This window comes from Amblyomma americanum, chromosome 10 (genome assembly GCF_052857255.1).
Source record: "Amblyomma americanum isolate KBUSLIRL-KWMA chromosome 10, ASM5285725v1, whole genome shotgun sequence".
NCBI classification, from domain to species: Eukaryota; Metazoa; Arthropoda; class Arachnida; order Ixodida; family Ixodidae; genus Amblyomma; species Amblyomma americanum.
This window is the reverse complement of record NC_135506.1, coordinates 44,360,079-44,478,391: the sequence shown is the minus strand read 5'-3', so window position 1 is coordinate 44,478,391 and position 118,313 is coordinate 44,360,079. Positions and strand designations below refer to the sequence as shown.

The 118,313-nt window shown below is 45.9% G+C and overlaps 5 protein-coding genes across 5 annotated transcripts; 4 read left to right on the top strand and 1 right to left on the bottom strand.

Annotated features, from left to right (window-relative positions):
* Nucleotides 1–378: 378 nt before the first annotated feature.
* Nucleotides 379–8,996, bottom strand: LOC144108816 (uncharacterized). Its single transcript, XM_077641997.1, has 5 exons — nucleotides 8,831–8,996; nucleotides 6,175–6,258; nucleotides 4,361–4,554; nucleotides 1,944–1,986; nucleotides 379–1,242 (listed from the first exon to the last, which is right to left on the bottom strand). The coding sequence occupies exons 1-5, from the start codon at nucleotides 8,848–8,850 to the stop codon at nucleotides 1,089–1,091; spliced, it is 495 nt and encodes a 164-aa protein (XP_077498123.1). The 5' UTR covers nucleotides 8,851–8,996; the 3' UTR covers nucleotides 379–1,088.
* Nucleotides 8,997–23,539: 14,543 nt separating this feature from the next.
* Nucleotides 23,540–35,068, top strand: LOC144108230 (uncharacterized). Its single transcript, XM_077641508.1, has 5 exons — nucleotides 23,540–23,685; nucleotides 28,083–28,166; nucleotides 29,781–29,974; nucleotides 34,184–34,226; nucleotides 34,948–35,068. The coding sequence occupies exons 1-5, from the start codon at nucleotides 23,666–23,668 to the stop codon at nucleotides 35,066–35,068; spliced, it is 462 nt and encodes a 153-aa protein (XP_077497634.1). The 5' UTR covers nucleotides 23,540–23,665.
* A 3,813-nt stretch (nucleotides 35,069–38,881) lies between these two features.
* LOC144106179 (uncharacterized) lies at nucleotides 38,882–79,016 on the top strand. Its single transcript, XM_077638917.1, has 8 exons — nucleotides 38,882–39,045; nucleotides 42,659–42,727; nucleotides 49,158–49,351; nucleotides 49,848–49,878; nucleotides 68,906–69,099; nucleotides 71,791–71,833; nucleotides 74,793–74,880; nucleotides 76,383–79,016. The coding sequence occupies exons 1-8, from the start codon at nucleotides 39,008–39,010 to the stop codon at nucleotides 76,470–76,472; spliced, it is 747 nt and encodes a 248-aa protein (XP_077495043.1). The 5' UTR covers nucleotides 38,882–39,007; the 3' UTR covers nucleotides 76,473–79,016.
* A 23,836-nt stretch (nucleotides 79,017–102,852) lies between these two features.
* On the top strand, nucleotides 102,853–104,934 carry LOC144107204 (zinc finger Y-chromosomal protein 1-like). The gene is made up of 2 exons (XM_077640211.1): nucleotides 102,853–103,407; nucleotides 103,912–104,934. Exons 1-2 carry the CDS (start codon nucleotides 102,916–102,918, stop codon nucleotides 104,377–104,379), a joined length of 960 nt encoding a protein of 319 aa, XP_077496337.1. The 5' UTR covers nucleotides 102,853–102,915; the 3' UTR covers nucleotides 104,380–104,934.
* Nucleotides 104,935–107,401: 2,467 nt separating this feature from the next.
* On the top strand, nucleotides 107,402–112,996 carry LOC144106714 (uncharacterized). The gene is made up of 3 exons (XM_077639555.1): nucleotides 107,402–109,056; nucleotides 111,090–111,362; nucleotides 112,394–112,996. The coding sequence occupies exons 1-3, from the start codon at nucleotides 107,618–107,620 to the stop codon at nucleotides 112,815–112,817; spliced, it is 2,136 nt and encodes a 711-aa protein (XP_077495681.1). The 5' UTR covers nucleotides 107,402–107,617; the 3' UTR covers nucleotides 112,818–112,996.
* Nucleotides 112,997–118,313: the final 5,317 nt, after the last annotated feature.

Sequence of the window (118,313 nt, the reverse complement as noted above, 5' to 3'; positions counted from 1 at the left end):
TTATAACCGAATCATGCCGCCAAAGTTGTTCGCTGTTCCCTAGACGAATTGGCATGGTCCTAACGCATATTCTGACGGTTGCATCACTCTCGTTCGTAATAAGCGTGTGTTCATTGTACCTGCGGCTGTCATAAGTGGGCTGGAATTTGTAGCTAAGTGACTTCAGTTATACAAGAAACTATTTAAACCTCTCCAGATACTAAATATGCATTTATTCGTATATAAGAGGATATCTTTACAATTTTTTACGAAGCAAAGACTCCGTCAAATATTAGAAGCGAAATGCCACATTAGAAACAGAATCTGTGAAACTCACTCAGTTAGGAAGGGCTTACCACAGGCTTCTCCTCTCAACCCTGCAATAGGGAAACTACGAAGTTTTCCTAAATTCTAAATTTTATTTTGCTCAGACTTACCAGGTTTCTGTGCGCGCATTCTATAACTGAGGATGAACTATATTTTCTGGCGTTGTGAATACAGATAAGCCAACTAGATTTGACAGGTTGCTACTCCACAAACAAGACAGCGGATTAAAGCAGCTGGCGTCATGTTTCCGCTATTTTTTCTAAGTAGAATATGGTACATGTACCTACCAAATGAGGTAGACTTTTCTTTGAGAATTTTGCTTTTTTGCTCTTAACGTGCTCTCCTCTAAGCGACGACTGGGTGTAACTGCAAAATAAAAATGTCCAATAAAAGGCTTCTGAAGTCGCAGTCCGCTTTATTAGGATATAGCCTCATAGCTACGGCATTTTCACAGAGTCCTCCGCACTGTCATAGTTTACAGAGCCGTCAAGAAATCATGAAACTGAGTGCGATATCTCGACTGAAATAATTCGCGCAGTAATGAGTATAAAAACTGCGATAATACCTGCCTCTATCATTTATAAACATACGATTGTAAAACTATATATAGGTGGCGAGTATTGCAAAATAGATTTGCGCAGTTAATATTAAAGGTGCCTGTAACTAATCTGGCATATCCGCCTGAGTTGTCCTCGAAGTAAACCCTACAGTTGCCAATAACAAAGGCAACAGTGTTCTTTCCTGTAATTTTCGAGCAATGAAAAAGTTCACAATTTCCGCCATTACCCTGAAATGCAAGATATAATGGCCTCCTTGAACCATAATGAGCTCTTAGAAATTGACCAGGCAATACAACAGCCAATAGCGCCCATGCACGTATATTGAGCCACTGGCCCAATGGCGCTTTTAAGAACTGCCATGCCATTTTCCTGGGGCCTGCAATAAAAAGGACATCACGATCAATTTATAACCGTCATTTCACTAAATACCACCATCCTCATAACTGTGATTTCAGAGCAACAGCTTTGCGCTATCTCTCTATCGTTTCCATCTAACCCTTTCCTGAGCCAACATCTGTCACTTTGCGCATGTTAAATTCACAAGCTCTTAATATTTCTTTATTATCTGCTATTCCCGACTATGCTTCCTCTCCCTTGTTATCCATTGCCTAACCCTAATTTTAAACCGGTTGATTCAGCTAGGCTGTTGTCAATTCAAGTTGACTTTCTCTACTTCATCTTTTTTTTCCTTTATCTTATCTGTACACCATAGTTTTTTACATCGTTGTGCTGTTTCCAGTCTCATCAAGCACTTGTTCTCTTGAAGTGTGGTCTTGAACTGCCTCGGAAATCAGTTAGACGTGTAAGCTCTGTTACACCACGGCAGTTTGATTAGCTGCGCAAGGTGAGCCAGCTGAGTTAAATTTGACAGCAAATTAGCACCGCACAAAATTAATTGCATAGTACTAGGCGTTTGCAACTTTTACAAGTTGTTAGCGCGGCCCGTAACCCTCATAGACATTGTCAGCGACTAAGACTCAAGCGTAGTTTATGGAGAGCAGTGCGACTCTTTCGTCTAATATCAGTTTTCACCAAAATATTACGGATATGCGCATTTAAAAAAACTGAAATGCTTACGCGTTATCTTCAGGTTTTGCCTCAGCCTCATCACCAGCTGGTCCTGTGAAAAACAAGGCATATCAAAAAGGTACTTGTTCTTCACCTTAATGTGTATACGACTACGAAAAAGACAATGATGAGCAAGAATATGAACAACTTATGAAGTGCCGTTTAGATTATGAGAACACTCCTTTGTAAACTTCGAAATCGCAGGTTCGATTCCTGATGGCATTGTGATTCCACGATAGATTCTTTTTTTGCATTTCGGAGATCCTTACATGACGTCCTTGCTGTTTCCCGCCCCTCTTTTTCCCTCCTATTTCCTTTTCTCTAAATCAAGGTAGCCAACGCGAACACTTATCTGGTTAACCTCCATGCCATTTGTTCTGTTCTTCATCAGCTTACTAGAAACATTTGACTGCAGGTGGCTTCCAAAACGCTTTATTTTGTTCACAAACAACCACACATTAAGAAACACAAATATCGATCGCTGGCCCAATTTGCTTGTTGAGGTTTACTGGACGGTAATATTCATGAGGGGCATGAGCTAGGAAAGAAAATGTAGTTGCAGGAACAATTTCGACCACATAGGGCGGTGCTACAGCTACCACCATCCAGAGTGCTAGCTGTAGAGCCTCCGCTACAGCTGCCGCCTGTCGCGCCTCAATTAATTTGTGCTGTGACGTCATATGAGCTGCCACCCGCGCTCCCACCTGCTGCTCATGACGGTGACGTCGCACAGCTGGGTGCCGCGGACCCTTTCACAGAATCTTCGAGCTGAGAGACCCCTCCCATATCGTAAATTATAATACCTTCCTGTAAAAGGCTATTGCCGCCTCTCCTCTCAAAAAAGCATCCATGCCGGAACACTTTTTGTCGGAGCAAAAGGCTGTTCCAGTTCAGGAGTCCATGCATGCATACCCAAAGCTTCCGGCAAGCGCCAAGAAGGGTGATAATCGACAACGCAATGAGCATTACTATACTGTTAAAGGAAATAAACTTACGGCTTACGAGCCTCGCACAAATACGGGCCATTCCTTAGCGCTCACATAGTCTATAAAATGCAGTTAATCATCCACCTCTTGCTTGCGTATGCTCCGGCCCGTAGATAGGCGCTGTACCGCTTGCTTGCATCGCATATGTTTGAATGTCGCCTAAGCAGAATTACTGCTTCTTGAAAATAAAACTGCCGAGTGCCCATACCTACAGCGGTCACACTCTGCATGATGACCTTGTGGACTTTATTCGTACGTCGTTGCTATTTTAATTCATTATGGAGGGCATCACAACTACACACATACCATGCTGACTCCATCCCCTCCTCCTCTGTGCGAGCAAGGAAAGCATTTCTACTCCTCGCGGCGAATTCTGCGGCGACTATTTTCAGGATATGTTGAGACGAAAACGATTTTACTCCTCTTTATTTCTGTCTATCTTATGTGATAGTTTTCGTAAAACCAAGGCGCACTTCTGCAGACAGCTAAAGTAGGTGAAGTGCTGACGGGGCAAGGAGAGAAGAGAGTAAAGCTGTGTAATAAATGCAGCACTGTCGTTCTTTATAGGCATGTACTTACTCTATACACAGAGTGAATCGTGCACTGAGCCTGTCTGTGTCGGCCAGCATTGCGCAAGCTTGGTCTGATGACCACCCAATCTGCCGCCGTCTTCGGAAAGCGCTTCGCAAGACCAGCATAGTTGACTGACAAATGCCGTGCAGACAGTGATATTGCGACTATCCAGTGCATGGACTCTTCACAGACATGCGCCATTAATTCAAACCACCTGTGCTCTGTCAGTTAGTTCCCCGTTTTAAAGAAATGTTGTTTTATTTCAAATCCCTCGAAGTTTACACGTTCCTTGAAATTTTCCAGATGGACCGCCAATTTCTCACTTAATATTTCACATTTGGGAGCCCCCCACTACGGCACCTCTTTCTTCCTTTCTTCTTTCACTCTTTCCTTTGTCCCTTCCCTTACGGCGCGGTTCAGGTGTCCAACGATATATGAGACAGATACTGCGCCATTTCCTTCCCCCGAAAACCAATTATTATTATTATTATATTTCACATTTGATGGGGCAATGCGTAATTGGCATATTCAGAATTAAGACATTTCTATTCCTGGTTATGGCTGAAACAATAAGTTTAAATGAAGTTCTCTCACAAATTCAGCCACCCGTGAGGTTTTGATTACGGGGTATAGGGGGCTTTGCCATCTCTCAAAAACAGGGGCAGACTATTCTCCTCGGTCTAAGCACCACAACTACCCTTGCATCATGCCAACTCGTCATCATTATCATCAACATCACACTACGAATTACATGCTCCCTATGGAGGGAATTTTTCAGAAAGTTCAATGGTGTTGTCATATTTCATGCTTCCTGCACCATTTCTTTGTACAAGCATTCCAATTTGCAGACCCGCTTCCTTCACATACCGAATTCCTTCAATAAAGTGTCTGCTGTCTCAGACGGCATTCCCCTTGAGACAAGGTCCTCAGTCTCCAGAAGTTCGAAGTGCTGCGCTGCTTTCACGCCCAGAATTTCGAGCACTGCCATCGTGTCGCACAGCTTGTCGTTGCTGTAGACGCCATTCGCTTTCAGGGCCTCTTTTATATCTTCTTTCAGTTCTCTGGGCAGAAAAAAGTATATGATCAGGTGACATCAGTCACCAGACGCCAGTGAAGTTAATATTTCCCAAACCTTTTGCATGGGCTACTGCTGTGATCCATTTATTTATTGCAGTGGATAGATGCATTTTATTGGTATCCTGTTTTCATCGGCGAGCTGGATGGAGCCACTTTGCCTTGGAAATTAAAGTGTAGAAACATATGAGGCTATGTTCAGGTGGCATAGCTCACGACGAAAGAAGTCCTTATTCCTTATCTTATTGTTTTCTCTCAATTCATTTGAGCAAACACTGGTGGTCATTCCTCCGGTTAATTTTGCGGTGCCCTCAGCGACTCGTTTCACACTCGCACCTTAATGATCGCACTCTCACAGAGGCCGGGAGAGGGTGGTTTTGGCGATAGATTTTGAATTCATTCCACACAGAAGTCCAAACGTGGGCTAATTAAACTCTTACGAGCAAGCGAGGGACATTAGCACTGCCACGTGATTCGTGCCGCCAGAATGGGTAGGTAAGAATCCTGCTTGGGCAGGGAGTTCTTTCCGTACCTTTCACTTCAAAGTATCGTTTACCAGTGCGGAAGCCGCGGTTATATAGGAGATAGGCTTGACGCCACCTAAAAATTCGTTCATAGCCGGATCTCGGCTGCAAACGGAGACAACAGTCGCTGAGTATTTCCGGCGGTCTTGTGCGTGGCGACGAAGCTCCGGTAAGTCACAGATGCCTGCCTCAAACTCTCGCATTTAATTATTATTTAACTGTCGCCACGTAGAATAATTGCGGCCAGAATAATCGCAAGGGTACCCCTACCAGCAGCTTACAACCTCAACCTCTCCTTTCCGGGCTTTTGATATGTGTAGGCCATGGAACGTGCGAAGCCGATTTATGGGCTCTTTCTTGCACGTGGAACCCGCAGACCAACGAGCGTAGGCGATAGGAGCGACAATATACGCAAAAGGTCATAAGAAAGCTATTGCGGAAAAGAAAGGTGCAGTAAATGTTTCGTTCGTCGAAGGTTATCCAAATCGCACTCTCAGGGAAGAGATGAACCAGGGGCTGAAAACAGAAGAAAATTTTGGAAGCGAACTGAAGTCGCATGCGATAAATCTACGAAGGCATTTTAATTCACCCTGAATGCTTCCTTTGAGGTCTTTACTGATTATTTTTAACTAACGCTTAGGCCTCACACACGCAAAAAAAAATTTCTGTCGGGTGAAGCTGGGCGAATCTGTTTGCGTTGGTGTAGGGGGGGGGGGGGGGGGGGCGAATCTGGAGGGTAGAGTGGGGTTGCTGGGTGGTGGATGGCGCAAATGGAGGGTGAAGGTGGGCAGGAGTTGGATGGGTGGGGAGGTAGATCGACTGTGGCGGTGAGGAGATGGCTGTTGGGTGGTTCTTTTCGAAAGCGTAGTCCTCACTCTATGCTCGTGAGAAGGAAGATGTAGGCTCGTCCAGCTTTTGTAGCAAAAAAAAGCTGAATGGAACTAACATCGGGCCATTACATAAAAGTCTCTTCAGTTGGTTTTGTATAGTTGAGGCCCAAATTTTACATTATTTTATTCAAAACGCTACTAGCTTTAATCCCGGCAAGCGAATGTAAGCGTTGTTGAGGCATGTAGCACTCACATTTCTTGCGAAGTAGCCCGTTCTTGAGAAGGCAGGGTGTCCTCTTCGTCTTCACAACGGGGCCGCCATGTTTCGAGTGACGGCCTGTCAAAATCAGTAATCAAATACAAGGGTCTTGTGGCACATGTAAAAACAAGCAAAATGTGGTCACCAACGTGAAAATGCGTAAAAGAGCGCATTTATTCACGCCTGCGAGAAACTCATTTCGAAAAGCGTTGGTAAACAATTCTGTATATATTATCTATTCTTCCTAGCATTTGAGATTATGCCAACCTCAAAAATATTGAGAAGAGGAAGCTCCACCTTTCGCGATGCAGAACTAGTAAGAGGTGATGAAAAGAGGCCGTTATGCACAAGTGGTTCACAGTGATAAGGATGATGGGGGAAGAATGCGCACTGAAGACTACAACCGATGATGTAGACTTTTGCGGTATAGGACAAGACGCGCGTCAGTTTTCTTCGCTGCTCTAGGAAGTATACTCAATGTAACGCAATATCAGGCGTTTCAAAGTATAAATATAGCCGGATTGTAATAAGCGATTCTACATTGTACGCCTCCTGGATAATCTCTATACATGGACGTTTACGCATTTCACGTGAACCACACGGCAGTTGGCCCAGTCGTGATCGAACCGCTTCTGCGCAGCTGCCTGCTCCATGGCCGCTGAGTTACTGCAGGGGGAACAGCACAGCTAGAAGGTGTTAAGTTATAGCCTCAGTACCTACATTCTGGCAATAGCGCAAATTACTTTTTCGGGAAATAAAAGGGATGTTGTGTGCGAAAGCTCCACGTCTACACCAGGGCACATGAACACCTCAGATAAAAGGAAAACGATCTCTCCTGCTAAAACATCTTACTGCACACAATAGCCACAGATATGCGTAGTGTACACTACCAAAATAGAACAGTGAAAAGCAAAGTAAGCGCGGGACTAAGGAGGTCAATAAAAATGAACGGAAAAAAAACAGTTTAATACAGAAGTAAACAACAAACAACTGGCGTCGATTCCTTAAAAAAATTTTTTTAGACAGTCAATAGACTGTCCATAGCCCTCTCACTATTAAGTGTATAGGGTGTCTATAGACAAACCCTCGAGAACCGTCTACAGACAATACAAATCCTATAGACAGTCTATGGGAAATCTGTAGATTTATGGCCTTACATTTTAGTGAACTTTTGTCTATAGAGTCTTTAGGCTATGAAGAGACAAAATGAAATATCTATAGGCCGGAAATGGAGTCTATAAGAAGTCTATAGACTGTGTAGACCATTTTTGTAATTGATATTCGCACTCGGTATCTATGTGGTCTAAGTGGAGGAGGGAAATGGGCAATGTCAGTGCCGGTTAAAGAACCTCGGTGGTTGAAATTTATACAGAGCCCTCCAATTTTACTCCTATTTCTCTCTTCTTTACTCCGTTAAGAATGTGGTTAAGAAGGCCCCGAGTTTTTCTACCAGCGCTATGCAACACTCGCCATACACACTCGCAAACACTCGCCACGGTGGCTTGTTCCGCTTCTAAGGTCAGGGACGCGGTATTTGACCAGAGTAGCGGCGCCCGCGTTTAGAATTCAGCCTCTGTCTTTGTCAGGACCTGTGTGGTTATTGTTGGCATGAGCTAACAACAATTCAGATTCATATCACGTAAGTCACCCGCGCCGCCGACGAAGGCTAGCACACTTTTACCAGCGGCACGGAACCGTCGTGTTACGTTGCGCAAAAATACGTGCGTGTTGGGTTAGGAGCTTCAATATCTTTTACATCTCAAGATGCCTTTTTGATAGACGAGGACTCTAGGAGCTGCTGCATCGAGCAGTCCACATCATTCATCAAGCCGCCATGGTACGCTCTCCCGAAATGTCTCGCACTTCATGACACATCACTTGTGAATCTCGAACATAACACACTAACTGTCCGAAGGCGTATATTAATAGCAGCGGTGTATTCCGAAGCGCCAGAGAAGGGAACGGCTTTCCCCCAGCCACCGCTGCTACCACGTGCACATCTTCGGTTTAGCAGCTTTTAAATGAGCACTTTGTTAAAGGACTACTTGTCACGCGATGTTTTCCTTCGTATAAAAACCCACCCCCTTTTGTAATGCCCCCTACTGAGAACTTTAAGGTAAAAAACATTAGAGATCACTGCGCCTGTCTGCATTGGAGGACTGCGAAAGCATTGACGCCTCCTCGACACTCGTGGTCTCTCCTTGCCCCTCTTTGAATCCATGGACGTTTGCTTCTAATTAATTATTAATTAACCTATCAATCTTTTTCTTCGAATGATTACCACTCATTAACACATTTAAATCCATTTCAAACTTTATTTTCACTTTGCTTGTTTTTCCACCATTTTCCCGTGCACGGTTGTTTTCCCGTCCACTAGCCATACCGACATCCGCGATATTTCGACGTTTTTTCGAATTTGTGGCTCTAATAATTACTAATGATCCTATTGACATCAAATATTGTGCCCATCATTCTCACATTGCCTTCAATCGATCAACACCATTCGTTTGATGCTACCTCTTTTGAGAACGCCACAATCCCTGCGGACACGCTTTCGTGACACGCTATGGGGACCAGACCCCGCCCACATAGCCTAGAAATGCTTTCGCATTATTAAACTGAACTGAACTGAACAGAAAAAGGCGCTTACCCCTCGAATGACCAGGACATTCTGAGCGAGAATGCTTCCAGCCACCAAGATTACTGGTTGTGGCAAGCCCGCTCAGCCGTTCCGCTCGTCTTGTGTCGCCTGTTGATTCCAGCCGGACTCCTACTGTCGCTATCAGCTAGGCTTGCGTAAGTCGCCTTCTGCGCAACGGGAGCAGTTCCGCCGACAGCCCCGTTATCGCTGGGCAAAGTTCCTCGGCGATGTGGCGCCCCCTCGTGTCTCCTTGGTGAAACAATATTGCAAACGCCGGGCGTGAAGTGGCGTTTAGCCTTTTCAATGCTGCACTGTCAAGCAGTGTTTTAAAGACGAAAACTCCTACTGACATCGTGAGGAGCAAAACCGCAAAACAAGACGGGGCGGATGGGTCTTGTTCCTCAGGATGTCCTACCAACTGGCCTACAACCAAGTCTTTCTAAATTAAATATCCTACTGGCAATTCACATACGCTTTCCAAAATAACCCTAGGAAGAAATGTAGACACATTTACAACGACTAATCATTTTTTTCTCATTTTCCTGCTCTGAAACATTGGTGTTTTAAATATGCACAATATGCTTATGCCGCCTGCAGTACTCTTTATTGCCTGTGCAGTGCAAGTTCTTATTCTTGATATACGAAAACAACTTCAAAGCTGCCTGCAGTGTCTTCTCCAATTATAAAGAGCGAATAATAGCGGAGACCACTGTGTTTGACTAATGTCATGTTTGAGCGTGGGAGCTGTATCGCAGTCAACGTTGCAAAAGCCGAGGCAGGTAGGAAAGAATTTCTAGAAGAACGGCTTTTTCAGCATAGCTATGATACGTATCTTACACGACGACCCAGGCGTGGATCCTTTCTATGATCACGTGACCACCATCGTCACGTGCCTCGTGCTGCCTTCGTCGCCTACAGGTGGGGTGCGCACCCCGCATGCACTCCGCCTCAGCTTCGTCCTCAGCTTCGTCCTCATCTTTGTCCTCATCGGGTGAGATGCGGGGTCGCGAGATGCCCAATCGCTTCGAAAGTTTATCCTTCGACGTTAGAGCCCACAGATATGCTGTAATGAACAAAAATGGTAATATATTTTCAATTTTTTCGTAAAAATTCAAATGATCCACAAATTGAAACAACCTATTTGGTATCTCTGATTATGTTATGATGGAATTATCTTCTCCTCTACCGTCAGGAGCCTTCGGAGGCTAAATGTTTGCTTTCAAGTTGTTTTTCATTTTTGTCCTTCCATGGGCGCTTCCTCAGGCGATCATATTCCCTTTTGTCGATGCCCCGTCGAGTCACCTGATTCCATCCTTGCACATCGCAGAGCTTTTGTAAACACAGCACGCGAGAAGAGTGATGCCCGCTTCGCTCAAAGCCGATGTGCAATGCCTGAGCATGTGAGTGCACGGAAAGGGAGCAGTATGAACAGCGCCGAGGTTGTGTTCTGCAGTCAACCATGATCGGCACTGTGGCGCTTAATTTCAAAAAAATTTTCTCGACTGGAATTGAACATACCTCGATAAAATGTTCTGAGCAAAATTACAATAATATGAGATAATATAGAAATACTATTTTGCATTTTTGCAGTGAACGTCTCAGTATCATGTTTTCCTCTGAATACGCAGTACAATGCACTTTTTTGCAACTTTTTAATTTTTTTATGAAATCTATACAGTTTAATTTAAGGGTACACATTTCTTTCTATGTATTACGTGGTATGGCGAGGCAGTGAGAAGTTTTATTTTTCCCATGAAGTCGCGTCAACTGTTAAAAAAGTTCCAAAATAAAGCGTTATCTTGAAAAACGCACTAGTAAGAACTTGCAGACCTTGCGCAGGCAATGTCTTGACACATGATAGAAAATACAACTCATATACATTATCAGAAAAAACAAATTGGAGGGCAAAAAGGCAGTAAAGTCTTATTATGATTTTTTTATGGAGACCTAGTTTTCCTCAAGTCTGGAAAATTCAAAGGGCTGTCATAAAACGTGGAAACTTTTTTCTCGCTAGATGTTGAGAGAAATTACTTTTGAATCTTCAATAAAAAGCCACAAATTTTTTTAACAATACAGAAGAGGTTCAAACGCAAACATTGGTGGGTTTTACCGCTAACCCTACACAGATGTGAAAAGAGTTAGCTTCTCTAGATGATGTTGGTAAAGAAACATGCGGTATGGATACGTCACCAATGGAAACGAGGGATTTCATTGGACGGATCGAAGTTCTTGTCGTGCGGAAACTATGGTATTCGCCTAACACGTCGCCCCAAATGCAGTTTATATGAACCTAGTTACAAACCTCCGACGTTAAACCACGGAGACGAGAACGTAATTCCACGGGGCTGATCCTCCACTCGTGGAGTTTGCCTGCTTGACTTAATTCAAAGTAACAAGTGCTAAGATATTTCCTCAGGGCGGTCTTGAAAAGGCTATGCATTCATAAGCAAGCAAGAATCTTAAATTTCGATATGTTTTAACACAATGTTTCAACAGGATGTTTTAACAGGATGTCTTAAGAGAATTACGACCAGAAGAACTGTTCTATGATTGTGAAAAACTGCAAGATGAAGGCAACGGTCAACCTTATGAAATTGCCAAGCCGGGCTAGTGAAAAAATATATTTGGATAAACATTACGTCTTGTCAAAGGAATAAGAAAAAGCCAGCAGAGCCGATCAGAAAGTTTAGAAGTTCCAGCAAAAGGGGAGAAACATAAACTAGACGTTCAGTGACAGCTTCCTGTACTCCATGCTTCAGCGCAGTCAAGAAGTGATCGCCGGTAAAGGCTTGCGTGTGGAGTACTAACACGTTAGGTTATTGTGAAAGGCCATTCATTAAATTGTTACCTCATTTGCAATGTTAAAAACATAAAATTGCTGATACCTCCACGCAATGCACTTAACAGATCTTCAATAAATTCGCTCTGGGAACAAACTGTCAGTAAAAGGATGATAAAAATTTGGTTGCTGTTGTGTAAAAAGTCTGCAAATGTCGATTCACTGGGTCGCAAATTTTAGTGGGTTAAAACAAAAGTTAAATTCAAAATAGAAATATCATACCTCCTTGTTGGCTACTGTATGACCATTGTCGATCCACTCGTTCGCAAATTCAGGTGCAGTAAAAAGTTATTCAAAAACTGAAATATCACATCTTTTTATTCACTACTGTATGACGGGTCCAATATGGGGTGTTTCACCTAATATATTCTTCAGCTCTTAAAAATTGCCTTATTGAGTTAGAAGCGCGTTTTTTTTTCGTATAGCATTGTCAGCGATGTAGCGCATACGAATACAGCTAAGAGATTATAACTAGAATACGCTGGTTAACTAATACTGAATAGATATCTCTTTAACGATTACTGCTAGGATCGTTATTTATAGTGATGTGTGTGAGTCTAGCATAAGTGATATTCATTTTAGTTATAATTTCGACAACGAAGTTACCCTCGGCGCTGTGGCCCCGACATATTTGGGGTAGTTCGACGAGTTATGTGCACTGGAAAGGTTGCTTTGCCTTTAGGCTTTTGAAAGCGCATGCATTTTTGGCACGATGGAGGCAAAATTTGTTGGGCAGGAGCGTGGAGGATAACTGCGCTTTCGAAATACAAAAACTGATGTGTATATTCTTTACGGTGGCCTACATGCCTCGAAATTAATAGACTAGCAGCAATAGATAAAAAGTTGTCTACTAGTTACCCGTTCTACTAGTGAGCACGTCTTATCTGTATCTTAATCCGCTGCAACCGATGATAATGCTGTGTCAAAACAAGAGGTCTTCTAACCCTAAAGGCCTATTTTTAAAAATAGCATAACGTCGCAGCTGAAACACTCAGCCTGCATACGATGAGCTTTGAATGCTTCCAACGAAAGCGCTTCCGGATAACAATGGCAAATCTGTCCCCACACAGTGATAGACAAATTGGGAGAGAGTTTACACTAGCCGCGGTAATGCGCGGAAAACACTAACATAGGCTCTAACATCGCCTCTGTTTCATTTCATCACTGACAAACGCCGATATTCTTAACAAGCAACATATGTGTGCAGCTTACTGCCAGACTTTAATTCTTTAATATTCTATTCACAAAATCACCAACTATATCTCATGACCATTTGCATGCTTTGTAAATTTCAATGCTATTTTTTCCTCGTAAGGGGCTCCACGATCATTCAGCTTTTATAAGGCTTTAAATAGGTCCATTTACCAATAATAATTTAAAATATTTAAATAAGCCGACAACTAGTATTATTCTTCTGATGTTTTCCACAATATCATACATTATGAGAAAACAAAAAAAATTCAGAGAAGGATGTGTTTTTAACGAAATCAAAAATGTAGTGTCATACCTTTCAATATTGACAGATTGGTAACTGAAAGGTCAACTTACCCAATGATACTTTTAGTGGTTTTATTATCTGGGTGCTTTGAAGACAAGGAGTCAGTAAAGCTATAATAGCCTCCAAGGTAAATTGTTTAGTCTGCGAACTTCTGCTGATAAAAGCACGATCTCGGAGGTAGGAACAGCGATGTTTGCAGGCAGCTGATGTCTGTGGAATCCTCTTTTTACTTTTTTTTGCTTTGTGCGGCTTTATTTCGCTACTTTCTGCCAAGCTAGTCAACCAAAGCAATTTACAAAAGATGTGTGCACCCCAGAGAACATTTGCGAGCATCGTGGAGTCCCGCATGTTCACTCACTACGTTTCGCGCATAGACTACGGTATTTCTCGATCTATGGGTCTGAACTGCATACAAGCAGAACCCAGCTAGCCATGACCTCTACATGGATAACTTGATAAATAAGTCATATCTAAAGAGCCCCTCAGCCCACCATATCTTCAAGCAGATGTCATTTTTAAATGCGAATATATCTTTTCCGACTAAAAATGGAGCCGGAAAGCCGATACAGTGAATAGTTGAACGTAGAGCCACGAACAAGCTAACCAGGAATGATGGCCGGATCATCGCCGTTAAGGCGCATATCAACCACGGTAAAAACGCCTCCTCCACGAGCGAGTCTCGAGTGGAATACGCCTGCAGAGATGACGCATGCTAACGCATACTGATGCAAGGCCACATAAAGAAAAATGGCGCAAAAGAAAGCCTTCACAGCATTATCGTAAAGGATCATCCTCAAAACCGGCTTTTCCATTGCTCCGGCACCTCCGTCGCCCGGGCATCATTCGGTCGTGCCGCCTAGCAGTTCCCGATCCCTCTGTTGTGTATTCTGTCTTTTTGGGGGGAAGGGAGAGTGCGTCTTCCACGAACGGCATCGTTTACTACTGCCTGTGTTTCTCGTCGCCCGTGGGCCCTCCTTTGAGTTTTGTGTGTGCGTGTTTCCTTCGCACATGTGCGCGACGGGGTGCCATTGGGGACCGGAGCAGTGTGGGGACACTCCCAGTTTTTAAATCACCGGTGTCTGGCCCGGGATCGGGTTTCGACGACGGAGCCCGGGAGGCGAGTTGGGCCGCGAAGCGGCCGGGTGCAGCTGAAAACGGCCGGGCCCTCGGACTCTCGGCAAGACAGTGGCTTCTTAGACGGCAAAGAAGAGAGACGTTTGTGCCGGGTGTTCCGTCTGACCACTCTTTGTGTATCCGTAAAGTCAATACAGTGTTCCTTGTCTGTTTGTTAAAGAATGCGTCTCCGAGTCGTCACTGTTTCCTGAACATTCACCGTCGCACGATTCGACTCTCCCACACGAAGTTTCTCAAAGACAACACCCTCCAACTCCTCCCTGCGCATCGACAGTGCAGTTCTTTCCTCTTCCTCTCACCGCACTACGCCAGCCTGCTGCAACACCTCCTGTGTCATAGTGCATCTAGCTATCTATCTGACTCACCCACTAAGCGCCCCGTACCTTACTGAGGGGGGAGAAGAGAAGGTGCTATGTCTCCTCCCTCCCTCCTTGCCCATCTTAGTTTCAATGCGCAAGCATTAAGGTGCTCATGTCGCAGAAAATCCGGCGACACCGTCGGCGTCATCGGCGTCGTTGACAATGAGCGAAAAATCCCCAGAGAAGCAACTTAAGGGGTAGATGGGCCACCTAGGTCACGTGACATTGCGCCATCATGACAACTTGCCCAACGTATTGTGAGCAAACTGCCCACCGTGGAAGGTGGCAGTTCAATTAATGACTGGCGGCTCGGGAAGAGCAAACTGGGTCGCACAAGGCCCACCGCTGGCAGCACCTGTCATCACAGGGCAGTGCAGCATCGCTTAACCGCAGCACCTCTGCGCCAGGAGTGACATGAAGACTTCCAAGGATCTACGAATTTAGGGAATGACCACTTGAGTATATATGAGCATAAACCCATTAGGCTATGGCGTCGTACTCTTAAGGCGGAACATAAGTGTCCCTCCGATTTTCTCACTCCTCTACGTTCCTGCCGCCGTCACTCCATCCATTGTCAGGCCAAAGAATACTAAGGGAAAGTCTGTTGTGGCACCAGAAAATGTTTCGCTACTGGTGCACCCAAAAAAGGAACAAGATGCCTTGCGCCTTATTCCCTCGTGACCCCCCCCCCCCCTCCTGGAGTGCTTTGCTTAACTTGAACTCGCCAGATTGTCAGCGAACCTTATATAAGCGACTGCTCTTTGTATGGGGGTCTAGTATTCGCCTGGAATAAAAACATTCAGCGAGAGCTGTGTCTGTTCTCTGGCCCACTCCACTACTCTCCCGGTTAGGACTCTCCCATCTTTCGGATGACATCACTGACTGCCTAGGATATATTACTCTACGAGATTGTTTAATACCGGTACCCTCTTGCCTTAGAGCTGGTCAGTATTAGAACACTTTTTTCTTTGCAGTAACTATTGCCGTTTACGTGTGCGCGGTCTATGAGGCGATCGGTGGCCCAGGAACACAAAACTCTGACATAGCCTTGAGGACGTCGGGAGCATCCGAACATATTCCAAATGTCCAGCACAACTTCAAACATTCGACACTAATGAACGAGCACTGGTATCGACCAACACACATGAACGTCGCGTTATGTGTATAAGAGTGGGAGCAGACATTTGCAATGAAAAAGCTTCGGTCAAATAACGTTTATTCACTTCGGCAACAGGGGCTTCTCAAACCCCTTTCGGTCTTGTATCCGGACAGCTGGAGTAAGTGCTAAGCTGGCCTTGCTGACGACGCACTCCAATCACATGGGTAGTTTCACTAACCTGTTGGTCATGTCCATACAAGCTCAGTCAGTTTCGACAGCGCCTGATGTCTGTGCTTTTGGTGGCCTCCGTCCGCATGCCTCCCGTATGTGCACTGGTGGACGTGCTGACGACGCACACACATGACGTGGTCAATTCCATCGTGCTGCTGGTCGATTCCGAAGTGGTGATTCCACTGCCTTTGCGGTACGCCACCTTAAAATTGCTCCGCACCTCCAGACAGCGATAGTCACCCTTTGCGCTGCAGATGCTGCCGGCACAATTGCACTCCACCACGGGCAACTCCACAGGGATACGGTTGGGGTCGATGTCGACGGTGACATCGACGGTGATTGTGTATGGGCAGGTGGCACGGTCACCGATTTCGGAAGACTGCGGCACAGGTTAGCAGCTGCCTGCTGCACTTACTCCAAGCTTGTCAAGTGGATCCAATCCGCACAATAACAAACACGCGACAAGCAAAGGCGTAGAACGCATCTTGAACGATGGCTTTACCGAGGGCTGGGCATGCTAGAGCAGACTGAGCATTGGAAGAAAGTAACTGCACAGTTCTTTCAAGGACACTAAAACCAACGCGTTGCTGTGCTTGCAGCTTGAAAACACGAAGCACTTTGCCGCAAGAAGAGACAGCCAAGTCTTACGTTATTCAGGTCATCGCAACCAGTTGCCTGGCCATATACAGCCAAACTTCCCCAGATGTGTCTTCTCTATTCCTACGTCACGCACAGCCATATACAATGTCACGCGCACGTCACACACACTGTGCATCCTCTGTTCCTTCTATCTTGTCTTTGCAGTGCACATATTCAAAAACGAACACTCCACAATGTCTAGGTGGCACGCTTCCATGCGAATGATAGTTGCGGATGTAGGCGCGCCGTCGATCTTTCGCCGGCGCGTTCCTTTAGCTTTCCGCTCTATAGCAAGGCGACGAGAGACTGTGGCGACTTTGCGAGCCCTGAACTTGCTACAATGGGTGACGTTAACGGATAACACGCCGGAAAAACACCTGCCTGTGTCTCACCGGTATGGAAAAGAGCATGAGCAGGCGTTGCCAGGTGCACGATGCCGTACTTACAACCCCCCAAGCGCGCAACCTTTTATCCGCGCTTCACCGCTGTTGATTCTGACGAACCTAAAACCCAAGCTATTAATATGTGCACGAGAACCACGAATCGTTTTTATGTATGGAATCCTCTGGTTGTCGCAGTGCCACTAGTGTAAAATATTAATCGTTTCTGCTTAATTATGGAACACGGCGCCCTTCATATTTTGTTTGTTTTTTAATTTTATTCATGCCCTATTGTGTATCGGAATTTCATTGCGTTTTTTGATTATTTAGCAATTACTGTGATTATACGTCCTGTGTTTAGAATTGAGTCATTTCTTATTGTTGAGCCGCCGCGGTGGCTGAGTGGTTATGGCGCTCAGCTGCTGGCCCAAAAGACGCGGGTTCGATCCCGGCCGCGGCGGTGGAATTTTGATGGAGGCGAAATTCTAGAGGGCCATGTACTGTGCGATGTCAGTGCACGTTAAAGAACCCGAGGTGGTCGAAATTTTCGGAGCCCTTATCTACGGCGTCTCTCATAGCCTGAGTTGCTTTGGGACGTTAAACCCCCCTAAACCAAACCATTTCTTATTGTTGTTAAAGCTTCCGACGCGCCAACTGAGTTCTTTCAGTTGTTCTACGTGTGCTGCGGGTTGCAGTTGTGTTTTGTGGAGTATTATGCTGTCATTTCTAGCGATTTCTTTGAATATGTGAAAAAGCGGAGCTAGCACCGCTGTCAGGCATCAAGCTGCTGAATACTGTGCATCTAAATTAAGATTTTAATAATTGAGCGTCAGATATGCGGTGCGACAGACACAAATTATTTTAGCGTGAGAGTTAAAAAACTCTTCGGACTGAAGCCCAGCCCCTGTTTATGGGCAGTGGTGTAATTCGAAGGCAACATAACCGCTCGGCAATAAGATTCACGGACTCCATTCCGAGAGAAGGGAACACAGCAGGAGGTGGCAGAGTGTCAGGTGGGCGGATGAGACAAGAAACTCTGAACAGACGAGGTGGCCGGAGTTCACACCGGGCTGGGTTAATTGGAGAGATATGAGAGGCATTTTTCCTGCAGTCGGCGTAGTAAGGCTGATGGGGACGATGACGATGATGTTGATAATGGTGGCAATGATTGCGATATATGTAGTTTTTTTGCGTGCCAAGGCATGCCACTCATGCAACACGCATGAGCGAAGAGACCGGGTATCATTTATCCCACCTGGCGTACGACAGAATAATTGAAATCACATTATAGGGGTGATTTTTCATTTCACGTCCATTGAAATTCTGCCTCCACAGCGGTGGTGACACCCGTTAGAAAGCCCGAGAACAACAACTGTCATTGGGCAACATTGGTGTAGTCATTTCCCTGCAGCTATATATGGCCAGGCAACTGGTTGCGATGACCTGAATAACGTAAGTCTTGGCTGTCTCTTCTTGCGGCTCAGTGCTTCGTGTTTTCAAGCTGCAAGCACAGCAACGTGTTGGTTTTAGTGTCCTTGAAAGAACTGTGGAGACACTTTCTTCCCATTCGCGGTCTGCTCTAGCATACCCAGCCCTCAGTAAAGCCATCGTTCAAGATGCGTTCTACGCCTTTGCTCGTCGCGTGTTTGTTATTGTGCGGATTGATCCACTTGACAAGCTTGGAGTAAGTGCAGCAGGCAGCTGCTAGCTTGTGCCGCAGTCTTCCGAAACCGGTGACCGTGTCACCTGCCCATATACAATAACCGTCGGCATCAACCCCATTGGATAACTGTGGAGTTTCCCGTGGTGAAGTGCAACTGTGCCGGCAGCATCTGCAGCGCAAAGGGTGACTATCGCTGTCTGGAGGTGCGGAGCAGGTTTAAGGTGGCGTACCGCAAAGGCAGTGGAAGCACCGCTTCGGAATTGACCAGAAGCACGATGGAATTGACCATGTCATGTGTGTGCGTCGTCAGCAGTTCCACCAGTGCACATACGGGAGGCATGCGCACAGTAGGCCACCAAAAGCACAGACATCAGGCGTTGTCGGAACTGACTGAGCCTGTTTGGATATGACCAACAGGTTAGCGGAACTGCCCATGTGATGGGTGTGCGTCGTCAGCAAGTCCAGCATAGCAATGACTCCAGCTGTCCGGATACAAGACCGAACGGGGTTTGAGAAGCCCCTTTTGCCGAAGTGAATAAACGTTATTTGACCGAAGCTATTTGATTGTATATGTTTGCTCCCACTCTTGTATACACTGCGCGACGTTGATTTGTGTTGATCGATACCAGTGCTCGTCGATTACTTATCGGGTGTTTGAAGTTGTGCTGGAATTTTGGAAGATTCTTGGAGGCTCCCGTTGTCCTCGATCGAGACTTAGATTTCCTCGTGTTCCTGGGATGCTGATCGTCTCACTGACCGCTCACCCGTAAACGAGAATGGTTACTGCAATGAAAAAGTTTTAAGACTGCCCGGCGCTAAGGCAACAGGGTACCAATATTAAACAATCTCGTAGAGTAACATATCCTCAGCAGTCTTGGATGTCATCCGAAAGATTGGAGAGTCCTAACCGAGAGTGTGGTGGAGGGGACCAGGGAACAGACACAGCTCTCGTCGGGAAGTTTTTATTTCAGGCGAGTAGTAGAGCTCCATAAATAGAGCAGCTGTTTATAAAAGGTTCACTGACAATGTGGCGAGTTCGATTTAAGCAAAGCACTCCAGGAAGTGCGGGGGGGGGGGGGTGACTAGGGAGTAAGGCGCAAGGCCGGTAATTCCTTTATTGGATGCACCTGTAGCGTAGCGAAACATTTTACGTTGTCACAACATACTTTCCCTTAGTATTCTTTGGCCTGACTACGGATGGAGTGACAGCAGCAGGAACGTAAGAGGAGTGATAAAATTGGAGGGACACTTAAGTTCCGCCTTAAGGGTATGACGCCATTGCTTAATAGGTTTATGCTCATATATACTCAAGCGGTCATTCCCTAAATTCGTAGATCCTTGGAGGAAGTCTTCATACCACTTCTGGCGCAGTGGTGTAGTGGTTAAGCGATATGCCACTGCCGTACGATGGCAGCTGCTTACAGCGGTGGTCCTTGTGTGACCCAGGTTGCTGTTCCCGAGCCGCAAATCATTAACTGCAGCTGCCACGGTGGGCAATTTGCTCCCTAACCGTTGGCTAATTTGACAAGACGCCGCCATGTCACGTGTCCAGGGTGGCCTATCTACCTCTTAAGTTGCATCTCTGGGGATTTTTCGCTCATTGTCAACGATGCCGACGACGCCGACGGGGTTGCCGGATTTCCTGCGACATGAGCACCTTAATGCTTGCGCATTAAAACTAACATGGGCAAGGCAGGAAGGAGGAGACACAGCACCTTCTGTTCTCCCTCCTCATACTATACGGGGCGCTTAGTGGGTGAGTCAGATAGATAGTGAGGTACACAATGAAACAGCAGGTGCTGCAGTAGCCTGGCGTAGAGCGGCGAGAGGAAGAGGAAAGAACTTCACTGTTGATGCGCAGGGAGAAGTTGAAGGGATCGGGAACTGCTAGACGGCACGACCGAAGGATGCCCGGGCGACGGAGGTGCCGAAGCAATGGAAAAGCCGGTTTTGAGGGTGATGCTTTACGATAATGCTGTGAAGGCTTTCTTTTGCGCCATTTTTCTTTATGTGGCCTTGGATCAGTATGCGTTAGCATGCGTCATCTCTGCAGGCGTATTCCACTCGAGACTCGCTCGTGGAGGAGGCGTTTTTACCGTGGTTGATATGTGCCTTAGCGGCGATGATCCGGCCATCATTCCTGGTTAGCTTGTCCATGACTTTACGTTCAGCTATTCACTGTATCGGCTTTCCGGCTCCATTATTATTCGGAAAAAATATATGCGCATTTATAAATGACATCTGATTGAGGATATCGTGGACTGATTGGTTCTTTAGCTAAGACTTAGATATGAAGTTGTCCATGTAGAGGGCATGTCTGGGTTCAGCTTGCATACAGTTGAGACTCATTGATCGAGAGATACCGTAGTTTACGCGCGAGACGTCGTGAGTAAACATGCGGGACTCCACGAAACTCGAAAATGTTCTCTGAGGTGCACTCATGTTTTTCTAAATTGGTTTGCTTGAGTATCTTGGCTGAAAGTGGCGAACTAAAGCCGCACGAAACAAAAAAAAAGGAAAAAGAGGATTTAACAGACATCAGCTACGTGCAAGTATCGCTGTTGCTACCTCCAAGCTCACGCTTTCATCAACACAAGCTCGCACACTAAACCATCTACGTTGGAGGCCATTATGAACTTTGCTGCCTGCTTTTCATCAAAGCATCCAGATTATAAAACAACTAACAGTATCATTTGGTAAGTTGACCTTTCAGTTGACAATGTGTCAGTATTGAAGCTACATTTTTGTTTTCTTCAAAAACACATCTTTCTTTGAAGTTTTTGTTTTCGTACAGTGTATGATATTGTAGAAACCATCGCGTCTAATACTTGTAATCGGCTTATTTAGATACTTTTGAATTATTATTGGTAAATGAACCTATTTCGAGCCTTATAAAAGCCGAATGTTTGTGGAGCCCCTTACAAGGAAAAAATAGCATTGAAATTTACAAAGCACACAAAAGGTCATCAGATTTAGTTGGTGATTTTGTGAAAAAAAAAAAAAATAAAGTCTGCCGATAAGATGTGCCCAAAACTTGCTTGTTAGGAATGTCGGCGTCCGGCAGTAGTAAAATTAAACACAGGCGATGTTAGAGCCTTTGTTAGGGTTTCGCGCCTTACTATGGCTAGCGTAAACAATTTTCCAATCTGTCTATCTCTGTGTGGGGACATATTTGCGGGTGTTATCCGGGAGCGCGTTCGTTGGCAGCATTCTAAGCTGATGCTATGTATACTGAGCGCTTTAGCTCCGACGTTATGCTATTTTCAAAGACAAACCTTTAAGGTTCAAATACCGCTTTTTTTGGCATTGCATTGTCACCGGTGCAGCGAGTCACGATACAGCTAAGACGTGCTCACTAGTAGAACAATTAACTAAGAATTAGTAGTTAACATTATATCATAACGCTTCATTTCAGAAGTTTTTAAATGGTCACGCGACTTCATCAGAAAAATAAAGCTTTTCACTGGCTCGCCATAGCATGTAATACATAGAAAAAATGATTACACTTAAATAAACTGAATAAGTTTCATAAAAAATGAGAATGTTGCAAAAATGTGCATTGTACTGTGTATTGAGAGGAAAATATTTTACTGAGATGCTCACTGCAAGAATGCAAAATACTATTTATATATTAGCTCATTTTATTGTAATTTTGATCAGCAATTTTTATCGAGGTCGTTTTTGTTCTAGTCGAGAAAGAATCGTTGAAATTGAGCACCACAATGCCGGTCATAGTTGACTGCAGAACACAACCTCGGCGCTTTATACTGCTCCCTTTCCGTGAGCGAAGCCTGCACCACTCCTCTCGCGTGCTGTGTTTACAAAAGCTCTGCGATGTGCAAGGATGGAAACAGGTGACTTGACGGGGCATCGAGAAAAAGGAATATTATCACCTGGGGAAGCGCCCATTGAAGGACAAAAATGAAAAACGACTTGAAAGCAGACATTTAGCCTCCAACAGCTGCTGGCGCTAAAGGAGGGGACCATTGCATCATAACATATTCAGAAATAGCAAATAGGTCGTTTCAATATGTGATAATTTGAAACCTTACGAAAAAGTTTAAAATATACTACCTTTTTGTTCACTACTGCATATCTTCGGGCTCTCACTTCAAAGGATAAATTTTCGAAGCGTTTGGGCATCTAGCGACCCCGCATCTCACCCGATGAGGACGAAGTTGAGGCGGGGTGCATACTGGGTGCGCACCCCACTGAAGGCGACGAAGGCAGCGCGAGGCACGTGACGATGGTGGTCACGTGATCACAGAAAGGATTCACGCGTGGGTCGTCGTGTAAGATGCGTATCATAGCTATGCTGAAAAAGCCGTTTTTTTTTTAATCTCTTCTTCCTACCTCGGCTCCTGCAACGCTGACTGCGCTAGATCTAGTACAGTGACAAAAAGCATAAGTCCAACATAGTGGTTTCCTCTATGATTAGCACTATAATTTGTGACGGCATTATAGGCATTTATAACGTTTACGGCTTTCCTCAGGTCGCAAGGAGAAGAAATTCGCACTGCGCTAACCATAAAAGCTGCTTCAGACGACATTAGCATTATGTTTATGTGAAACGCGAATGACAGAAATTGAAACATAGAAAAAACATGCTCAGTCATTTTAAATGTGGCAACGTTTCTTTGAAAGTTGATATTAGAAACCATAAATGTGAATTGTTAAAATGAGTTTTTCTCTTTGAAACAGTGCTTCTCAGTGCGGCATTGTAAAGGTTAAACCCCCCTTCTCCGTTCCTCCCTCGGTCTTTGGAATATTGTTGCACCAAGTAGAAACGAGAGGGCGCTACATCGCTGAGGAACATTGCCCAGCGATAACGGGGCTGTCAGCGGAACTTCTCGCGTCGCGCCGCAGGCGACTGAAGGAAGCCTAGCTGATAGCGATGGCGGGCGTCCGGCTGGCATCAACAGACGACGAGGAAACGTACGCAACTACTTAGAGGGCTCGCCACTGCCAGCAGTCTTGCTGGCTGCAAGCATTCTAGCTCAGAATGTCCTGGTCACTGGAGGGGTAAGCGCCTTTTTCTGTTCAGTTCAGTTCAGTTTATTAATGCGAAAGCATTTCTAGGCTATGTCGGCGGGGTCGTGTCGCCAAAGCCTGTCACCAAAGCTTGACCGCAGTAATTGTGACGTTCTCAGACGTGGTAGCATCAAACGAACGGCTGTGATCGAAAGCAAACGATGTGAGGATGATGCGCAAAATATTTGATGTCAGTAGAATGATTAGTTAGTTAATTATAACCAATAATGTTTAAAAACGTCGATATAGTGAGTGGACGGGAAAACACCCATGGACAGCAAAATGGCCGAAAAATGTGCAAAAATGTTAAAATAAAGTTTCAAATGAATAGTAATGTGTTGGTGAGGGATGATCAATGGAAGAAAAATTTTGATTGACAGATTAAATAGTTAATTAATTCGAAGCATACTTTAATGGACTCAAAGAGGGGCAAGGAGAGACGACAAGTGCCGAAGAGGCGTCAATGCTTTCGCAGTCCTCCAATGCAGACAGGCGCAGTGATCTTTAATGTTTTTTTCCTTAAAGTTCCCGGTAGGGGGCATTAGAAAAGGAGGTGGGTTTTTATACAAAGAAAAACATCTCGTCACAAGTTCTCATTTAACAAAGTGCTCACTTAAATCTGCAAAAACGAAGATGGGCACGTGGTAGCAGCGGTGGCTGGGGGAAAGCCGTTCCCGTCTGTGGCGCTTCGGAATACACCGCTGCTATTAATATACGCCTTCGGACAGTTAGTGTGTTATGTTCGAGATCCACAAGTGATGTTTCATGAAGTGCGAGACATTTCGGGAGGGCGTACCATGGCGGCTTGATGAATGATGTGGACTGCTCGATGAGGCAGCTCCTAGAGTCAGCGTCTATCAAAAAGGCACCTTGAGATGTAAAAGATATTGAAGCTCCTAACCCAACACGCACGTATTTTTGCGCGACGTAACACGACGGTTCCGTGCCACTGGTAAAAGTTTGCTAGCCTTCATCGGCTGCACGGATGACTTACGTGATATGAATCTGAATTGTTGTTAGCTCATGCCAACAATAACCACACAGGTCCTGACAAAGACAAATCCTCAATTCTAAACTGGGGCGCCGCTACTCTGGTGAAATCCCGCGTCCCTGAGCTTAGAAGCCGAACAAGCCACCTTGGCAGCTCAAAAAAAAAAAAAGATTTTATATCCCGAGCGTTGCACAGCGCTGGCAGGAAAACTCGGGGCCTTCTTAACCACATTCTTAACGGAGAAAAGAAGAGAGAAATAGGAGTAAAATTGGAGGGCTCTGTATTAATTTCAACCACCGAGGTTCTTTAACCGTCACTGACATTGCCCACTTCCCTCCCCCACTTAGACCACATAGATACCGAGTGCAAATAATCCTTACAACAATGGTCTACAGACAGTCTATAGACTTCTTATAGACTCCATTACCTTACTATAGATATTTCGTTTTGTCTGTTCATAGGCTATAGACTGTGTACGGGCATAAATTTATAGCAAGGTGAAATTTTGGGCAAATTGGTGATTTATGATTTGCAGGTGGGCTTAGCGCGAGACGAATGAGGACAACAGTGGGACACAGGATGAGCGCTAACTTTCAACGGAAAGAAACGGAAGCACAATTACGAGCTCGAGGAACTGAATGCGCATGCCCCGCTAACCACTGATTAAGACGAGGGAGCAAGATAAAGACAATCTGAACCAAGTTAATGTGGGGCGAAACGACGACATAAATTAGCGCGGAAAGTAACAGGAAGCGCCTTCAAGTATTAAAACCCAAGAAAGTGCGCAGCGTTTAGAAACAGATTCCTTTCGCAACAGAACAATAGACGCTTCACTCACGCACTTATCGCTTCCTAACCTATGAAAAAAATGATACCTCAAGAAACTCCCTTGGAATCTGTCCTTTAGAACGGCCAAAATCTTTTGCGTTTTCAAAAAGTGGGGGACATTTTGCAGCTCAAACAATGCTTAAGCAGGTTATTGGATTGAGACGATTTAAAAGAAGCAGCGTGTTACCTTAGGCACTCATTGAGGCAGCGTCCGGTCTGCCCTATGTAGAGGCGGCCACAGCTCAGAGGGACTTCGTAAACAGCACCGACCTTGCACGCAACGAACTTGGTTACATGCTTAATGTTGCAAGCCAGTTTGTATGACTTCGGCTCGCCAGTGCGCCAAGGCTTGACAGTTCTCGAGGTGTCGTGAAAACGACCTCCACACCGAACCTGCTTGCTATTCTCTTTAGGTTACGCGACACGTGGTGACCGTAAGGCACAGCTACATATTTCTTTTTTTTGCCTGGGTTCCATGGCAGTACTCGAAACAGGTCCTCTCTTTTCTTGCTTACGTAGGTGCTTAAATAGGCCTTCCGCTACAGTCGTCAGCACCGAAGCAGCATGGCCAGCATTCTTGAGGCATTCGACCTGATGTCCGAAACTCGATTCCACTTGGTGATCACACGACTTGGAGAGCGCGGGTCTAAATGACAGAAGATTCCACGCTTCACAAGTTTAGAATGTCAGGAAAGATAAAGTAAAGTGGTTTTCTTTTTACGTGGCATATAGGCACAACATATTTAATTATTTATTTTATTTATTTAGTTTATTTATTTATTTATTTATTTCAATACCTTAAAGGCCCCCCGAGGCATTACAGAAGGGAGTGTAATGCGTGAAAAATGTATGTAAATATAAGACTAAATTGCGGCAAAGCCTGGGGTAAAAAATGGGAACAACAACAAATAATGCTGTAAAATGCAGATTAGTGGGAGTAAACATATTCTTCGAGAGCAGATTTGAACAACACACAGTCGGTAATTGTGGCAATTGAGGTTGATAGGTGGTTCCATTCATTGCTTGTCTTTGGAATAAATGAGTGGAAATATGCTTTCATGCGACAAAAGGGGATGCCAAATTTATTAGGGTTATCTCTACGGGATGAAATGTACTCAGGTTCAGAGAGAAGCGCTTCTTTAAAAAGGCAGTTGTTATGATATATTTTGTGAAAGAGACATAAACGAGACAGTTTTCTTCGTAAGGAAAGAAGTCGAAGGTTCAAAGTAGCTTTCACGTTTGATACACTTGATAAACGAGAGTTTATCACTTGTATCAAATCTTGCACGGCTTGTCGTTTTAAAAAGCAATCTTAGACCTACCTAAAAACTGTAGCGAGTCATTCTGCGGTAGTTCGAAGGTAAAATTCATGGAACTGGAGACGGTAAAAAACCGCTTCAGGACCGAGTCAGCAGCAAGAGCAATGTTATCATTTCTTAGTTCCCTGAGTCCCTCTCTTGTCCTCGTTTGTCCTGCGCTAAGACAATCTGCAAATCATAAATGTATTGATTGTATATAGACTGTCTATAGTATTTGTATTGTCTATAGGCTGTTCTCAAGGGTTTGTCTATAGAGAGTCTATATACTTAATAGACAGAGGTCTATAGGCACTCTATTGACTGTCTAAAGAAATTTTTGTAAGGAATCGCCGCCAGCTGGTTGTTGTTTCTTTATTTCTGTGAATAACTCTCTTCTTTTCATTCATTTTTATTAACCTCCTTAGTCCCGTGCTTGCTTTGCTTTTGACTGTTCTGTATTGGTAGTGTCCTCTACGCATATCTGTGATTATTTTGCGCAGTAAGATGTTTTAACAGGAAACATCATTTTTCTTTTATCTGAGGCATCGATGTCCCCAGGTGTAGACGTGGAGCTGTCGCACAAGACATCCGTGTTATTTCCCGAAAAAGTAATTTCCGCTATTGTCAGAATGTAGGTACTGAGACTATAAATTACACCGTCTAGCGGCGCTGTTCCCCCTGCAGTTACTCAGCGGCCATGGAGCAGGCAGCTGCGCAGAAGCGGGTTCAATCGCGATTGGGCCAACTGCAGTGTGGTTCACGTGAAATCCGTAAACGTCCATGTAGAGATTTTCCCGGAGGCGTACAATATAGCATCGCTTATTGAAATCCGGCGTTATTTATACTTTGAAATGCCTGATATTGCACTACATTGAGTATACTGCCTGGAGCAGTGTAGGAAACTGACGCGCGTCTTATGCTATAACGCGAAAGTCTGCATCATCTGTTGTAGCCTTCTGTGCGCATTCTTCCCACATCATCTTTATCACTGTGGACGACTTGTGCATAAAGGCCTCTTTTCATCACCTCTTACTCTTTCTGCGTCACGAAAGGCGTAGCTTCCTCTTCTCAATATTTTTTAGGTCGGCATGAACTCAAATGCTAGGAAGAATAGATAATAAATCCAGAATTCTTTACCAACGCTTTTCGAAATGAGTTTTTCGCAGGCGTGAATAAATCCGCCCTTTTACGCATTTTCACGCCGGTGGCCGCATTTTGTTTGTTTTTATACGTTCCACAAGACCCACGCATTTGATTACTGATTTTGATAGGCCGTCACTGGAAACATGGCGGCCCCGTTGTGGAGACGAAGTGGACACCCTGCCCTCTCAAGAACGGGCTACGTCGCAAGAAATGTGAGTGCTACATGCCTCAACAACGCCTACATTCGCTCGCCGGGATTAACGCTATAGTAGCGTTTTGAATAAAATAATGTGAAAATTTGGGCGTCAACAATATGAATGCAACTGAAGAGACTTTTGTGTAATGCCTTGGTGTTAGTTACATTCGGCGCCATTTTTTTTTTTTTTTTTGCTGCGAAGGCTGAACGAGCCTACATCTTCCTTCTGACGAGCCTACAGTGAGGACTACACCTGCCAAAAGCATCACCCACCAGCCATCTCCTCAAAGCCACAGTCGATCTACCTCCCCATCCAACTCCTGCCCACCTTCACCCTCCACTTGCGCCATCCACCAACCTGCAACCCAACTCTACCCTCAGAATCGCCACCCTACACCAACTCAACCAGCTCCGCCCAGCTCCACTCTACAGAAAAGTTTTTGTCCCGTGTGTGAGGCCTAAGCTTAGAGTTAAAAACATTCAGTAGAGTAAAAACATCAAAAGAATCGTTGTGAGCGAATCAAAATGGATTCCTAGATTTTTCGACTCCGACGTCTGTTCGCTTCGTAAATTTTCTTGTTTTCAGTCCCTCGTTCATCTCTTCCCAGACAGCGCAATTTGGATAAGCTTCGATTAACTAAACATTTACGGCACCTTTCTTCTCCGCAATACTTTTTTTTTATAATTTTTTGCGTATCTTGTCGCTCCTATCGCATATGCTCGTTGGCCTGTGGGCTCCATGTGCAAGAGCTCCTAAATCGGCTTCGCTCGTTCCATGGCCTTCACATATCAAAAGCCCCCAAAGGAGAGGTTCAGGTTGTTTTAAGCTGCTGGTCGTGGTAGCCTTGCGGTTATTCTGGCCGCAATTACTCAATGTGGCGAGAGTAAAATGATATTTAAATGCGAGAGTTTGAGGCAGGTATCTGCGACTTAACAGAGCTTCGCCGCCACCCACAAGAGCACCCAACATACTCATCAGCGCCTGCTGTCTCCATTTGTAGCCGAAAGCCGGCTATGAACGAATTTTTGGAGGGCGTTAAGCCTTTCTCCAATATGGCCGCGGCTACCGCACTAGTAAACGATACCTTGATGTGAAAGTTACAGGAAGAACTTCCTGCCCCTGCAGAATTCTTTCCTACCTGTTCCGAAGGCGCGAATCACGTGGTAGTGCTAACGTTCCTCACTTGTTCGTAAGAGTTTAATGAGCCCATGGTTGGACTTCGGCGCGGAAGGAATTCAAAATCTTACGCCAAAACCTCCCTCTGCAGGCCTCTGTGAGAGTATTATCACTAAGGTGCAAGTGCGAAACGAGTCACTGACGGCACCGCAAAATTAACTGGAGGAATGACCGCCAGTGTTTGCTTTAAAATAAATTGTGAGAAAACTATAAGATAAGGAATAATAATTTCTTTTCTTTTCTAAGCTATGCCACCTGACCATAGCCACAAATGTTTCAACACTTACATTGCCGAGCCAAAGTGGCTCGAACCAGCTTGCCGATGAAAACAGGATACCAATGAAATACATCTATTTAGTATAAGAAATAAATGAATCAAAGCAGCAGCACATAGAAAGGTTGGGGGAATATTAACTTCACTGGTGACTAGCGACTTTACTGTTCTCTGCCCAGAAAACTGAAAGAAGATATAAAAGAGGCCCTGAAAGCGAATGGCGTCTACAGCAACGACAAGCTGTGCGACACGATGGCAGTGCTAGAAATTCTCGGCGTGAAAGCAGCGCAGCACTTCGAACTTCTTGGGACTGAGGATCTTGTCTCAAGAGGAATGCCGTCTGAGGCAGCAGAAATTTTATTGAAGGAATTCGGTAGGTGAAGCAAGTGGGTCTGCAAATTGAAATTTTTGTACAAACAAATGATACAGGAAGCATGAAATATGACCACACCATTGAAATTTCTGAAAAATTTTTTCCTTCATAGGTAGCATGTAATTGGTAGTTTGATGTTGATGATAATGATGACGAGTTTGTATAATGCAAGGGTAGCTGTGGTGCCCAAACCGAGGAGGATAATCTGCTCCTGTTTGTGAGAGATGGCAAAGCACCCTATACCCCGAAACCAATACCACACCGGTGGCTGAATTTGTAAGAGAACTTCCTTTAAATTTCTTGTTTCCGCCATAACCAGGAATACAAAATATCTAAATTCTGAATGTGTCAATTACGCATTGCGTCATTAAATAGGAAATGTTAAGTGAGAAGCCGGCAGCCCGCCTGGAACATTTCAAGAAAGTGAAAACTTGGAGGGTTAATTCTGAAAGAAAACAGTGCTCAGTAGTTTAAAACGGGTAACTTACAGAGCACAGGCGGTTTGAACCAATGCTCATATCTGTTCATAGTCCATGCCCTGGATAGTCTCAATCTTCCTGTCTGCACGGCAGTCGTCAGTCACCCAAGCAGTTATAGCGAAGACGGCGGCAGGTTTGGTGATCACCAGACGTAGCTTGCGCAGTGATTCCCTACAAAAACAGGCTCAGTGCATGCATAGTTACTCAATGTATACTCTAAATCCAAGCCTAAAAAGAATAAGAGCGCTACATTTATTACTAAGCTTTGCTCTTATTTCTCCTTGCTCCGGCAGCACTTCACCTAATTTAGCTGTCTACATAAGACATACATGTAAGACAGCAACTGCCCAAGGGTTAATAGGCACACAATTAGAGCAATCTGCTCCACTGCTCAAATGATTTACAGGAGGCAAAGAATCTGTGTCACAGTGTACCATACTTGAGAAATGTTGACAGAATCTATGGCCTTCACTCACGTTGACGTCAAACCATAAAAGCAATTGTCACCAAACCAAGGCACTCACATTTGCCGAAGCAGCTTCAATATACCGTTGCTTAGAAGCTGTCTACATAGATGTGCCTTGGTTCTATAGGCAGAAATAAAGAGGAGTAAAATCGTTTTGGTCACTACATTTCCTGCAAATAGTCGCCGCAGTATTCGCCGCGAAGACTCAAAATGCTTTCTTTGCGCGCACAGGGCAGTTGGGGCTTCGCCAGGGGTCAAGAACGTAGTTGAGATTAAGAGTAGAGTCAGCACGGTATGAGAGTAGTGTCGATGCCCTCGATGCTGAATTGAAATAGCTCCGACGTACGAATAAATTTCAGAAGGTCATCTTGCAGAGTGCGACCCCATTATAGGGATGCGTACTCGGCTGTCTCATTTTGAACAAGCAAATAATTTGCGTAGCCGGCTTTAAAACTTATGCGATGCAGGTAGATGCTCTAGCGCCTGTCAATGGGCCGAAGCATACGAAAATAAGAGGGGGATGATTAACTGAACTTTACAATTTGTGAGCGCTACGGAATGGCCCGTATCTTTGCGGGGCCCATAAGCCATATGTTTGTATCCTTTAAAAGGATAGTAATGCCCCTTGCGTAGTTCATGATCATTGTTGAAGGCGCTTTCCAGAAGCTTTTGGTATGCATGCATGGACTACTAACTCGAACAGCCTTTTACTCCGACAAAATTGTTGCGTCATTGATGCATTTTTGAGAAGAGAGGCGGCAATGTTTTTCTGCAGGAAGATCTTTACAAATTACGATATGTGAGGGGGTCTAACTGCACGAAGCTTCTAAGAAAGAGTCCGCGGCACACAGCTGTGTGACGTCACCGTCACGAGCAACAAGTGGGAGCGCGGGTGGCCGCTCGTATGTCGTCATAGCACGAAGGAATAAAGGCGGAACAAGTGTCGGCTGTTGCGGAGGCCCTACGTCTAGCAACTTAGCGTTTTTAATACTTCTCCGCCGCTAAGAACGGTGCGGCTGCCATCAAGTTTGCGGAAGTGCTATAAGATGAAGCTCTTGCTGTACACAATACGCAACGGAATAGTGAGAACCTTACAAACGCCAGCGGGATGAGGCAGAAGCCGCAGCAGCAACAGCCAATTAGCCAAACGCTCGTATACATTGCTTTGGCACTTGAAATAAAAAGACGATGAAGTTTGAACGGAAGAATCTGGCTGCTGTAAGTACCAGTAAAGCAAATATATCTGATACAGCTTAGTCATAAAGAGCAGGCCTTCTTTCAATTGGTCCATCAGCTAAACGACTGGTTAGCTGAGCCAATGTTCCTTTTTTTGTGTCAGAATGAGGTTGTTCATTTCTGTAAAGAAGGTACAGTGCCGACTAAACTCGTTTTACGCATAAAACTAGTCAGTGTAGGTCGCCTAGCCTCTCACGTGTACTGTTAGCGCAGCGCAATTATATCAACATTTTTGTAAACACTGAAACAAGGACTAAAATTCTGAAACCTTGATGCGTCTATCCTGATGACAGTGCTTTGGAGCGGATATGGTCATTTTATTTTGAAACAATAGGGGATCCGCTTTCCCTCTTCAGCAAGCGGAAATTTCAATGGACGATTTCATGTACAAGTTTTCTGATAGGTTAAATACTTTTATTTCTCCACCCAGTCTCTGAGCGTCTATCAGTAAAATCAAAATTTTGCATCCTCTAAAGTTAAAGATATACAAAAGGCGCCGTGCAAGAAAAACTCAGGTCCCTGAAAGCAAGTTGTAAACGCTGAGTTGTTTGACACGTTTAAACAACTCTGAACATGGTTTAAAGGCAACAGTTTTCCGCATTATGAACAAGCCGCTGATGTGCATGTACTTTTAAGGCTTTTCTTTACACCATCTTTTTGCGCATTCTTTAGGATACACGCTCCTATCGAAGCACACAGAGAGTCTTGCAGTGTGCCTCTGCATGAAATTGTTGCAAGTCACCCGAAGTTCTACGATGACTACCTGTATTTGCTTGATCGAAACGTAAAAGAAAACATATACCGGCCACACTCGCTCAGTGTGTTGTTGAGCCCAAGTTCGCGGGATCGAATCACGACTGCAGCCTTTCGCCGCAATTTGATGGAGGCGAAATATAAAAGGCGCCCGTACGCAATGCACTAGAGTGCCACCATCATCATCATCATCATCAGCTTTAATACACCCACTACAGGGCAAAGGTCTCTCCCATGTCTCTGCAAGTAACCCTGTCCTTTGCCAGCTGTATCCACCCTTTGCCTGCAAACTTCTTAATCTCATCCGCTCACCTAACCTTCAGCCGCTCCCTGCTACGCTTGCCTTCGCTTGGAATCCACTCCGTTATCCTTAAGAACCAGCGGTTATCTTGCCTTCGCATTACATGCCTTGCCCAAGCCATTTCTTCCTCTTGATTTCTACTAGGGTGTCATTAACCGGCGTTTGTTCCTTCAGCCACTCTGCCCGCTTCCGGTCTCTTGACGTTACTCCTACCATTTTTATTTGCATAACCCTCTTTGTTAGCCACCACGTTTATTCCCAGTAGGAGAGCACCGGTAAGATACAGCTGTTGTGCACTTTTCTCTTCAGGGGTATTGGTAAACTGCCATTCATGATCTCATAGAACCTGCCATATGTGCTCCACCTCATTCTTATTCGTCGAGCTATTTACCTCTCATGATCGGGATCAGCGGCCATTACCTGCCCTAAGTAGACGTATTCCCTTACCACTTCTAGACCTCGCTACCAGTACGACGTCAGTGAATCCAACACAACCCTTGGTGGTCAAAATTGTTCCTGCAACTACATTGTCTTGCATAGCTCAAGCACAGCAGGGTTAACCTCCATTAATTTTCCCGTCCAGTAAACAGCAACGAGCGAAAAACGTTTTGGAAACCACCTGCGGTCAACTGTTTGTACTAAGCTGATGAACAAGAGTAGAAACGGCAAGGACGTTAGTCAGATAAGTGTTCGCGTTTGCTACCGTGAACTAGATGAAAGGGAATAGGAGAGAAAAAGAGCGGGGAGTAAACAGCAAGGGCGTCAGGTAAGGATCTCCGCAATGCAAAGTAAAAACTCTCGTGGAATCACAATGCCGTCAGGAATCGAACCAGCTATTTCGAAGTTTACGAAGGATCGTTCTTATAAAGGACACGTCATAACTTGTTCATATTCTTGCTCATCATTGTCTTTTTCATAGTCGTACAGACTTTAAGGTGAAGAACAACTGCCTTTTTATGCCTTGTTTCTTACAGGACCAGCTTCCGACGAGACTGAGGCAGAGCCTGAAAATAACGTGTAAGGTTTTGCAGATTTTTTCTTTTTTTTTAAATACGCATATCCCTAATATTTAGGTCAAAAATGCTCTTAGTCGGAAGAGCCGCATATGCTGTCCATAAACTACCCTTGAGTCTTAGTTGTTGCCAAAGTCCAGGGAGCTAGGTTACGGGTAGCGCTGACTACGTGTAAAAGTTGCAAGCGCGTAGTACGATGCCATTAGTTTTGTTTAATGCCAATTTGCTGTCACATTTAACTCAACTAGCTCACCTTGAGCAGCTAATTATACAACTGTGTGTAATACAGAGGTTGCAAGACCAATTTATTTCTGAGTCCGTTGAAAACCACGATTCAAGAAAACGGGTTTGAGCTGAGACATTAAACAGCACAACGATGTAAGAAACTATGGGGTATAGATAAGAGAAAAGGGGATAACAGGAAGTGGGGAAAAAAACTTGAATCTACAACAGCCTGGCTAAATCTGCCGATTTAAAATTAGGGTTAATCATCGGATAATAATGAAGAAGAAGAAGCATAGTCGGGACTAGCAGATAATAAAGAAATATCAAGAGCGGGTGAATTTAGCACGCGCAAAGTGACAGTGGTTGGCTCAGGAGAGGGTTAGCTGGAAACGATAAAGAGATAGTGCGATGTCGTTGCTCTCCAATTAAACTAATGAGGATGGGGATATTTCGTGAAGTGACGGTTATAAAAATGATGGGGATGCCCTCTTTTATTGCAGGTCCCAAGAAACTGGCATGGGAGTTCAAAGCTCCTTTGGACTGGTGGCCCAATGTACGGGCCTGGGCGTTATTGGCTGTTGTATTGCCTGGACAATCTTTAAGAATCCAGTGTGGTGCTAGGAGGCCATTCCATCTCGCATTCCAGACTACCGGTGGAAATCGTCAACTTTTTCATTCTTCGAAAATTACAGCGAAGAATACTGTTGCATGTATTATTGGCAATTGTAGGATGTACTGCGAGGACAGCGCAAAGAAATATGCCAGGTTAGTCAGAGACACCTTTAATAGGAACTACGTTGAATATGCAATACTCGCCGCCTATATACAGTTTTACACTCTGTAGGTTTATAAATTAAAGAGGAAGGCGCCATCGCAGTGTCTATACTCAATACTGCGCGAATTATTTCGGTCGAGATATCGCGTTCAATTGCATGATATCTTAAAAGCTGTTTAAGCGATGATAGTGCAGAACACTTAGTCGACATGCTGTAGCTGGAGGCTATATCCGAATAAAGCGCACTGCGCCTTCTTTTATTGGACAATTAAAATTTTGCAGTTATACTCGGTCTTCGCTTAGACGAGCACAGGTTAAGAGGAAACAAACACAAATTAGAAGAGAAAAGACTATTGTATTTGGTATATACATTGTCCATAATTGCATGGTAAAAAAAAGCGTAAACAAGACGCCAGCATCTTTAATCCGCTGTTTCGTTTTTGGAATAGCAACCTGTCAAATATAGCTGGCTTATCTGCAGTTACAGCGCCATGAAATAAAGTTCATCCTCAGGTAAAGAATGCGCGCACAGAAGCATGGTAACTCTGAGCAAAATACAATTCAGACTATGGGAAAACTTTGTTGCTTGTTTCACACCACGCACTCAGCGCGACGAAATTAACCAGGTGGAATTCCATGCAGGACTGATAATTAAAAAGTGAATGATTAGAAAATAGTTGCCCACTTAATAGTTAGAAGATTCACCAGTTTCCTGGTGTCTGCCAGCGTTGGAAATGCTATGGCGCAAAAGTTATTTTTGAACATTACCTATTCACCTCGGAAAGATCTAGAATATGGGCATTTCTTAGTATTCAAGTATTTCCATACTTATCTGTCGCTAAATTTAATTCAAATTCAGTACGTTATTGAGTTCAGTTGCTTTTTTTACGTTGGACTTGCTTAGATATGCCATCTGCCAATGCCTGCAATTTATAATATGGAAATGTTCTAGTGTAAGCAATGAACTCTCTAGGTTCCGTATTGCAGGGCTGAGAGAAGAAGCTTGTGGTTGGCCTTTCCTAAGTAATACAGATTCTGTTTATTATGCGATATTTTGCTTATGATATTTGGCCTCCGGGAGGCTTTGCTTCATGAGGACTGGTAAGTATATGCTTTTATATGTGTATAAATGTATATTTAGTACCTCAAAAGGTTTTAGTTAGTTTCTTTTGTTACTGAGGTCACTTAGGTAGAGTCCAGCCCACCTATGACAGCCGCAGGTACAACGAACACCCGCTTATTACGAACGAGAGTGATACTACCCTCAGAATATGCGTTGGGACCATTCCAATTCGTCTAGGGTTACAGCCCTACAACCACTCGGTTATGGCTAACAAGGAGGCCGGTAAACTCGCCCCCAAGTTTAACAAACTGGAGCATTCAGGAAGCGTTGAGGCCGAAGACCGCCTCTAAGCTTTCACGACACCTGCCCTGGAAAGATCCTGAAGACCAAAAAAAAAGCAATAAAGAGGCGTTTTTGAAGCAAGATACCCGACGGCCAAGCGTAATGAAGAGATAAAAGGTAAGTCAATACGTGTGTATGTGCCACCAGATGAAACATACAAAGTTTCCGGAAGAAGAAGCATGCTGGACGCGAGACAGGAATGTAGGGGACAGCTGAGCTACTGCTCATGGTCGGTAATCCGTCAATGGCAGCGATTTGAGAAATTTGGATGCTTTGCTGGACATGCTGGTACGTGTCACCTGCCCAGTCGCTTTTCAACCCTTTGTGCTGTTGCATTACATGCAGGCAGTGCGCAAGTACTCTGCGTTGCCTTCGTCCCTGCATGGACCAGGACACACAGATGATGACGTGCAAAACCCACGTGTTCGAATGCATGGGATTTTTACCAACACGTCGTTGGTGCATAGCTGGCCGGATGTCGCCAGGGATGACTCGGAGCGGACGTTTACATCTCAAAAATGTTCCCTGAGAAAACTGCCGTACACGAAGTACGAACACTCCCCGACTTCCAGAATCTCATTCGGCTGGCCGACCTGCCACTAATTGCTTTAAACAATTGAACCGCCATTTGTTATATCGTGTCCCTAAAGTAGATTGTTGGCAGTGATGGCCTGGATACCTTGGAAAGCGCAGCGGCAGGGTTGGCTTTCAAGAAGTAGGCTCAAATAACGCAATTTTTTTTTTTAATGAACGCCAGTATTGGTGAACATAGAGCTCTTGGCTTTCATGTGGGAAGTCCACTTATGGCGAACATCAGAAACAACGAGCGCAATCCGCCTGAGCGCTGATTTAGTTATAAGTCGGCTCGGCTGCATTCATTTCAAGTTTACAACGGCCATGTTAGCTGAAGCAGTGTGTTTAAAACCAAATTGTCTAGAGGGTGACAAATCGTTCTTAGCAATGTGGTAATAGATTCGGTTGCAGAAGTACTTGCTGTTGGGCTAGTTGGTTCATCATAAAGTTGAATGGCGCAATGGAACGAACACAGGAAGAGACAGAGACAGAAAGAGCGCCAGAAAGAGGCGCTCTTTCTGTCTTTGTGTCTTCCTGTGTTCGTTCTCTTGCGCCCCTCAACTTTATGCGTTTAGACTCGGTTGTTTAATAAGTTTTCTAAAGTATTACCAATGAGCTTCAGGATATCGGCCATTGCTGATTCGGTCGGATAGTTCTGTATTTTTATATGAGAATCAAAACGACGAAGGAACTTTACTAAGATTACAGAAAATTCCGTCGTGTTAAAGTTCAGTTTAACATAGTAAAAATTCAAGTTTTGTGTTTTCCTTAAAGAGCTCGTAAAAAACTCGGTCTTATCCCATTTTCACTGGGGACAGTATATTGGTTTAAGAAAGCGGCTACTACAGGCACTTCCTTATGAGGAAAGGGAACATTGTCCCGATCAAGTTAAAAAAAAAAAAAACCTGCACCGTTGGGGCTATCTGCAACTGCAACTTGGGGCTATCTCACGTTCATAATCATGAGGCTATATCAGGCTCATCACGAAAACTGCAACTTGGGGATATCTCAGGTTCATTATCTTGTTATCGTGCCCAACATATTTAGTAAAATGTTTTGAATATTGAAAAATTTAAGGTGCTGTTATGAAAAAGTTGAATTTAATGGTCTGTTCTCCCGGTGCTTACCAAAACCTTTCTTTTAAATTTTTTTACATCGCTCGCGTCGAGCTGTCTAGGTTAGGTCAGCCGCAGAAAACCAATGGGGAACGTTTTTGACGATAGCGAGAAGCGTTAATAGCACAACATTGCAAGACTGCAGGCGGGAGAGCTACGACTTTTACGAGTGCGATAATGAAATCGTAAAATATATGAAAAAATTGCGTTCGTAAATCCTTGGCCGTTTAAAAATGTTGTTGCTGGAACTGCTCAGTACGTATAAAGTTGTTTCCTAATGAAGTCAACCGATTCTCCTTCGTAGCTGCTGATTTTGTACGGTTCAATCTAGTTGCAGGGTATCACAGTGTTCTTTTTTTTATTTTTCCAGGAGTCAATTCGTGTTGAAGTATAGAAGGGCATATATTTTGACGGCGTTGAAAAGATTTTGTATTGGACGAATTTTTGAAGTGCAGAGATTTTCGTCAAATTTCGTTACAGCCGAAAGGAAAGAAGAACACCCTGGTTTGTCGGAGCAACTGCTTCCGCTCATAACGGGGGCTTCAGTAGCGCGTCCCGACTCGCAGTCCAATAGGTTGACAGAAACGGAGGCGATAGTGGCAGTGTTCCGGACGGCACTAGAGTAGCTGGCGGCGAAGAGGCGCGTATTCAAGATCTCAGACGTCTTGTCGTAGTGGGCGCTAGGGTTGGCCATGGAAGTCCCGCAGGCAGGTAATCAGGAACTCGTCAGGTAAGAGATTTTTTTTTTCATGTCGACTATTGCACACTGCGCAGTTAAAGCGGAAAACTTATTCAACGACGCAGTGTTTGGGTGTGGTTTTAGACCACCGACTGTGTTTGTTTATCATTTCGTAAGGCCAGATGTTATCAAGTTACTTCAGTTTGCAGAAGCCCTAGCTGTGCTAGCGGCAAATGAGTGGGCGGAGATATGTAGTCCGATAGAGCTGAACATCAACGCATGCAGTTGAAAAACGTGACTGTTGTTTTTAGCGGTTGACCACCCTGCGAGAAAGACCAACAATTTTGTTATTTAACTAATAACCCTGTCACACGGGCATTTCGAGGACCCTCGAACCGATAGTCTATCGACTTAAAGGCGATCGAGCGCTGCTAGACGGGCAGTTCCAATGGCCCTTGAGTCAACAGATTATCAAGTCACCGGAGCAGCGCGGAACTCCATCGACATTTCGAAGACCTTCGAGTGCTGCCCAAGGTCGCTAGCGTTTCTTCGAGCGACTCCAACGCGTACTTTCGTACACGATGCGTTCACGGTACAAGTGCATGAACAAACATTATTCGGCTAAATTAAATTCAAGCAGTCTGTACAATAATTTTAAAATTGTATCAGTCTGGTTTTGAAAACTAAACATTTTGATAGATTTGCCTGTGTGGTTGGGTTTGAAGACTTGTAATGAACTGCACACCTCCAGAAAAAAATTTAATTTTAACCCAAGGTTTTCAAGCCGACTCGGCTCCTTCATCAGGGGTGACTGAGGGCAGTAGCTAGCGTCTTTAAAGTATGGAGGAGAGGGGGGGGGGGGGGGGTTAAAAGAATGACAGCTGTGATTCGAAAGGCGTGGGGGAGGGGGAGGAAGGGGGGTTAAGGCTGCTAGTCACGTTGTCGCACTGTGGGGAGGTGGTCAATGGCGACTTTTTTCTCATTAATTTTTACGTTGCGGTCTTTGCGTTGCTTGCGTACGTAGCGTTGACAACATGGCGGCGCCCTGCCCGCCCGCTTCACAGCGATAACAGCTTCGTCGCTAATATCTCAAAGCAATATCGCATTCTTAACTGTTGTATTCGCCTTCGATTTGCCCATTCTTACCCTCGCATAATCTTTAAAGAGACAAATAGCTTTTGTTTTTCAGATATAAAGGCGATTTTCCAGGTGCTAAGCCTAACAAAGCAGCGCTTTGACGCAGTTCGACTGGCTTGGTTTTGACTCATATTGCATGAGTGGCTGCAGTGTCTGCATCTGTCGGTAGATGGCGCTGGGAACAACGCGCGGCGTCAGTCGCGTACGTGCATTTAAAAGAGTTTTAAACGACATGCGCGTATGCGTGTATTGCAGCATTTAGTATATATTTAAAAAATATTTTTGTTATGTGCCCAAAATCCAAAGTAGCGATTCGCGTAAGACACGAGAACCATTTCAATGGCCATTGAGATTTGCCGTGTAGAAGCGACACGACTTCTTCGAGTTCGATGGATATGGAGAATTTCGAAGGCCCTCGACTCGACGGCCATTGAAATTGGCCGTGTAACAGGAGTATAACAGAAAGCGAGCAAGCTATTAGTGAAATTTCGGCTCAGCAAAATAAACAGCCTTCTGGACTTTGCCTCAGATGTGAGCCCACTAGAATGTACATGCAAAAACCACTGCGAATATAACTACACTAGAATTCCACGATAGGAAGTAAGCACACTGCTGTGAGAGCGTTCAATTCACTCATGGCCGTAAGCCCGGTTTTGCTTCTGCTTTACTTGTTGCTCACTGCTCCAGTATACGGGGCAATCAATTGAGCTAGATAACAAATATAATAATTAATAATAATAATTGATTTTTTGGAGGAAAGCAAATGGCGCAGTATCTGTCTCATAAATCTTTGGACACCTGAACCGCACCGTAAGGGAAGGGATAAAGGAGGGAGTGAAAGAGGAAAGGAAGAAGGAGGTTCTGTAGAGGAGGGCTCCGGAATAATTTCGACCACCTGGGGATCTTTAACGTGCACTAACATCGCACAGCACACGGGCGCCTTAGCGTTTTTCCTCCAGTGAAGAAATAAAACGAAAGGCGCCTAGGCGAGTAAAACATTGGGTTGTTTTCTTATTCTCCCAGTGAAAGATAAGGGCAGCAAAATAGTACGGAATAGGAGCGTTAAGCATACAGTGTTCATAGCTCGCCTCTGAGAAAAAATGGCAGGGGTTTAACGCAGTTAAACCGAGCAGAGGTGCGGGAGCATCTGTTCATTCTTCAATTGTAGGGGTCACTTAAGCTGCGCCTTAAGTGTATGACGCGATAGCGTTAGTGGGTTAATGACCATATATGCAAAAGTAAAATGCTCTATTTAACATTCATAGATCGCGGCTAGCAGCCATACCACTCCTGCGCAGTTACGATTATGGTTATGATTAAGCGATGTGCCACTTCTGCACTGGCAGGTGGCCATTGCTTTCACAGCCACCGGTAGGGCCAGTGTGACTCAAGTTACTCTTCCCGATAAACGTATCGTGACCAGTCATGATGATATCATGATCATGCCAGGTTATGATGATGTCACAAGGTTGCATGACCTAGGCGGCGCGATGCTCTCCTCCCATTGGCTACAGCTGGCCTGGGCACACCGCCGAATTTACCTTAGCCTCCTCCTATTGGCTGCAGCTTGCGTGACGCTCCTCCGAATTTACTGATGTGGGCCAATTTACTGGTGTGAGCCCGCCAGCAGAACCCATCCCTACCCCCTACCCCAAACCCCAAACCCTACCCGAGAGGACTGGGAGGCAACCCTGTCCGGCTGCTGCACCCTCGAGGTCCGAAGGGCCTTAACGCAGCGCGCCCGGGCTGCGGCAACCGCCTGACTAGGCATCCCACCTAGTGCTTGTAAGGGCGTGACCCTTCAGTTCACGTCCCCCAACATCTTTCTCTATCATTAATAAGTGTTTTCACCACGACCACCTCCGAACTTTCTCGGGTTTAACCGAGTACAAGACACGACAAGAGTAACAGAGCACAAGACGAGATAAAGCTTTTGCTCCGGGTTGGTACATCTGGAGCGGTGCTTTTGCCCAAAAAAAAGGAGGCCAAGATTGTGGACAAGCAGACAAGAAATTAGCAGCGCTTGTTTCTGGGGAACATCCTTCAGTTTTATTTGCTTTTATTTTCTCCACCCCCTTTGCATTCCCTCCTTATGCCATCGCAGAGAAGCGAACCAGTGGTTCCTTTTGCGCAATCTCCCTTCCATTCCTTCTGTGATGCCTATGTGCCATAAAACACAACACAACACATTCCTTCTGTGGAATTTCTGGAGGGGTGTATACAGGTACCTGATGCAGTCGTGTCTTGGTATTCTACAACTGTTATAAAGAATGCACTGCAACAATAGCTGATACAGGAAAGTGACGCTACAAGCCTTAAGCGAAAGGCCAATTTACTTAATCAATTAACAGTCTATTAATTAAATCCAAGAACAGACTGGATCATCCGCACTTGTTGATATGTTTGCCTTAGTAATTGTAATAATTCTGTGTTTTGAGAACTTTTTCAGTGTTACTGAGTAAATTAACCAGCTTTTTTGGGGGCACGGAATGATCTTCATTATGCTTAAATTCGTTTGCTCAAACAGGTACCAATCCTCCGCACGAAATCGCTTTGACAAGGAGAAATCCCGAGAGTGGGCTTCTGAACAAGAAAGGTGAGCCTTTCATGCCATGACAACGTTTTCGTGCACTGACCGATAGTTTTCGCCTTTTTTGTGGACAGAATTTCTCCGCGTGCGGACCCGAAAAAGTTCAAATGTCAACCATTCCGGCTGAACCCCACGAAGAACGCTCGATACAGCAAAGGTGGAGGACGGAAAGACTTCAGTGTGATGGGAGCTTCTTTTTGACAGTGTAACAAGGCCAAAGTGTCCTTTCTTCCTGTTTTGCGGAAGGCAAAAAGTTAAGCCTTTTCGGTGGTGCTGCTCCCCCCCAAAAAAAAAGCTAATGGTCTGTTCACAAGTGACGGCGGGTCCTTCCTCTCAAGTAGGGGAACCCAGGTCTTTAGCATTGGTTGGTTTCTTATAAAGGTTTAAATCAATCAGAAAGCCAATATTTCTGCTCTGTTCGTGCGCGCAACCATCTTGAAGAATAACTGAAGCTGTCTGGAAATGCAAACACTTACTTTTCACTGGTAAGCCTTTCTCTGTCTGTGATTTTAGACCGTAACACCTGCTTATAATGTTAGCGGTCTGTGACCCGCTGGTACCTAGGTATAACCTGGCGGAGTCATGGTGGGGACTTCTGGCTGGCGCTGTTGATTCCCGGTCTGCCTTCAGACTTCGGCCATTGAAATGCACAAGTCACGTTAATGAACTGTCAAAACAATTTTGTTTTAATATCAGGAGTCCGCAATAAAAAAATGAATCGAGGAAAGGAAAATATAAAGAAAAGATGAGTTTGACGGCTGAGGGGGGGGGGGGGGCGCTTTAGCGGGAGTACGCACAGGGCGCCGAATGGGGTAAGGCCGGCCTGCGTGCACATGCTTTCGCGCATCTTCATGCTGCGCGAAGCTATAACCATGGTAAAACAGTGCGGAAAAACACGAGGAGGGAAAAAACACGACGACACGAGCGCTGACTTTCAACAGGTGATTTATTACGCACGTGTGTACATATACTATTCCCGCCAAACACTAAACAGAACAAAAAATATTCAAACAACACTGCGTCATCACAGAACATCTTAAATCTACCTTTCTGCAAATGCATGCTCCAAACAGGTGATTTCCCGGTTAGCCAGTGATAATGAGGGCTTGCTAATGCATGCTGCACGCCCCTTGTCAATGTGATACGCCTCTACTAGTTCCCTTACTATCTGATCTTTATGTTTGAAGATGACTGATGTCTGATGAAGCAATGGGGCGCGTGTGTGCTTAGGTTGCCTGCAGTGCAGCGCCAAATTCGAACCGGCTGTCCTGTCCAAAGAATTGTGATGCTCCCTCAGCCGTTCGTTAAGACATCGCCCAGTCTGGCCAAGATACCACCCACCGCATGAAAGGGGGATCTTGTATACTACACCTTCGACGCACTCAATCCTCCTCTCTGCGTGTGCTGTGGTACAACCACCGCCAATCCTCCTTCCTTGTAGGGAGTCTCGCTTCCGCTGCACAGCTCGGCAAATGTTGCTTAATTTTCTGCGAGACGAAAATACAACACACGCAGAGAGGAGGGTTGAGTGTGTCGAAGGTGTAGTATACAAGATCTCCCTGTCATGCGGTGGATGGTATGTTGTCCAGACTGGGCGATGTCTCAACGAACGCCTGAAGGAGCATCACATTTCTTTGGACAGGGCAGCCGGTTCGAATTTGGCGCTGCACTGCAGGCAACCTAAGCGCACGTGCGCCTCATTGCTTCATCAGACATCCGTCATCTTCAAACATAAAGATCAGATAGAAAGAGAAATAGTTGAGGCGGATCACATTGACAATGGGAATGCAGCATGCATTATCAGGCCCTCATTATCACTGGCTAACCGCGAAATCACCTGTTTGGAGCATGCACTTGCAGAAAGGTAGATTTAAGATGTTCAGTAATGACTCAGTGTTGCTTGAATATTTTTTGCTCTGTTTAGTGTTTGGCGGGAATAGTATATCTACACATGTGCGTAATAAATCACCTGTTGAACGTCAGCGCTCGTGCCGTCGTGTTTGTTCCGTCCTCGTGTTTTTCCGCACTCTTTTACGATGAATACCGTACTTCTAAAAGCTTTCACATTGATTCTTCGTTCGAGGTTTAGAGAAATTGCGCTCGGCTGTTTGCACCACGTATTTCCAGAATTAGGCGGCCAACATGAATACTTCTAACGCACTCTGTTAGAACGCCGCGATGATTGGTGTGCGTACTAGAGGCAGCTGACGAACAAGCCTTGTGTGCACGAATACTCAAGCAGATCCCTTCACGCTATAAACCCTGTTTTCCAGCCGCCAGCACCGACAGACCTTTTCAAGAAATGTCTGCACGAGCTAACTGCACCTGACGACGAGTGATTTAAACATGTCTGGAATCGCGCATCAGTGAATGCTTAGATTCGCATACCCAATCAAGAATTACTATCTGAAACGAAGCTCTCGTTTTTGATGAATGCAGGATGCCCAGAGTTAGCGTTCTGCAACGTTCCCGGTAACACGCAAAGGAATTTGGGATATCCATGGGATATCCATGGGATATCCATTTCGTTGTGTGCTTGCGTGAGGGGGACCTTCTTCGAAAGTTATTCACTTGGAGAGATGGAGAACACATCATAAAAGATGACATGGGAGCAATGTGAGGAGCAACGAAGCATAAAATTGACATTCATGCAGACTACATGACTAGTGGCGACTAAAAATATACTTTAAGGCATGCTGTTTCTAACGCTACGACTCAGTTTTGTTCCTAGTTAACTTCGGTTTATTATTTCGGTATGAGGTTCTTGGACACATCCGGACCCTAGCATTCTTGTCTCTGTAAAAGCCAGAATCGGAGGACGAAACAGCACAAAAAGAAAATACGACGCAGTACCAGGCCATCTGCGACGGCTTCCCACCCCTCGTGCACACTGCGCTCGCTCACAGACCGAAGGTTAAGGCAGTCGAGGGCCGCACCCTCACCACTGAACTTATCACAGTTGCGCACACCGCAAAAACTTCCTCCAGGCGACATACTAAGATAAAAAAGAGCTGCTCGGCGCCGCGGTGACAGGGAGCACGGGGGCGGAAGTTTCGCCGTTAGGACGGAGGAAAAAGCGCAAGTGACTCGTAACAAAGGGCGGTCATTGACAACCGTATCCGTCCCGTCGGGTCCCTCTCTCCCACTCATCTGAACCGCCTATCGCTGACGATACAACGGAAATGTGCCGGCCCCCTACGAAATGATATAAACTTCTCAATTTAAGTGTTTCAAATAAGTTGGCCAGTTGGCTCTTGATAACCACTAAGTGAACAGGGGAGGGGAATGCCTCAGGGTGCTTGCCAACGTTTCCACAAGTAGACTTGTCATGTTTAACTGCGCAAAGAGACGAAGACAGGGAACAACAAGGCACGACACGGGCGCAGTGCCGCGCCCGTGTCGTGCCTTCTTGTTCTCTGACATCGTTTCTTTGCGCAGTTAAGCATGGTTCCCTACCAACTCGCCCACTTTTCCGTTCTTAATATGCTTGTCCTCGTCAATGCAAAGCGTTCATCATTGGCGGTGTTCACCACGGTCGATATGTCGGCAAGTAACCTGAGGCTTTGCCTCCCTTGTTCACGTTGTGATTATCCTTAATTTGTTGACATTCATGCCGGTTAAGCAGGTCTCCTTCGCTACCGTATGCGTCCCCATCCTCAGCTTCGAAGAGGTTTGAACGGCGTGACAGCAATCGGTGCTAACATGGTACGGCCGGGGCGCCAGTTCCCGCAAGTATGGTGCTTTCAATAGCCCCTCTCAATTGGCAATGATAAGCGAAAAAAAAAGGTAGGGTTTTAACGTAGTGAAACCAAGTCGGACCTTCGAAGACACTAGAGGCCTTCGAGGAAGGAAAGAACTCAGGAGAGGGTGTTACATCACATTTTTTAAAGCCGCCTCCCCCCTGCTGTCCTCTCTACTTGGGTGCCGTGTCAGCGCGCTTGCGCATGCGCAGCAGGCATGCCGCTGCGCCTAGCGTTGCTATTGGCTGCGCCGTCGACCAAAGACTCCTAGTAGTCGTTGCGAAAACGCGTGACTTTCTGTTCATTTTTCTTCCTGCATGCTTGAGGCAAACCTCCTTGAAGTCAAACGCATGTAAGGTCTCATCGTCAGCCTTTGTACCCAGCCTGGCGCGTCTGACCCTCACAAGCGCGGGGGAGGGGGAGAAGGGGGTGCCGGTTCAGCGTGTTGAGGGAACAGCTGGGCAAGGCCTCCGCTGCTGGCGCCCGGGTTTTTCAGCCCAGCTTGGCCGGTCAACTAGCGCTCGTCGCACTGAAATAAAACGTTTTCTGTAAACACGCGGCAAGCTCGATGCGATGATGCACAGTGATGATATGGAAAGGAAGAAATACTCACTCTGAGAGGGCGAGAATCCTCGCCTGAAGAGGGTTTTGTGAATTTATTCTTGATTTGCTGCCTTTTTATTTAGCAGTGCCCTGGCTACGAAATTGTGCTCAAACGGCAGCGGCTACGGCTTCCCCGTATTGAAACCGCATTGGTTAAATAAGTCCAGGGGGGATGTTTGGGAATAGTCACCCCAAATTCATTTCCGGAACTTTTGTGAAACCCAAGAAACAGGCCATCTGGTAGTCTACGTAGAGTCTGCGTGTTTAGAACATGCTCACAGAATGCCTAGGCTGTTTAGGCTCTCAGTCGACAAGTATGGCACTGTAATTTCATTTCTTGGTATAAGGTAGTTCGCGTTTAAGTTACAGTTTGCGCACTTGACTGCGTATCAACACTTCTTTAACATATGATTTAAAAGATAAAGTTATGAATTTTAATAGAATGTCAGGAAAGTAAATATTTCCTACGAATCAGTAATCCTACTTCATTAATAGGGAAAGAAAATAGGGAATAAAATTAAAAAGACACAAATGAGCTACATGCAGTTGTTGCTCAGAGAACTGGTTCTATACGTGCCTTAAAAATACGTGATAAATATAGGTCGCACCCTGTGTTTTTTTAGAGGGAAGCTAAAATGGTTTTTGAGAATTTGAGATTATTCTATGAAGCTATTCTATGAATCTACGAATCTGCTATTGAAAGAATGCACAGCAGTTTTCCGCTAGCCTTTAAAATGGTGACGCAGTGACCGATTAACACTTAGAATATGTTCAGGCTTCTCCTCACTGCGTTGGAGGAGGAGTCATTGTTGCCAAATTTCAGATGTGCGCTGCCTTCGTCTACTTGCTTCTGTGTGTCCTCCGATGCCGCCAAAGAATGCTTTGTGAGGTTCGGCTTCACGGCATTGGATTTCTTCATTGAAGCAATCGCTTCTTCGCTGGAATCTTAGCGCCGCAGTACGTGACGTCATCGTTGCGACCTCTGCCTGTCGCTGATGGGTGCGTCGAGCTCCTCGTTCCGAGCTCCGTCGTATTCTGGGAGGGTGGTACTATGGGTATCGCCAATGTACATGCTGATTAGTTTGTACACAACTTCCGCATCTGTTCCCTCAAACGACGAGACCCACGAGTGAGCCCGACCTCTCTACTTCCGAGTAATGTGGTGCCGCCCGACTGCCAGAACATCGACGACCGTCCGCAAAATTATACGGAGATTGTCGAAAATTACAGCTTACAGAGGAGACTGGTGCCACCATCGGATAAAAGTCTAAAAAATATTCAGCCATTCGCATGGCGGCGCCTCCAAACTGGGAAGTTCGTAAACCCCGTCTGGGCATTCATATCATGTTCAGAAAGATGAGAGACAAAACGATAAGTGCAAGCACTGTGGGGCGAGAGGTACCCTCGACCACATAATCTGGGAATGCGCTAGCTCCCCAGGGGCTAAAGAAAACACAAATTGTAGAGAAACCTGGGAAGCCCTGCTGCGGAGCGAGGTCCCTGCTCCACAGCAACAAGCCATCCGCCTGGCGGAAGAAGCCGCGGAGTCAAGACCTCTTTGCCTGCTTCTAACCGCGGAGGTCCCGGCCCCCGTCACCCAGGCCTGCGTGCCGGGGACGGGGAGTAGAGGACCTCCTTATCTGGTGTAAAATAAAGTTGGCATCATCATCACCATCATCTGTCTGTCGCTGCACACTGCAGAGATTCCTGAACGCCGAGGCCGCTTTAGTCGGTGATTACGTCACCATTTCATATGCAAGCGCAAAAAGTCTTTGTATACTTTGATGGGCACGTTTCAAAGAATCGGCTCGTTTAAACGTCTCGAAATCTGAAATATTTTCAACTGCCCTTTAACTGAACCTGAGGAGAATAAGTTCCCGAAGACAGATTTGGCGCAATAGACTCACGGGCAAGGAAGTGTGTTCCAAGGACTCTCCTCGGAAAGGAGACCTGACAAGAGGACCATCTTGAGTGTTGTGAATTCTTCCGTGCCAGAATTATTTTCCGGTAAATTTGCTGACTATGCCAGCAAGAATTCTCGCTAATACATGTTCACAGATCGTGAAAGTCCTTTTTTTTTCCTCTGTGTGCAGGGAACTGGCACAAAAATTAAGGAAGGTCCTTCAAGAAAATCGCATCTATGGCGACGAACAGCTACGCCACACCATGGCGGTGCTGAGAAAACTGGGCGTGAAGGATACACAGCACTTTTCCTATATCACAGCTGAAGACCTGCTCCGTGAAGGAATGCCGCTAGTGACGGCACGAATACTTATGAGAACATACGGTAAGTGTATCAAAAAAAAACCTTCATAGTTTTACTTGATGGCTGCTGGTTGAGGTGCGGTGCGTTTAAGCATGCAAGAGCTAGGAAACACACACATGACCTCTTATAGAGATTACCATGCAGTGATAACGCGCAAAACTTGAATTACACAATTGCTGAAGTACAGTTGTGCATGATAAAGCCTGTGAGTGATTTGTACATGCCGAAGCAAAGGTTAAATCCCTCTCAATATGCATCACTCGGAGTTAATTAAGTACCGCACGCTAGTATATTTGTTTCGTAGGATAGCCCCTGCATCTGGCCCTAACGATTGCCACTTCACCCATCTTTACTTAGCCCTCAAGCTTCGGGAAACTAATGTGTTAAAGTTCTAAACTTGCAACAACGATAGGCAGTTACCAGTCTATTTCCTTTTGAACCAAATGCGATTCGAAGCGAATGTCTGACTATTCATGGCATGACTATTCATGACCGACCTCCGTTTCTTTTCTCACAGAAGCGTCCGGCAATCAGTCCAAATGGGAAAGGTAAGCCATTCCCGGTTTTTTTTTCGTATCACGTCCCTGGTATTCTCCGTCTGATACGTGTGTCAGTTCAAGGGCCTCTCTAATACTGTGTGAGGTAAACCAGATGCCCAGAATCCAGGATTAAGTCTGTCACGAGCGAGTGTACCAGCAAAGTATGCTAAAAAAAGTACGATAGGAACATTTAACATTTTAACAGTTAACATTTAACAGACAAACTTAAAACTAGCTCGGATAAGGCAGTCTTCTTGAAAAAAAAGAAGGGAGGCCAGGAAAGCGGCGCTCTCTTCAAGTGTTGCTTGTCGTCTTCAGTCACAAAGTACGTATGTGCGTGAATCAAGTTTGTACGGAAAAGCTGGTTTCCGGAGACACTCATATATAATTCGCTTTTACTTCCTTGCTGAATGTGACAAGTACAGAACACCGAGATCACTTGGCTTAGGACCAGTGGAGTTTCTCTAATGAGCGCGATATCGCGGAAACTTGTCACCAGACGCGGTGGCATCGCGTTGGACCGGAATGCAAACGCGGTTGTGTAAACAGATCTCTGCGCATGTAAAAGAAATTTCACACGTTTGAATAACTGTTGTAACACATGACGACAGATGAAGACTGAACGCTGCATGGTTGTGTCACGTTTCATCGTGCGCTGTTTTAGCGTTCATTCGCGTCTATCATGTCTTCCTATCTAGCTTACATCGACTGCCTTTTAATCTAAAAAAAGTAATTTATATTATAGTACTCTGTGATATGCTAAAGTATGTGGGCTTTAACGTTTCAAATTTTTTGAGGGAAAAGTTGCACATGAATAAGTTGTGCGGCCCAAACCAGATGTCGGCCTCAATGCTAGGAATGAAATGCAGTTTGAAATTAATTTCTCGCACGAGTTGAAAAATTATGTGATTGGTAATGCCGAACTTTTTCCTCAGTATCAGATTCATTTTTATACCCTTCGAACAGCAGCATGCAAGTTCATTATCTGCCGTACACCGAAGAATATTATGTTCTGTTCTTGCCTAGTGAATCAGGACACTATTTCAGAGTCTGTGTTAAGTAATTGTATTTTTTTTCGTGATGAATATTTCTGTCATTTGTATTTGTGTTCAACACGACAGTTTATTATGGTATTATACAGACCCGCATTTATCTCTTTCTTGAAGATTACTGGCATTTCTGCACTTTCATGTTTTAGACCCACAATAAGGCCCTGGCTACATGTCCGAGCAATGCTTGTTAGTTTTTGTTCTTATGTAAATACTAAAAACTACTTATACGCATTGAATAGAGATATAAATTTTAAAATTCCACTCCCATGAGTAGCAACAGTTACTTAGGAGGCACGCTGGTGATCAATGGGGCAAATTGAAATAGTTTGTGAAAGTTTATGTTCGTAAGCCAATGGCCAAAATCGGCGTTGCGCACAGAAGGTTCGAACAGAAGCGTTCACATTCATTAGTTCAGTTTTACTGATACAATACGGCATTTTAAACAGCTTCTGAGATCACTCACGCATCTGGAACTCCCGTTCAGAAAAGAAGATGATGATGAAGGCTTTCTGTGAAAAATACTGAGCTTTTTGTGATGAAGGCGCAGAGAAGGCCGTGCAGCCGTATAGTCGGCTTCAGCACTAAAGTGCAGTTGAGAACGAATGCACTAGAGTGCTGGACTGTAGAGGCTAGAGGCCCTGTTTTTGGATTCTATTTGATGAATATTCTGGGATCACTTTGGTGAAAGCTTGTAGAGCTTACTTTTTGTACAGTCACGGTATCTAGTGTGATAAATGAAAAAATAATCGCGACATCCAAATTACTGTGTCAGTTGTAGAAACTAAACTCTTAGCGACGCTTAATGAGAAGTTGCCAATTACCGCGAGAGACGAAAGAAAAATAATAGGCGTAAACGTAAAAGATGTTCAAAAAAATTAAGCATAGCTTACGCAACATTATCGGGTTGACGACATTCTAGATTAAATTAAATGTACAGAGCGAAAATATTAAAGCTGGCCTTTATGAATATTTACCTGGATTTAATAATAAAAGACCCGCAGCTTATTACCTAGGTAACCCCACGAAACAAAATACAAATTTCACAGCCACCGGTCTTTTCCAAAGCGAAGATGTCGTGATGTCGATATTAATTTTTTTGGTAGCGGTACCAGCAAGTCTCCGCTACGCCGTCATTAACGTCCAGTGGTGATCATGAAGCCCTTGATCTTGAGGCAGCGATTTTAGCTCAACTTGCAGGGAAAAGAATGTTTCCTTTTTAAATAAAATTTTCTTGGCGACGAATTCACCTCTTTTTTCATAAATAAGCTCAACATAGCCAAGAAAGGCGTTACAAACAATGTCTACTACTATGAAAAATTTTTGTAGTTGGCCGATGTGTCGCTTTAACGTGGGTGGGACGTTTACTGATGATGACAACAGAGAACCGTTCACTAGTGGAGTGACTATGCGTGTACCAATAAAGAGAAACGCAGTTAGAGCTTTCGTCCATTCAGCTGGAGTGTTGTAGTGAAGCAATATTTAGGTTTAGAGTGACAACGTCGACACGCCGCGGTGGCTAAGTGGTTAAGAGCGTTCGGCTACTGAGCTGGAGTGCCCGGGTTCGATTCCGACCGCGGCGGCCGCGTTCCAATGAAGGCGAAACGCTAAGGCGCCCATGTGCTGTGCGATGTCAGTGCACGTTAAAGATCCCCAGGTGGACGAAATTATTCTGGTGCCCTCCACTACGGCACCTATTTCTTCATTTCTTCTCTCGGTCCCTCCTTTATCCCTTCCCTTAAAGCGCGGTTCAGGTGTCCGCCGATATGTGAGAAAGATACTGTGCTATTTCCTTTCCCCAAAAACCAATTTCATTTGGAAAGCGCCTTATGCGGGGCAGGTGTATTCTAGAGGTAGACCTAAACCCAGCGTAGAGTGGTGATAGTAATTATGATAACAACGATTGAGAAAGTTCCTTTTAATTTCAGGTTCCTGGTCAAGATCTGGCAATTTCTTAACAGTCCAGCGGGAAGACTACTCCTATGCGTTGGCGAGATTGCTGTTAGAATATTTTTACGGAAGCATTTGTTTTGAAAGAAATTAAGATTTGCAGAGCCCCTCCTTTACTACAACGTATACAGGAAAACGGTTAACCTTCCAACCGCTTTATTTCGTACATTGCTTGTAATCTGATTAGAGAGCGCTGTTGGCACAATTATTTGCAAATAAGGCTTGCTATCTGGCTCATGCAAATAACTGAAGTGGTAGGAGTAAGAACAGTGCCGCTTTAATTACCTCGAAATAAGGAGGTCTCCCTGGCTCGTACAGTAGACTCAGGGGGTTGGACTTTTCGGATTTAGCGAAAAAGCCTTTAAAAATAAGCCGAATTTAGTTTTTTAAATTATGTTCTAACCAAAACTGCTCACAATTCTTGGCATGCAAGGCATAGGCACAGGTATCTGGTTGTTGAGTACGAGTTTTAAGCTAAAATTTAACTAAAGAGAGAATCCAAGGAATTGATGAGGCAGTGGTGTTGTTGGATAAACCGCGCAGTTGTGCTATTTGAGGATTTTTTTTTTGCTTGTTTATACACCTCTGCAGACTGGGAAGCCCCACCTCCCCGCCGCGTGCTAGCTAAGCACTGTTTCTTCATTATCATCATCTGCTGAGAGCAGTTAGTCGGTCAGTTAGGTTTATGAAATGCAATTAATGCACTTAGACAAAACCGAAGTCGTCTTGAAAAGTATCATGTTCGGACTACCCTAACGATTTTGCTGCAGTTCCATCACCGCCATTAACACGCAGACCACGTGATGCCTCCTCCCCCCTACAAAACGAAGGACGTCAACGTGAAGAAAACTTGTAAGCCTGGTTCTGAGAAGTAAATTCCACTTGCGTTCCTGACTACCGCCTCTCTCATTAAACTTGCGTTACTTCTTTACAGAAGACAGCAATTCATTCTACAAGGACACCTCCAAGTGCAAAATTATTGATAAATTATGTTAATTAACGGTTGCCCATGCCGACAGAGACTCTAAGTGGCCCTTGACCACAAAGAATCTCCGAGTTAAATCGCCAGAAAAAGTCAATAAATCATACGCCGGGAATAATATTGCCTAATACTGAAGACTAACCCGCGTAAATTTTGGCCATCTGTTTTTCCACGTGATACGACTGCTACTGCAATGAGGATTAACAATGAATCTACAAATGATCCATTTCATATATCCAGTGCATTTAATGAGTACTTCCACTCCGTATTTTCTTGTCACAATAGCGTCATCCAGCCAGTCATCACTGCTCCTAGTGCCGTGCCAATCGACGATATTAATATTAGTGAAGAAGGTGTTTTGAACCTAATATTGAAACTTGACACGAAGAAGTCTCCTGGACCTGATGGCATCCTGAACTTGTTTTCGGTACGCTACTCATTATGGACCTGTCGATACCTTGCTGTCATGTTTCGCGTGTCTCTAGCTTCCTGTACAGTTCCTCCTTCCTGGAAAATGGCTCAAGTTGTCCCTTTATTCCAGAGCGGTGACAACCAAACAATATTCAATTATAGACCAATCTCTCTTACCTCTCATGTATGTAACATTTTAGAGCACATCATCTACAAACACATTATGGAATACCTAGAATAACATCATTTATTAATGAATGCTCAGCATGGCTTCAGACGCAGTTTCAGCACTTTGACACAACTTAATGAATTCACTTATGATATTAGCAATAACCTGGATGCGGGCAATCAAATAGATGCAATATTCATTGATTTTTCGAAGGCGTTCGATATAGTGATCCACTCTAAACTAATGTATAAACTTAACGCCATCCTGAACAACCCCCGCATTCTCAACTGGATTTCAAATTTTCTCTCTAATCGGTCTTCTTATGTGTCTTTCAACGGTAGTAATTCTAGAATAGCAGACATGCCCTCAGGAGTTCCACAGGGTTCTGTATTGGGTCGCTTGCTTTTTTTTATATTTATTAACGACTTACCTTGTGACATTACCTCTAACCTACGTCTGTATGCTGATGACTGCGTGTTATATCACAAAATAACATGCCTCGATGACCACTTACACCTTCATAAATCATTCTCAGAATTTAGCTCTTGGCAAATGACATGGCAAATGGCGATTAACATCCGCAAAACCATTGTTATGACTTTCACTAACAGAGCAGCACCTTCCCTATTTACTTACAAAACAAACAACACCCCCATCCAGAGCGTGAATCAATACAAATGCCTTGGTCTTCTTTTGACATCGAACATGTCATATTCCAAACATGTATATTTAATAACCTCAAAGACACTTAAAAGTTAGGATACCTGCGTCGCGCAATAAAAGCTGCTCCTAGAGATATTAAACTACTAATGTACAAGTCGCTAATCCGTCCGCTACTTGAATACGCCTCTCCTGTCTGGAACCCGCTAAACAACGCGAAATTAACCAAATCGAGGCAGTCCAGAAAAAAGTCATTCGCTTTATATACCACGGGTTTGATAGGGATTTCTCGCCTTCCACAGCACTTTCATCACTGGGCCTGCAACTGCTCTCAGCTCGACGAAGGGCTGAGTCTAAAAATTCTGCATTGTATTGTAAACGCATCTTGTCGGACCTCTTCAAATGATTATCTAATCCCAGCTATACCATCTAAAACTAGAAGTCACCACAGCCTAAATATCACTCCTTATTTTGCCCGTACGAACACTATTAAGTGCAGTTTCTTTCCGCGTGCAGTCGAATGCTGGAATTCTTTATCTGGTTCTACGCGCTCTCTTCCCTTAAAACTGTTTTTAGAGGCTATTGAATAGTATTGCCTTTTCTTGCAAGTTTTTTTCTCTACTCACATTGTCTCTGCTGTTCGCCATTGTTGTGATCCTTGTTTCTCTTCGTTGTTTTGTTTACACCCACCCCTGCAATAGCCCAATAGCGCTGCAGTATGCACAAATAAATAAATAAATAAAAATAAAACCCAAACTTGCATTATGAAAGAAACACCGAATAAAGACCGCCGAAGTTTTGAAAATAAAACCGAAAAGTGCAACGCCTAAGTACACTGTGGTACCGCATCCAGGGTACTGACTGCATCAACGCTTTTTAAACTATTCTACCATGCTAAACTTTCAAACCCCTCTCATCTTTAATTTATATAGCCTCGGTAACGCAGTCCTTATGCTCTTGATTACAGAAGCCGGTTGAGACAGGCCATCACAAGTGTTTCAATTCAAGTGTTCGATACTTTCTTAAATGACGGAGGTGCAGAACACTATTTAGTGTGCTACTTCCTTGAGTCTGTTGTAATAAAACAAAATGTTAGCCTTCATGAGCCGTTTATCAGAAGTCGTTCCATATTCCACGAGTTCTCGCATGTAAGCGGCATTCGCGGTGAGGCACAAGTGTGAAAATTAGGCTGCATAATAAATGCGGCCTGGTTTCTGCCCAGGCGCAAATATCGCTTTTAAGAGCGTGAGCTCTTTTTAGCCTGTTCCTATGTTTCCCGCCGTCGGCGTCGTCAGCATCCGCAGCGCGCCTTCCTTGGTTGGGAAGTTTCAAACTGGGCAGAGAAAAACGTCCCTCTCTACATTCAGGCAGAGGTTCATTGGTTTTTTTTTTCACTCTTTCACTATTTTTCTCTTGTCCTGACTTTAGCCAACAATCGTGTAACCTACTCTTGGCAAATTCCTCCGCTTGAAATCTACTTTTCCTTCATGGTCCTTAAACCCAAATGCATTAAATAAATCAGCCCTGCTGCTTTAAACTGTAGGGTGACGCCCTTTACAGAAAAGTATCATGTGTTCAGCTGTTTCCTCTTCCTCTCTGCACGCAACGCACAACGTGTCTATCTCGTAGCACCTCACTCTATATGTCTTAGTCCGCTAAACTCCCATCCTCGCCTCAAACAACAAAGAGCATCCCCTACAATTATCGCCGATATTTTCTCCGGAAATCTCCTCCTCAAATATTGTGCATGTCGTCGGTGCAAATTTCGTCTGCATCCTTGTTTTCCAAAGATCCCCCTTCTTTTCTTGCATCTTTTTCTTAACGGATAATTGCTGAATTGCCCATCAGCTGCTGTCCAGATATCTGCTTGTCAATTTTCTAGTTCGCTTTCTCCATTTCGTATCAACATTACTTATATGCAGGTATCTGAAAACTTTCCTAGCCCACTGCTTTTCCCCCATTTTTCTCAATCGCTCCTCAAATGCTATCTTACTGATAGCTTCTCTGCTCTCGAACGACGCCCATCCCATATCACCCTGTACCCCCTGATTAGATGTATTGTCATGTGCTCCTGAAGCAAGCTTCCCTACGCCGCGTTCTTTGATTTCTAACCTTGCCTGAACATCTGGTCTCATGCACAGGACCGCATTACCGAAAGTTAGACTAGTAACCATCACATCTTTCCAGATCCCTCTTTCCACTTCGTACCTATTGTGATTCCACAATGTCCTATATTTTGTGACAGCTGCGTTCCTATTAGCTTTAGTCATTACATACGTTTCGGGCTCTGTCAGATACTCAGCACAGTCATTTAGCCAGAGCCCAAGATACTTGTACTTAACCACTACTACTAGCGTGAACTCCTGTATTCTATGCTTGTCGCGCTCATCATTAAATGCATTACTGCAGAGTTTTCCTTACTAAACATGAAACCTAATCTATCCCCTTCTCCACGGCAGATGTCTATCAACTTCTGAAACTGATCCTCGTCAGCCATTGGCACTATATCATTCGCGTACAGTAGTCCCGGTAACGACTGTTTGTCCCATTCGCCTTGCTTGTAAAAAGAAAGGTTGAAGCCCTGCCCGCTCCTCTCCTGTTTTGTATGTAACCCTTTTAGGTAAAATGTCAACAACAAAAAAACAGAGGACACCCTTGCCTAAGCGCCCGCTGTATCTCTATAGGCTCTGATGCATTTTCCCATTTCATAAGCACATTTCACTTGCACAAATATATTTTAAAGATTAATTCGTCATCACAGTGAACAATCTTTTTTTATGACGAAAGGGCATCTGCGGCCAAAGAGCGCCATGGGACAAGGTATTTTTCATTTGCTCAAGGAGGTGTCAAAGACCCATTTCCCAAGCATTTCACCCTGATTAAGCCCAGCATTATTGCACCCACCGGTGATACAATGGGGGCAACGGGTACATTGTATCCCACAATGCTCAGCCATTCTTGGAGACAGAACGAAAGTTGAGAAATTCAGATATAATGAAAGAAAGAACGAAAGAAAGAAGGAAAGAAAGAAAGGGAAAGAAAGGAAGAAGGAAAGAAAGAAAGAAAGAAAGAAAGAAAGAAAGAAAGAAAGAAAGAAAGAAAGAAAGAAAGAACGAAAGAAAGAAAGAAAGGAAGAAAGAAAGAAAGAAAGAAAGAAAGAAAGAAAGAAAGAAAAGGAAAGGAAGGAAAGAAGGAAGGAAGAAAGGAAAAGAAAGAGAGAAATAAAGGGAAAAAATAAAAAGAAAGGGAAAGAATGAAGGAAAGAAAGAAAGGGAAAGAAAGAAGGGTAGAAAGAAAGGGAAAGAAAGAAAGGCAGAAAGGGAAAGAGAAAGAAAGAAAGCGAAAGAGAGAAAGGAAGAAAGAATTAAAGGGAAAGAAAGAGAAAGAAAGAAGGAAGGAAAGAGAGAAAGGGAAAGAAAGAAGGGAAGAATTAAAGGGAAAGAAAGGAAAAGAAAGAAGGAATGAAAGAGAGAAAGGGAAAGAAAGAAAGAAGGAAGGAAAGAAACAAAGGGAAAGGGAAAGAAAGACAAAGGAAAATAAATAAAGAAAGAAAGAAAGGGAGAGAAAGGAAGAAAGGAAAGAAAGGAAGGAAGAAAGCGAAAGTAGGAAAGAAGGGAAGAAAGAAAGAGACAGAGAAAGAAAAAAGAAAGAAAGGGAAAGAAAGAAAGAAGGAAGGAAGGAAGGACAGAAAGAAATTGAGCAGCGACGCGAACGCCTCTGACCAAGATTTTTTCTTTCCTTACTAAGCTAAAAAAAATGCTTTTCGAGTGAGTGATCGGAATTAAACGCAATACGCTGTGTGTATACGAAAATTGGCTGTCATAGCCATTTTAAGACTCACTTACACTAGACCCATGGAACGCCAGCGGTCGGTGGGCCGGTCGGAAGCTGCCCGAGCTGACGCACCAGTATGTCACATTATGCGAGCGACGACTGCAACACGACCAGATATCGCCTATCATCGTAGTGTGACAGATTTTGAGCCAGCGACGCCGACGATACCAATCGACGGATGGTCGCTCGACCTGTTTCCGGCAGATCCGAGGCCGAGCAAAAACTGAACACCCGCTGAGGCGACTGCGTGAATAGTCCCACTTGTTTCTGCCTTATCGTATTAGAAAAAAAAAGCGTTACGAATGGCAGCCCACCATATGTTCACCGTTTAACGCTCACCACCGAAGAGCTTATACGCAGAAATGGCAGTTCCCTTACGGCGCGGTTCAAGTGTCCAACGATATACGAGACAGATACTGCGCCATTTCCTTTCCCCAAAACCAATTATTATTATTATTATTATTATTATTATTATTATTATTATTATTATTATTATTATTATTATTATTATTATTATTATTATTATTATTATTATTATTATTATTATTATTATTATTATTATTATTATTATTATTATTATTATTATTATTATTGACGCGCGCGCTCTTTTCTTGCGCGACGAGTGGACCTAGCGAGACCGCAGCATTCGTGCGTGAGATTTCGGCAACTGCGCAGAGTGAATTCACAAGGTTTAGCGAACGAAAATCGCCATCGAGTGTAGCTCCGGCAGCAGGAGCAGTGACCTACATCGCAGTATGCGCGGACATTAAAGGGAAGCTGAAACGGTTCTAAAATTGCATGAAACGCTGTGGTTGGGAAGAAGGGACTTTGAAAATCATGTGTGTAAATTTTATCTCGATTCTGTTCGCAAAATGAGCCGCAATCGCTTGCAAAAAACCCGGCGCCGACACGCCCTCTTCGTTTCCGGAAGCGCCGAATGGGGTGACGGAACTGGCGGAAGTGACGCCATTCACGGGTAGTCTGCCGGCCGTCCTGCTTTGCTTGCTGCTTTTCGGCCCGCGCTTTGGTGAACGACGGATCCATAATTTGCAAAACGCAGTTCTCAAGCCAGCTGAAGCAACGCGCTACGCAGCAACACAGTCGGTGTTGGCCGGAGATCCCGTAGATGACGTCACGACGATCCCGCCCATTAGCGGCGTTCGCTCGGCGCCCTGAGACGCTGGTGCCCGTTTTACTCCAAAAATCAGCTTTTTGCGTTTATTTCCGCCCTTTTCGAATGCGATATTCTGTTTCAGCGTACTAAAAACTATAAAATTCCGCATGGAACTCACTTTTTTCGAAAAGTGCTTCAGCTTCCCTTTAAGCATTGACGAGCAATTCGGATCGAAGGCAGCTCACAATATTTGTTGGCCGCCGCCGCCGCGTGTGGACAATATATTTGCCCGTTTTAATTAGTGCAAGCGTTCGCGGAACATAAGGCTCGATAAAAAAAAATTTCAAATCAAGTATGGGCCTCTTTGGAGAAAGCACATACAATTAGCGGGAAGCGCTGGTCTAACGTGGTGATTACAGCCCGGTTCCTAGCCAGGCGATCCCATCATCAGCTCTTTTTGCTGCGTTATCGCCGTTTGTAAGCAAGTGTTCACAGCAGAAATGTTGCGCAATAGAAGAGAATCTTTCGGATAAGGAGAGCACAGCTTTCTTTTTACTGCCATGCAACCAAGCATCAGATGTGTCTATGCGTTGCTATTTAAACAACTGCCTTAGTGCTATGGTGCGGTCGTTGTAATCGGCGCGTTCTTACAGTAAATGGTTCGCTGTTATCTTGAAAGATTGGTTTAGCTGATATGTTAATTGGTTGCTTCAAAAGCAGGAGAACAAAATGGAGCTGCACATAGTCTCGGCCACCGGAGCAGTTGCACGGCGGGGTAATATGAGTGGGGCGAAATGAAGATGGCGGCGGCTATTTGTCAGTGCGGGCAGTAAGGCATTCGCGATAAACGCCAACGCACCCACGTACGCATGCACGCATCTCTGGCACAGAAACGTTTTTGATTTCCAGGAAACAGCCAAGCAGACCATCAAGATCGGTCACGTGACGCTTTCCAGCCAGGAGAGCTTGAACGTATCTATCCAAGAAAAGCTGGAAGTTTAGAGCTTTTGCCGCTTACTTTCGTGCAGTTTATCAACGTTGTCGGTGATAAAGGTTAGCGTCTCGCGCGATGACTATTGGGATGTTAAATATTGCCGCTAGCTCTCGTGCGCTCTCCATAGTTTCGATTTGAAGTGCTAACTGTGCAATACTAGGGGCACAGATATTGAGCTTCATTGCTAATATCTTTGCGGATGCCGTGGAGAACCGCCCGCACCAAACTCATAGACAACAAATTCATTCCGTGACAGAAACACGTGTCTTCGATGATTTAGGGGCGTGTCGCAGTAAAATTGCCGACTTATAAGAACCGTAGAACGTTCAGTCATGAGCAATATGAGAGGGAAAAAGTTCATTTATTCGTTAGTCAGTTAATATACGTGACAAGCATAGGTTCATCTGTTTTCAAATTAGTTTTCCTCTAAGGCAGGGCAGGATTTTCCAGGGTTCAAATGATTCAAATGAACCATATTACCCCTCCCTCCCTCCCTCCCTCCCTTCCTCCCTCCCTCCCTCCCTCCCTCCAGGAGCTGGACAAAATGGCGCATTTCTTGGTTTGGTTTGCAAAACAGTCATTTTCCTGCTGATTTCCCATGATTGAAAATGAGCTTATATATTGCTATATAGAATGCGTCAAAAAAGCTGTTCGCTTCATCGTATGTTTAATACCAAAGGCTGCTTAATCGTTCATCAGTCGAAATACAGATTTTGCTCTCGCTAGAAAGCCCGTGCATTGCGCAGGGCGATGTAGCGGTCGCAGGTGATCGAGATGATTTACACACTGAGCAGGCAAACTGCCAAATGAGGAGGGATGGTCCAAAAATTTTGGAATGCGGAATTTAGAGGAGCATGGAAAGCAGTTCCGGTTTGATATCTCATTTCGTGCGCTCACAAGAACAAAAACAAAACCACCAAAACTAAGTTGACGCTGATGTTTCTAAAATTATACTGCACTTTCTTGATACCGCAAAGAGCAGTGAAATATTATATCGTATAGAACTCTCCAAGCATAGAAGGAATGGCGTTTTTTTTTCTCCGCTCTTTTTGGGCTTGCGGGTCTTACGGGGACTTGAGAGAGTAATTAAAAGGTTCATGCACAGGAAATAATTACAAGATTAGAGTTTTGCAGCCGACTGCTCGTCTGGCTGCCACAGGGTCTCTCATCTCGGCTACTTGAGCGTGGCATCTTTGCACCTAGCTCGAGAATGAGAATGAGTGTGATGGCGGTTAAATACCGTGCCAGTCGAATACCACTCCCCTCCTAAAAAAATACCCAAATTGTGCCTTTAACAAGACATCATTTTTCAGCTTCTCAAGTTCTTAATAGTGGGCTCTGGATTCTTTGCTCTTCATTATTGATTGATTGATTCGTCATTGAAAAATGTGGCTTGACACAAAGGCATAGTGTACACGCTACCAGTGGATTGCACAATCCCCAGCATAACGCGTATAAGCACAGACCGCCGAGTTGACGTTGTATTTCGAGTGAGGCGTATGTGCGCAGTTCATACGAAGGCGCCTAACACCTGCACCGCGTTCAGCAATCCTTCAAGCAGCGCGGCTCTTATGATGCTCGCAGCGATTAAAGAAAATGAACTGAAAGAAACGGCGTACAGTACTCACGGATTGAAATAGGACATTCGGAGCGCGTGGCCGTCGCTTCATGGAGCGCCGCCCGTAGACGCTCATGGAACCAAGGTGGTGCATTGTGGTATGGCGTGAGAGGGAGAACATCTACAAAGCAGAATTGTTCCTTCCAGTAGCCAATCAGCCAGCCTGTGGTTTACCACATGCCTGCGTGGCACTGCAAGGCTAGCGCTCCGAATGTCCTATTTCAATCCGTGAGTACTGTACATCGACAGACACAAAAACGAGTTCCATCGGTCCCTGCTCGCGAACTGTCCGTAGCCGGAAAGGAGAATAAAGCAGCAACGCACAGAAAGTTGCAGAAGGCTCTGAGTAAAGCGGCGCCACTGTACAGCGGTCGTTTGGTCCAAATGTTGACGTAATTTCTGAGGTGAGCGCGACCGCCGACCAGTGAAACCTTTGCCTCTATGCTCTGAATTCTTCCCTGTTCATTGTACTCGCCGCTGTCTGGTTCAATATGAGGCCAGTCACATCATCTGGGGACCTTAAATGTAAGAGATTCAAAAATAACTGTTGATGTGATTCCGACAAGAACTGCAAGCCATTTCATATATTTGATATGGTGTAACTGACATGGGCTGTTTAAGGTATCTTCTAAGTACCGTATACACGTCTTGTGCGTGTTGTGAAGCAGCTCTTTACGTTGTTTTGTGAAAATTGAGGCACATGTTTCACTTCTTTTTATGTTTTTAGGCTTTCATACGAATATATTGCCATGGACGAGCGAAGATGAAGCAGTAAATGAGAGAACGAGGTGAAAGTTGTGTCGGTTGGACTCTAATGGGAACTTACTTGTGCGCCTGATTTGAACCGATCCGACTTCTGCCTCGTTCTCCCTTCTACTGCTTCATCTTCGCTCATCCATGGCAATATTTATGAGCAATGGCTTATTGTGTACATTCGCTTTGCTTCCTTCTTTATAAAATTGTTATATGCACAAGAATAACGTGCGATTAATTGGTCTGCAACTTTCTCTAACTACCACATCAATTTGCGACACTTCGGCAATGCTCGAGGTTTTTTTTTCTATTTTGCCGCCTTTAGAGTCCTCGGGTTCTGTCCATTCGAGTGAGCGTCGCCGCAATTAACTTTAGTAACGCTGCTTACGGGTATACCCCGTCCCGAAAATATGTGCAAATTACTAACCTAACGTTATATGTTGTAAACCTAGATATCTATATAATAAATTAAATTCCCACTGGCGGGTCCCTGTCCTCCTATAACGTGAACTTCCAAGATAATGGAAAGACATCCATAACATATTGCAAGGTGGCAATCTGTTGACAGCAAGCGGCAGAAGCCTGGACCATATCGGCTGCTCCTCCCTCAGGGATAAGTTTATCACCGATGACTACTTTCTTGGGCAAATTTTCAGTGACGTTCTCAGTTCCCATAATATAACTCAAATTTGTTTTGAGATTATTGCTCAGTCTTGCGCTTATTGAAAATTAATAATAATGTGACGCGCCACGCAGCCACCACGTTGTAAGGAAACGAAGCCACGCGGCGACCAAAGCTCACAGCTTCTCAGCGAAGAGCCTATGTGCAGATTCCGCTCGCTCGATTAGGGATTCCGGTTCTTCTCTCCTTTAGAGCAAGCGCCAGGGGATATGTCCTAAAACCAGTCTGTGATTACATGCTCAATTTTACTATTGCGTCTGGGAGACTCCTTAGTTAATTAAAATTCACATTTTTTTCAAGCACAAAATACAACCTCAACATTGCTTCAATGAGTCATTGTTTCACAGTTGTTTGTCTGTGCAAGGTACCCTGACCAATCCCCCACTGTTAGCTGGTATGTGCCAATCCAACAGAAAACAACAACATGCGAACAACGTTCCCTTTCGTCCCTTCTTCGATCTCCCAGTTAAAAGGACCCCTGTCGTTGCGTCGTCCAGTCTTTCAGCCTATATCCTATAACTACTCTTTTTGCCCTTATAAACACTCCTGTTTCCAAGAATTCACCACCTGCGTCTTTACATGGGCATGTGCCATCTTATTTGAGGTCAAACAACCAACCCCTTGGCGGCCTGATCCATTTCTCCTAGCCTACACCGCCTTCAACTGTAAATAAGCCCCTTCCATCCGCAACAATATTTGGTGGAGGTTGGTTGGGTACGCCGTCCTTGATTCCCTGGCCCTTCGTCGAAGCCAGCGCTTAGATGCTTTGCCACCACTCCTGCCGGAGGTCAGCGTCATGCCCACTCGGGAGGTTCAGACGCAATTTTCTGTCCAACCCAGTTCTCGGCCACATCAGCGAGAACCCTACAGGTTTACCGGTGAATCTGAGAACGACGTTGAAGACTGGATGACACATTATCAACGAGTCAACAAGCATAACCGCTAGGACCCGACCGTTTTGGTTATTGTCCTTTGTTGGAGTGGCACATACACACAGTGAGGGATTGGCCAGAGTGCCTTCTGAGTAATGCCGTGCTATTCCTCGCCGGCATCGCCCTTCCATGGTTTGAGAACCATGAGGACAACCTGACTACTTGGACCCGGTTTGTGAACGAACAATATAGAAAAATACTTCACATCAACTACTTAAACTTCGTAAACATGGTTTGCAGGCTAGGTAACTCTGTACCATGCCACTGAAACAGGAGCTCTCTGGCGATCAAAAGCTCCAATAGGCAATAGTGAAGAAAAAGCACCTTAGTGACACTTTAGAAAAAACAGTGCCTACGCCCTCTAGCGATTTTGCCAGCGAGAAAAGTTAGAGAAGCAATGCGTCGACCACTGAGGCAAGTGGAAGTGGGCAAGCAGACCATGCCCTAAGCAAGGCTGTGCTGAAACAGGCCCAAGCGAGGCACTCCCGTCCATCTCTTTCAAGTAAACTGCCTCTACGAGCATGTTCGAACAAGCAACTTAATCGCACACTGAGATTAAACCTGTTCCTCCAGGAACGAGCTGCCCGACCGAGAAAGACCAGGCATTCCTTTGTGAGGGTCGTTGCATGTCCACTGATCCCGCTGACTGGTTTCCTCTTCCTGCAGCCATTATCAATTTTGGGGTGTACCGAAGCCAGGATGCGTGTGAAAATGCTAGAAACATGAAAGGTTATTACGCTCGCTTGAAGAGGTACTTTCAGCCAACTGACGCAGAATCGAAGTGCTACCAACGCAACCTCAAGCAAAAAATGTTCTAGCTCATCGTACCAAAGGCGAAGTCGTCTTATGCGAACGAATGCTGTACAGTCCTTCTAAGGGATTCATATACTGCTTTCCTTGTACCCTGCTGTCGGCAAGAAAGGACCAATTTTCGGAGCCAGATGGCTTCACTTCGTGGAACAAGGCAAATGCGGAGCTAAATGCACATGAAGAAAGTGAGTGTCACCGACAGTGCGTGCTTTAAATGTGCAAGCGGTGTTCAGTTAGAACATCCATCAGTCGATTCCTTGAAGGGCACTGCTCGAAAGAGGAAACTTAGTAGAGAAATGTACTTCAGTGTGTAGTTGTTGTGTTGTTTCTAGCAGAAAGAAGGATTTTTTTCAGGAGATCCAACGATTTAATGGGATCTTCCCAAATTGGCCACTTTCTCGGATGTCTTGAACTAATCGCCATGACTGATTCTTTCCTTGCATAGGACGCGGCAAAGCATCCTACCTCTTCTCAATCATTGCGGAAGAGCTTGTAGAAGCTCTAGAAACCGAAGTGCGAAAGAAAATCGGCTACGAAATGGCCAGTGTCAAGCACTTCTCACTTTCGATTGATTCTACACCTGATGTAAGTCATAAGGACCAGCTTACAGTGGTCATTAACTACGTGGTTAAGGATGCTACGGAAGAACATCTTTTACCCAATACCAATCACAAATGAGAGCATCTAGCGAAGTCAACGATTGACTTTCTAAAACATCTTGGAGTAAAGTTCCAAGTTTGTTGAGGCCAGTTATGAGACGACGCCAACAACATGGCTGGCAAGTACTCCGGCATGCAGGCGTAACTTTAAAAACTCAGCGCACAAGCTAATTTTGTACCTTGCTCTGCTCACTGAACCTGGTAGGGGCGCATGCTGTATATTCTTGTAGGGCAAGGCGTTAGTTTCTTTCGGGTTTGTGCCACGTATATACGTTTTCTTTGCTGCGTCTACTAATCGCTTGGATTAACTCAAGACTCACTTCAAACAAAACAAGACAGCGGAAAAATCCAAGCAAGTCTCAGATACGCGGTGGTCAGCTCGACAGGATGCAACGGAGACTCTCGAGGCCGCTTCCAAAGGAATCAAAGCCGCCTTCATTGAACTACTCGATGTTCATGACGAGTGAGCAGAAACGAAGCACGAGACAGTCTTTGCTGAAGACAATGACCACGTTGGAAATCGCGCTTATAGCCCAGTTTAGGACAGAGCTTTGCAACGCTTCAACACGACCAGCAGGGCACTTCAGAGTCCAACACTCTAAATGAATTCTTCCGTAAAGTAAAAGAAATCGTTGCGTGATTTTGTATCCATCTTAAGAGAGAGGTTGAAAATCTTGCGAAGGAAGCGTCGGAGAATGCTTCGTAGAAAGCAAGCGAAAACAACGGACAAGATACGACAGCGCTCAATGTACAAGCCCTCTAGAGCCACAAAATTCTTCAGCTAAATTTTGCTGTGAAATTCGTCTTGATTGACAATCCCCAGCACGCCCTCATAGCTCGCTTGAGAGCTTACACTGAAGTCTGCTCGCAGTTTGCTGTTATTGCTGATTGGAACAGGTTTTCCTCAACACTGCGGCGGATTCAGGCAATGGAGCTTATGAACAAGCGTCCTGACCTGCGGGGAACATTTGCCGATGAGCTTGAGCAGTTTATTTCTTTTACGAGCAACGTGCAACGAAGGCTGTTGTTTTGTGACAGACATGCTGAAAAGACATGCTTTCTGACAGACATGCTTGAAGTGTCAGTCCCTGATGTTCATGTTGCTATTCGGATTTTCTCGTGCTTGATGGTCACAGAGTGCACCGGCGGACGATGATTCAGCGAGTTAAAATTGATCAAGAAGAGACTTTGATCAACGATGGCCGACAGATGCCTCGGCAATTTATCTCTGCTATGCGTGGCGAAATTCTCAGGCGGGTCAACGTTGATGATGTAATCAACAAACTGTCCCAGCAAAAGGCAAAAAAAGTTTGTAGAAACGGAAATGCTATTCTTTGTTTGCCTAAAAATCGGAATGAAAAGAGCCAACATGTTATGGTAAAGACGCCGCATTTAACGCTGTATTTCTGTTAAATTTGAGCATACATTTTCTTCGTTGTGTAAAAATGAAAAGTTTCTGTAAAAACGTAAATTTATTTTTCAATTTAAATGCAAGAAACGCATGTGCATTATGGAAGTGCTTCTTTTTCTTTTAAAAGTGGTAAATATGTGTAAAAATGTGTATACGTATTTAAAAGTGGACACTCTGTGCAAGAAGTTAAGTGCATATTATGGATAATTTGAGCCATTATTTATAAAACTTTATTTTTGAATGAATTCAGTACTGATATAATTTTTTAAAATCACCTTGTCGAAAATATTTATGGTAATAAACATTGTTTGTTGTGCTTAAGTCATCATATAGGGTACAATATCGCAGTTTAATAGACACATTACTTTAGAAAAGGTTAAATTCGTCTTCCTAAATTCACAAAACAGTCAGATGGTTGGGAGAGTATCTACAGTAAGAATTTCAAAACAGCTTTTGAACAAGACCCATCTGTCTGCTTCGGTTGTGCTCACACGCAGCCAACCACCTTGCGCTGCCGAAATTTACTCTTCGAGAAATTTATTTTTCACGAATGCGCCTGCTGATTTTTGAGGGATGATTTTGTGCATGTCCTGGCCTTTCATAGGGTAGTTGAACTGCGATGCAATCCGCGCGCGTGATTTACGGGAAGGTATAATCACAGGCAATGTTCATAAACAGTCCGCCGATTCTTCTAGTAATCATGGTGTGTATTCTCTGCAGCAAATTCTGAAGCGCTTCAAGTCTCATAATTGACAAGGGGGGTGGGTGATAGGCGGCCTCAATTTTTTTTTTTAACCAGGCTTCACCACTCTAATCCGGACCTGTTCAAGGCGTATAACATCCGAAAATCATTCTCAGTTTCAGTACTAAAGTAACAATAAAATTCACGGTTTTCTACAAACGTTTGTTCTCTCGGTAGTCATGACGTTTGTACTGAGGTAACCAACTGCAGACAAGCAAATATAAAACAACAATTGCCTGAGTGTCCGCATTTCTCTCTGTGCGCAGGAAACTTGAAGAAGAGGTGGAAAAAGTCCTCCAAAGGAATGATGCCTACAGCGATGAAGTGCTACGCTATGTTAGGGCCGCACTCAAAGAGCTCGCAGTGAGCACAACACAGCATTTTAAGCACCTCAAGGCTGAAGACCTTGAATCGAAAGGAGTGCCGCCGGTCATCGCACGTATACTAATAAAAGAATTCGGTAAGCAGTGTAAACTACATTCCTTCATGCAACTTTTGTTGAGACAAATAGTATGATACTCATCAAGATGATACGCAGTTGCTCTTTCAGCAGAAGCAAGACCCGGGGCTACGTGCTCCTAGCTAAGTATGCAAGGCTGGTATTATAGTTTCAGAGCATTTTTCAAAACAAAGGAGCCCAGTGCGTTCATTCTGTGTCATGCTGTGTGGCTCTTCTTGATCGCAAACGTTCCACATGTCTCGAAACTGAGATCACCTCCTGCATTCACTCCACCGAAGCTGGTGACCTTAACGAGTACTACAAGTGTCTCACTCCAAGGCTTTGAAGACGGCTGTTGAGCTCTTTACTTTTTCACAAAGGTTGTACCTCTACCGAAGCCTGAGGATAATCTGTACACACGGATGAAAACTTGCCCGCTGGGAACGAGGCAGTGCTGCCTGAAATCAGCTAAAGAATATCGTTCTCGCGCAAATGGTATTTTCTCAGTATTACAGTTGGAGAAACTCCCTGTAAGCAAAAAGGTTGTTTCCAGTTATCTTCAGTTCAAATAAGGGGTTCATTTGAAGTGTCAGCGTAAGCTTTTGAAGTGTCTTGTTATGGCTACGGCAGCGTGGTCCTCTCAAGAGGGTAATTCCGAAAACGACACCAGCAAAGGTACGTCCTAGAAAGTGTGATAGGCGCGTTGTCTGTGCGCGTGTCTATGCGATGTTTGCCTTTCTCATATGTTTAGTTGTTAAAACCTTTGAATTTTTATTTAGCAAACAAAGTTGACACAGGCGAGCTTTGCACTGCTGCGAACACATACACACCGCTCTAGCTCGCACAGAATAATCCTTCGATCCATTGAATACTGCGCCGAAAGCATTTGGAAGATTATTTGCTAGTCGAGCATCACCTTGAATGAAAGGTGAAGTTCTTGCTGCAGCTAATACAGAAGCCAATGCCCGTCAAACGTGCAATTTGCGTGCGGATTACGTTAGGAGAAAAACTGTCCCGCCGAAAACCGGGTATCTCTGCATAACACCTGTGTAAGCTCGTCCTAACGCTTCAGCGTTTAAACCTAGTTGTCGAAATATTCGTGAATAGTATTCCAGCCAATCGTGAGGCTTGTTTAGAGTAAAATAAAAAAGCCGAAAGCCGTGGTTAATGCGGTGAGAAATGCATCTGTGGGATATTTAGAGGAAAGTTAATTAGCCCAATTTTTGCATTTTTCGCTTGTGGAATTAACGAGAAATGGTACAAAAGAGTAGAATAATCTCCCAACAACTTCATTTAGCCTAAGCCTCAATATACGCTAACAGCCCGCTGACATTTTAAACCCTGTAATGTTAGCATTAGTCTACTAATTAAGTTCTATGCCTTCAACGATGCCAAATCGATTGCATAAAGAGGGAATTGATGTAATATATCTCCCTGCTATTGTCTTTCATAAATTTTATCTTTAGTGTAACCTGGCTTGTACCGCTATTCTAGATTTATATTATTTTATGTTTTCGCACCTGCCTTTTCATGTGTGCGTTCTTAAAGGGGTGTAAATTACTGAGTAGACCTGCCAGTCTCGTGAGTTTTTTATTACGTGTTTTGCTCGAATGTGAAGTGGCAAAAATGAAATAACTTAAGACTCAGATCATTCTTGGCGTTTAATATTTTTTTTTGTCTCTACATTGTTCGTGCCCATGTTCTCAGTGGAGGAGGTTAAAAATTTAAGGTGTTCAAATCTTTTTTTTTCGTAATTACCCAATAGTTGCAGTGAACGTAAAGGCTGAAGGTTTCATTTAATTTGCAAGCACGAAATATGTTGAAAGCGATATTTCAGGCGCAGTGGCGCACCAAACTAGCGAATTTATCAATACGGTTGTAACAGATGACGCCAGTTTGAGTAGGTTGGCACTCGCTGCATGGAACCACAGGTGGCGTTTCCTTCCACATTGACAGAAAAAGGATGGAGTAATATCCTTATCATTTCCAATGCTTACGCCGGGTGCCTTCGCTCTACCACACTGATCCAAAGTTGAAGGGTTCAACTCAATATCGTAACTATTATTCTTCACAGATTACTTCTAGTGCCTTACTTCTGCCCTTCCACCTGTGCGGCGGCAGTATCTCTAAAGCAGTAGATTGGATCGAAACGAGTCGATAAACAGGTAGCATTTTTAAATTAGGAAGCGCTGTGCAGGTTCAGTGCCACGGCCGACATGAACTTGAATATGTCACCGGTGGCGCCTTTCTGCGGCCGAAAACGAAGGGCGGCAGAGTGGGGCGAACGGGTCACTAAGGCCAATATTTGAAGAGGAAAGTTGTATGAAAGCGTGTCAATTAAGCGATGGAACCTGAGCACTTTGCTCGGCTTGAAGAGGAATGGCTACTGGCAATAACGAAAATGCAGATTACGAGCCTCTTTGATAACTAATCATTCATTTTAAACATGCATCATCATCTTCACTCTAAGAACACAGAGGTTCTACAAGGAAGTGACGTAAGACAAGGGCGCTTACTTTCTTGCCATCTTCTCCTGTCCCGCCTTCAGCCTTTCCCCCTTCGGTTCTTCTTGGCGCGACCGCTTAAAACCCTCTTGGAGCATGCGTCGGGCTCTCAGTGCATTATCTGTGTGTTTCTCTTTTGGCCGTAATAAAATGCATCCCGGGACAAAAAGATTACGCGGGACTTTTTGAAATGCTTTGTTTCGCGTAGGACCAACACGCGATGAGTCCAGGAGCTCGGGCAAGGAGAATGGGTAAGCTGTGTCCGCCATTTTTCAGCCGACACGCGCATTAGTTCCATAAATTTAACGGCCTACGCATGTTTCAGCCTTTCTGGCAGCGTTAAAGCAAAAAACTCTTGCTCCAAAAATACATCGGGGCAATACACAGACTCTTCCGAGAGGCTTACTTCGAGAGTGAGGCGGAAGGCGACACGTTACAGTCTCGTTTAGTATAGTTTCTCTTCCGTATAGTTATGAAACTCGCATGGGACGTGGCGGGTCAGCATAAAGTTTTAACTTGTTCTTGAAGCTAGAGTACGTATTTAGTGAAGAAGTGATCAAGAGACAATGGTAAGAGAAGTGCGAAATCTAACCAAAAAGGTTGCCAAGTATTAAAAAAATAACTTTTTTGCGTGTTATTTCAAAGCCCCGCATCATCGTGCACGAACAAGATTCAATGTCTCACAGGCGTGCGCATGAGTTGTCTTAGTGGAAAAAATAATTTTCTGAAAAGCAGAGCAGTAAACGACTTCGCCCCGTTTTATTCCTCTTCGCTAGTGTAGCTCTATTCTTTTGAACAAAAAAGCTGAAAATAAACATCAAACAATCTGATTTTCTTTCGGTATATCTAGATCTTTGCTAACCGCGACCTTTCATTCTTCATTTCACGGTTTTTTTTAATCAAGTTCCAGAAGCTGTCTAAATATCACGAATAACGGTGTTTGTTTTCACTTTCTGAAATACAGCGTTACAGTTCTACACTTAATAGAATGACGAAGCCGAACAGGTTTTCCTAGAATTGTTGCTTTTGCGAGAATCAGCGTAAAGGGTCTGATCAATCATGACAAAGCCTCCCGATGGTGATTACATAGACCACAAGATCCCGTACACGTACAAAGATTACTTTTTTGTAGCGCTCCTTGCGCCTGTGAAGTCTTCCTTTAAGCAGCCTTCAAAGTCTGAATTTCTCAAGAAATGCGTGCAAAGGGAAAAACAAAACAAATTCCTTCTTAGACAGTGTTTTTTGAGATTGTGCTCTGAATAATGCATAGCTTGGTCTTCAAACACTGAAAATAGCTACAGTGGATGGTGTGCTGATGTTTAATGGTTGCAACATCTTCCAAGTCATCATGTTTAGGTAATTTAGTGTTCCTATAAGATGCTGCACCATGCAGTCGCTGTGTGTAACTGACTGGCGAAAAGTTATCTTTGCGGAGAGCGGTTTCACAAATGGACATATTTCCGCAACGCCTTGGGATGTTTATTAGCTCACAGAAAGCAAGGCGGCAAGCAAACAAGAGACATTACTCATTGTCGCGTCGGCTACCTAGCAGGTGTCTGTTGAAAATATACATCAAAGATACTTTCGTTGAAAATAATTTTGAGGCAAATTTTTTTTCTTCACTTTAGAGGCAATTATCTCGAAACTTCGATTTTTACTTTCGAACTATTTTCGCAGGAGCCGAAAGTGCTACAATCCTTATTTCCTTCTCAGTAACTAATAAACAGACAAGAAGCCTTGCAGCAGGAAGCATTGTATTGTCAGTGTGATTTTATATTACCTACTGCGTATTACCAAAGTAGATAAAGAAATAAAGTATGGGTATTGAGAGAGTTTACTAGCACTGAATATTTACGATTCAAATGAGTCGCAAAATTTGTCGCACTCAGCATGAAATCGAAAAAACACAAGTAAATTGCCCTGTTATAGTAGAAATATGCTCTGCTAAAATGGACAGCACGGTCCGACTCCAATGATACCAATGTGACTGCTCTAAATAAAGCAGATCCCGAAAAACAGCGTCACGAAAATCGCCCAAAATACGTGGGAAGTATAGGGCCCACCATACCCGGAGAACTGGAAATGATTTTTTAAAAGGGTCAGGACATGGAAGGTTGCTGCCTCTGCATTAGGCTGCAGAAAACCCCGTGTATAGTACTGCTCAGACACTCGCTCTCATTTTCTAAAAATTCAGTTGTCTCAAGTGCCGCTCTATTTTCTCAGCACAATCTTTATTCAGCGAGAATATTAAAGGAACAAAGATTGCTTCGCCACACAAATGAGCGTTAATCATTATGTTTATACTGACGATGTTCCAGGAATGTAAGCAATATACGTACATTAAGTAACTGATATTCTGTGAAATTACTTCGTCTCAAGCTGAGAGCGAAAGCGCGGAAAGCCTCTTAATTAATGTGAGTTGAGCGAGAGGCTCAGTGACGGTGGGAAATACTGTTCATGGGGAAGACAGGGGATGGTGGTGGGGAGAAGAACGGAAAATTCGAAAGTGTGGGTGATTGAACGCTTTATGTGAAATCCAGCAGATCATCCGAGGCTGCGCTGAGCTTCTGCAGTAGAATAATGGCGTAGGCATAAAAAGATCTCTTAAAGTATATGGTATCTGTCGTGTTAATTTCCACGTAAAACTTAATATGGTTTACGAGTTTGCTTTGTGGAATCTAGTGGAGCATACGTTAACGTCGTACACATTAACAACAAGCGGACTGCCTGCATTAAAAAAGATTTGGTGGAAGAAAATATGTGCTCACGACTTGTACTAGCCCACATTTTCAGTGAAAGATCTTGACACGAGAGAGCGAGAAAAACAGCTGGCGATAGAACAGGAATAATACATGCAATGATTAAACTAGGAGAGGTAAACGCCACAGATTACTGGCTCTCCGCTACATGGTGGCATCCTTGCTGTAAACGGTGAACCGAACGGAAATAAGCCCACCTGTTACTGTGGACGCCAACATCCGGACAACATTTAGTGCGGCTCAGTGCAAACACAGGTAACAGAAAATCCGCCTGGAAGGGCGCAGATGAATATTGCGGGAATGCTTGAAAACTGCAGACGTATGGTGACAGGATTCCGTGCAGAAGAGGCCTAACCTGAGATCGTAGAGAGGGCCTAGTTCCGCAGTTGACTAGAGTGACATTATTGTGATGATGCTAATAACGTTATTAATATATTTTCTTTGACTGCAGATTCTGGGAAAACTTCCGCAAGTTTTATGAAAGCCCACACTTTCCTGCCGTCCTTTCGTTTGCTGAAAATATGATGAAAATGGTGCTTGTAAGTGCAAAATATATAATCGCATATTGAAATTAGTATACGCTGTGTGAAGAATTTCAGGTTTCATGGGTGAGCGTAGTCCAATTGAAGGCTTAAGGCTAGTAGTGACTTTTCCGTATGCGTCAGGTGGTTATATAAGAACATATAAGTGCTTGGCTGTTTCCCACAATTTCGCTATTTTGGCGTAGCCATACACAGCAGCTATAGAAACATCTGAAATAAGAGCTCAGCACTTTACATCTGCTTTTATCCGCCCATGTCTAAAATCTACAGTAAACTGACGTAATAGTTGGGCCTACCATTTTCTTATAAATTCGAAGTTATGTAACCGCGGTTCAATTGTTTTGCTTGTCTATGCAAAGGCTCCAATTCGTAAATTTCTGCTCTAAGCATAAGATCAGTACGTGATTTCTGTTGCACAACGCAACACAGATATCTTTGTCTAATGGGTAGGCTGTTGAAATGCCGTTGCTTCGACCGAGTAAACGGAAATGTATGCTATATATATATATATATATATATATATATATATATATATATATATATATATATATATATATATATATATATATATATATATATATATATATACATATATATATATATATATATATATATATATATATATATATATATATATATATATATATATATATATATATATATATATATATATATATATATATATATATATATATATATATGTGTGTGTGTGTGTGTGTGTGCTTATAACTTGCTTTTTTTTCTGGTAAGAGATCTGTGTCGTCCCAAAGAATGAATCGTGCTCTTGTACTAGTCATCGAAATGTCTCAGCTAAAGCGTGGGAGGAATTAAGATTGTAGATTTGCGATTAAAAGAGTGAAATACGTGCGGTTAAAAACAAGGCCATTTTTCTGAATTTGTAAAGGTAAGAAAAACTATTAATTAGAGCTAAAATGCGCTGTGTTAAAACCTGCTTTAGGGTTCATGAATACCTCTGCAGTACAAAACGTGGCGTCGGTTGTAATGCATAATTAAGAGCCGAAGCACTTCTCTCCTGTGCACTGCGCTCTAAACGCCCAAATTCCTGGAACCTGATACGCTTCGTGCAGCCCCGCGACGCATGGGCGTCGGGATAAGAAAGCTCCTCTCTTATTTTCCTGGCAGACACTCAGGACGAAAGAGGCTAGGAAAGAGTTTAGATGAAGAGCTTGATCCGCAGTGGTCGCATTTCGATGCAGGAGAAATGCTACAGCCCCGTTTGCTGAGATGTCAGTGCACGTTAAGAGCCCCACGAGGTGGAAATCATTTGGAGTATTCCTTTACGTTGTCCCTGAGAGCCTTAGTCACCTTGGGACGTTAATCCTATAAGGCGAAACCAAATGTACTATATCCTATCAGAAGACCCATTCAGACCTATACACACTTTTAAATGGGGCTGTTTTTTTTTAACTGAACTGGAATAATGGTGGCAGATTTATTGAGGTTGAATATAATGATAGTGCATTTTTTTTCCAATGCAGGAGGTGCTCAAACATCAGAGACACGCTTCAACTGACACCAGCGATAAAGATGAAGGCAAAGAAGAGGCAGGCAAGGCTACAGCTGGCTGATGATGAACCCCCCAACTTTCTGCTTTACTCGAAAAGCTGCTTGACCTTCACCTTCGACAAACATTTCGCCAATAGTGGTGTTTCTTCGCCATGCCAAAGCGTAGGCTGCTAGTGTGTTTAAGGAAAACGCTCTTCCTTGCAACTCATGGTAGGGGCATTAGTTGTGAATACTCTGCCGCCTCCGCCTATTCCCGCCGCAGTCGGCAAAATTGCGGTCGGGTGACTTATGTGCATGCAAATCATATTATGCGGTGGCTGGACGAAGCAGTGCAGGCACAGAAAGAGCCTGCTTTCACACCGAACGCGTAAAGGTTGATGACGCCTAAACCTCTTCCCTCATTGGCTGATCGCAAGTTTTACGTTATAGCGTGTACAGCTCGTTCGGTCGAAAAGCCATCGTCATAGTTGTAGTTCGCACCGCGTGCCGGAAATAATCGGAGGCTGCATAAAAAAATCGTATCATGGTAATTTTTCGTTCTAGTGATTGTTTATTGATTGGTGTGGGATAGGCGATGACCAGTTACTAAAATCATTGTAAATAATTGATTACTTAAAGGAATGAAAATATTAAAACAAGAGGTTAAAAGGCGTCAAAATGCCCAGAATGAAAATGCAACGCTTGATTATGATAATTAAGAAAATTTAGAGTGCGTAATGGATGAAATAAATATTGGAAACAATTAAAAAAATTCACAGGACGGTTACGACAGCGAAACGCTATGTTCAGCGATAGCTGTTCAAGCGTTTAGTTTTGGCGATGTATTCCTGGCGCACTGGTGCAGTGCTCAAGTGATGCACCCCTGCACTGGCAGGCGGCTGTTCCAAATAGAGCCACCCGTAGGCTTATGCACGCCAGGTTGACTGGCGCCGGACGACTACGACGCGAAAGCCAGTGACGGGCACCTAAAAGCTTTCAAACCTGTTCAAAGGTTCAAAAAAGCGTTCAAAAGCATCAAACTGCACAAAAAGGAAAGAGTAACCCACTACGATATCGTTGCATGCTTTTAAGGCGGAACTTAAGTTCCCCTCCAATTTTTTTTTAATACAGGTAGTCTTGTGAGCACAGTCCATGGGGTTATCATTATGATATGGGGTATGATTATGAAGCCATAGATATGCGTCGTGCTGTATAATGAAACAAAGAAATAATTTGTTGGAGAATTGCCCCAAACATCTGGATGAGTTAAAATTTAAGGAGTTTATAAAATTTTTGACACTAAAGTTAATGCAGAATTAAGGAAAGATAAACATGACTACTATAGTCGTAAATTTCTGAGCGCAGATCAAGCGCAAAAAATTTAGGAATGTCGACAAGGAAGTCACGAATATGACACCTGACTTCACTTGCCTCTCTCAGTTTAATATTCGGCGTGAAAAACTGCTTGATATTGAACTGTGTGAAAGATTCAATAAGCATTTTTGATGCTGTGGGATAGATGAAACGAGGGATAACCCAGTTTTGAATGCAATCAGTTGCACGGAAACACGTACACACTGTACGATTTTCCTCTACGCTACTGACGAATGCGAGAATGTCCACATTATTGACTCTTTAAAGACCAATAGTGCTCCAGGTCCTGACGATATTAAGCCAGAGCCAAATAAGTTCACACCCCCTATTCTTGCCTCCCCGCTTGCTCACACGTACAATTGCATCCTGCGCAGCGGACTCTTTCCAGATGAACTTAAAATCGCACGGGTAACAGTAATACAGAATGGCGGGTCAAAACATCATCTTAATAACTTCCGTCCCGTATAACTGTTAAGTATCTTTGCAAAAATGACAGAATGCCTTGTACACAGAATACTTGCTGAAGATGTAAATGATTTTCAGTTAATCTCTCCAAAGCAGTTCTGCTTTTGCAAGAACAAAGCGATTCAAGTAGCAGTAATTAAAAGTAAAGAAAAGGTCATTGAAAATATCGAAAAGATGCTTTATGTAACCGCTATCTTCGTTCATATCAGAAAGGCCTTTGGTTCTGTTAATCATGGTATACTGCTAAGCAAGATAAACAGTAAGCACACATGCATGGTATTCGGGGACACGCCTAAAATCTAATACAAAGTTATTTAAGTATTCGAAAGTAGTTCGTTAAACTGGTTGATTATGTATATGAACTGAAACCCATCAACAAGGGAATACGACAAAGTTCACTTTTAGGTCCCCTTCTTTTTTTGTTCTTTATATTAGTGATATTGAAACTATTCCTTTCACTCTAGACATTCTATTACAATTAGAAGCCGCAGCGAACACTTGGCTGAATCTATTATCAAAATGGCTTATTCTTACTCATTTGCGAACAAAAACAAAATATATCATCCCCAGAGCAAGAAACGCACCCATTGGCGGGGAGATTAAACTCAACTTCCGCAATGAAAATATTCAGCGAGCAAAAACTATGAAATTCCTTGGTGTGTAGTTTGAAGAGTGTCTGAGCTGGAATTAACATGTGAATCATCTAAAACAAAGGTTGTCGAAAATTTGAGGCGCATTGTATGTATTGTGTGTATGCTATGAAAATAGTATAAATCAGTTTCATTTGTGAACTATTCGGGTGAAGGTTTATTTATCTCTTCTTTGTAAACACACGCTACCGCCATGTATTGGGTCTCCTGGGCCAATTCAGCTCATAGCTTTTAGCTCAGGAGACCTTTCCAAGTTCTGGAAAAAATAAAATATGTATGTCTGTATTGTAAAAGGTGAAAAATTTCATTCCTTGCAAATATAGATTAAATATATATTATGAAATGATACAATCTCATTTAAACTACTGTCTTTTGATAAGGAAGAAAACAACGCTTTACAACACGCAAAAATTAATTATCATTCAAAATAAAGCCATTAGAGCTATATAAATCCGAAATTACAACGAAAGCACGAGGTATTTTTTTTAATTAGCGGTGGCATAGCTCTGCTTTGCCCAGTATACGTAGCGAAAGCTGCCGCAGCGAGCAAGGCTTCTCTTCCATGGCTCGCAACTAACGGCCGAGGGCATCTCTTCCCGTATTCATTCGTCAACGTGCAGCGGGGGAGGGGGCGAGACAGCCGAGTCAGCGGCCGTCTCGGCGGCGGCGCAGATGTGACGTCACGCGCGGCGCACCTGTGGTGAAACTTACGCTTGCGCAGTAGGAGCAGATGGTCAAGACGGGCAAAATCGCTCCGGCTAGCGTAGTGTAGCTTTCGCTACAAAACATAAACAGCGCCCGATTCGAAACGCGTGTGCTAACTCTCCTCGCAAGAGAACGTCGGCGCTCAGCATACTCCGCGGCCGGCGTTTTCGACTGCTTCGTCGCTCGCAGTGAGAAAAATTATAGTCATCGTCTGCTACGCGGCTGTCACTTTTGGGAACACCGATAAGCACATCTGGAGCTCTGCCTGTCTGGTTAGTTTTTTTTTATTTTCGTCACTACCTTAGTGAAAGGGATAAAAGTACTCTTTTCTGACAGTGGGAAGATTAATTTTTAAAACTAAATAGTGCCAGTATATCGACATCTATTGTATTATTTATGTCAAGCGTCTATTTCTTTTATGGGGTATCGGCTTGACTGCTACAATAATTGAGAATGACTTCTTAGATGAAAAGATACTAACTGAAAACATTGCCATTTTAGCGCTAAGGTGCTCCATACAGGCTGGCTCAATACGGTTGCCGTGTGCTGTATCAGACACGCCCCGTGCTGTAAGAAGGGCTAGTACTTAATTAGGAAACCTCGTCCACAGATGTTTAGCACTTCCTAGCTGTATAACAAGCAGAAATTAACGAAGCTTGTACCTGTTATCGATTTAGTTGGTTGCTGCCCCACTTGGAGGCTCCAGGAAAGAAATAGTATATGGGATGAAAAGAAGCCGTTTTCACATAACGTGTTCAAAATGCTTGCCGTCCATTGCGATGCACAGTAGGATGCGGTCTTTAATAAAATTCACAGCAGAAATGAGCATCACTCGGGAAATCTTTTCAATTGATATCTTGATACGCTCCTTCACGTCTTCGAGGTTCGCTGGCTCCGTATTGAAAACTTCGTCATTAATGCATCCCCAGAGGAAGGTATCCAGTGGTGACAAATCGGGCAATCTTAGAGGCCACACTGTTGTTCAACCCCGCCCAATCCATTGGTTGGGAAAGGTGCTCTCCACAAATTGCACCGCGGAACGAAAAAAAATGTGGCGGGGCCCTGTCATGCTGAAACCCCATTTTGTAGCGATAGCTACATTACGGTAGCATTTCGAACCTTCGGCGTGGCGGCGCCGCCACCCCGTGGCTGCACCGCCACGCTGTCACGTGGTTGGTCACGTAGTGCGGAGCAGCACGTGGTGTGGAACAGGTTGTTCACGTGGTTGGTCACGTGGCAGTAAATCCACGTCCAGTGACGAAGATGAAGAAGAGACGCATTGAAACCGAAAGCCTTGAGCTATGGAAGAGCGCTCAGCGGTTCTCAAACGGAGCGGAGCGGCGAAAGACTGACTTTACAATTCAACTGAGCAAGTTGCACTCGGCCAGCTGTAGCTATCGCGTCACTCCAGGTTTAGCCAGAGCTAAACCACCACCAATTTTTTTTTCCCGACCCGGCCAGTGGTAGCTCTGAGCAAAATTCGGCGACAACGCCTTTTAGGACGCAGATCTGTGCACTTTTTTCCAGTGAGTTTTCCGTCGTTGAAGTAATGACCGACAGTACGGCCGTCACGAATGCCACACCAAACAATTGCTGACCATCTTACTTGGTGCTTGTGCTGGCGTAGCCAATGGGGGTTCTTGTCGCACCAATAACGCGCATTGGGCAAGTTGACATTGGAGTCCCTGCAAACTGGGCCTTGTCTGTCCAAAGCACGTTGTGCACGAATTCCGGGTCTTCATCACATTTAAGCAGACAGCAGTTAAAAAATCACGTCGTTTCTCAAAGTCATTCGGTGTCAGTTCCTGGTGAAGTCAAACAGGATAGGGGTTGGAACTGAGTTTTGATAGTGCCCTGCAAACTGATGCCGGGCTGGCTCTGTACTCGTTGGCGATTTTCCTGACACTTGCTTCTGCATTAAAAAAAAGTATGCGAGGACACCAATGTCATAATCGTCAGTTGCGCTCCCTGGTCTCTTCCTTTTCTGAACACAAACTCACTCCACAGACTTAAATCGATTAAATATCGATACGAACGTGGAACGAGTTGGCACACGACGACCAGGACGTTGAGCAACACAGTCTGGATGCCAGCTCCACGTCCATTCGCGCACTCACATGAGCGATCACAACGTCCGCATTCTCGGCAGTGGAGTATTGGAGTTGCGCTGGCGCAGCCATTTCCACAATTCACACCATTCGGCGTGAAGTTTGAATCCTAGACGTCACTTCCACACGTTCTGGTGATTTGAAACACTGGCACTGCAATGCCCTTGTCACACGCGCACCTTCAAGGCAAGCACCTGAAATTGAAGCGACTAAGCTTATTGGAAAACTGAAGCTAACACACGCTAACAAAACCGCAAGAAAAACTGCCCGACAGCACAACACCTTTCTTACAACACCTCACCTACCTACTGACGCATGATCGCCCTGGAGTTTTTAGAACTCAATGGAAAAAAAATCAAAATGAAACAAAAGCCAATTTTCTGGGACCTTAGAGCCGAAAACTTCAATAACAGTCTGAAGAACTTGATGATATAGTTGTTCATGCGGTTCTCGTAGTCAGGTGCCATGGCGTGTTCTTTCGTGAACACGCGACATCTGAAACTCGCATGCGAACTCAGTTGGAGCGGAAGCTTATTTGTTTTTTGATTAAGTTTTCTACCCATCACCGTGACGGGCATTAATGTAGAAACCAAAAGAAAAATGGAAAAGCACTTTATTTTATAGCAATTGTAATAAGAGAAAACAACACACAAAGCAACAAGTAATTGGACTCTTAAGAACATTACACAGCATATTAAAACAATGACAGAAAAATGAAATAATACCTTTTTTCTGCGATAAATTATGGACGTTCTATTGGAAAGCACTGAGTATGCCTTAGAGAAGCATTCAAACTAGTGTAGTAGAATTATTGCCTAACCATTGGAATTTTTTTAGGTTTCCGTAGTATTTTCGTGAATCGTGGCTTATAGCTTCTCTGTTTTGCTGAAAGTACTTGAAAAGAAATATAATTTCAATCAAATCTAAAACTTCGCGCTTCAAATGAATCCACCGTTTACGGACACTTCAGGTCATATTGTAAGGCATGGGTAATACCTTGAAGGTTTCCTATTTCAAAATCGAAGAGTGGCCGAGGACAAAGGACACATTTGTACGGCCTGGTGCACACAACACGTTCTGATACAACGTCATGGTTGGTTGTTCCTCGCACAACAGATGCTTTCTCGTGTCGGGTGTTTTTGCAAAATATCCTATCCATTGGTCGAAGAGCTGTGAGCTATAAATACCAAATCCACTCTTTTTTCCAGAAAATTTATTTAGTATTAAAATTCTACAAAAGACTGAAATTTCCCCCATCATTAATATGATATTGCATAATTATGCACAAACCATTTTTACTCCACTAAACCAATGTTCTCCAAGACGTCAACAACGCCACATTATTATAACGCTAGAAAGCGAATGCCAACGTAAATAAAAAAATTTGTAAATATTGCCAACATAAAACTTATGTAGGGGTGTGTTTATTCGGTGAACCCAGATGATTCCAGCCGCTCAGGGGAGACTCGCAGCGAAGCGTCAGGCGTGGCGAAAGAGCAAGGCAGCGAACAACTTCTTCGTCCTTGAGAGCGGCAGCACGCGACGCATGTCAGTGGTTATATCGATGAAGATTACCACACTACAGTTTCCCCCCCGGGCAGAGAAGGAGCCATCCTGGCGACTCATGGTGCCGAAAGGACAGACGGATCGTAGTAGGGCTTGATTCGGTCCACATGAACTATTTCGCGTCCACGGCGACGCAAGTCCGCAGATGGCGTAACGGGCTCAACTACGTAGTTCACAGGAGATGTTTTTTGAAGCACTCGGTATGGACCGTGATACCGAGCAAGAAGCTTCTTTGACAGGCCGGCGGTTGTGGCAGGAACCCAGAGCCACACCAGGGAGTTGGGCGCATATGAAGGCGCCTCACCAGTGTCACGATGGTGTTTTTGTTGCCATTGATTTTCCTTTGTGAGCGAACGAGCGAGCTGACGGCATTCTTCTGCATACTGGGCGGCGTCCGAGAGTGGCGTCGATTCAGAAACATCAGGGCGGTAGGGAAAAAGCGCGTCCATTGTGCAGGTTGGCTCGCGCCCGTAAAGAAGAAAAAAGGGAGAGAATCCAGTGGTGGTCTGTATCGCAGTGTTGTACGCGTAGGTTACGAAGGGAAGAACGTGGTCCCAGTTGGAATGAGCGTCGTTGACGTACATGGCCAGCATGTCACTCAGAGTACGGTTGAAGCGTTCTGTCAGGCCATTCGTCTGAGGGTGGTAAGAAGTAGCGGTGCGATGAATGATGCGACATTCTTTCAGTAGGGCCTCGAGAGCGTCGCACAAGAAAACGCGTCCGCGGTCACTGAGCAGTTCCTTCGGAGTCCCGTGGCGAAGAATCAAGTTGTTGAGAATGAACAAAGCAACGTCTCTTGCAGAGGCAGAGGGTAACGGTGATGTTTCAGTGTAGCGAGTCAGATGGTCTACTGCCACAATAATCCACCGGTTTCCAGCAGGAGTAGTCGGAAGAGGGCCATAGAGATCTATGCCAACGCGGTCAAACGGACGAGCAGGGCAGGGTAACGGCTGCAACGAAACAGAGGACTTCTGAGGAGTTTTTCGGCGTTGACAAGATTCGCAAGCGCGCACGAAATGTCTTACGAAGCGGTACATTCCACGCCAGTAAAATCGCAGACGTAGGCGTGTGTAGGTTTTCAATACGCCACCGTGAGCACATTGTGGGTCACCATGGTACGCAGCACAAATGTCGGCGCGGAGATGACGCGGGATGACTAGAAGCCACTTCCGTCCATCAAGCAAATAATTGCGGCGATAGAGAAGACCGTCACGAATGGAGAAGTGGTGTGCTTGGCGGACGAGCGCTTTGGAGGAATGACCGGGAGTAGGACTTGAGAGAAAATTCAAAAGTGCATTGATCCAGGGGTCATTCCGCTGCTCGGTAGCCATGTCGATAGTTGTAAGAGTCGACATATCGTAGGCACAGACGTGGTCAGACGAATTATCTCTAGGCAATGGCGAGCGGGAAAGAGCATCCGCGTCCGTATGCTTCAGCCCTGATCGATAAATGACATGAATGTCAAACTCCTGGAGACGAAGAGCCCAGCGAGCAAGGCGACCGGATGGGTCTTTCAGAGAGGCAAGCCAGCACAAAGCGTGGTGATCGGTCACAACGTAAAACGGTCGACCATACACATAAGGACGAAATTTTCCGATAGCCCAAATAATGGCCAAACATTCCCTTTCTGTGACTGAATAATTAGATTCTGCCTTTGTCAATGTTCGGCTGGCGTATGCCACAACATACTCGCTGTAACCAGGCTTACGTTGGGTAAGGACGGCACCAAGCCCAATACCGCTGGCATCAGTGTGGATCTCCGTAGGCGCAGCCGGATCAAAGTGGCGTAGAATGGGCGGCGAAACCAAAAGGCGGCGTAAAGTGTCAAAGGCTTTATCGCAGGCTGGAGTCCAGGCGGAAAGGTCGGAGCTGCCGGCAAGGAGCTGGGTCAGAGGAGCGATGATAGAGGCGAAGTTCAAGATGAAACGTCGAAAGTAGGAGCAGAGGCCGATAAAGCTCCGAAGCTGCTTCAGGGAGGTTGGCTTCGGGAACTCTGCAACTGCGCGAAGTTTGGTGGGGTCGGGAAGAATGCCGTCCTTAGAAACTACGTGGCCTAAAATTGTGAGTTTTCGAGCGGCAAAGTGGCACTTCTTCAAATTCAACTGAAGCCCAGCGCCGGCGAGACACGTGAGGACATCCTTTAGGCGGAGAAGGTGAGAAGAAAAGTCGGCAGAAAAAACTACGATGTCGTCCAGATAACAAAGACAGGTCTGCCACTTGAGTCCACGAAGAACAGTGTCCATCAGGCGCTCGAAAGTAGCCGGGGCATTGCAGAGGCCAAAGGGCATAACGTTGAACTCGTATAATCCATCCGGTGTTATAAAGGCAGTTTTCGAGCGGTCATTATCAGCCATCGGTACCTGCCAGTAGCCGGAGCGCAAATCCAAAGAGGAGAAATACTCGGCTCCCTGTAAACAGTCCAAGGCGTCGTCGATTCGCGGCAAAGGATAGACATCTTTGCGCGTGATTTTGTTAAGCCTACGGTAATCGACGCAAAACCGGATGGAACCATCTTTCTTGGTGACCAAAACAACCGGAGAAGCCCATGGACTGTTAGATGGCTGTATGACGCCCCGGTGAAGCATGTCGTCCACGTTGTCAGCAATGACTTGGCGCTCAGAGGCCGACACGCGATAAGGACGCTGTCGTAAAGGTGCGTTTGTACCAGTGTCGATTGCGTGCGTAACGACAGACGTGCGACCCAGAGCAGTGTGAGGAAGGTCGAAGGCAGAAGTGAAGTTCTGTAGAAGAGCAGCGAGTTGATCGCGTTGTGCGGGTGGGAGATCTGCGTCAATAGCTTGTTGAAGAACATCGGGTGGTGTCGAAGCGGTCGCTGTATCGCAAGAGCTGAGCACATTAACGGCTAATGAAGTAGGCGTTGCAGGAAGAGTATTTACAAGCGCGGGATCAAGTTCTTCAATACGACCGAGACACTCGCCGCGTAGCAGGACGGACGGGCACGAAAATGGATTTGAGACGTACATTGCACTAAGGCCATCTTCGATCTTGAGGACCGCAAATGGAAGCAGGAGGCAGGGATGGCGTGAAGCGGCGTCGGAAGGTGTGAAGAAGACAGTCGAACTAATAACGCTTTCACAGGAGAGTGGAACGAGGGCAGCAGAAAATGGAGGAATGTCTGTGTCACTGGCGACGAGGAGTTTTGCAGGCCGGGTAGGGACGTCACACAAGACGGTATCACAAAGAGGTAAAAAGGAAACTTCCGCGCGGGCGCAGTCAATAACGGCATGATGAGTGGAAAGGAAATCGTAGCCCAGGATGATGTCGTGTGAGCAGCGAGACAGTACAATAAACTCGATGGTGTATAAGACGTCTTCGATGAGAACACGGGCCGTGCACGCCGCTGAGGGATGAATGCGCTGTGATGAGGCGGTGCGAAGCGAAAAGTCGGAAAGTGCGGTGGTCACCTTACGAAGACGACGGCAAAGAGCTTCACTGATGACTGATACGGCAGCGCCCGTGTCGACTAGAGCGAGTACTGCGACGCCGTCGACAAACACTTGAATTACGTTAGTGGGAGAACACCGAGGACTTGAAGAGTTCGAACCAAGCGCAGTTCTTGCCCCGGGAACTGCGACTGTTAGTTTCCCTCAACGGTGCCGGTAGAACGTCGGAGTGGGGACGGGGAACGGCGACGAGGGGAAGGTGATCGGCGAGCTGTGTACGTTTGATTGTCACGAGATACAAATTCGGAACTGGGCGGATTTCTCGGCGAGGGCTGGTCTGTATTGTAGGAGTAGTTCCATAGTTCAGGTCGAGAAGGTGGAAGGCGTTGGCGGCAAAGGCGTGCGACATGGCCCGGCAGCCCGCAAGAGTAGCAGATTGGTCGGTTGTCCGCGGTACGCCAAGGGTTCGTAGGGCGTTGGCGTACCCTTGGAATAGGGACATGGAATGCAGACCCAGGCAAAGGCGAAGGAAGGTTGGAAGGAGCGGCCTGGTAGGAAAGAGATGCTGATGGCATGAGCGGCCTGGCCGCAACTTGGGCGTAAGTCAGTGGTGCCGTTACTTGCGCTGGCACGGGGCTGGGCGGCAGCACAGGGCTGGGCGGGAGCATGGAGCTGGGAGGAAGAACGTCAGCGATGTGATCTTGAACGGCACGCCGTATGGTAGGGGCCAAAGACGGAGCCATGTCAGGAACAAGGCGGCCACTATCCTGTAACTGAGGGACCAGCGATAGCTGGCGGGCGACCTCTTCTCGAACGAAGGCTTTGATTTGCTGAAGTAAAGGGCTGTCCTCTGATGGGGTAGAACCGCCCAGCGCAAGTGTAGAGATGGCGTCGTCTCTAACACCGGACCGCCGGGTAGAAGCGCGCTTCTTACGAAGCACGTCGTAGCTCTGGCAAAGCTTGATCACGTCACTCACCGTGGCAGGATTTTTTACCCAGAGCATTTGGCACGCGTCGTCAGAGATGCCTTTCATGATGTTCTCGATCTTATCCGCTTCAGTCATTAGCGGATCGACACGCTTGCATAGGTCCACGATGTCCTCTATATAACTAGTGAACGACTGATCGACTTGCTGAGTGCGCTCACGCAAGCGTTGTTCTGCCCGGAGCTTGCGAACTGCAGGGCGGCCGAACACTTCTGCAAAATTCTTTTTAAATGCAGACCAAGATGGCAGGTCTGCCTCATGGTTGCGAAACCAGAGGTTCGCCACGTCAGTCAGATAAAAGATTACATTGCTTAGCTTGATAGCGTCGTCCCATCTGTTGTAGCTACTGACGCGCTCATATGCCGCCAACCAATCGTCGACGTCCTGGTCGGCTGTGCCACTGAAGAAGCACGGATCACGCTGCCGTAGAGCTCCAGAACACAGCACGGTGGTTGGGAGGGGCGACGATGTCGTGGCAGTGTCATCCGGCATGCTGGAAGCAGAGGGTAACGTGCGGCTTCTTAGTTCCAGGGTGGACGGGAACGTACCCAGCACCTCCACCAATTGTAGGGGTGTGTTTATTCGGTGAACCCAGATGATTCCAGCCGCTCAGGGGAGACTCGCAGCGAAGCGTCAGGCGTGGCGAAAGAGCAAGGCAGCGAACAACTTCTTCGTCCTTGAGAGCGGCAGCACGCGACGCATGTCAGTGGTTATATCGATGAAGATTACCACACTACACTTAAAACAAATATTTATTCTACCCGGAAAGTCGGAACAGTACAAATTTTGCGATAACGGCTAATTATGGACTTCAAATTGTGCATCATCGTATGCACTTACAGAGATGTATGTAGTAGTGTTTTCAAATTTCTGAGCTTCCTTTTTTAAATTTTCATTTTCTGCGTTTCTGCGCCGGTGTTTCATTAAACAACATATTTGATCGTATATCGCATACTTTTCACATCATTTATATACGTAGTGCTGCTTGTTCTCCTGAAGATGTGTTGTGTCGTCCCTGACCTCAACTTCGTCGATATTTTTTCGCGAATATTCGTCGCTGTTTAACATGAAGTAGAGACTTCAGTACATGTAACCTATAACAATCTTAGTACTTTCAGTATGCATGTTACAATGTAATAAAAGGTACTAGATGCAATCAAGCTCATTCAGATGCATTTTTCCACACCCAAGTCAACTGATTCCGGCTGACGTCTAGGGGGGAGGCAAAACGGTAACACTTCAAACAATATGGTTATTCATTGTCGTGACGGCAACAAGCGCAAGAAGAAATGTTCTCCCCTTTTTTCCAAAACATGTGTTCTTTTTCGTCACCGAGATCGTGTAACGCGGGAGATAGTTGAAGCCTATCATATCGCTGAAACGGGGCATACATGTGTTAGTGACCCGTCAGTTGGCTTGTCTGATGGGGAGATAAGTTTTTATGCGAAGCATAATAGGGACACTACTTAGCTCAACCATAGCCCAGCCTGGCGCGGCCGCGACCTTCAAGGCTAACTCCCGCTCCTCCCGCTAGGGGCGCTGCAGCCGAGCACGTGGTCTGACGTCACGCCAGCTGTGGAGAAACGGGGCGCAACTCGCGCGGTCGCCGCGCGGCCGCGACCACCAAGGCTAACTCCCGCTCCTCCAGGAGATTGCTAAACAACGAAGAGACTAGCCTGACTTCCTGACTTACGGGCAGGCGATACCGAATCCCTTTCACAAATCTATTATGCTTCGCATCCTAGGCTTAACCTTAGCTAAGCCAGGCCATTTTTTAAAAGAGCGACTGAAAACCGCGTGTTATTTTTTTTTTCCCTGCTCATCGGTCGGCATGTGGCGTGCGATTACTCTGGGTTTGTTTTGGTTTTTGTAGTATATATATAGAAGCCTCTGAATAAAAATTCTTGTAGTTGCGAGTAAGCGCTGTGTCCCCTCTGTGTCGTTGTTTGTGAGCGCCTGGATTTATCATCATGAAAGCAGAAGCTCTCGATTGTAAGGATATGTCTTGAGTCTGCCCGTGAGAAGGTGTGCACTGTGAGAGGCACCCAAAGCGAAGACATTTGCAACTGATTTTGGCAAACCAAGAATAAGACGAAGAGCCCGCCTCTCCAAAAGTAACAGAGGTTGAAATTTGTATCGTGAACAACCGGCGAACAGAATGAAACCGAACCCCATAGTTGGTTTTACGTAGGTCTTATATAGAAACATAAGGGTGTCACTGAGCATATTGAATTTCTTATTGACGATTCGCGTTAGGCGACCGAGAGCACGCTCATCTTTCAGGGCATTTCTTCCGATATCAGGTCGCCAGTCTAAATGGGGACTGTTATATCACACTTGTGTATTTTAGTGAGTAAACCTGTGCGATTTGGGCAGCGCGATATATTAGCAAGATATAAAAACGGGACACTAGCGAGAAAACGTCAATAGAAGATTTGCACACCTTGAGAATTAGGAGTAACCTGAACAGCCAAACTTCCATAATATTAAAAATAAGGTAGGTTTGCAATAACTGATACATTGAGCAGATTAAAAAAAGGCAACGACATCCACATACACATGCACTTTGATATTACTCTGAACAGGTATGTCTCGCATCAATACGTGAAAAACCAAAGATCGATGCCAAAGATCGGTAGGAGCAGTGGCGCGGCCGTTGCAGCTGTGGCAAGTCACGTGGCCTGACGTCGCAGTCACACCTCCGGCGCTCCTCCTCCTGGAGGCCAAACGGCAACACCCGATGACCTGGGCGAAATTTGGAGTAGTTTGTGCCAATGTTTGTGGCATGTATTGAAAAAGTTATGTAAAAAATTCCAATGTCTTGTGGCTTTGCCTTTCTTAGACAGATGGAAAGGTGTGTAGATGAGAGCCAGCGACAGCACAATTACAACTTTCTAATCGACTCGTCTGGCAACCTCGCAGCACTTACGCCAACCTTAGCATAAAAAGACGTCGGTTTTTCTCGATGCCAAGAACCAGATCACAAGAGAGGAAGAGGAAAGACTTTATTAGACCGAAGGGTGTTTAAGGCAAGTAGGCCCTTGGACCCCGCACGACCCTACTGCACCCAGACGTTCGTGAGTCCATGATGGTCCATGACGTCGGCGGCCCGGTTTGTCGCCATCTTCTGCGTGTCCGGGTCCGCGGAGCGCAACAGGGCCTCCATTCCTCCCCGCTGGTGGGGTGCTCCAGGCCCTGCGGGGGAGGATCCGTCAGGCATTGGAAGAGGATGTGGGTGAGGGTGGCGTGTGGGTGGCTGCAAAGATTTGTGGGAATCATTTTCTATGGCTTCGGTTACAGGCGCCGGGGGGTGCGACCCGTCTATAGCTTTGACTGAAAAAGAAAGTTTTCATAGCTGCTCAGAAGTAGAGACATGAATTGTGCGACAAGGGTTTACTCCGTCACGGCTGGCATATTGTCAGCTTGGATTTGAGTTATTTTTGTGTGTTTTTGGACAAAGTCACTTGAAAGTCTGCGCTGGTCTGTGACTGTGATTCGTAGTGCATTCTTTGTGTTGTCTTTTGCGAAGTTAGCGCGCCCCTTTGTCATTATCACCTTTCTATATATATGTAAATATTGTAAATAGTGAATAAACTCCGCCACTGTCCTTTCTAGCTATACTCCCCTCTGCATTTCTCTTTACTGCCCTCTCCTGTCCCTCTATTTCCGCCGGCGCAGTAACTTTCTCAGTTCTCGGTGGACACCCGAACCGTGCCGTAAGGGAAAGGATAAAGTAGGGACAGAGAGAAGAAAGGAAGGAAGAGGTGCTGTAGTGGAGGGTTCTGGAATAATTACGACCACTTGGCGATTTTTAACCTGCAAGGACATAACACAGCACACGGGCGCTCCCCCTCCATCGAAACGCGGCCGTCGAGATCTGGATCGGGCCCAGGTACTCCGGGGAAGTAGCCGAGAGCCCACTTCCTCTTTTCGAGGGGGCGCGTTCTTCAGATCAGCGCTGGGCGAACATGCGGAATGCGGAATGTCAATATATCATGTTCTTACGTGCATGCAAGGGAAAGAGTGTGCGCGGAAGCATGATTCGCAGGTATGTTGAAGTTTGTTGACATAAATCCTGGCCGCCCTGAGTCCCTTGCCTGAGCTCACAAAATGCATGTTGGCATTGGATTTGTTCAGTGGGAGAATGATCCTCTCAATTTTCTTGATCCAAAGCGAGAAACAATCATGTACAACGCCACGTCCAGTTAAGAGCTCTCCTTTTTGTTGATAAAAAAAGGTTACAGTTTGTAAGCACTAGTGAATTCCTGAGAAGATTGGAATAATAAATTTCCCGTGCATGGTTGTTCTGCGGTGGCCCTGCCGTGGTAGATTTCATCCGCAATTAAAATTACATCTGATCGAGGTGTTTTGTGTGTCAACGATCATTAACTTGCTTACTTAAGGGGGTCTGCATAGTTCTTAGCTTAGGCAAGCAATAAAATGAAGTAATTTGTGTTTGCGGACGTTTTAAGGCCTAGGCAAAATCTGCAAGTTAAATGTATTTGTATAACGAGGAATAAACACTGTTCGAAAACTAATTATCACGTTGCTACGAGTGCGGAACCATTTTGAAGACCGATGTTTTACCGAACACTAACGAGTTTTTAAAAATAGGGCAGCTGAAAAAGACAGATAATGTTATCAAGACAAACTGTCAGCCGTCGTGGACGGCGTTAAATTTGCACACCATGCTAATAATCTGCCTAACTGACCACTGTCTAGTGGCTAGGACTAATCTCGAATCTGTTACTATATAAAACGATACGATGTTTAAAACAAACAAAAAGTACTTCTCTGAACGCCTACATCGCGAGCAAATTTCGGGCTTCTTCACGCACGAAACCGAAACAGAGCTCGTAAGACGTGCGCGCATGAAGATCAGTGTTGACGTTCTCACGCTTGACCAATATGTTCCTATGCGACGCCCACTTCGACTCGTCTGCGCTATTGTACCGCGACATGCGTTTCTTTCCCCTCTGTGGTTCTCAAAAGCGGCGTCCGCGTAACTGGCAATGATTTTCCTTTTTCTTGCACTACGAACGAGGCAAACTAAGTTCATGCCATGCTGCAAAACAGGTCTCGAATCGAACTGTGTGCGGAAGGCATTGAAACACGTCACCAGCGGACGTTGGATTCGCACAGAACTTCCTGAGCGCGTCATTAGGTGTGCCTCGGTTTTGTGTACAAATGAAACACAAGGTGTCCTTGGACTGTAGCGTTTTATAGGGTGCCTGCATGCACGCTCGCCTCCGCTTTCAGGGTGGGGACACCCTTTGTACTACCCAGCGCCGCCGTTTCCTTCTCGCAGCGCCATGTTGGGTCCCACGCATCAGTTGCGTGCAGTGCGCTGAGCGTCTGCCACGGTTTCTGTGCGGTCGCGTGGCGACTGTAATAATGCTGCTGATCTGGGAATAGACAGTACATACTTGTTTCACCAGTGGCAGTAGTGTTTTTGCAGTTTTGAGCGCATTTCATGCATGACGCGCTCGCTCCGACTACACGATAGTCGAAAAGTTATGACGGACAGCTGCGTTTCCCAGTCAACGGCTGCACCTTAAAAGAACAGCAGTTACTTGTGTTCCTTCATAGTCATAGCATGGACTTTATTAGTGCACCGAATTCCATAGAATTATGCTGCTTTTGTTGTTTTGAACGTAAAGATTGTTCACAAGGCCCCAAGTTTCTCTTGTATACAAGCAGCGCGGAGCATGTAAGACCTGCCAAATATAATAATTTTGCATAGTCAACATCCACTTTTCCAACATTCTCTGAAGTGCCTTTGTCTTGCTGCTGCAACGTATGTGAAAAATTCCACTGCCGAATTTCTCTTCCAAGTAATCTGTCGCCTCACTGCTTTGGAGTGAAAAGCTGAGGACATGTCTGAAACAAAATGGTCATATTTTCTGAACTGCTTCCCTTAGTGGCTTGTGCCGCAACAAAATAATTCAGTTTCAAATATAATCATAGATTGGCTTCATGCGACAAACTTGCGTGTAATTGCTATTTTTCCCAGCTTCGGCGCACGGTTAAATGCGCGCACACTTTATGATGAACCTACAAATATTTTCGTTAGCACATTCAAGGCATCAACTGCATTCACCCCTACGCATACACTTCGCGAAAAAAAAAAACACACATCCTGAGTATACGCACACGGCTTAATGCGAAACGATCGCGGGCTTTGTGATGGCACGTAAGAAGGCAACTAGAACAAAGAAACCAATGGTGGAGTTCAGCACAGAACAAAAAGCATCCCGTTGGATCTTATCGACTAATGATCACACTGATAAGTACCGCGCTTCTACATTTCGGTTGTACACCAGCGCCACTCGTGTAATAGGGGCCACATACCTCAGTAGCCGTCATGGTCACATCGCGCCCTGTACACATGCGAGCTTCACCGCATCTCCGAATTAACCGAGCCGCTGGCTTACGCCAATGACTTAATTGGGCCGTTGCCCAGTTCAGGAAATTTTTCATATCTCATACTTCTTTTTAAGATCATGATCACGCCTTTAGTTCCAATACGAAACTGCGCAAAACATAGAGGGAACGATGCTCTCGTTCTGTGCCTTAGAACTGTTTTAAAAAAAGGGAAATGACTGGAGTTCTCACGAAATAAATATTTTACTGCCTTACGAAATCTTTCTGTAAAAATACGCAGATATAAAAATAAAGAGGATCCCGCGCACTCGTTCAGTTACTAGCTATTTTCAAGTACATCTGCTCGGGCATGCACTGACAGTTCCGGCTTGCCCCCGTGTCGCATGATGGGCTCGACGGTACGCAAACGATTTATTTATTTATGTATTTATTTATTTTTTCCTCAAAGGTTCCTTTCGGGACATTATATGAGGGGTGGGGATAACACGGCAAAAAATATTATACATTAATGAAAAATGAACAAAAATTATGTTGATGAATAGGCTTCCTCGATAGTGGTCTTGAACAGTCGATGATTCAGGATGGTGGCCACTTCGGCGGTGAGGTTATTCCAGCCACGGGCAGTTTTTAAATAAAAATGATTGCTGGAATGTGGTGGTATGTGCACGTTCAGGGTAAACATGGTAAACATGGTAAACAACATTTATGGTTGCCACCTCCTCTCTACATCGGCTCAGCCGTGTACTGTGTATTTCAGACTATGCATGTGACGCACGTTGTCGACGGCACGCAGACCATTTATAATAATCACCTCCTTTCCCCACCTGCTGAGGCCAGCACTGTAAGATCCGGCTGGCACCTGTCACACTTGGTGATAATGTGCAGATTTTTCAGTTTACAAGTTCGTTCTTCAGGCGTACAGTTTAAGTTTTGACTGGTTCTTGTTACACGACGTTGGCGACGGCACGCAGATAATTTATAATGTGGCTGGACGCGTCTGCAAACAGCCACACCTTACTAAGCAACGCTCCTTCCGCGACGCTTCCGGAACTGCTAAGCTTTAAATTGCTCGGAAAAGATAGCCTACACACCGTCCAGGAATTTTACCTCTGTGTTGGCGAAAAGAAGCCTTGCTACATAGCCCGGAAGTTGAGCAAAAGGTTGCGGGCTGGCACTCCACGAGCAGCCTTCTGCTCCTAATTATTGCTAATAGGTCTTATTTACTGCATCCAAGAGTCTCACAATTTGGTACACTGTACATTTATCCGAGGAAATGAAGAAAAAAAATCCCTTAGACCTTTACCCTTTTAATACGGATTGCAGCCACTGCTGGCGTAGTGCGAAATTCTTATGGCCGTCAGAATATTTAGTAACTATGTGTATGTGCATGTATGCAGGATGTTTTTTTTTGCTTTTACACCTGTACACTTTCATTAGCGCCAAAGGTAACTTTTGGTGGAGGCTTCTTGCTGAGAGTGTTTGGGTAGGCAAGTGCAGTAAAGAATCATGGGTCGTGGTTGTTGGGGATAATGACTACGGGCGCAGAGTAGACGGGGTGGAGGGTAAGGAAACCTCAGGCATGGTAGCTCATCGGTCTATTTAAGGCGGGCCTCGGGTGTGCAGGTGGAACGAGGGAAGCAGTTAAGGGGGAGAGAGTAAGGAGCTAGGGTGGTGGGAAAGGCTGACGCCAGTAGGAGCGTTTAGGAACTCCGGGCAAGGCTTTGTGGGTGAAGGCGTGTGGTGGGTGTATACGTGAACCATGCGTCACGCTTGCGACGGTGCGTCGAGCGTGGCCGCAAAATAAAAGATGGTTAGTCAGCTTACGTCCTGGAAAACGCGAAAGTAAATTAGCTCACAAACTTTATGGTGAAACGGCATGCTGCTGACGCTTTCTGTGAGCTCATATCACGGCACCTAAATTGTGCCCCTGTGTCCTGACGAAATTTACGTAATTGACCCAAGCAATCGACATCAAACGCGTGCTACAGTGGGTCTAAGATGGCAGCCCTCTATGCCTTTAAATTTTTAGTATTCGTACAGGTGGGTATGCATACAGCTTCCCATAAAGCTGAATTTGCAGCCCCAGCGAGACAAAGGCAAGCGATGAACAACGCCGCTTGAGCAAGAAAGATAATTCCAGCTAAGGCAGATAGTGCTACCCTTGCGAGCTAGTGCATTGGTTAAATCAAGTTCCCTCTCAACTGCTGGGCAAGCTTGGCCTTCAGTCAGACACAACAGAGGAATTAAGTGGAAAATGTGCCTTAACGGACGCGCTCCAGCCGCTGGCGTCGACCTACTGGGATGTTAGGGTTAACCGCAGTGCACCTGTTAGCGGTCATGACCGGTAGAAAGCGATGGACCGCAGTCGATCCCATTGGCTGGAGTACCTCCGCTGAGCGGCATTTCGTCCTAGTGCTGGGTTGCTGCCATCCGACTATAGCTGGGTTGGAACAAAAGATGCACGTCTACTTCGCTGTGCCTTGCCATACTTGTGGTCCCGTGCCACATGCGGAATATATATAATAGAGATGCTCAGCATAGCGCAGTCGCTATCCGCTAACGCGAAACGGCTCCTCAGAGAGCCAGCTGCACATACGTAGACAGCCACGAGACGCACACATCTCCACCGCGCCAGTGCAGCTGTCTCCGCGTAAGCGGATCCCGGTAGCGGATCACGGATCGCGCTAAGGTACATATGTGTAATGTATTCCGGTATCCCCATATTGGATCACGGATCGTGCGATGACAAATATGTCTAATGTTTGACGGGATCCCCATATGGATCACGGATCGTGCTATGACAATAATGTCTAATATTTGACGGGATCCCCATATGAATCACGGATCGTGCTATGACAAATATGGCTGATGTATGACGGTATCCCCATATTGGATCACGGATCGTGTTATGACAAATATGGCTGATGTATGACGGGATCCCCATATTGGATCACGGATCGCGCTATGACAAATATCTCTCATGTATGACGGTGAACTCGTCGGCTCTCTATATTAATACGGGTTATGTTAAATGAGTTCCGCTCTTACCTTTTTTCCCTAGCTTGCCGCATACACAAGCCGAAATATGTTGTAGTGACAAATACGAAATACATCCTGCTGTGAAATATTCTAGTGTGAGAAAACAGCCGCGAGTTTTATAACAAAATAAAACGCCTTACGTCATTAGTGAAGTGGGGGCTGACAACACGCATATCTACCTTATATATCCTGCTTGTGTCGGAAGGCAACGATTGTAGTTAGTTTGAAGGCAAAGCTCAAGGTGGCCGGAGGAATAATTGGAGGTGTCTCTTTGCGCACGGGTTGGGAAAAACTCGGTTCTGTTCGCAATGGCTGCAGGCAAATGACTACGCGCCGCTGTTGCTCAGTGGCGAAATGTTGTTCACCTCGGCTTTCATCGCCGGTTGTGGGTTTCATCGCAACTGTGGAGGCAGCATTTCGATCAAAGCGAAATGAAAAATCACCCGTATAATGAAATTTCAATTAAACTAACGTATGCCAGGCGAGACAAATTATTCCCGGGCACTTCGCTCATTCCTGTTGCATGAGCGGCATGCCCTGGCACGCAAAAAACCACATATCTTCCAATTATTAACATCACCGTAGTCATCAACATCATCAGCCTTACTACGCCCACTGCAGGAAAAATGCCTCTCTCATATCTCTCCAACTAACCCTGCCCTATGTGAGCTCCGGCCGCCTTATCTCATCAAACTTCCTAATCTCATCTCCCACCTGACACTGCCACCTCCTCCTACGTTTGCCCTCCCTTGGAATCCACTCCGTTACCTTTAAAGCCGAGTTGCCCTCACAATACACCACTGCCCATAAACAGGAGCAAGGTTGCGGTTTGAAGAGCTTTTTAACTCTCAGGCTCAAAAACTTATGACTACCGCAGCACATATCTGATGCTGAATCATTATACCTTTTATTTAGATGCAAATTAATCGGCAGCTTGATTCCTGACAGCGGCGCTGGCTCCGCTTTTTCTCATAGTGGAAGAAATCGCTGGAACTGACGGCAAAATGCTCAGCAAAACACAACTGCAACACGCAGCACACGCTGAGCAACTGAAAGAACACAGTGGACGCGTCAGAAACTTTAACAACGATAAGAAATGACTAATAATATTCCAAACAGAGGACGTACAATCACAGTAAATGTTAAGTAGTCAGTAAACACAATAAAATCTTGATGCACGATAGACAAATAAAATAAAAGAAAACGAAATAAAAAGGACGTCGTGTTTCATCATTCAGCAGAAATAACGATTAATATTTTACACTGGTGGCTCCGCGAAAACCACAGGATTCCATACATAAATGGAATTCGTGGCTTTCATACACATATTAAAAGCTTGGATTTTTACGTTGGGCAGAATTAACAACGGTGCGGCGCGGAAACAAGGTTGCGCGCTTGGCGGGATTGTAAGTACGGCATCCTGCACCTGGCAACGCCTGCTCATGCTCTTTTCTACACTGCTGAGACATGGGCTGCTGTTTTTCCGGTGTGTAATCCGCTAACGTCACCCATCCCAGATAGTTTAAGCGCTCGCGATGTCTGCACAGTCTCTCGTCGCGTTGCTGTTGAGCGGAAAGCGAAAGGAACGCGTGGGCGACGCGTCTACATCCGCGACTATCATTCACCTGAAAGCATGCCACCTGGACAGAGTGCAGTGTCAGTTTTTCAAAATTTGCACGGCAAAGACAAGACAGAGGGAACAGTGGATGCGCAATGTGTGTGACGTGAGCGTGACAGTGTGTGCGGGTGTACGTGACGTAGGGAGAGAGAAGACAGATATGAGAAAGTTTAGCTATATATGACCATGCAACTGCCTGCAATGACATGAAGGAAGTAAGACCTGGCTGTCTCTTCTTGCGGCTAGATGCTTCGTGTGTTACAGCTGGAGGAACAGCAACAGGGTTAGTTTCTGACGCTCAATGAATTGCGACTCAGACACAGCAATGGTCCCCTCTAGCGTATCCAGGCCGCTTTGAAGCCATCGCCTCTAGATGGGTTGTACGCCTTTGCTCGTCGCGTGTTTTTTGTTGGGCGGATTAGGTCCACTTGACAAACTCAGTGTATCTGCGGCAGGCAGCTGTTCACCTGTGCCGCAGTCTTCCGAAATCGGTGACCGTGCCACCTGCCCATACACAATCACCGTCGACGTTGACCCCAACCGCATCCCTGTGGAGTTTCCCGTGGTAAATTGCAACTGTGCCGGCAGTATCTGCAGCGAAAAGGGTGACTATCGTTGTCTGGAGGTGCGAAGCAAATTTAATGTGATCTACCGCTCCGGCAGTGGAAGTACCGCTTCGAAGTTGTCCAACAGGACCGTGGAATTTACCACGTCATGTGTGTGCGTCGTCAGCAGGTCCAGCACTGCGGAGACAGGAGGCATCCGGACACAAGACCACGGAAAGCACAGGCATCAGACGTTGTCGCAAGAAACCGAGCTTGATTCGATATGACTAACAGGTTAGTGGAACTGCCCATGGAATGCGTGTGCGTCGTCAGCAAGTCCAGCATAGCACGGACTCCAGCTGCACGGATGCAGGAGCGAAAAGTGTTTAAGAAGCCCCTGTTGCCAAAGTGAATAAACGTTACTTGACCGAAGCGTTTTCATTGTAAATGTTTTCTCCCACTCTTATAAACATATGTGTGTTAATCGATACCAGTGCTCGTCCATTATTGTCGTGCGTTTGAAGTTGTGCCGAATATACCAAAAAGAACTAATGGTATATGTGTGCAGCGCCGGCTGACGCTTCGATACTTTTCAAAAACGAAGTGCCTGGCTAGCGCATGAGCCTTATTGGAGATTTCTTAATCATCGTGCCACGCAGTCTAGCACGGTGTCTGAATTTAAGGTGTACATGTCTGCTTCACTGCTATAAGCAGCCTCCGAACTATTGCACGAACTTCCGGCTTTGCTTGCGTTGGTCTGCATGTTCATAACGTTTCAGTAATAATTTCCCTGTGCCTTTCAGGTTCCGTTCGGGCTTCTGCTTTGTTCACGTCAATAGAGAGTGCATTATTTTTTATTTCACTCGGTGTCTTTTTTTATCACTTTTGACAGATATGAAAGGCGCTCCCGTGCCAGTTCACGTAAAGTACAGATGAAGAAATGCATTACTTCAATTTATACGTACCGCACAGTTCTGGACAGGAACATTTTTTCGACGCGAGAAAGGCTATGAACGCAATTTTTTCAAGTACATTTCACTGTGACAATAAATATATCACCAGATCTTATCTCAGTAGTCTTTTTGCTGAACGTTTTTTTCCTAAGAATGGTTTTGCTGTCGCCAAACAATTGGTTTTCTATGTCAGTCTTAAATGCTCAATGCGAGCGATAGAAAAACTTTAAAAGAAAGATTTTTCTACGAATTGGAAGAATGGATCGCTAGCTTCAATATTTCCATACCAAGACATGTATGTGGTTGCGGATCATTCTAACTGGTACGTAGTGCTACCATTCGTCACCTATTCCTACAATACTGCCACGCAGAGAACTACTGGTTTCTCGCCATTTTTCCTTCTGCACGGCCGCGAACCATCCTTCCCAAGAATGGTGTTGACACCATTCTTCCTTACCCTTCTGATTCGTCGGTGTCCACAACCGTCTCTGAACCCTCCAAATACGCTGCAGAGCGCCGGCAGCTCGCTCGGTCGCTCACGTCCGCAATCTTTTGTTTGGCTCCGTGTGCCTTCTGACTCACCCGGTCTCTCTACCGAGTTGCTTCCGAAGTACTACGGACCGTATACCGCGTCCTTGCGCGTACTTACATCGTCGAGCCCGATACGCCCTCCTCCGGTCTCCAGCGACGCGGGCGCGAGACTGCCCACGTGTCTCGTTTGACGCCGCACTACGACCCTTACGTTCTGTTGTCCCCCTAAATCGCCAGCAGGGCTCTTTTTCCCCCGGGGCCAATTGTAAAGAGCTAGATGATCGGTACCTGCGGTGGAGGAGTTGACACACGCAACGAGACTAGAGCGACAACTGTTTTAGGGACCGGATCTGTGCTCGCCTGCTCTACCTGGCTTTCGAACAATATATTCGCCTGCGAATAAAGCCCGTTTCACAATTATCAAAATTTTTGTCCAAGAAAGCTGGACATGCAACGACCATTGAATGCACTCTATGCAATGCATAGAGTGCATTGGCGTTGACAACTTTGCAAAGGCCGTTCATTTTCACGAAACGAAAGGCACCCAACCAGCTCAGTGGGTCAATAGCGACCTCAACCTCGCTTTCATGTACGTGGCGTTGGTGTCCAACTGCAAAAGCTTGCTTTGATTGCATTCCGCACACTGGACAGGCAGCGCGCCCTCCTTGCCACCTTGGGAGGTGGCATGCAGTTAATGGTTGATCGCGTGAGGTTGATCACCAAATTAACGCTGCGGCCTAGCTACTGCTGCAGTGCCGCATGTCAGCCACAACGCTGTCAGCGCTAATGCATTCATGCCACATATCTGTCTCACCACCGCCACATGTATCAAAGCACGAATGAGGCGCCCGCATATCCAGGGAGCCAGTTATGCACCCTTCCTTTGTTCAAAGCCATCGCCGTCTAGATCATTGTCAACACCAACGAAGACAGTGCACGAACACCGACATCTTTCGCATTCTATATCCTGAATTACCTGCGCTAATCTACATTAATTTTTCTATGTCTATTTGCATGCAATCACTTTGCCCATTTTCTCCTTTTTCTCATCTCTATCAAGCTTAAAAACTGAGCTGAAAAGCACTTTTTGTCAAAACAGCCTATAAAACACCCTTATCACTATAAGAAGGAGGAAGGATGCGTGGTGATTTTGCGGTGCTTGTGGAAATATCCCACGCTTCAAAAGAGTTCTGACAGTTGCATTACACGCCACAGAGCAAGCCCCGAATGGTACTGACGCGTGTCGCATCTGTCACCAAGAAGGGCAGCCGCATCGCCATTAGAACGAAGAAAACGAAGACACTCGTCTGGTGAAAGAAGAAGAAGAAAGGCAGCGTTCACGTGGTGTACCTGCGCCTTCCGTAGTCTTTGTTCAGCGCTCTTAGCTTTTGAAGATTATCGTCGCCAGTCGTTACGGGTGAGTCGCAATGCATGAAGCTGGCCCCTAGGACCACATTTTTATTTGTTGTGTAGTAAAGTAGTACCTATAAAGATTCCGGCTCTAATGGCCGTAACCTGGTTTGGGTCGTACGCCAAACAGTGCATTACGCTGCAACGAATTTGCCGTACCCTGCAGGTTCGTTAAAAGACCCAGGAGAGTGACGCGCCTTCAGTGTTCCAATACAGCCCTGACAACAAGGTCATTTTTTTCAGTATGCTTGATTGATTGGTTTGGTTTGGTTTGGTTTATGGGCATTTAACGTCCCAAAGAGACTCAGCTATATATCGTCCAATTTCAGTACTTCTTTCATTTAGCAAGGTAACTGAAAGGTAATTCATGGCAGACTCTAATGACTTTGAAAAGTATTATATCTTGCTCCAGAAACAGCTCGGATCTAGAGCTGGATATTCTACTAGCGTCGCTCTTATTTACTTCACTGATAAATGCAAACTAGAATTTGACGAGGCTAAATATCCTGGTTTGGTATTCCTCCATTTTTTCTAAATAATTTGACATGATAAACCATAAGAGTCTTGTTGGCGCGAATATTTTATTTCTATACCCATAATCTGCCAGGTTTCGCTGAAACAACCGGTTTACTTAACCACCAATGACTGTTTGTCCCATGCGGCCTCTATGGTATCGCCTCAAAGATTCCCTCCCAAAGGCATCAACTTTCCTGGATACTTTGAGCTCTTGTAAACGCCCAGAAGTTCGAGACAGAAGTTGTAGAGTTTTAACATATTTTGCTTCGCAGATGGAGTGCCTTTTGCTTCCGGTAAAGAAGGAACCCTTGTGGGATTACCCCGATCCTGCGTGTCCCATCGATGATATTAGCTGCCTCGGTCATGGGGTGGCGCATCAAGCGGAGACTCCCCGGTTTCCTTCTGGGGAAAAACAGGGCACTGCTTCGAGCCGCGTTTCTTTTCCAAACGAGGTGAAGCGCGAACTGGGTGCACCTGTTCTGGAGGAAGAACAGAGTGCCACATCTTACGCGCACCCAGTTAAATGCGAACAGTCGTTCCGGTGTCAACTATGCCCCGACGAGTTCCCGACGCAGTGCGATCTCGACCGTCACCACGCGAAAAGCCACCACTCGCCTACGGGACCTCGGAGCACCGAAGTTTACCGGCAGGACTTGCACTCAGAAGAGCAGATCGCGATGCATACGCGCCAGTTCCGAAAGGAGAACCAGCGTTATCACTGCGACATCTGTCCGAAGACGTATGCACACGCCAGCAGCCTAAAGGTGAAGTTTCCGTACTTTTTTTTCAGATTAGTCGTTAACGGGTTCGACAAGGTGATATCAGACGCGATTATTGGTATCTTCATCGGAAATTAAGCGGAAAGACACTGATGAGTAATGTCATCACGCTACCGCTATGTTAAAGTAATAATCAATTGCTTCGGTTATGCACTGGGAGCCTTAAGGCCTTGTTCCTCTACAGTTCATATGGGGGAAAATCCTCTAATGCATCTAGCAGGACGCGTATTTTATTAGATATCTTGTGAGAGATGCAAGAACGACAAGCTCATCTTGAACATTTCTTTTCGCACTCGCAATGAAGCCTTTCCACATCAGGGCCCTGATGAAGGCATGCATGTCCTCTTATCAAAAATTCGTCCCGGAGAGTCAGGTCGCCCCACTCATGCCTTCGTTTTCGTTGTCAAAACTAACACGTTCGTTCCGCTCTGTGTGTCGTTTATGTCCGATAAATTTCGGAGCCTTTGCCTGACACATTCGCATCCGCAGGTACACAAGCGCTTCCACTCAGAGCAGCTACCATATGCCTGCCATCTTTGCCCAGCTCGGTTCGTGCGAAATTCGGCGTTGCGCTTGCATTTCCAAGCGAGCCATGACGTCACCAGCCACCCCGAGTGCGGCCGCTGCGGAAAGAAGTTCACGTTTAGGAGCAACCTCACACGCCACATTAGGGCGTGCACGGGACAGACCCCGTACGCTTGTCACCTGTGCCCTCGAAAGTTCACAAGGAGTGACAACCTTCTGCTCCATCTGAGAATCCACGCAGGCGACCGGAGGCACCGCTGCACCCAGTGCGACAGGTGCTTCATCACTTCGTCACTCCTCGGGGCGCACATCAGAAGCGTCCACTGCCCGGAGCAGACGTACCTCTGCGTGTTTTGTCCCGGAAAGTACGGAAGTCCGGGTGCTCTGAAGGCTCACCTCAAGACGCACCATTCTCAAGTTAACAAGAAATAGGCACTTGAGTGTTGCTTCATGGACAACTTTTCCTGGGAAGATAAAGTGCATTGGAAAGCTGCGATCTGCATTCTGTCTGGATAAACATAGAAATAACCACATCTGGAATTAGCGTGAACTTAACAAAGGGCTGAAGAGACACTCAATCCGCTGAAAAACCTTCGACGGAGGATTTGTCTCTGTCACGGTGTTTCGACGAGTTCCCGACTCGAAGCGTTCGTGATGAGTGCGAAGCCTTTCCCACCTTCCGTGTCCAAGTTCTCGCTGCAAGGAATTTATCTACCGTCTTAAACAACTACCGTTAATCTGTAATCAGGTCGAGTAGCTGGAGATGAGCTCTAATATTCGAAACGGGGATACATGGTGTCATGAAAGGTTAGGAAAATTTTATGCCGGTTTTTATGAAAAAGTGTGAGCGAACTCTTTTTCATAGAGATGAAAACTGTTTTAAAATGTTTCCCTTGTGTTTGAGCTCTGAATTCGTGCAAATCTAAACTTTCATTCAGTGGATACCTTTCGAATGTGCGCGTTTTTTTTCTCTGTCACTGCATAATTTCGTGTACGCTAACCTGCATTACTTTCAAGTTTATTCAATACTTTATCAATATATCTAGCTAATTTTATGTTTATACTCCTATGTGTTATGTTTTATCATAATGTGTGCTTTCTGAATGTTAGTAAATGCACCGCATGAACTGCAATCAATACCCATGAGTTTTAAATGTGCGCTGTTTGCCCATAGCGCCAAGCGTAGAGTACACGGAGGGGTGGATAAACGGGTCGTCACTTCGTTAGGCATTTTTTGTGTTCGTTTGCTTCATGTCTCAGCCCCAGGCAACGAACGTGTGCCAGATTAAACGCTTTCACTGTGTTCATCGAAAACAATAAGTCACAAAGCATGGCTTCCCAGCCCAGGAAGATTTATTCGTTTCTAAGCGATAGCGTGACGGCTTTCGTTGAGCAGAAAATCTGGCGTTGTGAGCGGAAAATTCTCGAGAAAGCAATTAGGTAAGCCGCCTAGGTCACGTTATCTTGCGGGGTCAGCACAACATGCCCACCGGATTGTGAGCAAGCTGTCCCCAGTGGCAGCTAGCAGTTGAATTAATGGTTTGCGGTTTACGGGAGTTTTATGTCCCAAAGCGGCTCAGGCTATGAGGGACGCCGTAGTCGAGGGCTCCGGAAATTTCGACCACCTGGGGTTCTTTAACGTGCACTGACATCGCGCAGTACACGGGCCTCTAGAATTTCACCTCCAGCGTAATTCGGCCGCCTCGGTCGGAATCGAGCCCGCGTCTTTCGGGACAGCAGCCGACTGCCATAACCACTGAGCCACCGAGGCGCAGTTAATGATTGCTTGCTCGGGAAGAGCAACCTTTGTGACACATGGCCCACCTGTCATCGCTAGGCTGCGGCGCATCGCTTAACGCTGCACCACTGCGCCAAGAGGGGTTTGAGGACTCCCCGGGATGTATGAGCGTATAATCTAGAATAGTGAATTCCTCATAAATGGGCATTAATTAACCGACTAAACTATTGCGTCATGCACTTAAGGTGGAACTTAAGTGTCCCCTCCAAATTTTGTACCTCTTTTTCATACATTAGGCGAACTGTCTTCTGCTAAACGGCTAACACTGATTGATTACAACGAGCCTTTTCTCATTCTCTCTTCCCATTTGGGCTGTCATGAATGTGGCGACGAATTGCTTGGATTTCTCCGCTTCCACGCTGAAGTGCTGAGATCCTTGTCTGGAGTGGGGTTCCATTGCGAGGCAGTGTAGAGGAAGGTTTGAGTAAAACTGTACAGCAAAGCTTTAGTTTAGATATTAAGAAAAAGAAATCAACATAGCATGCTATGCATATAAGCAGGTTGTTTCATCTTTCCTCCATGTCTGGTTCCTTTAGTTCAAGATCCCATCTTTGGCAACATCGTTCAACCATGCAGGAGCGATTCATCGGCTGTGCGCTTCAACCATACGAAGCTGTACGTGGACTTGGGGAGACACCGCAGTGGAAGGTTACGAATTAATTTGAACCAGCAGGGTGTCGTTGACGTGCACTGTAATCATACAGCACACAGGCGGTTTACATTTAGCCTACATCGAATTGAGTCCGCCGCCGTCGGAATACGATCCCGGAACCTTTGGATTCGGGGCAGAAAGCCAAAGTTACTGAGCCACAGAGGCGAATAGAGAGACCGGTTAGGCGCACTGAGGAGTAATTGTGCGCATTTACTTTAACAAGGCGCATGTCCGGAAGTAGACACTACTGAAGTACGGCGTGGGATCGGAACCCACAGGCGGCATTCTACTTTCTCCGAGATTATCTACAAAAATAGTGCAACTAATTCCCCACTGTAATCAACGCCATAATAAAAGAGATCTCTCTGTAGCTATGCTCTCTTTGATTTCAATTTCTGTTGGCTTCTTTCATAAACTACGTTCTGGTTAAGATTAGGCCTGCACAATAGGCCCGCACATTCGCTCTGCCTTCCCAGAATGCATTTTAGCCTCATTTTACTCATCGACGTCGTTGAATCTAGGGTTCATATAATCTCCACGTCAAACGGATCTCCTAATGTCCTCTATTGCCTTCTGTCTCGGTCCAGGCACTACAAAAAATAAACAACTAAATTTCTGAGGTCGTTATTCCTGAGTTTGCTGTCAATTCATTGGTATTCATTCCTTCAAACTAGAAGAGTACTGGATCTGCTCATGATGTATGGACTGCGTATGTCGAACGCATTTTGTTACATGCATAGATCCAGAACACACTGGTATCGCAGTGCCCTATTAAAGTGCGTTAAGCGGTCCCAAAATTTTCTAGTGAGCTACCACTACGGCCCCCAATCACTGATTTCGTCGATCTTTACCTGAAGCTAGCCCACATACTTCGCATTTGACAAAGTGAGCTAAACCGGCTGTAATTTTTTTGCTACACGCTGCCGAGCTGTGAAGCGGAAAAGAAGAGGATATACCAAAAAGCACGTGGGATCTTCAAGGACAAAAAGATGATGACGAAGTGCGGCATCTCTTAAGGCGCCAGGCAGACCGCAGGTAGTGGTTTCACAATATTGGCAGGACAAGCGTTGGAAGCAACGCTCACACAAATTTGCATCGAAGAAGCACCGTACGCGTCAGGTCGCAAAAGTTAGGCCACTCAAGCCCGCGACGGCAGACTGTTCGCGTTGAGCGAGTAGCCGTAACTTCTCACCCTCGTGGTCACGTCTCTAGGCCTAACCATGTCGCAACAAGGCAGCGACGATCACGCGACGGTGGAGAACAAGGATGACCAAGGCGGTGGCGTTTCAACCACAGACGCGGCCGTTGCTGACGCTGCCCATACGCCGCAACCTTCAGCAACCACTGATGTTCCCGACACTGGCGCGGCACCGAGCTCTGATACAACGGCCAGTCAGCAGCCACACAGCTCCCAACCTTTGGACAGCGGAGCACTCGGTGCCTCGGCAAACTCCGTTGCAGTGACGGAAAACGCATCGCCTTCGCTACAGCAGGCGTCGGAAGCTGCTGCACCTATCCCAGAAGTGACTAAACTACGCGCAGAGCAGGTGACGGAAGCGTGTCAAACGCCGCAACCAACAGCCGTTGCCTACAGGTCTCTGACACTCCAGTTCTCGCCGGGAAAGCAGCGCCATCTACCGCGGTCAAGTTCTAAGTTAAGGACGTCAACCACCAGTTCCGAGCCCGGCACCCCGGACGGCTTACGCAGTCCAATGAGCCCCAGATCCGTGGAAACATCGCCGCTAAAATTTAGGCCGCTGGGTAGGCTCTTGGACATCGTGTCGGCGGTGAGCTCCAACGTCCTATCGTCTACACGGGAAACGAGGGGCCAGGAAGAGCCGTCTCGGGAATACGGAGTAGTGAGCAGTCCCAGGGCACTGATGCCACGGAGCGAGACGCCGAAAAGGCTGGCCACGAAGCCCGGGACTCCGGTAGCTGCGACAGGGGCCTCGTCACCACCGAGTCGTGCCACCCCTCCATCCGTGGCTACCCCCGCTGTCGTCTGGCCATCAACGCTGGGAGAAGGCACTGCCATCCACTCACCAAACACGGCCATAGCTTACGAACGATATGTTCCCCCTCGAATACCGTGGGTCACGCTGCTCGTGATGTGTCTGCAAGTGCGGGCCCACTGGATGTTCTCGCACAAGCACTACAGCGAACGGTGCGCCAGCGTGCGCACGATACTGCTCGACGGTCACTGGGAACGGGCGCTGTTCGCGGCCTTCCATCACGCAGACGCCGAACACCTGCTCTCCAGCCTGCTCTCTTTCCTTCCCAAGGCTCTGATCCTTGAGGCCGCCCTCGGAGCGACGCACTTTGCCAGCTTATTCGTTAAAGTGGCCGTCCTCGTGGGCGTTGTCAACAGTTTAGTAGTACGGCTCATCTCCCAGTTCCCACCGCTGTCCGTCCTACGGACGACGTGCACGCACACGTTTGCGGGCGTCATCGCGGTATTCGAACTGCTCATAAGGACGCACTTCGGAAGGGCGACGATCCATTATGGCAACTACCAGCTCGGTATTAGGAGCCCGGTAGTCATGGTGGTGGAACTGCTCCTGCTGCACCTCTGCTCAAACAAGAACGACTGCCCTATCGTTAGCGGCCTCCTGGTCGGCACCTTCCTGGCTAAGACATCGCTTGGAAACTTCATCACCAGGTGAGATTTTATTTCCTCATGCAACGCAGTATGAACAGCTAGTAGACAGGAGAAGGGACACTATAGGTTATGAAATTCGACTACATCCGCTTGACCACACGCAATTCAGTTGTGCAGTGGTGATGACCCTGCGTTCAAGGATAATGATATCCCTGAAGCTGTCAAATTTAGTTAGCTGAGTGAGGGTCTGTATTTAAAAGTAAACTAAATGAAACAGATTTTTTAAAGTATTGTACGCCCGGTTCACCAAGGTCTGTGAGCAGAAATCAAAAAGTGCGGTTTCCATAGCCCTTAAGCGGAGCACTTTGCCTCGGAAACAGACAGTAAGATGGGACCTAAAGAGATAGGCCTCCTCCCGCACCACTGCCAATCGCAGGCCCCTCAGAACCATGGTGCCAAGCTAGAAACCTACCAACAAATGCAGGTGTCTTGTTACATTGTTATACGCGTCCGCCACGCTCTGAGGGCCGACTTCTTTCTGGATTGTCACTTCAATCACTGTGTGTTCACTCTGCCAGCGATGTACGCGCTTGATTCGAACGCAGGTCTGTCGCGCGACGTTGTGGTGATGTGGCCTTAACGCACTACAGAGCCTTATCGGCCTTGCGGTTCCCACTAGAATTACTCTAGCTTCAACAGATGCGCAAACACGGAGGTGCCGACGCAAGAAACTCGAGTATAGGTAACGGCATGCGAGGCCGTCGAACGGTGACACATAAGGCCATGGAGTCGCGCAGCGTGGCTTCGAGCAAATAGGAGAGACGATGCCGTCAACGGAAGGACGGAAGGATACCGAGATAGCCTCATCCTATTCAGCAGCCGACCAGGAATTCTAATGGAGGTCCACGGACTGTGGCTTTGGCCTTGTGTGTGTGATCTGTGCCGAGCGACTGTGGCTCGAAAAAAAATCTGCGGAAAGTACCTGATCACACGAACAGTCGTCTCCATCATCAAAGCAATATTCTGCACCGTGCCCAGCCTGCGACATCGGTTTCGGATAATAAGTGTACCCAAGAGACGTACAGGTCGCTCAATACGAAAAAGAACAGGGGAGCGCATGGCGCCCGAATTTCGCCAAGCGCTGCCACCGATAGCTGGCGGAGACGTGGGTCACGAGGCGAATGCACGGAAAGATGAGGAGGAGGATGATGAGGGTATTTATGGAACAGGAGAGGTCTGCCTGGTTGTCGGCCTGGCATGCTTCTCCAGGTGAGGGTGAAAGAAGAGAAGATTAGAGAAGAGGATGGTGAAAAAAAGAGGAAAATAAAAAAGAAAGGGTGAATGGTCACACACGCACACATGATCGTCAAAGAATGTCCGCTAAACCCGTATCTCTTGTAAACTCTAAAAATACTTTTGTCCCGCGGCTGGTGCGTTTTTATGGAGGAAAAACGGTAACGCGCCCGTGTGCTGTGCGATATCAGCGCACGTTAAAGATCCCCAGGTGGTCGAAATTATTCAGGAGCCCTCCACTACGGCACCTCTTTATTCCTTTCTTTCACTCCCTACTTTATCCCTTCCCTTACGGCGCGGTTCAGGTGTCCAACGATATATGAGACCGATACTGCGCCATTTCCTTTACCCAAAAACCAATTATTATTTTGTCCCGCGCACACCCGCTAGTCGGCCATGCTTACTGCGCATGCGCGCCGACGATTTTCGTCGCCTGTCGGCGGCAGCGCTTCGCGAAGTGCGGCCGCCACGCGATCCCCTGTTATCTTTAATATTGAGCGGCCCTGTAACGTATCCTGTTAGACTGCTTTACGACATCTTTGCTCTTCCAGATAACACCTGGAGGCGAAATGCAAAAAGGCGCCAGAGTGCCTTTTTGCATGCCCAATTAATTTAAAGGGCTGGACGAAATTAAACGAAACACTCCACTGCGGCGTGCCTCATAGACCATGTGTCGCTACAGGACGTTCAACCCTCACATACATACAGTACCAAGGTACCAGCGCGAAGAACTGGGAATCTCCTCCTTCAGCGCTTTGAACGCAGTACTGAAGGCTCAATGGCCCTCCGCGCCCTTGCAGGATTCGGCGTCCACGGCAGCACCTTCAGCTTTGCGTCGTTCCTTGCGCCCCCGTCACATATCTCCTCATCGCGGTCATCACCGTCGCCTTCTTGTACGGACCTTACCCGGACCGCTCGGCTCCGAACGCGATGCAATTGACGTTCCTGTACCCCGTCTGGGAGCCACTGTTCCTGCCAGCTCTGTACCTGCCCAGCGTGTACCAGCTGGCATTCGTTGTCCTGTCCCTCTTCAGAGTTGGCCGGGAGCTGGAGCGTGACCTTGGGCACTACGGGTCAGTGCCGTTCGTTAGCTACAGCAGTGAAGATATTGAACGCTTACCATTCATGATTTCAGCCGTTATCAATTTACTGTTGAACGTCGGTTGTCCGCAGTATAGGCTCGACAGAGGTGTCCGGAATAATGGAATTTTGGAGTTCACCGGCTACGTTTGGGTTGGGAATCGGACGCGTTACCTTCGGACGCTCGCTGCAACACATGTAGGAATGTGTGCGCATTGTTGCTCTGTGTTTGCGGGAGCGCGTGCCGCACTCGCTTCTGCAGTGCACGTTAGGCTACAGAGTTGAGCGGTGATTGTAAAGCACTGCCCGCGTGTCTTTTAACGCCCATCCTACAGTTTTCATCACAATTTATTCATCACAATCATGTTTTCATCACAATTATAGTGTGTGTGTGTGTGTGTGTGTGTGTGTGTGTGTGTGTGTGTGTGTGTGTGTGTGTGTGTGTGTGTGTGTGTGTGTGTGTGTGTGTGTGTGTGTGTGTGTGTGTGTGTGTGTGTGTGTGTGTGTGTGTGTGTGTGTGTGTGTGTGTGTGTGTGTGTGTGTGTGTGTGTGTGTGTGTGTGTGTGTGTGTGTGTGTGTGTGTGTGTGTGTGTGTGTGTGTGTGTGTGTGTGTGTGTGTGTGTGTGTGTGTGTGTGTGTGTGTGTGTGTGTGTGTGTGTGTGTGTGTGTGTGTGTGTGTGTGTGTGTGTGTGTGTGTGTGTGTGTGTGTGTGTGTGTGTGTGTTATCAAAGTGCTGAGCGCTTGTACACAAATGAGCGACCATCAAACGAGGCGTGAGAAGAAACAAAATAAAATGACTTCTGTTGAAGCCTTTCTATTTTCATTTCACACGTGTCAAAAGTGCAAAAACACGGGGATTCAAAAGAGAAGGTTTAAGTGCAGCTAAACATCAACGCCCAGTGCAGTCAGGAAACACGTCGGTATATTGGCTGGTTCTGATGGCGTATTTAGTGTTCAGGCTGCTCAACCATTGAATACCACTTCAATGTGCTGTGCAAACAACTAGAACCAAACTCTGCCGCAGTTTCCTGATATTTGCCACGGGACTGCTGCTGGGTGTGAACGCGCTTTTGGACGGTCTGTCCTGGATCGCCTGGAGGCACCTGGTCGCCTTCCAGGACGACCTGCCTCCACCGGTGAGGCACTCGAGCACCTGCAGCTGCGCTTTGGTTGGCGCCCTGCTGGCAATGAAGGTGATCCACCACAGGAGGCACCCACACTGCGAGTACCACATGGCGTGCTTCTCCATCTACGTGCCTTTCTGGACGGGGGTGCTCCTCGAGCTGACGTTGCTGCACCTTGAAATGCCGGATGGCTACACTCTAGGTCACGTGACGGGCATTCTCCTGGGCCTTGTCGTGAACAACTGCAGGAAGGAGTGCTTTGCCAACTTCTTGCCTCGAGTACTGGAACGCTTTCTGGTTAGAGCAACTCCTGAAGATCGCTGAGAAGACCAGCGGCGTTGACGTGCCACCGTTTCATGCACGCCTTGTTATAAATAATAAGTATTAATGGTTCATAACGTTACAGCTCCGGTAATTATAGGAGAACAGCAACAAAATGCGCAATTTCCTTGTATCCACAGAACGCAAAAAGTTGCGAACCCCTTCGCGCATCTATTTGCCTTGCTTTTTTGGGCCACTTCCTTCTTTAGTGTTATATGCAGCCTTATGCCTCAGATTAAATTTTTGTTGCTGTGAACGCCTTCATACCGCAACTTGCAATTTGCTCGGTGTATAACGCCGTTCCGTGATATACTTGCTGCTCCCCGCATTTAGCGCAAATTGTGCACAAGAGATGGCCGGTTTTCTGGACTGGCGATATGAAGACATTTTTACTAATTGCTCTTCACCTCCTGCCATGCGCTTTCAGCGATGGACTGCTCGCTCCACTCACTTTTGCAGCGTAAGCTGAATCTCTTGCGGTTAAAGCGGGGTCTTCAGCTCATCAACCGCTTCTGCGGTTCTGGGAAATATTAATACATTACTGCGACAGAAACCGCTTCTACCCGACCCTTGCCAAGGGTCTCAGTAAGGCGGCGGAGCGAACTCTGCGGCGGATGCAGACAGGAACTCTTGTCTGTCCTGCCGTAGCCAAACACTTTGATCCCACCATAGATGGGCGTTGCCCGCACTGTGGAAAGATCTGCGATATCTTTCACACGGAGTGGCCGTGTACTCAGAATCCTCACGTTCCCCCTTGCCCTACCTCTACCCAAGAAGCATGGGAACTGCCCTCCTCAACTGCTCCACACTGGAGTCCCAAAGCATGGCCCAAAGGGCTCTGGTAAAGCGGGCGCGACACGGGGCCTCGCCGCGCGCGCATGGAGGCACCCTACTCGTAAGCAGTGTTGCTATATGCTCCCGCAGGGAGCAGAGTTGCGTGACTGTTTTCCCCGCGCCGCTCGTAACACTATTCGCGGAGCGGCGATCACGTGTTCACGCTGACGTATTTTGTTCCAAACCATGTCTGCTCATGCCCAACACATGAGCGGAAAGGGGACAGCCGCTCCCATCTTGAGCACAGTCTCCTTTGTTATCCGGCTGAGAGGGTATTGTGACGCCCCCACTGGGAGGAGGACGGGGTCCGAGGTTCCCCATCTTGAGCGCAGTCTGCTTTGTTATCCGACTGAGGGGGTATTGTGAAGCCCCCACAGAGAAAAGGCGGGGTGCTTATAAAGGGCCGTCTTGTGAGGCTCCTGCCACACGAGAAGCAGCTTTCCCGCAGAGCTTGGAACAAAATGGCGGACCTTCGCGCAACTCTGCTCCCTGCGGGACACAAGCAGCGCCATCTACCTCACCGGTTTTGCACTAGTGAGATTTACAGACACCTTCGCTATATCCGGTATATTACCTCGTTGTATCAGTTAATAAGTTCGATTAACGTGTGCATCACAACACGACGAATCGTTGACACCATCCGGAACCACCTGCGACAAACGGTTCGGCCGTAATGGCCGTCTGAAGGTCTTCGAAATACACGGTTTCGGGCGGAAAGGTCGTCGTTGCGAATCCCGCACATGCTTTGGGCTTCACCTGAATTAGTAATGATATCCTCACGAATATGAAAGTCATCTGACCCAACTTCGAACATTCTGCGTCAAATGGGTGGCCCTCCAATTTTATGCAAATGGTGGTCCCGCGGGAGTCCCACTTCGATGGCCGCTATACTGGTACATACATATACTATAACGGATCGAAAACAACGGTATGAATTGAAGCCCTGTGCTCATGTGGTTGCTGTTTTGGTTAATTTGACAAGCATTGCAGACAGATGCGTCCTTGACAAACTGAATTAGTGGGAGCTAACGCTCTTTTAAAAAATTGGCTCTGGTTAACCCTAGTTGAATTGCGAAAGCTTCGTTTCCTCGGCACGTCGTCTACGCAGTGTCTCATACCGACGCTCTCGAGAACTCCAACCGGTCTCTTCCGCAGTTGAAGAGCCACTCCGGGGCGTGGCACGACTTCTAGCCTCATCTTCGATACGACGCTTCTCGATTCGTGCGGTGCGTCGTTCTAGCGTCTCTTGAGCGCGTTGTATTTTCCTCGCTTCGTTCTGTCGTTGCTGCGTCTCTTTCGCGCTCTCTGTAACGACTACAATACAACGAGGCGAAGCGCATATACAGTATTGTGCGTTTTTATCGCTGACACTTTCAAAAATTTCCCCGCCTCAACCGCTGGCTCATTTGCCGTGAAACTGCACACAGAGCTTGCGTATTATGGTAACTTTTGTATCGTAGCAAGTTTGACCATGGTACTCACTTAGTTCAGGCGCATATGATGCGAAAACGTAAGCGTCTACGAGAGATCGGCGAGCCAAAACCCGCAGACGACGCTTTTTCGCTGAGAACTGGCAGTGGCGCCATCTGTTTTCGGCAACGGAAAGCGTACGACTAGGCCGCCGAGGCGAGCGTTGCAAGGAGCGCGGGCCCTTTGAATATGCCGTTCGGCATTTGCGTCTGCTTCAACTGAAGCACTTACAACATTTTGGCTAATTGAGCGGAGAAATATCAAAACAACTGATTTAAAGAGGCTTTCCCTTTCAAATAATATTGTTTGCAACGCTCGTCTCGATGGCCTTGTTGTGACGCTTTCCGCTGCCGAAAACAGATGGCGCCACTGCCGGTTCTCAGCGAAAAAGCGTCGTCTGCGGGTTTTGGCTCGCCGATCTCTCGTAGACGCTTACGTTTTCGCATCATGTGCGCCTGAACTAAGTAAGTACCATTGTCAAACTTGCTACGATACAAAAGTTACCATAATACGCAAGCTCTGTGTGCAGTTTCACCGCAAATGAGCCAGCGGTTGAGGCGGGGAAATTTTTGAATGTGTCAGCGATAAAAACGCACAATACTGTATAATACCCCCCCCCCCCCCCCCGAAGAAACACCTCCTCTCCCTATACCACAGCGGAGCACATCTGGTGGAGCGAGGGGCGACGGCAGCGGCGTCGACGGCGGCGTCATCTGTTTGAGCACAGCTGCGGTGTTGCTAGGCGTACGGCGCGACGAACCGAAATGGCTCGCTGGCTGGCGTAGTAAAGCTTTCGCTTTAGAAAAAAACTAATCAGAACAGTTGTTCTGTAATTCCTATGCCCATTGTTGCGCCAGACGCGATGGTAGCGTTGGCGCCACCCACCATTTCGACCCCTCCCCCCCCCCCCCCCCCCCCCCGATCTCTACTAGGTGGCTGGATGCCGCATTCCCGCTTTCCGAATGGGGCGCAAGGGAAGCCATCAGAAGTTTGGAGGCATGTCAAAGAAGTTCGGTGTCTGCTGTGTATTTCAATGCAAAATGTCGCGTCTTTCGCCCTTCCGTTCAGTTTTTCTCGTTGTTGTCGTGTAACGTCTACTGTAATATCAAAGTAGTAAGCGAGCTCAACGCGATAAATGTGTGCATTGTTTGGGGAACCCTGTAATTTCTGAGAAACCGAAGAAAACGCATGCAGGTCTCGCCATGCCGCGGCAAAGGGGTACGTGCATTGAACACTATTTTCTGATCTGTTTCTTGTCTTCCGAGCGTAATTAGGACAAGTAGTGGAATGACGATGAGGCTAGGTCATCTTAAAAAAGGCAATGGCGTGGAAATCCTGACACTCGACTCGTTATACAGCTACCACTGTTTCAGTTTCGGTTTTCTGGCGTATGATGTCGCTTCTCATCAATGGCAAGTGGTGTTTATCGCTTTAGGGTGTCATTTACCTTCCAGACGTGTTTTCAATCTAACCTTATAGCACAGCCACGTTTCATATACACAGCACGAGAGAAATGACTGACGAGAAAGAAGAATGCAACAGCGCATGTGACAAGCGCTGTTAGAAGTCAACTGCACCAAACATCCCGAATAAAACCCATTCGGGCATAATTTGCGACAGTACGAAACAGTACGTACCTGATACGCTCCGTCTAAAAAGCAGTACCGATATGCCTTTTGGACGCGCTAATGTGAACCATCAGAACATCGACGGCACCTCACCAGATTGTGGTCTCGCCCTCGCCCCGGTTCGGTCTAAACATAATTCGGTAAAATGGCCACTGCAAAATCGGCTGCCTAATGAAGGTTTCCACCTATTCGTTCTTAAATTTATCCCTCATTGGTGGTATAATTTGGGCTCAGAGCGCGACGACGTTCATTAAAACAAAGAGCAGAGTTGACGACGCTAGCGCAACGGGACGACACAGAACTGAGCAGACGAGGCTCCGTACGTTCTGTGTGTAGCAACGTTCTGTCGTCTGCTAGTGTGGTCCCATAGCGATGCAATGGACCCTTACTTTTGGAACGTCTTTCCCGAGGACTTTGCTGCTCTCCTCATGCAGTTGACGGCGCAACAGGTAGGCATTGTCATGAAAAAAGACGAGAACGTCGAAAAGACAAGGTGCTAAGTGAAAAAACTAGAAGAGAAAAACCGTGTTGAGGTCCGATTTCATGCACTGCCAAAGGCTGACTTTCGGTACATGCTGCCCAGCTTCCGGTGGCTTCACATTCGGACACGGAGCAAGACAATACAGGAAGTGAAACTCCCGTCTGCGCGAGCGAGCGCAGGCGACCAGGGCCCGGATTACGGAACTCGCTCCGACCGCTCTACAATTGAGAGCGCTCTAAAATGCCCGCTCCTATTGGTCGCCGGCGCCATTTCGAAAAGTTGCGTCACGGGAAGCTGCCATGGCGTCACGGACAAGAAAAAACGCATGACGTTGAACACCTAATTATGCCCGCGGTTTTAGACTGTTTTTTGCGACCGCGAAGAGTCGGTCTACAGAGTTTTAGAGGGAAAATGGCGGCGGCGTCGTCTGCTGTTTATTGGTGGCGGAGGCGGCAACGTCGGCGCCAGCAACGACGAAGGACGGTGTACGAGGACGAGCTGTTCCGTCGGTTATTTCGACTCGATAAGGAGAAAGTGGAGTGGTTGTGCGGCGAACTTGCAGACGAACTGCGAGGCGTACGGACGAGCGTTTTGTCGGTGCGGCGGCAGGTGCTGTGCGCTCTCCGTTTTTTTTGCCTCCGGGGGCTTTCAAGTGTGCGTCGGCAACGAGCAGACCGTCGGCCTCGCACAACCGACGGTGAGCAAGTGCGTGCGGCGTGTGGCTGAGGCCATCTGCAAAGTCGGCGCACAGAAGGGATGGGTGCGTTTCCCGGCGCACCCCGAGGAAAAAGCGGCAGCGAAGGCGACCTTCCTTCCCCGCGGCACCATCCCAGGCGTCGTCGGCTGCGTCGACGGCCCGCTGATTGCCATAAAAGCGCCGCGGGGAGACCCAGCAAACCGGGCAGCATTCTGGAGCCGCAAAGGATACTATGCGATGAACACCATGATCGTGAGTAGACTGGCTTTCTGACCGCATGGGTTCGAAAGCCGCGACCTCGACAGTGGAAGTTCACGTCCAAGATTGTCTGCCTGTGTTTCTCGCAGATCTGCGACGCAGACATGAAGATCCTTGCGGTCGACCCTCGC

Bases quoted from the DNA above. Each gene is read 5' to 3' on its own strand.
- LOC144106714 (XM_077639555.1), top strand. From the start codon at position 107,618: ATGTCGCAACAAGGCAGCGACGATCACGCGACGGTGGAGAACAAGGAT. The intron at 109,057-111,089 runs GTGAGATTTTAT...GCGCCCTTGCAG, and splicing joins CTTGGAAACTTCATCACCAG to GATTCGGCGTCCACGGCAGC. The intron at 111,363-112,393 runs GTCAGTGCCGTT...ACTCTGCCGCAG, and splicing joins CGTGACCTTGGGCACTACGG to TTTCCTGATATTTGCCACGG.
- LOC144108816 (XM_077641997.1), bottom strand. From the start codon at position 8,850: ATGTCCTGGTCATTCGAGGG. The intron at 4,555-6,174 runs GTGAGTGCTACA...TTTTCTGCCCAG, and splicing joins CGGGCTACTTCGCAAGAAAT to AGAACTGAAAGAAGATATAA. The intron at 1,243-1,943 runs GTAAGCATTTCA...TTTTTATTGCAG, and splicing joins GCAAAACCTGAAGATAACGC to GCCCCAGGAAAATGGCATGG.
- LOC144106179 (XM_077638917.1), top strand. From the start codon at position 39,008: ATGGAAGTCCCGCAGGCAGGTAATCAGGAACTCGTCAG. The intron at 49,352-49,847 runs GTAAGTGTATCA...CTTTTCTCACAG, and splicing joins AATACTTATGAGAACATACG to AAGCGTCCGGCAATCAGTCC. The intron at 71,834-74,792 runs GTAAGCTGTGTC...CTTTGACTGCAG, and splicing joins AGCTCGGGCAAGGAGAATGG to ATTCTGGGAAAACTTCCGCA.
- LOC144107204 (XM_077640211.1), top strand. From the start codon at position 102,916: ATGGAGTGCCTTTTGCTTCCGGTAAAGAAGGAACCCTTGTGGGATTAC. The intron at 103,408-103,911 runs GTGAAGTTTCCG...TCGCATCCGCAG, and splicing joins CACACGCCAGCAGCCTAAAG to GTACACAAGCGCTTCCACTC.
- LOC144108230 (XM_077641508.1), top strand. From the start codon at position 23,666: ATGTCCTGGTCACTGGAGGG. The intron at 28,167-29,780 runs GTGAGTGCTACA...TTCTCTGCCCAG, and splicing joins CGGGCTACGTCGCAAGAAAT to AAAACTGAAAGAAGATATAA. The intron at 34,227-34,947 runs GTAAGGTTTTGC...CTTTTATTGCAG, and splicing joins GCAGAGCCTGAAAATAACGT to GTCCCAAGAAACTGGCATGG.